General features: G+C 41.1%; 2 protein-coding genes across 2 annotated transcripts; both read right to left on the bottom strand.

The window, feature by feature from the left end:
* Window positions 1–5401: 5401 nt before the first annotated feature.
* On the bottom strand, window positions 5402–15648 carry MMP7 (matrix metallopeptidase 7). Its single transcript, NM_001075130.2, has 6 exons — window positions 15430–15648; window positions 12356–12582; window positions 12122–12270; window positions 10269–10397; window positions 7827–7988; window positions 5402–5676 (listed from the first exon to the last, which is right to left on the bottom strand). Exons 1-6 carry the CDS (start codon window positions 15535–15537, stop codon window positions 5648–5650), a joined length of 804 nt encoding a protein of 267 aa, NP_001068598.2. The 5' UTR covers window positions 15538–15648; the 3' UTR covers window positions 5402–5647.
* Window positions 15649–69169: 53521 nt separating this feature from the next.
* Window positions 69170–127193, bottom strand: MMP20 (matrix metallopeptidase 20). The gene is made up of 10 exons (NM_174391.3): window positions 127070–127193; window positions 118841–119088; window positions 114637–114785; window positions 112168–112293; window positions 111223–111384; window positions 108353–108494; window positions 89224–89360; window positions 88108–88264; window positions 70951–71054; window positions 69170–69927 (listed from the first exon to the last, which is right to left on the bottom strand). The coding sequence occupies exons 1-10, from the start codon at window positions 127187–127189 to the stop codon at window positions 69827–69829; spliced, it is 1446 nt and encodes a 481-aa protein (NP_776816.2). The 5' UTR covers window positions 127190–127193; the 3' UTR covers window positions 69170–69826.
* Window positions 127194–144179: the final 16986 nt, after the last annotated feature.

Genomic DNA, 144179 nt, shown 5'->3' with positions numbered 1-144179 from the left:
TCTTTTCTTTTTTTTTTTTTAGATTTTCTTTTTTTTTTTAATTTTATTTTATTTTTAAACTTTACAATATTGTACTGGTTTTGCCAAATATTGAAATGAATCCATCACAGGTATACATGTGTTCCCGTCCTGAACCCTCCTCCCTCCTCCCTCCCCATACCATCCCTCTGGGTCGTCCCAGTGCACGAGCCCCAAGCATCCAGTATTGTGCATCGAACCTGGACTGGCGACTCGTTTCATATATGATATTATACATATTTCAATGCCACTCTCCCAGATCATCCCACCCTCTCCCTCTCCCACAGAATCCAAAAGACTGTTCTATACATCAGTGTCTCTTTGGCTGTCTCGTATACAGGGTTATTGCTACCATCTTTCTAAATTCCATATATATGCGTTAGTATACTGTATTGGTGTTTTTCTTTCTGGCTTACTTCACTCTGTATAATAGGCTCCAGTTTCATCCGCCTCATTAGAACTGATTCAAATGTATTCTTTTTAATGGCTGAGTAATACTCCATTGTGGAAGATTACTGTACAAAGTTGTGTCTCTTTTCATGTACTGCATCTAAACTTGGTACTCCAGCGAGCACGTTTCAGTGAATTAAAATGTCGTCTATTGTAGGATGAACCATCTCTGTGTTCAAGATGTTCAAGCAGCAGATTCTAACATAAGATCCCAACATAAGGCTGGGATAACAAATGGCTGGTCTTTTGGTAAAAGAATTAAAGAGAAGTAAACCTGCCACACCAAAAATGCAGCAAGAGCACATGGCTGTCTCAATCATAGAGCTGAGAGGAAGAAACCATCCTACCTGACCTTGTGGTCTCCAGCCTGGTTCAGTTCACTTCAGTGGCTCAGTCGTGTCCGACTCTTTACAACCCCATGAACCGCAGCACGCTGGGCTTCCCTGTCCATCACCAACTGGAGTTTACTCAAACTCATGTCCATTGAGTTGGTGATGCCATCCAACCATCTCATCTTCTGTCATCTCCTTCTCTTCCCACCTTCAACCTTTCCCAGCATCAGGGTCTTTTCAAATGAGTCAGTCCGTTGCATCACATGGCCAAAGTATTGGAGTTTCAGCTTCAGCATCAGTCCTTCCAATGAACATTCAGGACTGATTTCCTTTAGGATGGACTGGTTGGATGGATCTCCTTGCAGTCCAAGGGACACTCAAGAGTCTTCTACAACACCACAGTTCAAAAGCATCAATTCTTTGATGCTCAGCTTTCTTTATGGTCCAACTCTCACATCCATACATGAGTAGTGGAAAAACCATAGCTTTGACTAGATGGACATTTGTTGGCAAAGTAATACCTCTGCTTTTTAATATGCTGTCTAGGTTGGCCATAACTTTTCTTCCAAGGAGCAAGTGTCTTTTAATTTCATGGCTGCAGTCACCATCTGCAGTGATTTTGGAGCCCAGAAAATAAAGTCAGTCACTGTTTCCACTGTTTCCTCATCTATTTGCCATGAATGATGGGACCAGATGCCATGACCTTAGTTTTCTGAATGTTGAGCTTTAAGCCAACTTTTTCACTCTCCTCTTTCACTTTCATATACAGGCTGTTTAGTTCTTCACTTTCTGCCGTAAGGGTGGTGTCATCTGCATATCTGAGGTTATCGATATTTCTCCCAGCAATTGTGATTCCAGCTTGTGCTTCATCCAGTCCAACATTTCGCATGATGTACTCTGCATATAAGTTAAATAAGCAGGGTGACAATATACAGCCTTGACGAACTCCTTTCCTGATTTGGAAACAGTCTGTTGTTCCATGTACAGTTCTAACTGTTGCTTCTTGACTTGCATATAGATTTTTCAGGAGGCAGGTCAGGTGGTCTGGTATTCCCATCTCTTGAAGAACTTTCCACAGTTTGTTGTGATCCACACAGTCAAAGGCTTTGGCATAATCAATAAAGCAGAAGTAGATGTTTTTCTGGAACTCTCTTGCTTTTTTGATATTGGCAACCTGGTACTCTCTCAGAATTGCTGACTGAACTCACACAAACAGTACAGTGAAAACAACCCGAAGCACGTGATTCAGTGTAGAGAGATGTCAGGGTGATAGGCTACATGTGATAGGCAAAAGCAAACCCAAATCTCCTGGAGAATTGCCAGCCCCTATTGCAAGATGTCATCTTATTTTTAGCAATGTTAATATGTAAACATGTATATTATGTTTTACAATATGTGGCATTGGCAATGTGCTCCAATTTCCTACATTTTTATATTGTCATGATTGATCAAAATCACATTTCATCCTGTAATCATAGTTGACTCTCATTTCCACTTGAGACCTCTCCACATATCCAGACTGAGTCTGATATATTTCACCCATCAGCTGTATTAGGTCTTCATAAATTTAATTTCCTTTAATTTCCTTCATAAATTGAAATTCCTTGTCTATGGGTAGACCTCCTTCTATTCTGTTTTATTGCCTTACTACCATTAGATGGAAACTCAGAGGAAAGTAAAGATAAATTTCAGTGCTCAGCCTTTTATTTTAAACTGGAATTTGACTTTAAAATTAGAAAAGATAATAAAAGTAATCAATAAAATATAAACAAGTTTTGTGAACTTCTGTAAGTATGCAGTATGTTGGTTTTAACATACAGTTGGTTTTATTCCTTAAAATATGATAGTCCCTTTGTCAAATAAATGTCTCAAAAACAAAGCCACATTAATCTTTTGTTGGTTCTCCTTTCCCATGGGATGGCCCAGGATTAGCAGATGAAAGGGATGAAAAAAGGTAAAGAGGGACATTGCGTATAATTCATTAAAATAAGAATTTATTTTCTCTAGCTTCATAGATCTCAACTAAGGGTTATTTTGCCCCTTAGAGGTCATTTGGCAATGTTGTAAGACATCTTTGGTTGCCATGATTGAGGACGGTTTACTGGCATCTAGTGGGGAGAAGAAGGGAGCAACAGAGGATGAGATGGTTGGATGGCATCACCGACTCAATGGACATGAGTTTGAGTAAACTCTGGAGTTGGTGATGGACAGGTCCGGCGTGCTGCAGTCCATGGGATTGCAAAGAGTCGGACGTGACTGAGTGATTGAACTGAACTGAACTGAGTGGGGAGGCCATGGGATGCTGCTGAGCATTATCCAATGCCCAGAACAGCCTCTCATGAAGAATTATTCAGTTGAACATGCTAATAGCACTGAGGGTAAGAATATTTACTCTTGCAGAACAATATGGGTATACTTAATATGAAATATACACTTAAAAATGGCTAAAACGGTGAATTTTATGTGTACTTAACCACAATTAAAAAAAAAAAAGAACATGGGTTCTTATTTTCTAGGCAGGATTTCTAGTTAGAAGTGAGCTTATGCATTTTGCATAGAAATAAGAAAATTCAGCTTCTATGCTTAGTTAGTGCTTAACTTCATATTTAAGACTGGTGAGATACACAACAGAGCCCTTGTGTCATACAGCATAGCTGGTAGCTGGTCATGCTACCATGGCAGAGATTTGCAAACAACAGGCACAAACTGACTCTGGTTAGTAGAAGCAAAAGATAAAATTTATTGGAAAGCCCTGTAGTCAGCTGCAAAACCTCAAAGAGAAGCCCTGTACCTGAGATGTTTGTAGGACAGGACCCAAGGCAGCTTCAGAGATTTATCTGAGTGTAGGACTGAGTAGGCAGTGTCTCCAAAACCCACTGCCAGGGTAAATCAGCCTCTGGTGTTTACAGGTGAGTGTCCGAGAGGCCAAACTTGGTTCCTGTAAGCCTTCTCAGCCCTGGCAGTATGTGGCATACTTAGTGATGTCTCACTAAGACAGTCTACAAAGGAGAAAGAGGGTCCCTGTCCCCAAAAGTAGGGTGAAAGGATGCTGGGCAGGTCAAAACAATTAACCTGCATTTCAGCTGCAAGATAGATACTGTGTTCTGCTGCCCAAAGCAAAATGCAAACAAAAAAACAAGAAATGCTTTAAATACAAGACATTTGTTTACTATGAAACTGATGGAAATCACTTAACTTCTCTTGATCTGTTTTATCATCTACAAAATGAGGAATTTTAATGACCTCTATCTTCTTCTACATTTTTATCATAGACCTATTCCCTTATGTTTCTAAAAAATCTTTGAACTCCTATTCATATATACCTTATATTTTGCCTAGGTAGTGGATTCCCCCTCTCATTTTTTGTATTTTTGGAATGGTTTCCTAATGGTTTTGGCAGTATTTCTGAGTTTTGAATTATTGATACATTTTGGGTGAAATAACAGATCTTTTCAGGGCGCTTATGTGTGGCATAATTTGCATCAGAAAGAAAGTCAGTTCCAATTATTCATCCCCCCATTTGCAGAGAAAACCATGCAGGGGTGTAGGGAGTATGGAGGAGCAGCTCACAAGGGAAAGCCTTTTCCGGTTCTGTGTCCTGCTGAGGGTTAAGCCCCGCATGGAGAGTGTTTTTCCCACAGAAACATGGTAGTGAGTCTCTACGCCTGGAAAGGGAGAGCTCTTTGGACTTCAGGAGATGAGCTTCTGAGGAAAGCTACAAGGACTGGGGTGTAGAGATCTGAAGATCAGGAGAGACGAGGGAGGAGGTTGGGGCCTGCGGAGGCCGCTGGCGGGCGGGAAATTCCTGACGCTGGGACGCATCAAGGATGTGAAGGATGAGGATAACATCCAAATGGAGTTTTGGTCAATCAGCGTCCTTGTGCAGTGTAAAACCGCATGGTTGATACAGATCTCACAAAGTCTATAGGACTGGTTTGGAGAAAGGAAGAGTGAAGAGGGTGAGCCATATCTGTGTTGCCGTGGGGCAGAGGAGGGGGGCCAGGGCAGCTGTGGTGGGAGAGATGGAGTGAGGTCTGGTCCGGAGGGAGCTTGCCGCTGGGAGTGGCTATGAGAATGCAAATCCTTGGGAATTCACATGTGTTTTGTGGGAATCACTGGACTACCCAGAATACTCACAGTGAGCGCTCAGCCCAAAGGGTGAGGGGAACTTAGTGTGCTTTTGGGCTCTACTGTCTTGGGTTATATTACACCATACCTGACCTGATAATAGTTTAAGGGCAACTGAACACCCAAAATAATGTGGTGGGGTTACTTATGTTTTTGGTTTCAGCCTTTGATTTCATTGTATGGGATATCTTCTTTTGCCACAGTCCTCCCAAATAGAAATCATTTTTGTACTCAGTCACTTCAGTCATGTCCAACTCTTTGCGGCCCCATGGACTGTAGCCCGCCAGACTCCTCTGTCCATGGAACTTTCCAGGCAAGAATACTGGAGCAGATTACTGTTTCCCGCTCCAGGGGATCTTCCTAACCCAGGGATTGAACCCGAGTCTCTGGGGTCTCCTGCATTGGCAAGCAGATTCTTTACTACCATACCACCTGGGAAGCCAGAATAGTTTTACCAAGAAATAAAAATTGTATTTATCTGTATGTTTAACATTTATTGTCATCCACCAAGTGCATCTTGCTTGAGGAGAGTCATAGATGAGTAAGACATACTGATGTTGTAAACAAGTTTATCCGCAAATGGAGAGACATAAAAACCAACCACAATACAAGGTTGGAGGCAGCAAGTGTTAAATGGAAGACGGGAACAGTGCTCATTAATTCTGGTTGGGAATGGTTACATAGAACCCAATGAATGAAGGTGTGTTTTGCTGAAGTTTCTATTTTTTTCTTGAATCATTTCTCTTTCCTGTTAAGAGACAAAAATAAGAACGTTCTGGCATTGTATAAAACACACACACACACAAATCCTAAGGCTAAAAAAACACAAGAAGTGTTGCAGTAGGTACTCATTCATCCAGCCCACTTTTCTATGCCTGGGACAAGTTTTGAAGATGAACCTCCGAAGGCTAAAAAGGCAGCACTGAAGAGTGTGTAGGCCTTGGGGGTCAGATACTTTTGCGTCCTGTCTCTGCCATTTTACCAGACGCATGATCTTGGGTAAGATACTCCTTATTAACAGCCTCTCTTCGTATTAGATTACCGATCTATAGAACAAGGGCACTAAGAATTTACTGGATTGTTGGAATAAACAAGATAATGCATGTGAAATGCTTGGTATGCTATATAAATTTGATGCATTTTAGCTATTATTTTTATAATCCTGAAAAGAATATTGGGAATTCTACATTTGTGAGTTTAATCACATTCTTTTGAATTTATATTTTCTGCTCATATCACTTCTTGGGTTAATAAACACCTTACATTTAATACCTATATAATTAAGTCTTGCTTTAATTTATCCAGAAGCTACCTCTTTCCAACTTTGACTGGAGGCACCTCACTCTCTAAAACATAGGATATAAAGCACTAATCCATGAGTTCCATGGTTTTATATAAGGGGAGGTACTAATAATATTTTCTACTTTGTTGGTGAAAACTGCCAACAGTTGTCAGTGTTTCGTGAACTTTTTTGACAGCAGCATCTCCTTAAATAAGAACTTTGAGGTACAGTTACATGATATTTTCCAAACTGTCTTCTTTGAAATGCTATTCTGAGAGGGCTCAATGGGTGTTCCACACAGAGGATTGTAATTTAGTAAGTGCTGAATTAAATGAGAGTTTGTTAGGTTCTCTGTAACATCCTGTGTACCTCAAATACAGTAGGTAGTGGTTTTTGAATTTGTTTCTCCAAAGCATCTTTTTTTTTTTTTGGTGGGGGCTGGGTAGGGGCGGGAATTGTCTGGTAGGCCAAGTGTTCTGGGAACACAATTTGAGAAAAGCTGATTAATAGTAAATTACAGCTTCAATCTGTTATCTTTCAGGAGTAATTTCCCTCTGAGGACATTGCATTATTTATTATGTGGGAGCACTTTCATTGCTTTTCTGAACATTCAAAGACTCTTAGGTGATCTTTTTGCAGTGTATTCTTATCATCCTGACATTTTTGCCAGAAAAGTTTAATTGTATCTGTTTACTTAAAGATATCATTTTGTATATATTCTCTTTTCCAAATTGCTTTTAAAAGCATACTAAGTAGTGATCAGCTGAATTGTGTAGTAGAACGTGTGAAGTCATGCAGCCCTGGCTTGGAATCTTTGTTCAAGAACCCAGAATTTCTCCTTGGATGATTTATTTATCTTCTTTGATTCCTACTATTATATTTTCTGCTCTATTACTATTATATTTTCTATAAGAATTAATAAACTCTTTACATTTAATACCTATATAATTAAATCTTTCATTTGTCTGGAGACATAGCTTTTTATCCTTGTCCTTTGATTTCTTTCTCACAATACTCTTTCTGACTTGATCAAGCAAATACAAATCAGTTAATTTTTTTAAAACTGAGTTTGGAACTTGATTAAAACAAAAAAATCCCATGTAGATTGGGACATGGGATATTCATACAGTCATGACTGACAATTATAAGAAGTCACTGTTTATGGTTAACCCCTTTCCCTATGTACACATGCAGGTAGGAAAAATTAGGTCACTTTTCCTCCTCTAGGGCCAAATCCTTGGGAGTGGGAAGCTACAGGGGAAGGTGTTATATTCCTCAGTCCATCCCTGTGGGGGAGACTCCTAAAGTACTTGAATCGAGCAAGAAGTAAGAGTGAGTTGCAGCTTAAAGAAAAACCCCTTTAAGTTTCATTTTCACGATTTCATCAAATGATATTATATTACTGAAAACTTAAAATCATAGTATAAATATTCTCATAGTATAAGATAGTCTGATTAGATTTCAAGTATCTAATGTCTCAAATTTCTCCCCTCAATAGGCTTTTAGAGATATATGTTCCAGTGTGTTTTTCAGAGTAAATACCTATTTCCCAGCCTTTCTCATTCAGGCCTACCATAAGGAGACAATGTCTCCTTATGGAAATATGGAAGTATTACCGTATAATAGCTGAATTCCGTTGATATCATCCTGTGAAAGTTTGAAATTCTTGGAATCTTCTTTGCTGTAGGTTGGATACATCACAGCATTAGGATCAGACGAATGACTCAGACCTAAGGAATGGCCAAGCTCATGTGTTGCAACATACAGGAAGTTAACTCCTGAGACCAAAGAGAGACATACAGTGACTGTAAAAATAACTATATGTATAATAAAATCAAAACATATAATCAAAATCAAAGCAACTATAAGATACCTAACTCTTTAAATCCTCCATAGTTTTATTATTTGTTTCCAGGCCTTCATGAGGAGGTAGGTTTAAAAGAGGAATCAGAAAAGTAGTACTTTAATCTTATCACCACTTCTGGTTTTAAGAAAATATAAGTTTTTTTCTGCCTATTTGCTTCTTATGTAATCACTCAGCAGTGTTCAGAAGCAGAAAGCAAAGGATTATTATAAAGACCTGAGTTTGAAACCTGGCTCAGCTACTTACTAGCTGGACAACTCTGGACAAATTAATGGGTATTGCTGAGGCTCAGTTCCTCATCTGTTAAATGGAGACAATAATTCCTACCTTATAGATTTGTCATAATAACTTGAATTTTCCAATATCTGAAAAATGATGAATATTCAATAAATGATGAAAGTGAAAGTGAAGTCTCTTAGTCTTGTCTGACTCTTTGCAACCCCGTGGACTGTGGCCCACCAGGCTCCTCCGTCCATGGGATTCTCCAGGCAAGAATACTGGAGTGGGTTGCCACTTCCTTGTCCAGGGGATCTTTCCGACCCAGGGATTGAACCCAGGTCTCCCGCATTGCGGGCAGATGCTTTAACCTCTGAGCCACCAGGGAAGCCCAATGATAGTGGCTCTGAATAGCAGGAGAGAGAAAGCTGGTTTTGAGAAAGCATGACTGTAGGGCAGGACCTCCAGGCAAGGCTGCAATTTGCTTTCGATTTGTTAAAGTGTGTTAAATATATGTTCTCTCTCCCTCAGACTCATAGATAGGCTTTGCAAATAACAAGGAAGTTGCGAGTGTGTGAGTTTGAGGGGCCAGAGTTCCAATCATGGTGCATTAGACTGAAGGAAGGTGTCTTTAGTTTACTTTGAGTGGGAAGAGGGAAGAATGAAAAACACACGCAAGATGTGAGATGGAAGCAGTGTCATAATTTTACATAGGTTAGATTTTCACAGCAAGGCATCACTATGGTGGTGAATTCCCACTGCCAAACACAGGTATTCATTTTACTTTCAGGGCCAGTTAGTAGCCAATTTTTTAAAAGCATTGTTTTCAATTAGGATTATTTATCTAGAGCTTCTCTTCATTAGTTTTCTGTTTTGTCTATAATCTTCCACTTTGTAAAATGATGACCACAATGGGCTGGGTTATAGTGTGGGTTCTTTCTGACCAATAATGACTAATATTAGTGTGTGAGTGCTGTTGCTTCAGTTGTGCCCGTGTTTTTGCAACGCTATGGACTGTAGCCCACCGGGATCCTCTGTCCATGGGATTCTCCAGGCAAGAATACTGGAATGGGTTGCCATGCCCTCCTTCAGGGGATCTTCCTGTCCCAGGGATCGAACCCACATCTCTATGTCTCCTGCATTGGCATGTGGATTATTTGTGACTAGAGGAAACTAGGAAGCCCATATAATATTAGAATTATATATAATTCTCCAAATATCATAGTCTCTGCCCCTTTTTCCAGAGAAGGCAATGGCACCCCACTCCAGTCCTTTTGCCTGGAAAATCCCATGGATGGAGGAGCCTGGTGGGCTGCAGTCCATGGGGTCGCTAAGAGTCGGAAACGACTGAGCGACTTCACTTTCGCTTTTCTCTTTCATGCATTGGAGAAGGAAATGGCAACCCACTCCAGTGTTCTTGCCTGGAGAATCCCAGGGACAGTGGAGCCTGGTGGGCTGCTGTCTATGGGGTCGCACAGAGTCGGACATGACTGAGTGACTTAGCGGCGGCGGCAGCGGCCCCTTTTTCTCCTTTAATTAAAAAACATTTGGGGGATATATACAAAAGAGTTATAATTTATTGAAATATTAATATATTCCAAGCACTATGCTAAGCATTGCATAAGCATTATCTCATTTAATTCAAACAACAATCCTGTGGGGTGGGAATTACTTACAGTTCCATTTCACAGATGAGGAAACTGAGGCTCAGAGAAGTTAAGTAACTTGTCCAAAGAGAATGTGACTAACTGGTAGAGGTAGAGCAAATTGAACCCAATGTTGCTTGACTCTGTAGCCCGAGCCTCCATCTTCCATACGTGGAACATTATGAGCACATTTAAAGCACAGAGGTTGGCAGTTAGCAAGACTAGATAACTATTATTAATCAAAGCAATTATCAAAGTTAGAGAGAATTAAGATATGGAAAGTTCAGGATTTTAAAAAGGATGTGTAGTGGAAGAGATATAGGATGCAGTACCTATCCCGATACCATCAGTCCAGCGTTCATCCTCATCGAAGTGAGCATCTCCTCCCAGGCCTGGCCCTGGTGCAAAGGCGTGAGCCAGTGTGGCTCCTGGCCCATCAAAGGGATATGGGTCCCCATGAGCTGAAAGAAAGCAGGGCGATTGCCTTTAGAGACTGAATCTATATCCAGTCATTCCATCTTTCAGTCTATATGATTAGTGAGGTGAAAAAGATCAGTCCAAGCAGCCAGCTACATGACAGGGTGGTTTGGGTATTTGTTTGTCACAGGAACTTTTTCTTTCATACAGCTGCTGCTCATCCCTGATAACCTCCACATTTTGAAAGCTTACTGATGCAGGACTTTAAAAACATTCACATCTAATTTATGGTGCCATCTAAACGTTAAATTTGATCATTTTCCTTTGCCGCATGGTGGCAGAGTGGAGAATACTGGATTCAGCAGGTAATTGAATATCATTTAATGTAAGTTTTCTTAAAAATCTAGCTTATTCTTTGTGAATATAGTAGTTTCTTGAAGAACTGTGCTCAAGGTGTCCTAAAGTAGATTTTGATGTGCTTTTATTTGTGATGCAGAGAAATTTATTTTCAAACTGTTATCTGGCCATATCCAACTTATCTGGTTCTTAAAAAGCATGGAGTGTCGTGATCAGTGCTTTCTATAAGGTTTTCTTCACTCTTGTCAATATTGTGTTTAAGTTTAAATTTCAGCTAAATTCACAGCACCCAGGAAGTATAATATTAAAGCAGACTAAAAGAGCAACATTTGCCTCTAAAATTTGTACCATGAAGCACCAGTAATTAATAGCAGTTCATGTATATGGGTTTTATCTCCTTAAGCCCTTTAATATAAAATTTTATATTTTCTGCTTTCTTACTAAATACATGAAAGGTGTTGGCAATAGGCCACAGGGGCAGTTCAATTCTTGGAGACCACTTAGGGCTTTTGGAAGTTGTAACCTCTTCTTTTGCTTATATATGTGCGTGCATGCTAAGTTGCTTCAGTCGTGTCTGACTCCCTGCGACACTATGGACCGTAGCCTGCCTGGCTTCTCTGTCCACGGGATTCTCCAGGCAAGGATATGGAGTGGGTTGCCATGCCCTCCTCCAGGGGACCTTCCCAAGCTAGGGATCAAACACATGTCTCATATGTCTCCTACACTGGCAGGCAGGTCTTTACCACTAGCATTACTTGGGAAGCCCTTGCTTATAACTTACACACATATATAAAATGATTCATGTTATAAAATAGAGGTTGGCAAACTTTTTCTGCAAAGGACCAGATCTGTGGGCTTCATGATCTCTGCTGTATTTACTAAAGTCTGTCATTATAGCCCAACGCACTCACAGACAATAGGTAAGTGAAAGAACATGGCTGTGTTCCGGCTTCCCTCATAGCTCAGTTGCTAAAGAATGCGCCTGCATTGCAGGAGACCCTGGTTCAATGGACATAAGTCTGAGTAAGCTCTGGGAGTTGGTGATGGACAGGGAGGCCTGGCGTGCTGCAGTCCATGGGGTCATAGAGTCAGACATGGCTGAGTGACTGAACTGAACCAAATGGCTATGTTCTAATAAATATTTATTTACGGATTTGGCACATGGATCATAGTTTGCCATCTTCTGCTATAAAAAGTGGCTCTAAATTAATGGACTAGAAAAAAATGTAGTAACATTGACATATATGCTTATCTTTATATCTGTATCCCATTAATCTGTAAAGAGATTGATGTATCTGTCTATCATCTACCTATATCTCATTAAAGATTTTAAATCTGGAAAACAGGAGGGCACGGATATACACAGCAAGCAAAACAGCACACAGGATCAGCCTGAAGGAATCTTCCTTACCTCTTCTTGCAAAGCCAATCATGATATCAGCAGTTCCCCATCTAAGTCTCTTAAACGTCAGTGGGATTGCTTCGCTCCATATTTTGAAGGCCTTGGCCACTAATTGATTCACTGTGATATGTGGTAAGTCTGAAGTATATGACATGATCCTGGTAGCAAGCAAGAAAACAATGTTTGACCTTTTAGGAAAAAGACTATATTGCTTTTGCCAAAATGAGCCAAAGCAAAACTGACCTGTAGGTAACTACTTTAGAAGTCCATTTTGGATGATTTGGGAATAGCGAAAATTCTGCAACATCTGGTACTCCACATCTGGGCTTCTCCATGATCTCTATAATACGGGGGCTTAATATTCCAGTTATAGGCAGGTGAAAGAATCCTTCCATCCGCTTGAGTCTGACTTCTAAACTATTGGCATTCTTAATTTTTGAGTCAGATGAATAAAACCTCTTAAGATAGTCCTGTTGGAAAGAGTAATTGATCTGTAATTCTTGTTTGTTGTCTTCTTTTATCTCAGAAGTCTGCACATCTTTGCCTCTGATTCCTATGGACCCAAACAGTAGTTTGAAGGCAGAATAGTTACACAGTAACCAGCTAAAACAAAAGTACATTCATGAGAAGGAAATGTAATATTGATGATGAGTCATTGCCATTTCATTTCATGGCCGAAAGAAAAGAGTCCCTCTCTTTTTCTGTTATCCCATTGTATAATTTTAAAACACAGACTTGTTTTTAATAGTCAGGAAGAGTGCCCCGTTTGCCCTCAAGGTGTGCACCTGAGGTCTGCCCTTGGCATCAGAGACCCTTTGGGGAGATCCAAAGTCACCCAGCCCTTTCTAAGATGCTCTGGAGGTCAGGTCCCCTGAGGTTAACGGTTTTAACATTTTAGTCCTGGGAAAGGAAATTAGGACATTATTTCATTTAATATATGTATTTTCTAGGTGAAGAAATCAAAACTCATAGTAACTAAATGATGTGCTCCGCAGTCACGTATTATGCTAGTAGGCAAACTGGTCCTGAGTTTCTTGACTGCTTGCCAGGCCAGAGCTCTTTCCATAGCTAAGTTCTTTGTAAAACCCTCTTTGTGAAGCTGTAAGGTAAAGCAGGTTTCTTAGGTGTGTTCCATGTGCCGTTAGGTCCGGGGGAATTTCTTAAAGGACCCCAGTGAATGGGTGTGAGGATATTTATTTTTTCCTAAATAGGAAAAAATAGAGAGTGAATGAAAATAACAACAGCAGCAGCCTCCCCAGAACCTTGATGAAGCACTTACTAGTGGCAGGGACTATACCAAGAACTTTATATGCTTATCTTATTTAAACCTCATAACCACCCTGGAAGTTGGGTATGGCAATACTTTCCTATTTCACATTTGAAGAATCATGGCTCAGAGAAGGGAAGTAACTTGCATGAAGTCACCCCAGGAGTAACAAAAGGAACGGATATTTGAACTCCAATTCTGATTCCAAAGCCCATTTCCTCAGAAAAACGTACAGCGTCATGTTAATGGGTGATAGTGCCGTCAAAATGAGTTAGGTTTATGAACTTCAGGTAAGTAACCTTAGCAGTAAGGTGCTCTCTCTTCCTGTTCCCAAGACTGTGTTTCATTCAATACAAGTACTCACTGTTCATCCATGACAGTTGGGAGTTAATCCCTGATTTAAAAACAAATAGCTCATTTTCTCCCTTCCAGAGCTACCAGCTTTGCAAAGACACTCTCTGGAAGAAATCTCTCAGTATCCTTGAGATGACTTTTCCTACCTTCCTTTAAAACTAGAGAACCTCCCTCTGGTTTACTGGCAATCTGCACCCTGGGTGGAGGGGCTCAACACTCCTGCAAGTGGACTCCTTCTGAATCCAGAAGGTTGGAACCATATGAAATGGACCTTTTTCAGATCAAAAGAAAATAGTCAAATAGGACCTCCTTGATGGTCCAGTTGTTAAAACTCTGCCTGCCAATGCAGAGGACATGGGTTTGACCCCTGCTCTGGGAGGATTCCACATGCTGGGGCGCAACTAAGCCTGTGTGCCACAGATACTGAGCCTATTGTCCTTACGAGAGATGCCACCACGATGACAAGGCTATGCACTGCAACTGGAGGAAGCCCACATACAGCAACGAAGACCCAGCGCAGCCAAAAATAAAATAAATACTTTTTAAAAATGGTCAAATATCAGTAATTTCATATGGTTCAATCCAACACATTACAGGGACTTTGAAAAAAGTCAAAGTTAGTGTGAAATAAAACTCAACTTTTCTTATGCTTAAATTTATAAACACTACTTTTACCAAATAATAATTAATTACACTTTGGGCTTCTCTGGTGGCTCAGCCTGTAAAGAATCTGAAGGAGAACCCAAGGAGGCTTGAGTTTGATCCCTGGGTCAGGAAGATCCCATGGAGAAGGGAATGGCCACCCACTCCAGTATTCTTGCCTGGAGAATCCCATGGGCAGAGGAGCCCTGTGGGCTGTAGTCCATGGGGTCGAAAAAGAGTTGGACTCGACTGAGCCACTAACACTTTCTGTCCCTCACTCACATTAGGATAATTATTAAGTAATATATTGGAAAGTACATGACTTTTGAACCAGAACTTGTTCTTGACTCTTGTCTCTACAGTTAGCAAGTATGTGGGATGTGAATTACTTTTACTTTGGTTTCTTCTTTTTCCCAGGATAGAGCTGAGGATTCAATGACACCACATTTAGGATGTATTTCATAATCTGAAGTTGTTACATACATGATACCTGGTATTGTTACCACTTCATTTATTTGCTAGACTCCTCCAGATAAAACACAGTATTACTGTCTCCACTGGATATATGAGAAAACGAAGTCAGAAGTTCATGCCTCACCCATCATCATCGGTTTATCAGCAGGAGAGCTGCAACATCTACCCTCATTTTCTGTTCTCAAGTCTCTCCATCACCAGGGTCCTCATCTTAAGGAGTATCGCTTTGCTCTTTATGAGAATATCTCGAGTTACAATACACTGTAGTGGTCGTGAAAGCTTCAATTTATATAATATGTCTCAGGGATGTTGCTTCACAACACCCCTATTTGACTGATATCGTTGTATCTTCAGCTATAAAACTGAAGCTCAAAGGTTAATAACACGCCTCTGTCCATCCACGCAGTCGAGTGGAGGAGGTGGAGCTTGAATCCCCTTTGGGCAAGCTTCAGAGCCTGCACTTAATCGCTACTTGATTAAATCATATATTGCCTTTATAATAGGGAAAGTTATTAAAGTGGCAAAGCACAGTTTGTCTGGAAAGTCCGTGGCGGCCCGGGAGAGCGGGCCAGAGACGTACCTGAGCCAGCTGCCAGCGTGGGTCGCCCTCGCCTCCCGGGCCCGGGCCGAGTGGCAGGGCCGGGCTGCCGGGCAGCAGGCAGGCAGCGCATAGCAGCACCAGCCGCATAGCTGTCTCCTCGCACTTACGGGGCATTTCGTGTTCTGTGCCGGAGGCTGGAGAAATTTATATGGCTTCTTAACCTTGAATGTGGAAACAGGTGACTCATTTGAGTGTTTTCTTTGTTTGGAATGTCTTACGGAACTTTGAAAAGCGTGTGTTATCTTTCATTAATGACAACGAGGAAGTATGCCCTTATTGGCAGGAAGCACACAACGGATTTGTCTTTCAAAGGGTTTTTTTTCCCACTTGTCTTCTGTATAAATTTAACCTGTGAGAAGACATATTTTCTTTGCCAGAATCAAATTGCTACTTGTTTTTTTTTTTTTTTCATTTTAAAGCCTTTATTTGTGCATTCATTTTTGGCTGTGCTGGGTCTTCGTTGCTGCGCAGGGTTTTCTCCAGCTGCAGCCAGTGGGGCTACTCTCTGGCTGCGATGCGCAGGCTTTTCATCGCGGTGGCTTCTTTTGTTGCGGAGCACAGGCTGTAGCGTATGCAGGCTGCAGGAACTGTGGCATGGGGGCTCAGCGGCTGGGACCCCCGGGCTTAAGCACAGGCTCAGTATTTATGACAGATGGGCTTAGTTGCTCCGCTTCCCAGATCAGGGATCGAACTATGTTTCCTGCATTGGCAGGCAGATTCTTTACCACCGAGCTACCAGGGAAGCCCTCAAATTGCTACTTAGACATGTCTTTTTTAAAAAAAATTTTATTATTATTATTATTATTTTTTACTTTACAATATTGTATTGGTTTTGCCATACATCAACATGCATCCGCCACCGGGGTACACGTGTTCCGACATGTCTTCTCAATGAAAAAATCGAGGGAGCATTATAAACAGGACATCTGTATTTTAAACAATATTAAAAAAAGTGAAACGCATAGAAAAATACTAACACATAAAACATGCAAATAGTTAAGTCATGATGAAGCAAACGCTGTAAGTGTCTCCAAAGTCACAGAGGGGAAGTCATAGTGTTTACATTGGGCACGTTCCTGAGTATACTCTACTGTAGCACGTTATTTCTGAATTTTCTGCAGTTAGCTTAAAATGTATTTTGCTTTGAACTTTTGCTTTGTTGCCCATGTTTAGTCATGCTGATTGTGTGCCTTTTGTAAAACAACGTTGCCTATAGCCTGAAATATATAGGATACCCTATTCTTAAGGCTCTGGCTTTGATGAGTCCATTTTTTTAGAGATTAAAGAGTTGCAGAAGAAACAATAGTATTTGTCCTGTTGGAAGTTTACAGGAACACTGTGACTGACCTACATGGGCAGCTGCAAGAACAAACGATTCCTCCACCAAGAAGTTGGCAACAACCAGCCATGCCCCTCTCTCGTCTTGCCTTTAAAAGTGATTTGCTGAAACCCTTCGAGGAGTTGGGGGTTTTTCAGATACAAGCCACCTGTCTCCTTGCATGATCCTGCAATAAATCTTTCTGCTCCAACTACTGATGTTTTGGTTTGTTTCATCCCGTGGGCATTGGGCACATGAACTTGTGTTTGGTAACAATAGCTTTAAATGACTTTTTCAAAAGAAGGAATATCAAGTAGACTAGGTGAATATTTGAGGGCAAGGGGCATCAGGAAGAAAACTTTTCCTAAAACCAGCTACAAATACTTCCTAAATTGTTTTGATAATTCTTTCTTTGAAGATATATTTTTATTCATCATAGCAATTCTCTCTTTTGTGCGTAAGACTTCACTCAGGAAAGAAAATTTTTTCCTGAACTGTCTTTGACCTAGCACCATTAAGTATATTTCTATGTCCTCAAATTTGTATTGTTGCTTAGTTGCTAAGTCATGTCTGACTCTTTTGAGATCCCATTGGACAGTAGCCTGCCAGGTTCTTTTGTCTGTAGAATTTCCCAGGCAAGAATGTTGTAGTGGGTTGCCATTTCTTTCTCCAAGGAATCTTCCTGACCCAGTGATCCAACCCACATCTCCTGAATTGACAGGCAAATCCTTTACCACTGAGTCACTTGAGAAGCCCTTGCCCAAATTTACTCATTCATAAAACAAAAACATTCTTTTATCCATTATAGTGCTTGGTCCTGGGGATAAAGGAGTCAGTATACTCTGAACTCAATTATCTTGTAGGGAGACATAATGCAATCATCTTACAGAGCTTAAGTTAAATATTAAACTAAAAATATGTGTAGAGTCATTTGTTGCTAAATCTGGAAAACTTACTTGGTCCTTATCACATTTGATCACAGAGGGGCAGTTGATGCCTGTCTTCTTTCATGAAAGGCTGTCTTCCCTGGGATTCCGTGGTAATACATTCTTTTGTTTTTTCTTCTATTTTGATCCTGATTTTCCTGTTTAAACTCCTCTTGTGTCCACATCTTAACTATTGGTGATCTTTAAGTTTCCATCAGTGGCCTTTACTTCCTGTGCTATGAACATTCCTTCAGTTCAGCTCAGCTCAGTCTCTCAGTCGTGTCCGACTCTTTGCGACCCCATGGACTGCAGCACACCAGGCCTACATGTTCATCACCAACTCCCAGAGTCCACCCAAACCCATGTCCATTGAGTCGGTGATGCCATCCAACCATCTCATCCTCTGTGGTCCCCTTCTCCTCCCGCCTTCAACCTTTTCCAGCATCAGGGTCTTTTCAAATGAGTCAGTTCTTCGCGTCAGGTGTATTGGAGTTTCAGGTTCAGCATCAGTCCTCCCAATGAATATTCAGGATTGATTTCCTTTAGGATTGACTGGTTGGATCTTCTTGCAGGCCAAGGGACTCTCAAGAGTCTTCTCCAACACCACAGTTAAAAAGCATCAATGCTTTGGTGCTCAGCTTTCTCTATTAAGACTATTAGTCCAACTCTCATATCCATACATGACTACTGGAAAAACCATAGCCTTGACTAGACAGACCTTTGTTGGCAAAATAATGTCTCTGCTTTTTAATATGCTGTCTAGGTTGGCCATAACTTTTCTTCCAAGGAGCAAATGTCTTTTAATTTCATGGCTGCAGTCACCATCTGCAGTGATTTTGGAGCTCCCAAAATAAAATCTGTCACTGTTTCTATTGTTTCTCTATCTATTTACCATGAAGTGATGGGACTGGATACCAATATCTTAGTTTTCTGAATGTTGAGTTCTAAGCCAACTTTTTCACTCTCCTCTTTCACTTTCATCAAGAGGCTGTTTAGTTCTTCACTTTCTGCCATAAGGGTGGTGTCATCTGCATGTCTGAGGTTATTGATATTTCTCCTGGCAATCTTGATTCTAGCTTGTGCTTCATCCAGCCCAACATTTCTCATGATGTATTCTGAATATAAGTTAAATAAGCAGGGTGACAATATACAGCCTTGACGTACTCCTTTTCCTATTTGGAACCAGTCTGTTGTTCCATGTCCAGTTCTAACTGTTGCTTCCTGCATACAGATTTCTCAGGAGGCAGGTCAGGTGTTCTGTTATTTCCATCTCTTGAAGAATTTTTCACAGTTTGTTGTGATCCACACAGTCAAATGCTTTGGCATAGTCAATAAAACAGAAGTAGATGTTTTTCTGGAACTCTCTTGCTTTATTGATGATCCAACGGATGTTGGCAATTTGATCTGTCCTTCCTCTGCCTTTTCTAAATCCAGCTTGAACATCTGGAAGTTCATAGTTCACGTACTGTTGAAGCCTGGCTTGGAGAAATGTGAGCATAACTTTGCTAGCGTGTGAGATGAGTGCAATTGTGCGGTAGTTTGAACATTCTTTGGCTTTGCCTTTCTTTGGGATTGGAATGAAAACTGACTTTTTCCAGTCCTGTGGCCACAGCTGAGTTTTCCAAATTTGCTGGCTTATCGAGTGCAGCATTTTCACAGCATCATCTTTTAGGATTTGAAATAGCTCAACTGAAATTCCATCACCTCCCCTAACTTTGTTCATAGTGATGCTTCCTAAGGCCCGCTTGACTTCACATTCCAGGATGTCTGGCTCTAGGTGAGTGATCACACCATCGTGGTTATCTGAGTCATTAAGATCTTTTTTGTATGGTTCTTCTGTGTTTTCTTGACACCTCTTCTTAATATCTTCTGCTTCTGTTAGGTCCATACCATTTCTGTTCTTTATTATGCTTTATTATGCCCATCTTTGCATGAAATGTTCTCTTGGTGTCTCTAATTTTCTTGAAGAGCTCTCTAGTCTTTCCCATTCTGTTGTTTTCCTCTATTTCTTTGCATTGATTACTGAGGAAGGCTTCCTTATCTCTCTTTGCTATTCTTTGAAACTCTGCATTCAAATGGATATATTGCCTTTTCTCCTTTACCTTTCTCATTTTTCTTTTCTCAACTATTTGTAAGGCCTCCTTGGACAATCATTTTGCCTTTTGCATTTCTTTTTCTTGGGGATGGTATTGATCACTGCCTCCTGTACAATGTCATGAACCTCCATCCATAGTTCTTCAGGGACTCTGTATATCAGATCTAATCCCTTGAATCTATTTGTCACTTCCACTGTTTAATTGTAAGGGATTTGATTTAGATCACACTTGAATGGTCTAGTGGTTTTTCCTACTTTCTTCAATTTCAGTCTGAATTTGGCAATAAGGAGTTCATGATCTGAGCCACAGTCAGCTCCTGGTCTTGTTTTTGCTGACTGTGTAGAGCTTCTCCATCTTTGGCTGCAAAGAATATAATCAATCTGATTTTGGTGTCAACCATCTGGTGATGTCCATGTGTAGAGTCTTCTCTTCTGTTGTTGGAAGAGGGTGTTTGCTATGACCAGTGCATTTTCTTGGCAGAACTCTATTAGCCTTTGCCCTGCTTCATTCTGTACTCCAAGGCCAAATTTGCCGTTACTCCAGGTATCTCTTGGCTTCCTACTTTTGCATTTCAGTCCTCTATTATGAAAATGACATCTTTTTTTGGGTGTTAGTCCTAGAAGGTCTCATAGGTCTTCATAGAACTGTTCAACTTCAGCTTCTTCAGCGTTACTGGTCGGGGCATAGACTTGGATTACCGTGATACTGAGAGGTTTGACTTGGAAATGAACAGAGATCATTCTGTCATTTTGGAGATTGCATCCAAGTACTGCATTTTGGACTCTTTTGTTGACTATGATGGCTACTCCAGTTATTTTAAGGGATTCTTGCCCACAGTAGTAGATATAATGGTCATTTGAGTTAAATTCACGCATTCCAGTCCATTTTAGTTCGCTGATTCCTAAAATGTCAGTGTTCACTCTTGCCATCTCCTGTTTGACCCATGATCTCATATCACTCCACAGGTTCATTTACTGTCCATACTTTAATCAGTTCCAAGCTTGTTTAAATCTCATTTTCCTGGACTTAATAACATCTTGTCACTTTGTTGCTATCAGGATAAAGGAAATGTTTACATATCATTTATCTCATTCCCTGGCATAAATTTAGCCTAAATCTCTTCCTTATAAATTTGTATTTCCTATCGCATTCTAGAAATGTTCATTTGGATGTTCTATAGGAACTACATGATAAACTAAAGTCATGGTCTTTCTCATCGGTCCTCCTCAGCTCTGTGTTTTTTATTTCAGTGAGTGTTACCACAGTTCACATTTGCTTTTGTGACTCTATAGGCATAGTGTAGGTCTGTAGCCAAAGTTCTGACTCTGGCTTTCAAATTCAGGTTAGCAGCTAGGGTGGTGGATATACTGTACAGCACACAATGTGGGTGCTGCAGTCCATGGGGTCACAAAGGGTCAGACACGACTGAGCAAATGAAATTATAGCCAATATTGTATAATAGCTAAACCTTTAAAAATTGTGAATCACTATGTTCTACATCTGAAACTCATGTTGTGCATCAACTATACTTCAATAGAAACAAAATACAATACATGTTTAAGTCTTTAAAAATGCACACAGAAAATAAAATATAAAACATTGAGAAAGGAAAAAGAAATAATACTTGCTAAGGAAAGCAGAAAAGCCAAGGGCAATCAAATTTCAACAATATTAATGACTGTAATTTAAAAATTACAATTCAAAGATGAATTATTGAGCTCTTACTATGTGTCAGACATGGTTTTTAATGTACCATGTGCATTATTTCACATAATACACAAAGTAATCCCATGAAGCAGTGTAATAGTCAGGGTCCAGTTGAGAATGACAGAAATCGCCTTACCTAGTTTTAGAAGAAAGGAAATAGAGGAAGAACTTTCAGAACAATACCATAAAACTTACCAGTCAAAGAAACCACTCCTTCCATATGCAGGATCCTGGGAAATCAGAGAGCTGCTCTCTGCATCAATGGTCCCAGAATTCCACACTTTATATTTGTCACCTGTCTGACTTATTTCATCAAGCACAATGTGCTCTAAGGTCTCCTGCATTGCAGACAGATTCTTTGCCATCTGAGTCATCAGGGAAGCCTTAGGCCATCCACATTGCTGCAAATGGCAGAATTTCATTTTTGATGGCTGAATAATATTCCATTGTGTGTGTTTATGTGTGTGTGCACATGAGAGAGAGACAGAGAGAGAGAGAGAGACTTCTTAATCCAATAATCTGTTGATGGGCACTTGGGTAGCTTCTGTGTCTTGGCTATTGTACATAGTACTGCTGTGAATACTGGGGTTGTTTTTATATTCTTGATTTAAGTGTTTTCATTTTTTCCAGATATCTATACAAGAGTGGAATTTCAGGATCATATGGTATTTCTGGGCTTCAACATAGAGAAGCTGGTTCAACCCCTGGGTCAGGAAGATCCCTTGGAGGAAGGCAGAGCAACCCACTCAGTATTCTTGCCTGGAGAATCCAGTGGACAGAGAAGCCTGGGATGCTACAGTCCATGGGGTCACAAAGAGACTGAAGCGACTTTGCATGGAGGCGTGATATTTCTACTTTAATTTTTTGAGGAAACTTCATACCATTTTCCATAGTGACTGCCTCAATTTACATCCCCACTAAGAGTGTACTCGGGTTCCCTTTTCTCCACATCCTCTCCAACATTTGTTGTTTGCAGACATTTTGATGATAGCTATTCTCACAGATGTGAGGTGATACCTCACTGTGGTTTTGATTTGCATTGCTTTAATAATTAGTGATGGTAAGCCTCTTTTCATATGTCTGTTGGTGACCTGCATGGTCTCCTTTGGAAAAATGTCTATTCAAGTCTTCTATGCATTGTTTGATTTGGTTGTTTATTCTTTTGATGTTGAAATGTAAGTGTTTTTAATATATATTTTGAGTATTAACTCCTTATTGGTCATATAATTTGCAATGTTTTCTCCCATTCTGTAGGTCATCTTTTCATTTTATTGGTGGTTTTCTTTGCTATGCAAAAACTTTTAAATTTAATTAGGTTCCATTTGTCTATTTTTGCTTTTGTATCCTATGCCTTTAGAAATAGATCTTGGGAAATATTGCTGTGTTGTTGTTCAGTTGCCAAGTCGTGTCTGACTCTTTGTGGCCCCATGAACTGCAGCACTCCAGGCTTCCCTGTGCTTCACCATCTCCGGGAGTTTACTCAAACTCATGTCAATTGAGTTGGTGATGCCATCCAACCATCTCATCCTCTGTCTTACCCTTCTCCTCCTGCCTTCAATCTTTCCGAGGACCGGAGTCTTTTCCAGTGAGTCAGCTCTTCACATCAAGTGGCCAAAGTATTGCACCTTCAACTTCAGCATCAGTTCTTCCAATGAATAGATCCTGGAAAATATTGCTATTTATGTCAAAGAGTGTCCCGCCTATATTTTCTTCCAGGAGTTTTAGGGTTTCCGGTCTTATAGTTAGGACTTTAAACCATTTTGAGTTTATCTTTGTATATGGTGTTAAGGAATGGTCTAATTTCATTCTTTTACTTGTTGCGGTCCAGTTTTCCCAGCACCATTTATTAGACACTGGCTGTTTTTCTGCTGTGTATTATTACCTCCTTTGTCATAGATTAATGAGCCATAGGTGTGTGGGTTTATTTCTGGGCCCTTTATTCTGCTCCACTGGTCTATGTGTCTGTTTTTGTGCCCATGTTATAGTGTTTTGAATACTGTAATTTTGTGCAATTTGAAGTCAGGGAGCATGATAGCTCCAGTTTTTTCTTTTTAAAGATAGCTTGCGGAATTCAGCCTTTTGTGATTCCACGTAAATTTTAGGATTATTTGTTCTAGTTCTGTGTAACGTGTAATGGGTATTTTGATAGGAATTGCATTTAGTCTGCAGATTTCCTTGGGTAGTATGGTTATGTTAACAGTATTAAAATTTCCAGTCCAAGAACATGGTATATCTTCCCATCTGTTTGTCATCTTTAATTTCTTTCATCAGTGTCTTATAGTTTTCCAAATACAGGTCTTTCATGTCCTGAGGCAGGTTTATTTTTAAGTATTTTGTTCTTTTTGATGCAATTGTAAATTGTATTGTTTCCTTAATTTCTCTTTCTGATAGTTCATTGTTATGTGTATGGAAATGCAACAGATTTCTATATATTAATTTAGTATCCTGCAGTTTACTGAATTCGTTGATGAGCTCTAGTTTTTTGGTGGTGTCTTGATTTGCTATGTATTGTATCATGTCATTTGCAAACAGTGACAATTTTACTTCTTGCTTTCCAATATGAAAGTGCTATCTATTTTTGTATTATACTTTATAATATAATACTAAAACTTTATAATATAACCATAATAGCAAATATTCTTATAAAATTTACAGTGTACTCAGCTCTAAGTGTTTAACATATTGTTAAGTCCTCAAAACACACCTGTGGTAGGTACTATTATTTTCATTCTTTTTTACAGTTGAAGAAACTGAGGTGTAGAGTTTAAGCAACTTACCCAGTGCATGCATGCTCCGTTGTATCCGACCCTTTGCGACCCCCTGGACTGTAGCTCACCAGGCTCCTCTGTTCATGAAATTTCCCAGGCAAGAATACTGGAGTGGATTGCGATTTCCACCTCCGGGGGATCTTCCTGACCCAGGGATTGAACCTGTGTCTCCTACATCGAAGGTGGATTCTTTACCACTTACTGCTGAGCCACCAGGGAAGCAACTTATCCAGTATCACACAGCTATTAAAGTGGCAGAGACAGGCAGTCTATCCTATTCATCACTGTATAGTACTGCCTGTATCATGGGGTGAAATATTGTTTCATAAATTACTTCAAGGTTATTTCCTGACTCAATGGGACTACAAGGTCCTTGAGAGCAGGAACTTGTCTTTTTTTTTTGCTGTGTGCTCCATTTTGCGTGTCCTCCAAGTTATTTTCTCTTTTCATATGTACCTTAAAAACTTTTTAGTTTAAAATAATTTTAGATTTTCAGAACGTTCTTAAAAATAAAATAAGGAGTTCCTGAATACCCCTTACCCAGCTTCCTTTAATATTAATATCTTACACAACCATGATCTTTATCAAAATGAAATTAACATTGGAATATCACTTAACTAACATACAGACTTTATTTAGATTTCACCAGTTTTTTCAATAATTTTTTTCTATTCCAGGGTCCAATACTATATACCAAGTTGCATTTGGAATTTTACTGTTTTTTAAATCTTCAAATAAGCAAGAGAGGAAAGCTGACTATAGGGGCCAATCTGATAATGATATCCAACAGTCTAACTCTAAATATTCAGAGTTTTTAACCACCAGGTTTTCCTCCTTAGTTTTCAGTGATAGCAGTATAAATTTCTGTGCTTTAAAGTAGGTCAGTATGACACACAAAGTTCAACATTTAAAAATAAGTGTGTTTTTTTGTATTTGAATAAGGAGAAAATTCAAATTGGATGTGTAATTCTGGTAATTACATTTAATTCCATTCCTCTTAAAAGCGTTGTTATTAAAAAAAGCCACAGTTTGTTGACTGCCTATTACTGTTTAGTAAGTACTTTACATGTGATTTTGCTGTTAATCATCACATCAATGCCAGAAGATAATTTTAGTGCCAAGACGTTAGTTTTTGTTTGGCAGTTTTTATTTTTGTCGCTGCCCTTCCCCAACTTGGTATGATCTCCCGTTTGTGGATTGCCCACCTGGCGGCTCTATGGCGATGCTAATGGGGACCTCCTCCAAGAGGACTGATGCCAACACACTGCACCCCCCAGGACTGCTTTTGTCGGTGCTCCGACCCCGAGGTGGGCCACTGTGGATCCACACCTCTGCAGGAGACCCCCAAACACTCACAGGCAGGTTCTCAGTCTCTGGTGGGGCCACTGCTCCTTTCCTCTGGGTCCTGGGTGCACAAGGTTTGTTGGTGCCCTCCAAGAGTCTTTGTTTTCCCCGGTCCTGTGGAAGTTCTGTAATCAAGTTCCGCTGACCTTCAAAGTCAGATTCCCTGGGGATTCCCAGTCCTTTTGCTGGATTCCCCAGGTTGGGGAATGCAGGGCCTGATGTGGGGCCAATCATACCAAAAAGGTTCTTGCACTGTTGCAAAGGTTCCTGGCCCCACTGCTGCTAAACTAGTTATGGCTCTTACCATCCCGCCTTTCAGTGTTTGCATGAGGTTTTTTCTTTTTTGAAACATATTCATTTATTTACCAAATATTTATAAAGCATATGGTATGTGCTATAGCCCTGTGAGAGGGCTAGGGAACTCAAGAAAACTAACACTTAGACACTACCATCAGGGAGTTGGCAGCTTCGCTGAAATAGCCACAGAAAACTAGAATGCAATATGGTCAGTGCAATGATAAGGTTTTCTTGAGATATGAAGGAATAGGGAGGAGGAATATTTAGCACAGCCTGGTGTTGTTGGCTGATGCACTTAGGACAACGAAGGCAGACTCACTCATACCTGCAACATCTGAGTCCATCACATATCGATTAACTGATTGGTTAATCAAGTAACTGACTGGTCCCCTTGAGAAACGCTACCATACTGAAGGCTCAGATTTGGTTCTTAATACTGACAAGTCAAATCTGTAGTAGCAGCGGCAACAGCCAGATGAACTGTAGCTGAGCTCATGAATAGCTTCCATGTCCATTACTGTGCATTTTGTTCATAGGTCCACTATGTTCATGGGTAGCTGAGGGCAGAGACGAGCTGACCTCTACTAGACACGTGATTCCATCCACAGAGGTGGTCAGGGCTTCCTCCTAGGAAGACGTGCTCCTTCAGGCACTGATGTGAGACGTAAAGATCCACACGTTTTGTGCTTCCTTGCCTAGGTTCATTCAGGTGCTACTTTCCCAGACCTCTTTATATTTGATCTTTATAATCTTTCTATCTTGTTCCTTCCAGATTCCTGATGAACCAGTCAAGTGACTTGTGATTACAGGAATTTATGTATATTTTTATTTTTATGTGATCACTTCCCCCTCCAGACTGAGTTGGTGGCTGCTTATCATCATCAACATCAACAGCAAATGCACTGTTCAATGCTCTGCTTGCTGGAAGCATCACCCTTCGTTACTGCCTTTCACAGTCACCCCCCCCCCGCCCCCCGCCCCGGGAGGCTCGAGTACGGCAACAGCCTACAGTGAGCCAGGCATGAGAGTTTTCCCTGTCATCAGTTAGTGAAGGGGAGCAGAAAATGCCACCCCAAATATGTCACTTTGGCATAAGGCTTATTTGGAGCTAAAGGCAAATGAGAAGAAACAGAGATAAGAAAAGCTCTATGCCCTCTCCCTACTTTCCTAAAAGCAGGACATAAATTTATAAAGTATCCCCATTCTCTATTTACCAGGATGGACCAGACCTCCTATCAGCTCAGAGACAGCCCTAGAGGAATCTATATAACAAGGTTTACTCACTAGATCTTCCATTAGTTCCCCCATATATCTACCTTCCCACAGTTTGCTGTGCCAGAAACTTAAATCCCATTTCCTTGTCTTGTCATTTCTCACATTCAGCTTCTCCTCTGAATTAAACCATCACCTTTATCCTAAAAGGTGACTGAACTGAACTTTACCCTAAATTAAATGACCCTCGTGCACTGTCATGTAAATGATTCTAAGTATCCAAAGATGTATAGGTAAGTTAAAAACATTTAGCTAAATAAAATATTTAATATTATTCCCTTGGACACAAAAGAGATCCAACCAGTCTATCTTAAAGGAAATCAATCCTGAATATTCATTGGAAGGACTGATGCTGAAGCTGAAACTCCAATACTCTGGCCACCTGATGCGAAGAACTGACTCATTTGAAAAGACCCTGATGCTGGGAAAAATTGAAGGTGGAAGGAGAAGGGAACAACAGAGGATGAGATGGTTGGATGGCATCACCGACTCTGTGGACATGAGTTTGAGTAAGCTCTGGAAGTTGGTGTTGGACAGGGAGGCCCGGTGTGCTGCAGTCCAGGGGGTCGCAGAGAGTTGGACATGACTGAGTGACTGAACTGAACTGAACTTCATCCTAAATTAAATGACCCTCATGCACTGTCATATAAATGATTCCAAGTCTCCAAAGATGTATAGATAAGTTAAAAGCATTTAGCTGAATAAAATGGCTAGTATTATTCCATTTGCATAAATATATGTTTAAGTATAAAATATATGTGTAGTAGTGATTTCTTTTGAGGAGAGAGGACAGTGGAGCACAGATAAAGGGAGGTTTTCACTTTTTATTTTATAACAACCGTTAATAAAAGATAACATTTTTGTATGTGGCAGACCCTGGCCTAAAGCTTTACTTTTTTTTTTTTCACTTACTCATTACAACCCCAGGAGGAAGATACTTGTGGTTGAGAGTGTAGACTCTTCCAGTCTATAGACATTTAAGAGTTCATATCTCAGCTTATAGTCTAGCAGTAAAACTGTGAGCTTAAAACAAAGAACCTAAACACTCTGTGCTTCAGTTTCCTCATCTGCAAAATGTGAACAGAAGTAATAGAGTTGTTGTGAAGGTTAATTGAGGTACACATGGAAGCTTGTTAGAACAGGCCTTGACACATAAAGCACTCATGAAATTATTATTGTCATCATCATTTCCATTTTATAGACAGAGTGAGGCCCAAAAGTTTTAAGTAACTTGTTAGTAAGTGGTAGAGTCAAATATTAAACCCAGCCTGTCCCCAAAACCTAGGCTCTTAATTATTTAGTCAAACTGCTTCTCAGTTCTCTTGGATAATTGAACTTTTTGTAAGCATGCTTATGAACACGTGTGTTACTTCTGTATCTTGGAGAAATTAAAAGCTGTGAAAAGAAATGTGAATGGAAAATAAAATTTTACAAGATGAAGATGAAATTTTAAACTTTCACCTGTGCAATTTTTAAGAGAGTATCATAGATATTAATGGGGCTTCCCAGGTGGTAGAGTGGCAAAGAATCCGTCTGCCAAAGTAGAAGACACAGGCTTGATCCCTAGGTCAGGAAGATCCCCTGGAGAAGGAAATGGCAAACCACTGCAGTATTCTTGCCTGGAAAATCCCACGAATAGGGTAGCCTGGCAGGCTACAATCCATAGGGTCGCAAAGACTCAGACATGACTGAGCACAGTGCTTGCATAGATATTAATAGTGTTTTTTTTTTTTTAAGCAGCTTTATTGGGATTTCATTTACATACCATACAATTCACCTGCTAATGGTGGGTGGTTTAGAGAAAAAAAGTCTTGTTTACAAAGTTTTGTTTTAGCTCATGGTAGCATTTTCAAATTCACTGCAGTATTTAGCTTGGTGTCCAATAATTTGGTTCAATTCAACCCACTCACAATTATTAAGCACTTATGGAGGAGAGGCCTTGCGGGATACAGCAATCATGTGAAAAGTCCCTAATTTTCCCTTAAGTATAATAGCTGGTGTTTTTTTATCATTTGCATTTGATTATTTTTGGCCTTTTTTTTTTGTCATGATGTAAATCATGTTTAAATTATTCATCACATCACTGTTTTCTTTTGTGGGTGTGTGTGTGGCAAGAGATAATAAAGTCAACATTTTTGCTATCAGGGAAAATGTTTCTTTTGCGTACTTTTTTGTTTTGAAGAAGCTGCATTCATTTGTGGCAAAGGAAGGACTTCTCTAATAATCTACTATATCCCTTGGAAGTAATTCTAACATCATGTTGTATCCTGATCATTCTAGTCTGAGAATTTCCTGAAGTGTTTGTACAGTTAGAATGATTCCCCTTGGTTATTAGGAAACTCCATCAGCTCTCCTTTCATGGGACTCTCTTCATTACTGAATTTCCAACATCCCATGTCTAGCCTTCATCACAGACTGGCCTGAATTGACATCATGTCTCTATGTATTGTAAGTCAGGTTATTTTGTAGAAGGGTAGTCTTTTTCCTTAGGGACTTGAATTTGGTATATATTATGAGCCAGATAGAGATCATCAGTTGGGGAAGCAGAATGAAGGTTACTGGAAGATTATAAATATTTGGAGTGGGTGATATGATGCTGGGCTTCCCAGGTGGCTCACTGATAAAGAATCTGCTTGCCAACGCAGGAGACGCAAGAGACATGGGTTAGATCCCTGGATCAGGAAGATCCCCTGGAGGAGGGCATGGCAACCCACTCCAGCATTCTTGGCTGGAGAATTCCATGCACAGAGGAACCTGGCTGGCTACAGTCCATGGAGTCACAGAGTTGGACATGACTGAGCAACTGAGCACATGCGCGCATGATGCTGAAAGGGTTGCTGTAGCCCCCACAACAGGCTTGGCTACATTTGTGAACCCCTTGATGAGGCAGTGACTGAGTCTGATCTTGTGTTTCTATTGATGGAGATGGTTTGTTTTCTCACAGGCAGGAGGCAGTTACAGGGTGATGGAAAGAATGTGGACTTTGGAATAAGATACATATTGATTCAAATCCGAGTTTCATCACCTTGGACAGGTTACTCAGCTTCTCTGAGTCTGATTTCTTACCTCTTCAATGGGGTTCTAAAACGCTTGTTTCTGGTCCCCTGGCTCTTGGTAATTTTTTTTTTTTTTTGCAGGGCTTCTTAGCCAAAGTAAATGTTCAACAGTCCTGTTTATTAAGTAGTTAGGTTTGAATCAACTTAATAATTATGTCCTAACAACTTAAAAGCTATTTGAAAAAAATAGACATTGAAAGAAAAATAATCTTTTTATTTCATCTTTAAATAATCACGATTTCTCACTAATGGAATGTGCAGGCTCCTGGTGGACACTACACAACTTCTGGATTTTGGGGGAGGATCAATCCACACTGATTTTCACACAGTACTTGCTTTTTATCACAGAACCCAGTTTTGCAAAGTTTGATGCCATCCAAAGGAATGTAGGGTGATCTAATATTGAAACTGTGAACTACCTTGAACTACTAGTTTGCTCAGTTTCCAAGAAACACTGAGCATTGCTGTATTTCCCCTGAAAATTTAAGCTATCCCAGGAGCCCCCCTGCGTGAAGTTTGGCAGCCATGGGGTTGAGAGAATTCAAGTGCAGTGATTTTGGAGGGATGATGTAATAATGAGTGGCCAGTGCCTGGAACGTCACAGGTGCTCAGTAAGTGCAGCGACAGACATGTGCTCAGTGGGGGTGGGAGACAGAGAACACGGCACAGAACTCGATTTGGTATTATTCCTCTTCAAATAAACTCCTCTCAGTGTGCTGAAACAGAGTCCTCTCTAGATGGCCCCTGATCCTTGCAGTGACCACTGCCACGGTGCCCTCTTTCTTTTATATACACACACAATAGGCCGGTTGTATCAAATTCCCAGTACACTGGGGAGAGCCTGGGAATTCAACTCAGGAGATCTGATGTGCTGGTTTCAGTAATGTGAGGGTAATTACTTAAGGTCTCTGACACTTCAGTTAAGAGGCAGCATATTGTTACCAGATATATACCAGATCAATATATACCAGATATATCTATATAATAGATATATACCAGATCAATACCATATTGATACCAGAGATATCATAAATTAAAAAAGATTATGTATTTTGATTTTGGCTGTGCTGGGTCTTGGTTGCTGTGTGTGGGCTTTCTCTGGCGCGTGAGCTGGTGCTCCTCTCTAGCTGCAGCGCTCAGGCTTCTCATTGCGGAGGCTTCTTGACGTGGAACACGGGCACGCAGGATTCAGTAGTTGTAGCACATGGGTTTAATTGCCCTACAGCACGTGGAATCTTCCCAGACCAGGGATTGAACTGCTGTCTCTTGATTTACCACAGGACTGCCAGGGAAGTCCCAGAAATTTTTAATATTATTAAAAATTTAATACCTAATACATGAAAATTCTGATCTTTTTGTATCACTTTCCATTGTGTTTATTTTAATAATGTCACTAATGACCTCTAAAAGGTTTTACAGAGCTGGGCATTCAAAAAGGTAAATTGAAAAAAATTTTTAACCATTTCCCAATCTGCTAAATTCTATTTATATTTATTACTTTTAAATTTTATTCAAGTATAGTTGGCTTACAATGTTGTGTTAGTTTCAGGTGTATATAAAAGTAAGTTATAAATACATGTGTATCTATTTTTTCACATTCTTTTTCCTTATAGGTTATTACAAAATATTGAGTGTAGTTCCCTGTGCTATGCAGTAGGTCCTTGTTGGTAATCTGCTAATATTTTATATACTGTAGTGTGTATATGATAATCTCCAAATCCTAATTTATTCCTCTCCCCCTTTCCCCTTTGGTAACCATAAATTTGTTTTCTATGTCTCTGGCTCTATTTATGTTTTGTATATAAGTTCATTTGTCTCTTTTTTGATTCCACATATAAGTAAAATTATGTGGTGTTTTTCTTTCTCTATCTGACTTACTTCACTTAGTATGATAAAGTTCCTGCAGATGGTGTTATTTCTTTTTTTATGGCTTAGTAATATGCCACTGTGGGCTTTCCTGGTAGCTTATCTGGTAAAGAATCTGCCTGCAATGCAGGAGACTCTGGTTTGATTCCTGGGTTGGGAAGATTCCCTGGAGAATCTTGGAAGATTCTTGGATGATTCTCCAGGGAATCTTCCCAACCCAGGGAATGTGAACCCCAAAGGAAATCAATCCTGAATATTCATTGGAAAGACTGATGCTGAAGCTGAACCTCTAATACTTTGGCCACCTGATGCAAAGAGCCGACTCATTGGAAAAGACCCTGATGCTGACAAAGATTGAGGGCAGCAGGAGAAGGGGACGACAGAGGATGAGATGGTTGGACAGCATCACCAACCCAATGGACATAAGTTTGAGCAGACTCCAGGAGATATTGTAGGACAGAGGAGCCTGGCATGGTGCAACCCATGGGGTCACAAAGAAATCAGACAGGACTTAGCAACTGAACAACAAGACATATACCTCCTCAAGAGCAGAGGCAATGTTTTTTTCATCTTTGTAAGCCTATTACTTAGCAGATAATAGATTCTTGGGCTTCCCTGATAGCTCAGTTGGTAAAGAATCTGCCTGCAATGCAGGAGACCCCAGTTCGATTCCTGGGGTGGGAAGATCCGCTGGAGAAGGGATAGGCTACCCACTCCAGTATTCTTGGGCTTCCCTTGTGGCTCAGCTGGTAAAGAATCCGCCTGCAATGCAGGAGACCTGGATTTGATCCCTGGGTCGGGAAGATCCCCTGGAGGAGGGCATGGCAACCCACTCCAGTATTCTTGCCTGGAGAATCCTATGGACAGAGGAGCCTGGTGAGTTACAGTCCATGAGGTTACAGAGTCAGACACGACTGAGTGACTGAGCACAGCACACAGCACAGTATGCCACTGTATGTGTGTATACAGCACATCTTCTTTATCCATTCATCTGTTGACATTTAGGTTGCTTCCATATCTTGGCTGATGTAAATAGTGCTGCAATGAACATCGGGGTACACATATCTTACTGAATTATGGTTTTATTTGTACAGCCACTATGGAGAGCAGTATGGAGTTTCCTTAAAAAAACTAAAAATACAGCTACTGTGTGATCCTACAATCCCACTCCTGGGCATATAGCCAGAAAATCCTGATTTAAAAAGAATGTTTATGTAACTAATTTAAATAAATAAGTAAACAAACAAACAACCATACTGTGTGGCCCAACACCCTGCAGGTCAAACAACGTGTGCCTTTGGGTTAGATTTTCCCCATGGATCATGCTTTCCAACCCTGAAACCAGCCCAAACTCTTCACCGCTGGTTGACAGGACCCAGAGCAAATCTTACGGCCCATGGAGTGAGTCATTTTTCAATACCTCCTTTCTCTGTATGACAAAATTATTTTCCATCATAATCAGGAAATGAAATGAATAAGAATACTGACTGGAAAGAAAATGCAGAAGGTGAAATTTTCAGTTACCGAACATTGTAATGAATAATGTTGCACTTTCTGTTTTTGGACCTGAACTTCATTGTAATCGATTTTGCACAGTTGGGTCAAAATTTGTCAATCTATCTTGACTCACAGTGCATCGAAGAACACTTTTTTGATTTGCACTTTATTTATTAAACTTTTAAAGTTGACATATTGCTGATTTACAGTGTTGTGCCAGTCTTTACTGTGTAGCTGAGTCACTTATGCACATATAGATGGACATTATTTTTAAAATACTGTTTGCTGTTACTGTTTATCACAGGGTACTGAATCTAGTTCCCTGTGCTGTACGGTAGCACCTTGCTGCTTATCCGTCCTGTACGCAACAGTTTACATCTGCTAACCCCAGACTCCCGGTCCCTCTCTGCGCGCTCCCCACTGGCACTCACAAGCTTGTCCTCTATGTCTGTGAGTCTGCTTCTGCTTTGCAGATCGGTTCATTTGTGCCGTATTTTAGATAAAGGTGATATCATATGGTATTCGTCTTTCCGTTTCTGACTTACTTCAGTTAGTATGACGATCTCTAATTGCACCCATGTGGCTGCAAATGGCATTATTTCAAAAAGAACATTTTTATTAATTTAATTTTAAAGGTTTTTTTTTTCACATGAAGTGACCAAAAAACAAATAGTTAGGAAAAATCTTAAACTTAAGGATACATTTGTCAGTCATGAAAAAATCCCATTTCACATCAGTTTCCAGATATCACAGTGCTATCCACATCTGTTACTTTGGAACTGACTTTAGCATCTTTCATATATCTCTACAGTCGAAAAATTTTAAATACCAAAAAGCTCCACATAGTCACAGGGGATGACAGAAATGATGAAGTTCAAATTCTGTTCTCTTATTTTTATAATCCCTTATTTCTATTCTTCATCTTGAATCTACTCTTCAAACATAGGAATGAGTAGTCCTATAGAAACTAGAGAAAAGAATTGGGCCATAGTGATCATGAAAGTTATGAATTTACTTTTAAGGGTATGTGTGTAGCTGAGTCCTCATTAGTCCATGGCTAACTTCAGCTATAAGTTCTCCAAATTAAGTTCTATGTGGGACACAATGTCTATTAAAGATAAGTAATAAAACCATGCTTACTGGAAGTCTGCATATACATTATTAAAATTCAACTGTAATGTCAGCATTTATTTAGAATACAGATTGACACAAGATTTTTGGAGGGGGCTTATTTCAATACTATTTGTTAGAACTGCTGGCATATGGTGATAATAAAAAGGAGACTGATATTTAGTCAGTCTGGAAACATGAAGCAAGCTATCCAAGAACACAGACTTCATTAACAGAAGCTTCATTAACAGCTCCAGGACTGGAGCTCAGATTTCTTGTTTCCTAGCATCTGGTAACAAGTTGGGTAGCACTGCAACATGAAACAGTTCCTCAGGACTGTAAAAGGAAGTAAAAATAATTATTAATTTAATTTTATATCAATATATTTATTGATCAATTTATTGCTTGTTATGAGCTAGGCATTGTGATATGTGTTTTATGTAGATCGTCTCACTTAATGAAAGTCAAGACTATGAAATGGGAAATGGAGGCAAAGGAGCTGAAGTGAGCTGTGCAATAACGTAATGCTCAAAATTCTCCAAGCCAGTTCAACAGTGTGTGAACCGAGAACTTCCGGATATTAAAGCTGGATTTAGAAAAGGCAGAGGAACCAGAGATCAAATTGCCAACATCTGTTGGATCATCGAAAAAATAGGAGAATTCCAGAAAAACATCTACTTCTGCTTCATTGACTACACTAAAGTCTTTGACTGTGTGGATCACAACAAATTGTGGAAAACTCTTAAAGAGATGGAAATACCAGACCAACTTACCTGCCTCCTGTGAAACCTGTATGCAGGTCAAGAAGAAACAGAACCAGAGCTGGAACAATGGACTGGTTCAGAATTGGGAAAGGAGTACGTCAAGGCTGTTTGTTGTCACCCTGCTTATTTAACTTCTATGCAGAGTACATCATGCCAAATGCTGGGCTGAATGAAGCACAAGCTGGAATCAAGATTGCCGGGAGAAATATCAATAACCTCAGATATGCAGATGACACCACCCTTATGACAGAAAGTGAAGAAGAACTAAAGAGCCTCTTGATGAAGGTGAAAAGGAGAATGAAAAAGATGGCTTAAAAGTCAACATTCAAAAAACTAAGATCATGGCATCCAGTCCCAACACTTCATGGCAAATAGATGGGGAAACAATGGAAACAGTGACAGATTTTATTTTCTTGGGCTCCAAAATCACTGCAGATGGTGACTGCAGCCATGAAATTAAAAAACGCTTGCTCCTTGGAAGATAAGCTATGACCAACCTAGACAGCATATTGAAAAGCAGAGACATTACTTTGCCAACAAAAGTCCATCTAGTCAAAGCTATGCTTTTTCCCATAGTCAGGTATGAATGTGAGAGTTGAACCATAAAGAAGGCTGAGCACTGATGCTTTTGAACTGGGGTGAGAAGACTCTGGAGAGTCCCTTGCACTGCAAGGAGATCCAGCCAGTCCATCCTAAAGGAAATCAGTCCTGAATATTCACTGGAAGGACTGATGCTGATGCTGAAGCTGCAATACTTTGGCCACCTGATGTGAAGAGCTGACTCATTGGAAAAGACCCTGATGCTGGGAAAGACTAAAGGTGGGAGAAGAAGGGGACGATAGAGGATGAAATGGTTGGATGGAATCATTGGTCTGAGCAAGCTCCAGGAGGTGGTGATGGACAGGGAAGCCTGGCGTGCTGCAATCCATGGGGTCGCAAAGAGTTGGACATGACTGAGTGACTGAACAAAAAGAACAACAGCAACATTAAAGTAATAGGAATTTCCTATTTTTTCCTGGTGTTTCCAAGGAAGTGTCAGGGGCCTCTGAATTTGGGGAAGTGGAAAGGAAAGTACAGGCAAGGGGAGAGAGAAGAGCCCCACAGATGGAGGGGATTAGGGCCTGGGGCGAGAAAGAGGCAGGAAAGGATATTGGGCTGACATGGTTTGGGAAGGGAAGGAGCTTCCTTGGTGGCTCAGTGGTCAAGAATCTGCCTGCCAATGAGGAGACATGGGTTAAATCCCTGGATCAGGAAGATCCCCTGGAGAAGGAAATGGCAACTCACTCCAATATTCTTGCCTGGAAAATCCCATGGCGAAAGCACTGGTGGGCTACAGTCGTGGTGTTCAGTTGCTCTGTTGTGTCTGACTCTTTGCAACCCCATGAACTGCAGGACCCCAGGTTTCCCTGTCCTTCACAATCTCCCAGAGCTTGCTCAAACTCATGTCCATTGAGTCAGTGATGCCATCCAACCATCTCATCCTCTGTCATCCCCTTCTCCTCCTGCTTTCAATATTTCCCAGCTACAGTCTAAGGGGTTGCAAAAAGAGTCAGACGTGACTTAACATGTACACACACACACACACACACACACATGGTTGGAAAATGTTTTAAGAGAGTGTTGAGAGACTCCTGTGCTCTAATTTTCTCCTTAAACCTGCGATTAATCTGCCCCTCATAGCCCTGTGATTGTGATGACCTGGAACAAGGGGAAGAGGGGCTGTGTCCATGATAAAGGGGACAAAAGGCCTAGGAGAGATGACAAGGCACAGGCGACTGTGATGATGATGAGGAGCTTGAGCAAAGACAATGGAACAAATAAGAGATGAGAGAGAAAGCAAGCATTCCCCTAGCATGGAAAGTCTCAGAGGATCTGCTTGGTGATAACTTGAGAGTCAGTGCAGAAAGGGTGACCTTGAGGGTGGAAATTTGGAGCTAAAATCAGTAGTGTAGGCTGACTCAGGATTGTGTCCACCCAGAGGGTAAGGCCAGGCCAACTTGGCCCTCAAAGAAGCAGACTGAGTCTCCCAGGGTTTTTCCCTCCCTGAAGGACATCCAAGAGTTTCAAGAGGGGAAAACCGATGATCTATGCGCAGACATGCTCCACTTGCGGGTTGTGGGAAGGTGGTCAGACAGCCAGAACCTCAGAGCACCCTTCCCAGGGTTTACCTGACGTTTTTAGAGCTCAGCTCATCAAAGAGGCTGCCGGCTTTCTCAGAGGAATTCCCATCAGAGTGGGAGGATAAGCCCGCAGCAGGGGAATGAGGAAGAAATAGAAAAAACAAACAGAACCAAGAACAAAGGGTGGAGTTCCAGGAAGAGATAACAGAAATTTTCTTCCCTGGGAAAGGTGAAATGTGTGTGAAAATCACTCATTCAGAACCCTGGAGTCTGTATTATTCTGTATTATTATTCTAGGAAAGTTCCAGAAAGTCAGACGACTCATTGCTCAGGAAGTGACAGATGCTGGAGGCTGCAAGTGCAGAGGGCAGAGCGATCCCAGGCAGAGCTCTTGACCTCACTTGGGTGTTGTCCATCTCCCAGTCTTGCCTAAGCCATCCTTCCCCTCCTTCCAAATCTCCAAATCATCTTCCTACACTAATTGCATCCGGGAGGCTTGTTTCTATTCCTATCAGCTCTCCGTGTATCCCCATGCAGAGCTGATGGGTGGCTGACTCACAGGACCAAATGCAGCTCTTCCTTTACTACACTGAGGGGTACTTTTCAGATGTGCTTGCTCTGGGTGTACTGAATCTTTCTCAGGGAAGGCTTAGTGGCTCAAAGCATTGGACATGGATTCCAGTCGTACCTCTGCCTCTAGGACTAGGGCAAGTTCACTTAACCCAGAAATAGAGAAACAGAAATACCCACCTCATTGAGTTGTGAAGATTAAATAAAACAAGACATGTAAAGCACTTACATGGTGTCTGGTACATAGTAAATGCTCAATAAAAAGGATCATTCACTGGAACGCACACACTGTTGACTGAAATGCATATCAGGACAATCCTTCAAAGATGCATGCACTCTTGAAGACAACTTTTTGCATATATTATTTATCAAAGCTGAACATACGCATCAATTATCTCAACAATTCTATTCAAAGTTACAATTTTTGTTAGTTTAAAAGGTCACCATCATGGAAAATATGCTCTGAGCTCTAAAGAGCCAACTAACAAAGTTTTGAAATTCAACCCAAGTATAACTTGAGGACTGTTTTATATTTGATTCATAATGTTGTGGTTTGGTGCAATGGCAACCCACTCCAGTACTCTTGCCTGGAGAATCCCATGGACGCAGGAGCCTGGTGGGCTGCAGTCCGTGGGGTCACTAAGAGTCAGACACGACTGAGCGACTTCAATTTGGTGATGTTTGGTACTTAAATTCCTGAGCCTTATTGGCTTGACGATCTTTGCACTCCATGGTTAAATTAGTCGCATGGTCATATTTTGGAATTTGAGCTCTGGTATTAGAGGAGTAATTACATCTTGGGCTGACTTGGAAATGACTCAGAATTGGTTGACATCCTTGAATAGACAAGAGTAAGTCCCATGATGCTAGGCCAGCCACTAGGAGGGTTTCTGGGTGTGACAAATGTCACATTGAAATGCTTGACAATTTTCACTGTTGAGGACATTATTACTTGTGTAAGAACTAAACACTCATCAAATGCTCACTTGGTGAAATTACATTCAAAGCTCTCTTATTCACTCCTCAGCAGGATTGTCACATTTGGTTGTAAAATTTTATGAATAAAGCCTTATTGATATACATTTTGATGCAATCATAAAACCGTCAGCTCATTCTACTTCCTCTCTTCTTACTTCCCTCCCTTCTTCCTTTATATCCCTGCTGTGATCTATTTTCAGATATCTCATAAATATAAACATATATATTAATATGAAATACTTTACAGTTGACTCTGAATTTGAAAACTCGCTGAACAACACTGTTGATATGATAACAAATTTGAATTTAAGGTGCATCATTTTGAATGGCTCCATCCCATGGACCAGGGATACTCAGAATGTGGTTCACGGGGCAATGTCCGTCTACGATCTGCTTGCTACCAATCTGTGAAGACATACCTGCAGAACTTCTATAGAACCTGACAGTAAGCATTTATACATTTTTATAAGCAATTTCTCAGAGTGATTTTATGTCCGTCTAGTATGTCTGTAATAAAGTCTTCCAAAGAGAAGCAAGTGGCTCGTCTCATGCTGCTGCTTCTCTTCCTCTTTTTCTCCCACCCTCCTCCTTTTCCCCTCATCCTTTTTCTCCTCTTCCTCCTCCTCCTTTTTCTTCTTTTCCTCCTTGTCCTTCTTCTATAGACATAAAAGTCTGTGATATTGACATAAGGTGCATAAAGAATTGTTCCTCTGAGTCAGTGTAATGTCAACTTTGTTTAAACCACTGTTGGAGGAGGCCCTGTGAGGACACGACTGCCCGCTGACCCTTGGATTGCTGTGCATCCTGCCATCTACGCCAACTGTATCACTGATCGTGTTCATGACACCAGCTGTCTTGCTGTTCACAGTGTCCGCACTGTGCTGAACCCGGGGTAAGGCAAGGTGCAAGCTAAGAGGCTGGAAGCAAACTCGGGCAGCGGTCGGATCTGCAGATGCGTTTCTTCTCGCCTGTCTGACGCAGCGGCCGTAGCAGCACACGTGCTATATTCTCCCCTCTGCAGGTTGACCCCACGGACACAGCCGTGACGCAGCAGTAATTGCCACCACCTTCTGAGTGGAGCTCACATATGCGCACCGCACACAACCCGAGACTATGCCCGCACTTTGTGAGGCGCATGCACAGTGCTGTAAGTGATCTCAGTTGTACTGTTTACAAGAGTCAAGACATGCGAGCAACCTAGATGTCCCTCGGCAGACGAATGGATAAGAAAGTTGTGGTACATATACACAATGGACTATTACTCAGCCATTAAAAAGAATGCATTTGAATCAGTTCTGATGAAGTGGAGGAAACTGGAGCCTATTATACAGAGTGAAGCAGGTCAGAAAGAAAAACACCAATACAGTATATTAACGCATATATATGGAATTTAGAAAGACGGTAATGATGACCCTATATGTGAGATGGCAAAAGAGACATAGATGTATAGAACAGTCTTTCGGACTCTGTGGGAGAAGGTGAAGGTGGGATGATTTGAGAGAATAGCATTGAAACATGTATATTACCATATATAAAACAGATCACCAGTCCAGGTTCCACGCATGAGACAGGGTGCTCGGGGCTGGTGCACTGGGATGACCCTGAGGGATGGGATGGGGAGGGAGGGGGGAGGGGGGTTCAGGATGGGGGACACAGGTACACCCATTTATTTAAATAAATTAATATTTATTTAATAAATTAATAATTATTTAAAATAAATAAATTAATTAATTTAAAAATGATCTCAGCTGTTACACAGTCATTATTTACAAAACATGGGGGCGAGAGTGTCTGAACAGTCCATTTTGGCCAGTGTGCTCTGTCCCCATGACCCCCTGGCTGGACCTGGGCAACCAGAGGCTTTTCCCTCCCTGCTGCCCCTGGAAGGCATGTTTTGCCCACCCTTCCCACAGCAGGAGTCATTTTCAGGGCACAGCTTAAGAGAGTGTGTGCTGTTGAGATCATGTGTGACGGTGACTGAACCTGGTTAAGACCTCTGTATAAACAAGACTCTGGGGGCAGGTGCAGAGATTTACTCCCCTTGAGGTCGCCCAAGACAAGCCTTGTATGTCAGCTCCCTTGCTTAGCATACCTGCCACCTACCCATCTGGAGTGATCTGCTTTCTCCAGCCTCTCCTTGCTTTACACATGTGGGAGCCAGTTTCACATTTCATCCAAGGGAACTCTTGAAGTTGTGAACCAATACCCATTATTAAAAATACCCCCTTTTCTCTCTGCTGCTGCTGAGCCACTTCATTTGTGTCTGACTCTTTGGGACTCTATGCACTGTAGCCTGTCAGGCTCCTCGGTCCATGGGATTCTCCAGGCAAGACTATGGGAGTGGGTTGCAAGGCCCTCCTCCAGGGGATCTTCCCAACCCAGGGATGGAACCTGCATTTCCTGCGGCTTCTGCATTGGAAAGTGGGGTCTTAACCATTAGCTCCACCTGGAAAGCCCAAGTGCTCAGTACTGCTCCCCGTCAGGGAATCAAACCCTGGTCTCCTGTGTGACAAGCAGGGAATTCACCACTATACTAAGGAGGAGTAGCTCCATTAAAAAAATTCAGTTTTGCAACTTGCATTTTTTATTAAATAAAATATAGTTCTTCAGCTTGACCTTTAGGATCTTAACATAAGCCCAGTATAACAGCTGAATTTCTCATAATTCTTATAAAAGTTAAACAATTTCTTCTTCTTATCCATTTAAACCATTTCTTTTCCCAGAATGTTTTCTCTGCTTAAATATTTATGAATTTATTCACTCATCTAATGAATATTTGCTGGGCTTTCCTGGTGGCTCAGATGATAAAGAATCTGCCTGCAATGCTGGAAACCTGGGTTCAATCCGTGGGTCATGAAGATCCCCTGGAGATGGGAATGGCTACCCCCTCCAGTATTCTTGCCTGGAGAACTCCGTGGACAGAGGAGCCTGGTAGGTTACAGTCCATGGGGCTGAAAGAATGATCATGACTGAGCAACTAACACTTTCACTTTATTTTTTCACTTCAGATGCTGGGCAATGGGTTTCTGCCCCTCAGTAGTTTAATAACTAGTATTTCAAATACTTACCTGCTTTGGGGACTAGCTCAAGTCTTGCGTTCCCCATGAGGTGTAATTAGAAAAAGTACTGACTATTGTCAGAAGAGTTGAGAGTCAGAACACTTCGGTGTGAATCCCAACTGGGAAAGTTACTTTACTCTTTGAGTCTCATTTGTATAGTCATCTGTAAAATGGGGCCAACAGTGATCTTTTAAAAATTCATAAAGATTTATTTTTTTCAAAACAGACTGATTGACTTACTTGTATCTAGCGGCACCGAGTCTTTGCGGCTGCCCACCCCCCTCCCCCCACTCCCTCCGGTTTTCTCTGGTCGCAGAGATGGGGGCTGCTCCTTGTTTTGGCGCTCAGGCTTCTCGCTGTGGTGGCTGCTCCTCATGGCGGTTCTGTTGTTGCAGAGCACCGGCTCTACGTGCACAGGCTCCAGTGGGTGCAGTCGCGGGCTTAGCTGCTCTGGGGCATGCGGAATCTTCCTGAGCCAGGGATTGAACCCGTGTCCCCTGCGTTGGCTGGCAATTCTTAACCACTGTACCACCAGGGAAGCCTCATAAAGATTTTTATTTTTTTAAATTATATGAGATAATGATGTAAACATGTCTGGCATAATATGAAGTCTCTCCACGCTATTTTCCTCTTTTCTCTTATGATAAATTTTGCTTTTTACTCAATCTAATTCTGCCATCAAAGGCATGTTTTTTCTCCCCTCAATACTGTACACATTCTAAATTAGTTCATTTAACAGGTACGATCTTCCTATCCTAACTTGCCCCTTTTCTAGAATCTCCTCCCTTCCTTTCCCATCTGCCCCAATTCATTATTTTTTTCAGGATGGGATTCAAAAACCTTGCTTCTCCATAAGTACTCACAGGCCCCTTGACTTTCAGGATTTCCTTAGAGAACTTTAGCTTCTAGCCATGTTATCTCAGGTGTTGTTGAGATGATGTTGGCCATCATATTAACCCCACCTTATTGATCTAATGAAAATAAATGTTCTCTGATGGTAAGGAAAATGTTGTTATGTGTTGTTTGTATTTTCCTGCTCCCTGGAGTTTAGAAAGTATGATAAGAAGTTAAAAAACCCAGTAGAACCTTGACGCTGGTGAAGATATTGATGGTAAGTGACCCCAGTGGCTGCAGGGTCTACTGCTCAAATGCTTCTCTCATGTACAGCATCCAGACCAGGGAACTGCAACCAGATTGTCCTTTAGCAAAATAATTAACCCATTTCCTCAGACATTCTGTTTGCAAAAACCTGAAACTTTGAGGGTAAAAACTCAAGGGCTTCTTATGCTTTTGATAAAGTTGGTTGTGCCCCAAAATACCGGATGGAAAAATTCTTACTCAGCCAATTATTTTGACATCGTGCTGCTTCAGTAATAGACATATCACCAATTACCTGTCAGGTGTGGCTTGGAAGGTGGCTTTTGGGTAAATACAGACAAGGGAATAACTGCTAGTTCTTGCCTAAAGGCTCTGAACCCGCTTGCATTTTCCCAGCTCTGAAGGAGCAGATGCCAAACACTCCTCGGGGTGCTCAGTGAACTTCCAGAGGCCACATCACATGTCTTCAAAAGTCCCGCTCCAGGAAGTGTCTTTTCTCAAATGTTCCATCTCTCAGTAGCTCTACCCAGTAACCAACTTTCTGAAGAATAGTATCTAGCAAAATGGAAGGAGAGAGCAGTGTTCTGACTTAGATGAGTATCTTTTATTTAGTTTTAACTTTATTTATATTGACTTTATTTACAAAAATTCAAAAAGAAAAAAGTAAGCTCAGAATTACACCGTATTAAGAACTAATATTAGAATTAACTTTCAAATTATAGCTAACCCTAATTGAATGTTTACAATGTACCTGTGCAGTCTTTCTTGTCCAGATGGTATATGAAAGCAGACTCAAAAAGTGCATGAAAACTGAACAAAGAATTAATTATATAGCAATGAATAAACTGATGTTGGAAACTAATTTTGGTTATTTATTGCAAATTTCAAGAAAAATTATGAGACTTAGAAATGGAGAAAAAAGAAAGCATTGAGTATTCTTTCAGCAGAGTGGTCATGAGTGTTGTCTAGCTGATCATCCAGGGATTATTTGATTATATTTTACTATTTCACTGTCTTGTCTGATCGACAAGTATATTCTATAATTCTGAGAGATAGAAACTAAGTTGTAGAAAACTGATAGCAATCTAAGTTTTTCTAGTCCACAGTAATGCAAACAATCTCACCCATAGAGATGCAAACACTCTAAAAACAAATGAACAAACAAAACAAAAACAGTCTCATAGAAACAGAGAACAAACCGGTGGAGTAGGGGTTGAACCAAATAGGTGAAGGGGATTAACAGGTACAAATCTTCCAGTTATAAAATAACTGGGCTTCCCAGTGGTGCCTGCTAATGCAGGAGATGCAAGAGACGCAGTTTTGATCCCTGGGTCAGAAGGATCACCTGGAGTAGGAAATGGAAACCCACTCCAGTATTCTTGCTTGGAAAATTTGCTACACAGAGGAGCCTGGTGAGCTATAGTCCCTAGGTTTGCAAAGCGTTGGATAAAACAGCATGCAGGTGCACACACGCACACACAATAAGTGTCATGGGGATATAACGTACAGTGTAATATCTGATAATATTTTAATAACTTTGTATGGTGACAAGGCCTCCCTGGTGGTTCAGTGATAAAGTATCTGCTGGCTGACTCAGGAGACTCAGGTTTGATCCCTGGGTCAGGAAGACCTCCTGGAGAAGGAAATGGCAATACACTCCATTATTCTAGCCTAGGAGATCCCATGGACAGAAAAGCCTGGCAGGCTACAGTCCCCGGGATGGCAAAAGAGTCTGATATGACTTAGCAACTCAACAACAAGAAGAAGAAGAATGGTAACAGATGATAACTAGACTTATCATGGTGATCAATTCATAATATATGAAAATGTCAATGGCATATTGTCTCATAGAGATAAAACTTTGAAATGTAAAATTTATATCTTATTGACCTATAGAATTTTAATCAGTTTTGCATTTATTAGCAAAAATAGTTGAGTGTACCTAATTGCACATATATATTCTCCAGAATCTCTGACTCATACACCCATTAATTAATTGAATAAACAAATTCTTTGATATATGTTTATGTTTGAGAGTCATGATTTTAGAAAATTATAGCTTAGCATTTTTGGAATTTCCACTGAGAAACCTGAATGGGCTCTCTTGGCAAAGTATTCAGTTCAGTTCAGTTGCTCAGTCGTGTCCGACTCTTTGCGACTCCGTGAATCGTAGCACGCCAGGCCTCCCTGTCCATCACCAACTCCCGGAATTCACTAAAACTCATGTCCTTTGAGTCAGTGATGCCATCCAGCCATCTCATCCTCTGTCGTCCCCTTCTCCTCCTGCCCCCAATCCCTCCCAGCATCAGTCTTTTCCAATGAGTCAATTCTTCGCATGAGGTGGCCAAAGTACTGGAGTTTCAGCTTTAGCCCCATTCCTTCCAAAGAAATACTAGGGCTGATATCCTTCAGAATGGACTGGTTGGATCTCCTTGCAGTCCAAGGGACTCTCTAGAGTCTTCTCCAACACCACAGTTCAAAAACATTAATTCTTAGGCGCTCAGCTTTCTTCACAGTCCAACTCGCACATCCATACATGACCACTGGAAAAACCATAGCCTTGACTAGACGGACCTTTGTTGGCAAAGTAATGTCTCTGCTTTTCAATATGCTATCTAGGTTGGTCACAACTTTTCTTCAAAGGAGTAAGCATCTTTTAATTTCATGGCTGCAGTCATCATCTGCAGTGATTTTGGAGCCCCCCAAAAATAAAGTCTGACACTGTTTCCACTGTTTCCCCATCTATTTCCCATGAAGGGATGCGACCAGATGCCATGATCTTCATTTCCTGAATGTTGAGCTTTAAGCCAACTTTTTCACTCTCCACTTTCACTTTCATCAAGAGGCTTTTTAGATCCTCTTCACTTTCTGCCATAAGGGTGGTGTCATCTGCATATCTGAGGTTATTGACATTTCTCCTGGCAATCTTGATTCCAGCTTGTGCTTCCTCCAGCCCAGCATTTCTCATGATGTACTCTGCATACAAGTTAAATAAGCAGGGTGACAATATAAAGCCTTGAGGTACTCCTTTTCCTATTTGGAGCCAGTCTGCTGTTCCACGTCCAGTTCTAACTGTTGCTTCCTGACCTGCATACAGGTTTCTCAAGAGGCAGGTCAGATGATCTGGGATTCCCATCTGTTTCAGAATTTTCCACAGTTTATTGTGATCCACACAGCAAGGGCTTTGGCATAGTGAATAAAGCAGAAATAGATGTTTTTCTGGAACTCTCTTGCTTTTTCAATGATCCAGCGGATGTTGGCAATTTGATCTCTGGTTCCTCTGCCTTTTCTAAAACCAGCTTGAACATCTGGAAGTTCATGGTTCACGTATTGCTGAAGCCTGGCTTGGCGAATTGTGAGCATTACTTTACTAGTGTGTGAGATGAGTGCAATTGTGTGATAGTTTGAGCATTCTTTGGCATTGCCTTTCTTTGGGATATGAATGAAAACTGACCTTTTCCAGTCCTGTGGCCACTGCTGAGTTTTCCAAATTTGCTGGCATATTGAGTGCAGCACTTTCACAGCATCATCTTTCAGGTTTTGAAATAGCTCAACTGGAATTCCATCACCTCCACTAGCTTTGTAGTGATGCTTTCTAAGGCCCACTTGACTTCACATTCCAGGATGTCTGGCTCTAGGTGAGTGATCACACCATCGTGATTATCTGGGTCATGAAGATCTTTTTCGTACAGTTCTTCTGTGTATTCTTGCCACCTCTTAATATCTTCTGGTTCTGTTAGGTCCCTACCATTTCTATCCTTTATAGAGCCCATCTTTGCATGAAATATTCCCTTGGTATCTCTAATTTTCTTGTAGAGATCTCTAGTCTTTCCCATTGTGTTGTTTTCCTCAATTTCTTTGCATTGATCACTGAGGAAGGCTTTCTAACTCTCCTTGCTATTGTTTGGAACTCTGCATTCAGATGTTTCTATCTTTCCTTTTCTTCTTTGCTTTTCACTTCTCTTCTTTTCACAGCTATTTGTAAGGCCTCCTCAGACAGCCAGTTTGCTTTTTTGCATTTCTTTTCCATGGGGATGGTCTTGATCCCTGTCTCCTGTACAATGTCACGAACCTCATTCCATAGTTCATCAGGGACTCTATCAGATCTAGTCCCTTAAATCTATTTCTCACTTCCACTGTATAGTCGTAAGGGATTTGATTTAGGTCATACCTGAATGGTCTAGTGGTTTTCCCTACTTTCTTCAATTTAAGTCTGAATTTGGCAACTAGGAGTTCATGATCTGAGCCACAGTCAGCTCCCTGTCTTGTTTTTGCTGACTGTATAGAGCTTCTCCATCTTTGGCTTTAAAGAATATAATCAATCTGATTTTGGTGTTGACCATCTGGTGATGTCCATGTGTAGAGTCTTCTCTTGTGTTTTGGAAGAGGGTGTTTGCTATGACCAGTGCATTCTCTTGGCAAAACTCTATTAATCTTTTCCCTACTTCATTCTGTATTCCAAGGCCAAATTTGCCTGTTACTCCAGGTGTTTCTTGACTCCCTACTTTTGCATTCCAGTCCCCTATAATGAAAAGCACATCTTTTTTGGGTGTTAGTTCTAAAAGGTCTTGTAGGTCTTCATAGAACTGTTCAACTTCAGCTTCTTCAGCGTTACTGCTTGGGGCATACACTTGGATTACTGTGATATTGAATGGTTTGCCTTGGAAACGAACAGAGATCATTCTGTTGTTTTTGAGATTGCATCCAAGTACTGCATTTCAGATTCTTTTGTTGACCATGATGGCTACTCCATTTCTTCTGAGGGATTCCTGCCCGCAGTAGTACATATAATGGTCATCTGAGTTAAATTCACCCATTCCAGTCCATTTTAGTTCGCTGATTCCTGGAATGTCTATGTTCACTCTTGCCATCTCCTGTTTGACCACTTCCAATTTGCCTTGATTCATGGACCTGACATTCCAGGTCCATGGTCCAGGTCCATCCCAATATTCCATGCAATATTGCTCTTTACAGCATTGGACTTTGCTTCTATCACTATCAGTCACATCCGCAACTGGGTGTTGTTTTTGCTTTGGCTCCATCCTTTCATTCTTTCTGGAGTTATTTCTCCACTGATCTCCAGTAGCATATTGGGCACCTACTGACCTGGGGAGTTCCTCTTTCAGTATCCTATCATTTTGCCTTTTCATGCTGTTCATGGGGTTCTCAAGACAAGAATACTGAAGTGGTTTGCCATTCCCTTTTCCAGTGGACCACATTGTGTCAGTAAAGTATTAGTATCAAGTATTAGTCAGCAAAGTATTAGTATCTAGTAAACCGCACTTCTGGAAATGTTCACTAATGGTTATTTAACCTGAATACATCTCTTCCTGGAATCCAGGGTGAATTTCAGTAACAGTAGAACTTAAGCTCTAGTTACTCTGTTTCTGTAGTTTTTCTTCTCTCTCGACTGATTTTTTTGTTTTATTTTCCTTTCTGATTTGCTCATAGTCAATAACACATTGACTGGTATCCTGGTGGCTTGTGCGCACCAGGACCAAGGAGAAAAGAGCAATGACCCCACAAGAGACTGAGCCAGACTTGCCTGTTAGTGTCCAGAAGTTTCCCATGGAAGCCTGGTTTGACAGCAGCCTGCAGTGGGGTCAGGGGCACTGAATACAACAGTCCTGGGAGCTGCATGGTGTTCTGGCATGAGTCCTTTTGAAGGAATTTGGCCTCAGGCCAAACTACTGGGAGGGAACACAGCCTCACCCATCAACGGAAAATTGGATTAAAGATTTTCTGAGCATGGCCCTGACAATCAGAGCAAGACCCAGATTCCCCCACAGCCAGTCCTTCTCATCAGGAAGCTTCCACAGCCTCTTGTCCTTATCATCAGAGGGTAGATGGAATTAAAAACCACAATCACAGAAAACTAATCAAACTAATGACATGGATCATAGCCTTATCTAAATCAATGAAACTATGAGCTATGCCATGTATGGCCACCCAAGACACACCGGTCATGGTAGAGAGTTCTGACAAATGTGGTCCATTGCAGAAGAGAATGACAAACCCTTCAGTATTCTTGCCTTTAGAACTCCATGGACAGTATGAAAAGGCAAAATGATAGGACACTGCAAGATAAACTCCCCAAGTTGGTAGGTGTCCAATATGCTACTGGAGAGGACTGGGGAAATAGTGCACAAAAGAATGAAGAGGCTGAGAAAAAGCAAAACAACTCCCAGTTGTGGATTTGTCCAGAGATGGAAGTAAAGTCCTAGGCTGTAAAGAACAATATTGCATAGGAACCTGGACTGTTAGGTCCATGAATCAAGGCAAATTGGAAGTGGTCAAACAGGAGATGGCAAGAGTGAACGTTGACATTTTAGAATCAGTGAACTAAAATGGACCAGAATGAGTGAATTTAATTCAGATGACCATTAGATCTACTGCTGTGAGCAGGAATCCCTTAGAAGAAATGGAATAGCCACCATAGTCAACAAAAGAGTCCAAAATGCAGTACTTGGATGTAATCTCAAAAACGACAGAATGGTCTCTGTGCATTTCCAAGGCAAACCATTCAATATCACAGTAACCCAAGTCTATGCCCCAACCACTAATACTGAAGAAGCTGAAGTTGAACGGTTCTATGAAGACCTACAAGACCTTCTAGAACTAACACCAAAAAAGGATGTCCTTTTCATCATAGGGGACTGTAATGCAAAAGTAGGAAGTCAAGAGAAGCCTGGAGTAACAGGCAAATTTGGCCTTGGAGTACAAATGAAGCAGGGCAAAGGCTGATAGAGTTTTGCCAAGAAAACACACTGGTCATAGCAAACACCCTTTTCCAACAACACAAGAGTCAACCCTATACATTGACATCACCAAATGGTCAATACCAAAATCAGATTGATTATACACTTGCCTAGTGGCTCAGACAGTAAAGCGTCTGTCTGCAACACAGGAGACCCAGGTTCAATCCCTGGGTTGGGAAGATACCCTGGGGAAGGAAATGGCAGCCCACTCCAGTATTCTTGCCTGGAAAAATCCCATGGATTGCAGAGCCTGGTAGGCTACCGTCCATGGGGTCGCAGAGTTGGACACGACTGAGTGACTTCGCTTCACTTCATACTCTTTGCAGCTGAAGATGGAGAAGCTCTATCAGTTCAGTTCAGTTCAGTCACTCAGTTGTGTCCGACTCTTTGCGACCCCATGAATCGCAGCAAGCCAGGCCTCCCTGTCCATCACCAATTCCCGGAGTTCACTCAGACTCACGTCCATTGAGTCAGTGGTGCCATCCAGCCATCTTATCCTCTGTCGTCCCCTTCTCCTCCTGCCACCAATCCCTCCCAGCATCAGAGTCTTTTCCAATGAGTCAACTCTTCACATGAGGTGGCCAAAGTTCTGGAGTTCCAGCTTTAGCATCATCCTGCCCGTGCTAAATGCGCTGGTCGCAGCCGCCTGCACTAAAATGGGAGAAGCTCTATACAGTCAGCAAAAACAAGACTGGGAGCTGACTGTGACTCAGATCATGAACTCCTTATTGCCAAATTCAGACTAAAATTGAAGAAAGTAGGGAAAACCACTAGACCATTCAGGTATGACCTAAATCAAATCCCTTAAAATACAGTGGAAGTGACAAATAGATTCAAGGGATTAGATCAGATAGACAGAGTGCCTGAAGAGCTATGGACAGAGGTTTGTGACACTGTATAGGAGGTGGTGATCAAATTCATCCCCAAGAAAAAGAAATGCAAAAAGGCAAAATGGTTGTCCTAGGAGGCCTTACAAGTAGCTGAAAAAAGAAGAGAAGTGAGAGGCAAAGGAGAAAAGGAAAGATATATCCATATGAATGCAGAGTTCCAAAGAATAGCAAAGAGAGATGAGAAAGCCTTCCTAAGTGATCAGTGCAAAGTAATAGAGGAAAACAACAGAATGATAAAGATTAGAGATCTCTTCAAGAAAATTAGAGATACCGAGGGAACATTTCATGCAGAGATGGGCACAATAAAGGGCAGAAATGGTATGGGGCTAGCAGAAGCAGAAGATATTAAGAAGAGGTGGCAAGTATACATAGAAGAACTGTACAAAAAGGATCTTAATGACCCAGATAACCACCTTGGTGTGATTACTTGCCAAGAGCCAGATATCCTGAAGTCCAAAGTCAAGTGGACCTTAGGAAGCAGCACTATGAACAAAGCTAGTGGAGGTGATGGAATTCCAACTGAGCTATTTCACATCCTAAAAGCTGATGCTGTAAAAGTGCCACACTCAATATGCCAGCAAATTTGGAAAGCTCAGCAGTGGCCACAGGACTGGAAAAGGTCACTTTTCGTTTCAATCTCAAAGAAAGTCAATGCCAAAGAATGTTCAAACTACCACACAATTGCACTCATTTCACACACTAGCAAAGTAATACTCAAAATTCTCCAAGCCAGGCTTCAACAGTACATGAACCAAGAACTTCTAGACATTCAAGCTGGATTTAGAAAAGGCAGAGGAACCAGAGATCAAATTGTCAACATCCATTGAATCATAGAAAAAGCAAGAGAATTCTGGAAAGAATTGACCATGCTAAAGCCTTTGGCTGTGTGGATCACAACAAACTATGGAAAATTCTTAAAGAGATGGAAATACCAGACTCCCTTACCTGCCTCCTGAGAAATCTGTATGCAGGTCAAGGAACAACAATTAGAACTGGACATGGAACAACAGACTGATTCCAAACCGGAAAAGGATTCCATTAAGGCTTTATATTGTCACCCTGCTTATTTAATTTATATGCAGAGGACATCATGAGAAATGCTGGGCTGGATGAAGAACAAGCTGGAATCAAGATTTCCAGGAGAAATATTAATAATCTCAGATATACAGATGACACCACCGTTATGGCAGAAAGCAAAGAGGAACTAAAGAGCCTCTTGATGAAAGTGAGAGAGGAGAGTGAAAAAGCTGGATTAAAAATCAGCATTCAGAACACTACGATCATGGCATCTGGTCTCATCACTTCATGGCAAATAGATGGGGAAACAAATCACTGCACATGGTGACTGCAGCCATGAAATTAAGAGATGCCTGCTCCTTAGAAGAAAAGCTGTGACCAACCTAGACAGCATAAGCAGAGACATTACTTTGCCAACAAAGGTCCATCTATTCAAAGCTATAGGTTTTCCAGTAGTCACGTATGGATGTAAGAGTTGGACCATAAAGAAAGCTGAGCACCAAAGAATTGATGCTTTTGAACTATGGTGTTGGAGAAGACTCTTGGGAGTTCCTTGGATTGCAAGAAGATCAAACCAGTGAATCCTAAAGGAAATCAGTCCTGCGTATTCATTGGAAGGATTGATGTTGAAGCTGAAACCCCAATATTTTGGCCACCCGATGTGAAGAATGGGCTCATTGGAAAAGTCTCTGATGCTGGGAAAGATTGAAGGTGGGAGAAGGGGATGACAGAGGATGAGATGAGATGGTTGGATGGCATCACCAACTCGATGGACATGAGTTTGATCAGGCTCTGGTATTTGGTGATGGACAGGGAAGGCTGCTGTGCTGCAGTCCATGGGGTCACAAAGAGTCGGACGTGACTGAGGGACTGAACTGAACTGAAGAGCATATTGTCAGTTGGTTGCATCAATTTTGGTTTTGGGAAATTTGCTTTTATAGCACAACCATTTGATAATCTTTCTAGATAATGGATATGAATTCTCAGTTTGGTGAGAAACAGCAGAGAAACTGGTCTTTTTTGTTTGTTTTTCTGTTTATCTATTTGTGAGCTCACATTTATTCAGAATTTTGAGGCCATTGGGAAGGAGGATAATGCTGTAAGATCTAGATGAGTTAGATTTTTTTTTTCTGTTTTATTCTCGACTCAGCTGAAGTGTGAGACTGAAGCCAGAAGCTCTCTATGTGCTTATGCATCTCTCTGTGTTAGTGTCTGTAACTGAAACAGGTTCTATCCTATAATTGTGAAAATGCAAAATGTTTTCCAACTTCTGGAAGGTATTGCTATGGCAGAGTATTAATAAATTAAATTATAATGTCTTAAAGAAGGACTGCTGTGATTTTTTTCAGAGGTAAATAAGCACTTATATAATTATTAAAAAATAAATGCATAATATATTTAAAAGGCAGTAATAGTCTTCCCATTCTTATGTCTTCTTTTTCTCACAATGTGCAGCAGCATAGACCTCTTGAAAATTGTAATAAATAAATTTAGCAGTGTCACAAAATCCGAAATTCATACCCCAAAATCAGCTGTATTTCTATATACTCACAAAGAATAATTGGAAACTGGAATAAAAAAGAATGCCATTTGCAGCAGGATGAAATATTTATATATAAACTTAATAGAATACATGCAACACCAGAACACTGACAACTACGAAACACTGCTGGGAGAAATCAGGGAAGCTGGCGGTGGCTTTCCCATCAGGAGCTCTGTTTTGGATGGAATGGAGTCCAGGCATGAGTGATCCATGGGGTCTGGAAAGGGAAATAAAGGTGCGCTGGCTTTGCCATCCATGTTGGTAGTAATAGGAGATATCTCCAGGGATTGCTAGGTGAACTCATCTGAGACCAATAATTCATGATATACATGGTGTTACTGACCTGGCTTCTTGGACTCTGTAGTCAATAGAAATTGATGAGAAATTCAGACAAGGATTTATTAGGACTAAGCATGCAGGAGTGAAAACAAGTAACAGGTTCCCTTGCTCCATCTCTGAGTGGGGCAAGCTGGTCCCTCTAGTGGGGTGAGGGTAAGGGCAGATCACGGTCGGGCCAGAGGGGAGGCGTAGGTGGTCTGGCCACCCGCTTGGTGCTGCTGTGTGCAGGGATCATGCTTAAGTACTTCACTTTTGCTCTCAGCACCTCAGAAATGGCAGTTAGGGTTTGGCCTTTTTGAATCTTACTGTTCATAACTTGCCCCAAGTGGGCATGCACACAGTTATTTTTAGTCCATTGTAGTTTCTTTGTATTTTGCTGCTTGAAATGTTTGTTCAGGTATAAATACTGCAGTGATTTATAGAAGGGTGTCTCTTTTTCTTATAAGTGAATAAATAAATACCCTGAGTTAATGAAAAAAGTGATTCATATATCATTCCCCACCCTTTTCCCATAGTAATAAAGACAGAGCCTTGGGGTGATGTGCTGAGGACAGAGAGAAGTATTGCAAGACTCTAGAATCACATAGCTAGAGTTTTTCATGTGATGTGCTTTCCGAAAAAGCCTTTACTTTCTGTAGTAGTTTGAAGCCTGCTTCTACTGTAGTTAAACTTCCATTCACATGCACATAATGTATCTAGGTTTCAGGCTTTCAAACTAAATTTGATCTGGAACCTGGGAAAAGAGACAGAGATACTGTGGGGAGGTACTGAGAGAGAGATTGGTTATGGGGTTGTATTCAAGGAAAGTAGGGATCCTGATAGTTAAGCTTAACCACTTTAGAGTATTGCTGCTGTGTGCTCAGTCATGTCTGACCCTCTGCCACCCCATGGACTGTAGCCAGCCAGGCTCCTCTGTCCATGGGATTCTCCAAGCAAGAGTACTGGAATGAGTTGCAGTGTTCTCCTCCAGGAGATCTTCCCAACCCAGGGATCCAACCCAGTTTCCCCCATTTCAGGCAGATTCTTTACTGTCTGAGCCACCAGGGAAGTATTCAGTTCAGTTCAGTTCAGTTCAGTCGCTCAATCATGTCCAACTCTTTGTGACTCCATGAATCACAGCACGCCAGGTCTCCCTGTCCATCACCAACTCCCAGAGTTTACTCAAACTCATGTCCATCGAGTCGGTAATGCCATCCAACCATCTCATCCTCTGTCGTCTCCTTCTCCTCCTGCCCCCAATCCTTCCCAGCATCAGGGTCTTTTCCAGTGAGTCAACTCTTCGCATGAGGTGGTCAAAGCATTGGAGTTTCAGTTTCAGCATCAGTCCTTCCAATGAACACCCAGGACTGATCTCCTTTAGGATGGACTGGTTGGATCTCCTTGTAGCCCAAAGGACTCTCAAGAGTCTCCTTGAACACCACAGTTCAAAAGCATCAATTCTTCGGCACTCAGCTTTCTTCACAGTCCAACTCTCACATCCATACATGACCACTGGAAAAACCATAGCCTTGACTAGACGGACCTTTGTTGGCAAAGTAATGTCTCTGCTTTTGAATATACTGTCTAGGTTGGTTATAACTTTCCTTCCAAGGACTAAGCGTCTTTTAATTTCATGGCTGCAGTCACCATCTGCAGTGATTTTGGAGCCCCAAAAATAAAGTCTGACACTGTTTCCACTGTTTCCCCATCCATTTCCCGTGAAGTGATGGGACCAGATGCCATGATCTAAGTTTTCTGAATGTTGAGCTTTAAGCCAGCTTTTTCACTCTCCTCTTTCACTTTCATCAAGAGGCATTTTAGTTCCTCTTCACTTTCTGCCATAAGAGTGGTGTCATCTGCATATCTGAGGTTATTGATATTTCTCCCAGCAATCTTGATTCCAGCTTGTGCTTCCTCCAGCCCAGCATTTCTCATGATGTACTCTGTATACAAGTTAAATAAGCAGGGTGACAATATAAAGCCTTGAGGTACTCCTTTTCCTATTTGGAACCAGTCTGTTGTTCCATGTTCAGTTCTAACTGTTGCTTCCTGACCTGCATACAGGTTTCTCAAGAGGCAGGTCAGGTGGTCTGGGATTCCCATCTGTTTCAGAATTTTCCACAGTTTATTGTGATCCATACAGTCAAAGGCTTTGGCATAGTGAATAAAGCAGAAATAGATGTTTTTCTGGAACTCTCTTGCTTTTTCGATGATCCAGCGGATGTTGGCAATTTGATATCTGGTTCCTCTGCCTTTTCTAAAACCAGCTTGAACATCCGGAAGTTCATGGTTCACGTATTGCTGAAGCCTGGCTTGGAGAATTGTGAGCATTACTTTACTAAAGGACTAGATCTGATAGACAGAGTGCCTGATGAACTATGGATGGAGGTTCGTGACATTGTACAGGAGACAGGGATCAAGACCATCCCCATGGAAAAGAAATGCAAAAAAGCAAAATGGCTATCTGAGGAGGCCTTACAAATAGCTGTGAAAAGAAGAGAAGTGAAAAGCAAAGGAGAAAAGAAACGATATAAACATCTGAATGCAGAGTTCCAAAGAATAGCAAGAAGAGATAAGAAAGCCTTCCTCAGCGATCAATGCAAAGAAATAGAGGGTCTTTTGGACTCTGTGGGAGAGGGAGAGGGTGGGATGATTTGGGAGAATAGCATTGAAATACGGGCTAATGCACTGGGACGACCCAGAGGGGTGGTATGGGGAGGGAGGAGGGAGGAGGGTTCAGGATGGGGAACGCATGTATACCTGTGGTGGATTCGTTTTGATGTTTGGCAGAACTGATACGATTATGTGGAGTCTAAAAATAAAATAAAATTAAAAAAAAAAAAATGAAATACGTATAATATCATATATGGAACGAGTCGCCAGTCCAGGTTCGATGCACGATACTGGATGCTTGGGGCTGGTGCACTGGGACGACCCAGAGGGATGGTATGGTGGGGGAGGAGGGAGGAGGGTTCAGGATGGGGAACACATGTGTACCTGTGGTGGATTCATTTCGATATTCGGCAAAACCAATACAATATTGTAAAGTTTAAAAATAAAATTAAATTAAAGTGGGGGCAATAATAGTAAAAAAAAAAAAAAAAAGAGGAAAACAACAGAATAGGGAAGACTAGAGAATCTCTTCAAGAAAATTAGAGATACCAAGGGAACATTTCATGCAAAGATGGGCTTGATAAAGGACAGAAATGGTAGGGACCTAACAAAAGCAGAAGATATTAAGAAGAGGTGGCAAGAATACACAGAAGAACTGTACAAAAAAGATCTTCACAACCCAGATAATTACGATGGTGTGATCACTCACCTGGAGCCAGATATCCTGGAATGTGAAGTCAAGTGGGTCTTAGAAAGCATCACTACAAACAAAGCTAGTGGAGGTGATGGAATTCCAGTTGAGCTATTCCAAATCCTGAAAGATGATGCTGTGAAAGTGCTGCATTCAATATGCCAGCAAATTTGGAAAGCTCAGCAGTGGCCACAGGACTGGAAAAGGTCAGTTTTCATTCCAATCCCAAAGAAAGGGAAGTATTACTGAATCAGACTTCAAGTTCACTTGTAAGAAGGAATATCCAAGATTCCCTTTCTTTTTCCTTCTCTCTTGCCACATTAAAAAAAAAAAAAAATTGGATTTCTGTTTCTTTTCCCTTCACTCTTGCCAATTTTTTCCCCTAAATTTGGGTTTCTATAGCATGTTTAGCTTGTCTTCCTCCCTTGGCAATTTAGTTAGCATTGATTTTACTCTCTGTACACATTCACGTACATTTCTAGCCTTATCTGTGTGACTGTGGAAGTAATAATATCTCTCAGGGTTATTGTGAGTCTCCAAGCAGATTAGGTGTGCAATGATGCTTTAAAAACTCTGGTGCTGAATATAATTCTGAGACACCAGCCAAGTGATCTGGGGTTAAAAGCAGGTTAGGAATTTGTGTGCTGGGAAAAAACTCTGAGGCAGGGGTAAGGGTGTGCATCTCTGGGACTCATCCTCGCCCTTGGAATCCTGGCCCACTGGAGAGCGCCACTGATGGCTGGGCTGAGTTTCCAGGCCTAATGGTTGTCTTAAAGGTTGACTTGGATACTGAGGTAAAGACACAGGGACTTCGGTTTTCAGGCAAAGACAGAAAAATGTGGTCGAGACCTGGCTAGTCACCTTCTCTGTAAGGCTTGGGAACATTACAAATATAAGTTCTTTCACTATAAGAACAAAATGGATTTTTAAAAACTCTTAAAACTTTTTAAGAGTTTTAAATAAATTCCTTTTAAATAAATTCCCAGGATACCAACTTCCTTCCAGAAGAGCAATCTGTAAGATTTTGTATTTTCTTTTATGATTTAGGCTTTCATTTTTGCTCCAAGAAATGTAACTATCATGGAAAAAAAGCCTCAAAACATCAAAAACTCTTGTTAAAAATTAAACCATGTTCTTGAAGAGGGTAAGACGAATGGATTAGTAGACTGAGCACTAGATCCTGATTAAAAAACTTTGAATTATTTTTATCTGCCTCTTTATTCTTTTATAATTCATTTTACCCAGGTTTTGTGGTAGTCTGTGGGGGAAAGGGCCTCAGCGGGTTGTAAACTGCAAGGTAAGGGTTATCTGTGATTCCCAGATATCTAGCTCCAAATTCTTTCTTGAACTCAAGCTTTTATATCTACTACCTAATTGAACATCTTCCCTTCGAATATATCCCCTTGGATGTATTGATAGGTAACTCAAACCCAGCAAAGTCAAAATTGCACTCCTGATTTCCAGCCCTCATAAACCTGTTCTTCCTCTAATCTCCCTCATTTTACCACCATTCTCCCATTTGCTTAGCCCCCAAATCTTGGAGTCCTTCCTGACCCCCTTCTTTTTCTTAAAGCCACATGCACTGTGGGGGCGAATCCTATTGGCTTTCATTTATTTTTTTTTTAAAGTAACAGCTTTGTTGCAGTATGAATTCACAGACCATAAAGTGCACTCTTTAAAAGTATACAGTTAAGTGGTTTTGGGTATATTCACAAAGTTGTGCATTGGTCATAACCACCTGATTTCAGAACATTTTCATCTCCAAAAGAACCCCATTCTCATTAGCATTTATTCTATTCCCTATTCCTCCAAGCTCCTGGTGGCTGCAGGCACCACTTTACAACATACCTGCGTTGAGGGTTCCATTTTCTGTACATCCTCATCCGTATTTGTTATTGTTTTTGATTAGAGCCATCTTAGTGGGTATGAAGTGGTATCACTCTGTGTTTATGATATGTAGTTCATGAGCATCCTATTGGCTCTTCCTAGAAACCTTCCTCTCATCGGACCATCCTTAGCGTCTTCATGGCTCTTTCCTTAGTCAGCACCATCGTCATCTCCCCGCTGGGAAATGCCACTGTCTGGTGTCCGTCAATGCTTCTACACGCGTATGTCCCACCATATGCATATGGCGTCCCTCGTCCACTTGTATGCTTCTACAGGCCTACCGCCAGCCGGCAGCCAGATGGACCCTTAGAAACCTGAGATCATCATGTGCCTGCTCACACCCTTCTCGTCAGTGTGCAGCCCATTTCCTTAGGTGGCCCACAGGCTCTGCAGAGTGTGGCTGGCTTCCTCTCTGACCTCACCTTTTCTACTTCTCCCACCGCCTGCAGCCACCCTGGCCTTCCTGCTGTGCCTCAAACATGCCCGACCCTTTCCTAGCTCAAGGCCTCACCTTGCTGCTTCCTCTACCTGAAACCTAGAGACACCCGTGTCTCCTTCCTTCCCTCACTCACATCGTTGCATGAACATTCCTGACTCAGTGTATCCTTTCCCCACACTTGCTTTTATAAAATGTAACTCCAACACCCTTTTCCTTCTCTCCTGCTTTATGTATTTTCTAAATTATTTTCAATGTCTTTCATTGTATTGAGATTTATTGATCCATTTGAATATTGACTGTCTCTCCCATTAGAATGTAAGCTCCTCAGGGTAGAAGTTTACACTTGAAAGCAGCTGAGCCTAGACTGGTGTTCATAAAAAGCAAACGCTTATTTTTTAATGAATTAAGAATGAATCCTGAGGGTGATGGTGGGATAGCTAGAGCCTTCAAAAAACACTGAATTATTTGTGGAGATGAAGTATGACATGATCCTTATGGCAGAAAGTGAAGAGGAACTAAAAAGCCTCTTGATGAAAGTGAAAGAGGAGAGTGAAAAAGTTGGCTTAAAGCTCAACATTCAGAAAACGAAGATCATGGCATCCAGTCCCATCACTTCATGGGAAATAGATGGGGAAACAGTGGAAACAGTGTCAGCCTTTATTTTTTGGGGCTGCAAAATCACTGCAGATGGTGACTGCAGCCATGAAATTAAAAGATGCTTACTCCTTGGAAGGAAAGTTATGTCCAACCTAGACAGCATATTCAAAAGCAGAGACGTTACTTTGCCAGCAAAGGTCTGGATAGTCAAGGCTATGGTTTTCCTGTGGTCATATATGGATGTGAGAGTTGGACTGTGAAGAAAGCTGAGTGCCAAAGAATTGATGCTTTTGAACTGTGGTGTTGGAGAAGACTCTTGAGAGTCCCTTGGACTGCAAGGAGCTCCAACAAGTCCATTCTGAAGGAGATCAACCCTGGGATTTCGTTGGAAGAAATGATGTTAAAGCTGAAACTCCAGTACTTTGGCCACCTCATGCGAAGAGTTGACTCATTGGAAAAGACTCTGATGCTGGGAGGGATTGGGGGCAGGAGGAGAAGGGGACGACAGAGGATGAGATGGCTGGATGGCATCACTGACTGGATGGATGTGAGTCTGAGTGAACTCAAGGAGTTGGTGATGGACAGGGAGGCCTGGCGTGCTGCAGTTCATGGGGTCGCAAAGAGTTGAACACGACTGAGCGACTGAATTGAACTGAACTGAAAAGTGAAGAAGAACTAGAGAGCCTCCTGATGAAAGTAAAAGAGGAGAGTGAAAAAGTTGGCCTAAAGCTCAACATTTAGAAAACTAAGATCATGATATCTGGTCCCATCACTTCATGGCAAATAGATGGGGAAACAGTGGAAACAGTGACTGACTTTATTTTTTTGGGCTCCAAAATCACGGCAGATGGTAATTGTAGCCATGAAATTAAAAGATGCTTACTCCTTGGAAGAAACGTTACGACCAACCTAGACAGCATATTAAAAAGCAGAGACATTACTTTGTCAACAAAGGTCTGTCTAGTCAAGGCTATGGTTTTTCCAGTGATTATGTATGGATATGAGAGTTGGACTATAAAGAAAGCTGAGCACCAAAGAATGGATGCTTTTGAACTGTGGTATTGGAGAAGACTCTTGAGAGTCCCTTGGACTGCAAGGAGATCCAAGCACTGTACCCTAAAGGAGATCAGTCCTGAATATTCATTGGAAGGACTGATGCTAAAACTGAAACTCCAGTACTTTGGCCACCTGATGCAAAGAGCTGACTCATTTGAAAAGACCCTGATGCTGGGAAAGATTGAGGGCAGGAGGAGAAGGGGACGACAGAGGATGAGATGGCTGGATGGCATCACTGACTCGATGGACGTGAGTCTGAGTGAACTCCGGGAGTTGGTGATGGACAGGGAGGCCTGGTGTGCTGCAATTCATGGGGTTGCAGAGTTGGACATGACTGAGTGACTGAACTGAACTGAACTGAACTGAAAGTCTTTCAAAATAAACCGTTGAAAAAAAATTAACTTCCAGAAATTGCCAATTCATATATGGAAATATGCCTAAAGTTTAATGGAATAACATGTTGCACTCAATGGGGATTGAGTTGCAAGTGATTCATGTGTAACGTGCTTTAAGAGGACTTTTGACGTCCCATCCCCTACTGAGGCAGATGTGAACACCCAACCTCAAGAGTTCACATTATTTACTTTGTTTTACAGGCCTGGAATTTTCCAAGAATAAACAGATTACTAGCTATTTACATAGACTTGATTTTCTCCCACCACTGCAGATGATCTAAAATGGATTTAAATGTTACATTTCTTAATTGGTCTTTTGAAACTGTTTTTTCATCCTTTTATCTTTTTCTGATCTCTCCTTCTACTTGTAGAAACAATATACTGCATTGTGTAACAAAGATTTAATTTTATCCCCAACCATTTAAAAGGATATATTGAATGAAGGAAAGTATATTGGATTAAGATTAATGGAGAAGAGGTTAAAAATGAGTATAGGTCCTTTAGAAACATCCCAAAGTCACTGACTAATTTCTTACTCTACCTTACTTACCAGCATGCTTCCAATTCTGCTTTATTTCAATCCCAAGATTCTAAGCTGTGACAGCAAGGCAGAAATTATGCAGTTTTTAGCATAATAGGATGCCCTTTAGCCTTACCATCTTGACAAGCCACTTGGGGATGAGAATGAGACCAAAGACAAGTTCACCAGATGGAAGATAATCAGAAGATACTGTTTAGGCCTAGTCAGGCCTGTAGGACAGAGACACAGAGAACCTTTTGGCCCAGACCTTTCTATGATCCATTTTGTTGTTGTTATTCAGTCACTAAATTGTGTCTGACCCTGTGACCCCATGGACTGCAGCATGTCAGGCTCCTTTGTCCACCATCTCCTGGAGCAAGCTCAAACGCAAGTCCATTGAGTTGATGATGCTATCTAACCAACCTCATCCTCTGCTACCTCCTTTTCCTTATGCCTTCAATATTTCCCAGCATCAGAGTCTTTTCCAATGAGTCAGCTCTTCACATCAGGTGGCCAAAGTATTGGAGCTTCCGTTTCAGCATCGGTCCTTCCAATGAATATTCTGGGTTGATTTCTTTTAGGATTGACTGGTTGGATCTCCTTGCAGTCCAAGGGATTCTCAAGAGTCTTCTCCAGCACCAGAATTCAAAAGCATCAATTCTTTGGTGCTCAGCTTTCTTTATGGTCCAACTCTCACATCAGCACGTGACTACTGGAAAAACCATAGCTTTGACTATAAAGAGAATCTAAAACTCCAACCCGTTGACAAGCATTAGGCATTTCGACTCACTGGGAAATTTGAGCTACAAATATCCACATACAAACTTCAATAGAAGAAATGACTAAAAGCAGGAATGAAGAGGAAATGTGGGTGACGTATAAATGAAAGCTCTTAAAAACCCTGTGACACACTTTAAACATATCACACACAATTCCAGATTAAAAACTGTAGTTCATCTGTCATCTACCACGTGAAATAGAAGTCCAAGATGCTTCTGAATAAACATTTGAAAAAGAACAGAGGACCTAGCAAAGTTGACTCCACCATTTCACACCAGGCTAACTGGAAAAGAGCTTGGTTCCAGCCACAGAAAATTTAATGCTGATCTGTTAGGGAAGCTCCCCACCCAGGTGATCCATTTGTCCTTTAGCAGCCTTTCTGGTGCTTTCCAAGGCCACCCACAAATCATTATAAAGAGATTAATAGGACAATACACAGAGGTCATCAGAAATCGAACTCTGTTCTGCTTCCTCTTGATTTCAAAATAAGCAGTTGGTTCACACTTTGGTCAAAACTGTTATTTAACCAAATATTTTTGCACTGTTATCCTGAAAACACTGTATTCCAGAAACATCTACTTCTACTTCATTGACTACACTAAAGAATTTGACTGTATGGATCACAATAAACTGTGGAAAATTCTGAAAGAGATGGAGATACCAGACCCCCTTACCCGCTTCCTGAGAAATCTGATGCAGGTCAAGAAGCAACAGTTAGAACCAGACATGGGACAACAGACTGGTTCCAAATAGGGAAAGGGGTACATCAAGGCTGTGTATTGTCACCCTGCTAATTTAACTTATATGCGGAGGACACCATGAGAAACACTGGGCTGGATGAAGCACAAGCTGGAATCAAGATTGCCAGAAGAAATACCAATAACCTCAGGTATGCCCATGGCCACCACTGTTATGGCAGAAAGCGAAGAAGAACTAAAGAGCCTCCTGATGAAAGTGAAAGAGGAGGGTGAAAAGGTTGGCTTAAAACTCAACATTCAAAATACCAAGATCATGGCATCTGGTCCCATCACTTAATGGCAAATAGATGGGGAAGCAATGGAAACAGTGACAGACTTTATTTTTCTGGGCTCCAAAATCACTGCAGATGGTGAGTGCAGCCATGAAATTAAAAGACGTTTGCTCCTTGGAAGAAAAGTTATGACAAATTTAGACAGCATATTAAAAAGCAGAGACATTACTTTGCAAACAAAGGATCATCTAGTCTAAGCTGTAGTTTTTCCACTAGTTATGTATGGATATGAAAGTTGGACTATTAAGAAAGCTGCTGCTGCTCCTGCTAAGTCACTTCAGTCGTGTCCGACTGTGTGACCCCATAGACGGCAGCCCACCAGGCTCCCCGTCCCTGGGATTCTCCAGGCAAGAACACTGGAGTGGGTTGCCATTTCCTTCTCCAGTGCATGAAAGTGAAAAGTGAAAGTGAAGTCACTCAGTCGTGTCCAACCCTCAGCGACCCTCTGGACTTCAGCCCTCTAGGCTCCTCCATCCATGGGATTTTCCAGGCAAGAGTACTGGAGTGGGGTGCCATTGCCTTCTCCAAAGAAAGCTGAGCACTGATGAATTGATGCTTTTGAACTGTGGTTTTGGAGAAGACTCTTGAAAGTCCCTTGGACTGCAAGGAGATCCAATCACTCCACCCTTAAGGAGATCAGTCCTGAATATTCATTAGAAGGGCTGATGCTGAAGCTGAAACTACAATACTTTGGCCACTTGATGGGAAGAGCTGACTGATTGGAAAAGACCCTGATGCTTGGAAAGATTGAAAGTGGGAGAAGGGGAAGACAGAGGATGAGATGGTTGGATGGCATCACTGACTCAATGGACATGAGTTTGAACAAGCTTTGGGAGTTGGTGATGGACAGGGAGGCCTGGAGTGCTGCAGTCCATTGGGTCACAAAGAGTTGGACACAACTGAGCGACTGAACTGACTGATCTTGAAAACAAGTGAGCAGTATATGTTATAAACTACTTCTGCACAAAAGTCCTCTTTCAGATGAGTATGTAAATACTCTGATTGAGTTCTGACACAAACAAAATCACTTTTTCCTGTGCTTTAGAGACACTATATATTTACAAAATACATACATTTCCCTTACTCAAAAAAGGTTAAGGATTTGTAAGAATTCCTTTTGGTGGATGGGGGTTAACCACAGTCAGTATATTATTTGATTATTAATTCAATTTGGAATTTGGGAATGAAAAATTTCAGGTCACTGGTTATCAATCTTTGTAGTACTATTGCTCAGCTATCTCAAGGGATAATTACAAATTCTATAAAATATCTCAAAACAAAATTCATTCTAATTGTTTCAAAAGTGAGAGTTTTAGAGCCCTTATATGGGTTGTCTAGAGTTCCACATATTTTGATTCATATATTTAAGCCTCTAAATATCCCAGCGAGGTAAGAATTATTTTTACTGTAATTTTACAAAGGAGGAAACTAAGATAGAATTAGGGAACTTGACCAATATCACAAGGCTAAAGACGACAGATCTGGGGTTTGAATTCAGTCAGGCAGGCCTCAGAGCACACACATTCATTTATTTGGTGAAGTGCCTACATCGGACACATGCAGGGCTAGCAGTGGCTGCAAGACACCTCCCCGGGTGTGCTCAGCACCACATGCCTTCAGGCCAAAGCTTCGCTGCTGTGGGTTCCCGGCCACAGCTGGTCAGCAGGCACGGCCTGCACACATCATCACACTACCTTGATCTCCTCGCTTATTATTTCAAAAAATATAACAGGTTTATTGAGAAATAATTCACATACCATACAATCCATTCACTTAAGGTGTACAATTTAATAGCTTTCAGTATACACACAGATTTGTGCAACCATCACCTGTAGCAAGTCATATGCGTTAGCAGTCACATCCACACCCCCTATCTCCAGCTTCTGACAAGCAGAGATTAGTTTCCTGCATCTCTGAACATCTCATACGTATAGAATCATGCAATATTCTCTGCCTTCTGTGCATATCAATGCCTTATGTGTGTGACTTTTTCACTTAGTGTAATGTTTTCAAATTTCATTCATATTGTAATACGTATTAGTGTTTTTTTAATTGTCAAATAATACTCCAATATGTGAATTTTCCAGATTTAAAAAGTCCATTCATCATTTGATGCCTGCATTTCCACTTTTTGGCTATTATGAATAATGCTGCTGTGAATCTTTATGTGCACATTTTTGTGTGGACATATATTTTCACTTCTCATAGGTATATACCTACTTGGAGCCTGGTGGTCTTCAGTCCATGGGGTTGCAAAAGAGTCAGACACAACTTAGCAGCCAAACACCACCACCACCTAGGAGTGCAATTGCTGGGTTATGTGGTATCTCTGTGTTCTGTGTTTTGAGGAGATGCCAGACTGTTTTCCCTTCTTGCGTATTAAGTTTTCCTCAGCCGACCATTTTTGCAAAAGTGACTTTTTTTTACTCTGTAGAGTCAGTTGACATTGGAAATCAGGGTTACCAGATTTTGTCGTCAACAGTCTGGTTGGCTGTAAATAGCCACTTTCAGTAATGGAAACCAAATGGAAATTTTAGAGTACCGTTGAGTAACTGTCCCATCCCGTCTTACTGTTAAGTCTTTTTAGTGAGCATATGAAACAAATTTAATAAATAATAGTAAAATTATAACTAGTATCTATTGAATACTGTAGCTGTTCCTGGCAGTCTATGAAATATGCTAACTATATTTTATCATCTAATTTTAGAACTACTTTTTAAAAACATTTTTTTAATTGAAGGATAATTGCTTCACAGAATTTTGCAGTTCTCTGCCACACATCAACAAGAATCAGCATAGGTACACCCATGTCCCCTCCCTCCGGAACCTCCCTCCCACCTCCCTCCCCATCCCACCCTTCAGCCTGTTACAGAGCCCCTGTTTGAGTTCCCTGAGTCACATTAAAAAAAAAATGAAGTATGGTTGATTTACAATGTTGTATTAAATTCTGATGTATAACAAAGTGGTTCAGTTTTATACATGTACGTATTACATATTATTTTTCATATCTGTTTTCATTATGGCTTATTACAGGATATTGAATATAATTCCCTATACTATATAGTACAGCCTTGCTGTTTATCTATTTTATAAATATTTGTTCGTAGCTGCTAATCCCAAACTCCTAATTTATCCTTCCCCTGCCTTTCGCCGTTGGTAACCATAAGCTTGTTTTCTGCGTCTGTGAGTCTGTTTCTGTTTTGTAAATAAATTCATTTGTATCATATTTCAGATTCCACATATAAGTGATATCATGCGGTATTTGTCTTTCTCCTTCTGACTTATTTCACTTAGTGAAATAATCTCTAGGTCCATCCACGTTGCTGCAAATGGCGATATTTAATTCGTTTATAGCCGAGTGGTATTCCATTGTATGTTTATATCTCCATTATCCATTCATCTGCTGGTGGACATTTAGGCTGCTTCCATGTGTTGGCTATTGTGAATAGTGCTACCATAAACGTTGGATTGCATATGTCTTTTTAAATTAGAGTTTTCTCCAGATATATGCCCAGGAGTGGGATTGCTAGATCACATGGCAACTCTATTTTTAGTTTTTTGAGGAACCTCTATGCTGTTTTTCCTAGTGGCTGCACCAACTTACATTCCCACCAACAATGTAGGAATGCTCTCTTTTCTCCACACTTTCTTCAGCATTTATTGTTTATAGCCTTTTAACGATGGTCATTCTGACCTGCGTGAAGTGATAGCTTATTGTAGTTTTGATCTGCATTTCTCTGTTAATTAGAGAAGTTGAGCAATTTTATTGGCAATCTGTATGTCTTCTTTGGAGACATGTCTATTTAAGTCGTCTGTTCATTTTTTGATTTGGTTCTGTTTCTTTGTTATTGAGTCGTATGAGCTGTTTGTATATTTTGCAAATTAAGCCCTTGTCAGGTCTCATTGTGTATTTTCTCTCAGTCTGCCAGTTGTCCTTTTGTTTGTTACGGCTTCCTTTGCTGTGCAAAAGCTTACAGTTTGATTAGGTCCCATTTGTTTATTTTTGCTTTTACTTCTATTTCTTTGAGAGACTGAACTAAGAAAATGTTGCTATGAATTATGTAAGAGAATATTTTGCCTATGTTTTCTCTTCTAGAAGTTTTACGGTGTCATATCTTATATTTAATTAAGTCTTTAAGCCATTTTGAGTTTACTTTTGTGTAGGGTGTGAAAGTGAAAGTGAAAGTTGCTCAGTCATGTCTGACTCTTTGTGACCCCCTTGGAACTCTCCAGGCCAAAACACTGGAGTGGGTAGCCTTTCCCTTCTCCAGGGGATCTTCCCAACCCAGGGATTGAACCCAGGTCTCCCACATTGCAGGTGGATTCTTTACCAGCTGAGCCACAAGGGAAGCCCAAGAATACTGGAGTAGGTAGCCTATCCCTTCTCCAGGGGATCTTCCCAACCCAGGAATCCAACTGGGGTCTCCCGCATTGCAGGCGGATTCTTTACCAACTGAGCTGTTAGGGAATCCTGTAGGGTGTGAGGAAGTGTTCTAACATCATTGATTTATATGTAGTTGTCCAGCTTTCCCAACACTACTTGCTGAAGAGACTTCCTTTTCTCCATTGTATATTCTTATCTCCACAAAGACTAATTGACTGTAGGTACGTGGGTTTATATCTAGACTTTCTATTCTGTTCCATTGATTCATACTTCTGTCTTTGTGCCAGTACCCTGCTGTTTTGATTACTGTGGCTTTGTAGTATTTTCTGAAGTCTAGGAGGGTTATGCCTCTAGCTTTATTCTTTTTCCTCAGGATTGCTTTGGCAATTCTGGGTCTTTCGTGGTTCTGTATAAATTTAAGATTATTTGTTCTAGTTTTGTGAAAAATGTCATGGGTAATTTGACAGGGATTGCATTAAATCTATAGTCTGTGTTGGGTAGTAAGGCCATTTTAATAATATTAATCCTTCCAATTTAAGAATATGGGATATCTTTCCATTTCTTTGAATCATCTTCAATTTAATTTATCAATGTTTCAAAGTAGAACTACTAAAATGTAAGATAAAAAAATAAGAATGACAGCTGTATTTATTTTATCTGTACTAATGACTAGGTAGAAAAAAATGTTAGCTTGAAATAAGAAAAACTAAAGCAAAAGACAAACTTCCCCAAATGAAAAGCTAGTCAGAAGAGGCCCTCTTAGAAGGGTTAAAGACAGTTTCATTGAGGGCATTTTATCTTCAGGAAGGAGGAAAAAGAGTGAATTACTATTATTTCTTCTAAGTCTGAATATTCACGATACTATCTCAAGGTTTGAGTTTTCTATAAAGTACACAGAATTTGCTATCAAAGTGTGATAGAAGCTAGTAACCATTAACTAAAGAGAAATACTGGATTGATCTTATACAACAATTTTATTGGCTTTTGTTAAAAATTTTCTTGTTGTTGCAAAACGCCCATCTCTTACCTAGTATGAGAATCCATGTGAGTAGATTTGCCCATTATAACCTACTTCAAAGACCAGTGAGCACACATAGAGTTAAACAAACAAACAAACACACAAACAATGAGAAACAAAACTTATACAGTGTGTAGTCTGTGATATGGTTAAAGACGGATACATTTATATTCATCATAACAAATGTTAAGACCAAAAAGGCTTGTATAGAATTAATGTAATTTGTGTGGTAATGCTATTTCCTATTAAAAGAATAATAATACACGTCAGAAAATCCACAAACTGATCAATTTGCCTCAGTGTATCAGTGAGGAAAAAAAATGATGGGTATCCAATTGAAGAGTTGCACTATGTTGATTCTGATTTTGTGTGAAGCTGACCGTATAATAATTTCCCATTTGGTTTAAAATTCTGAATCCAAAACTGAGAAACTATTTAGAAGCATAATTATTTTCAATGAATTCGAAATTACCCTTAGAAGTGAAGGCCATGGGAAGAATATGTAACCTGAGTTCCGATTTAGTCCTTAAGATCCAGTCCTCAGATCCAGCTCTCAGTCATCTTCATTCTTTAGGAAAGACTAGACTTTGCTATTTAGCAACCAATCCAGGAACTAGATTTCAGCACACTAACCACATCTTCCTTCTCTGTATCATATTTGTATGCTTTGGGTCCCGAAAAGAAGTAAATGTAGCCTAAAAGAGACAAAGATGAAATTATGGTCACTGAAAAGGGCTTGAAAATTTATAAATGGGATGGCCTTGCAGTTGTAACTTTCTTGAGGGGGCACCAAAGAGAAACAGGAAATGTGCCAGGGGCAGTTGGCTAACCCTCAGCACAGCTCTCTCTGAGCCCAGGAATCCGACACCCTTAACTTGCTAGTCATCTCTCATCATTCTCTCTGCCACGCCAGGGGCGCTCTATGCTTCTCAGGCTGCTCCCATCCGGGAAAACCACCCCCGACTTTTTCTTTCCCGAGTCAAAAATCTAGCTGTTCTTTAAAACCCAGCCAAAGTCCCATCACGAAATCTATACCAACTGATGCCTGAAAACAGGCATCAAAAGATCAAAAGATCTTTTCTTTCTCAGATCACCTCTTGCAATTATTGGGAAGATGACCACAACAATTCAGTACTAAATTATACTTGATTTCTAGTAATTTCATCTGCATTGGATGGAGGGGCATTTCCCAAAGAGAGTAACCATTCCATGAGGGCAGAGACCATATCTGAAGTTGCCTTTGCATTTCTCAACAGTGTCCAGCTCTGTGCTAAACATTCAAGAAGAATGTGTTGACTGACTGATTCAAAGATTCAGTTAAACTTCAACCCAGTTCAATTCAACTTTCACAGCTATGTGTCAAATTTCAGAAGTTGGGTGATAGAATGGGGAAAGGCATTTATTCTCAATGGGAGGGTTGAGAATATGTACATTTTAAAGATGAAAAAGGTAATTTTGACTGGATGGCCTTTATGATGTAACTGGCTAATGGACTGAAGCTACACTTTAAAAATTTTCCATTTGTAAACAGAGACCCATAATGGCAGACTTTTTATACTTTTTCTGGTGGTTAATCTGGTTAAATTTATAAGGGACTCAGGGCCCCAAAAAATAAGAACCAAGGACTCCCATTCGGAAATCCATTTTCAGTTATGTTAAAGCAAAGCCCAGAAATTGTTACAATTTCTACAAAGAAAGTGTTCCATGGAAACACTCACCATTTAATTCTACGGCTGCATCTATTTGGCCATTGACTCCTGAAAATTCTTCTTCAGTACTCTTTGGATAGTCTTTTTCCATTTTCCTTTTTCTTTCATCGTAACTGTAAGGAATATTATTTCATAAATAATATAAACATGAGGTATTCATTGAATGTAGAGGACATCATGCTAGTCGGGTGTATTTAGCCAGGGTTGACTTATGATTTACTTCAGATCTCCTCTGCTTCTCTGTTTGCTGTGTCTCTCTCTCTCTCTATTTCTCTCTCTCTCACACTCATTCTGCCATTACTTTCCCAGGTTGCAGAGATTCTGTGGCCACTAGTTTGGGAGTCATTTGCTCTAAACATTTTCTTTAGCAAATTGCCAGATATGTTGGTTAGACTTAGTTATATTGTTTGGAATTATAAGATCATATTTCTATAATAAAAAATTACTGCTTTTCAATGGAAAATCTACACTTATTTTTAGTGCTTTTTTTACTATTGTAATTTCTCTCTTACCCTCCATGTATGAATTTCCTGGCTCACCAAACAGTTGAAAGCCCTTCACAGAGGCTTTCATTAACCATTGCCATGGTTTGTCATCAGAAGTGCCAGTAAGGAGCTTTGTGCTCCGTAGAGAAGGGATTGAACAAATGACGCACGATGAATGAATAAATAAAGAAACAAATGTGTGAATGATCAGTAGATAAAGACAAGAAGTGAGAAAGTCTGGAATAACAGATATTCTGCTTTTAAAACATTCTAATTGTTTCCTAGAAAGATTATACAACTAATCAAAAAGTAGATTAGGTTTATTTTTCTGAATTCACAACTACCATGCAATGATAACTCTGAAGACTGATTAATACATCTCTTTAGTAACTCTAAATTATCCCTTGTAAAGAGATTGTGACTCATATGAACCAGTATGACTTGGATGAGCTCATGTAGGCAGAGCAGGCTCTCTTCCCTTCAAGAAGACTTCATTTAAAGTGTGAGAAAAGTCCCTTCTTCATTAGCATGGAGCTCCCAGTGGGGACATTCCCTAGGTGGACACCCTACTCATTTCCCACCAGAAGGTCAAACAGTTTCTCCCGGTGCCTGGGCCACTGGGAGTTTCCTGCAGCAGCAGAAAAATAACCGCCTTCTCCTGAAATGTGCCTCTCACATGGCTATGACTACACAGGCAGGGGACAGTGCTCCTGATACTGAGCGGATCAAACCCTGGGAAGGAAGTATTCAGGTTGAAACTGACTTGTGGTTGAGATGCTTTGCTGGGTGTTGAGGAGAGAAGTGGAAGTTAACTCCTGGAAGTCCAAACTCCCTTTCCAGGACAGTCATTAGAACCTTCCAGCGGGCCGAGGGGAAACCCGAGCTATGTGAGTTATACAAATAAAGATGGAAACCATTGCCACGGTTTGTCATCAGAAATGCTAGTAGGGAGTGGGGACAGGGCATGTCTACGCTATCAGAAGAGCTGCAAGGTGTCAGGACTGTAGTGAGGGAACGAGTGGAGGAAAAGGACAGCTGGGCATGTTGCCTCGCCAGGGCTTGGATTTCTCTTGTTCGCTTTGTTCCAGTGTTTGAAATCTAGAGTCCCTGGTTTAAATTGGGAGTGTGGTTGTTTACATATTAACCAGTGCTTACTAGGTTCCCTTCTCTCACTTCCCTGAAACAGTTGAATTGAGGAAACGGATGCTATGACTGGAGGTAATGAGGAGGGTAATTCTAATGCTTAAAATATTTGGGGCGAGGGATGAAACAGGAAGAACAAAGTGACCAAAAGGTGTTGGCATGTCTGTAGACATACAGAGAGTTGTGGTGGGGGATACCAGGTAATGTGACATTTTGAATTCTTTGTTTAATGTCGATCCCTAAGCTCAGGGAAAAACAGTGAAATGCCTTTCATATCCTCCTCCTCTTTCATCTGTCCTGAATAAAGGATTAGGGGGTGAGCTATTATAATTAGAGCTATGCCTTACCTTTGTGTGCATTAAACATTTATGAGGGATTTTAAGAACTTCATCACCATTTACATCATTTTACAGCAAAATGTGTTCTCAGTTCCAAACAAATGACTGGCCAAAGAATATCTGTAGGGAAATCTATTACAAATTGATATCTGCTCATACTGAGACATCTGGAAAGTATGAAAGGAGAGAGTGAAGATCTTTTCTTGAGAATAGAAAAACCATTTAAATAATATGGAATAAGTTTTCAAGAAAATGATGACTATTAATTCAACAACAAAAAAATAGAAAAATCCAGTAGATTTGAAAAAGTGATTTTTCTTTCTTTTAATGTGTGTGCTTAGTTTGCTAAGGGCAGAGGTGACATCTAAAATCTTATATATCTATCTGTTCAGAAGATAATGGAGTTAATAATGTTATATGTAAATATAATTTCAGCAGAAATTTTGGATAAGCAATATCCAGCTGAGAATTTTAATTTTCAATTACATTTATAAAAACATAGGCAAAAATTTTGGCAAACCTATGAAATCATTTTTCTTTTTTTTATCCCTTCTACTGCTTAGGTATTTAATAGTTCCTCTCCCTTTCTGCCAACTGTGTCTCTGCCCTCTTGCCCCTTACTCTAGAACTGCTTTTCAAAGAGTATCTTTTTAAAGAGTATCAATAAAATCTATGTCAAAGTATCAGTCTGACACATAAATCATGTGGTCCTTGGATGTTGGAGTGGGTAACCATTTCCTTCTCCAGGGGATCTTCCTGACTCAAGGACTGAACCCTGAAATGCAGGTGGATTCTTTACTATCCAGGGCCAGAGCGATTAGGGAAGCCCACATTTTAAGATTAGCTGATAACATATATATTTCATTTGGACCTCTTACATAGACACTGTGTAGATGGCCTTATGCAGTTAACATAGGGTTAAACTACTTCTTATTTTACCAAATAAGAACATTACCATTAACCATCAAAATAATAATTATCACCTATTTTCATCATCATTTCATAAAAAAAGAAACTTTAATACTAAAAAAGGCAGAAAGAACATAACCTCAGAAGAAAAGATGGTTCTTGCCAATAATACTGACCCAGATTACATCCTCCTATGTCTTTATTGTGCTATTTTAATTTTTCTGTGGACTAATGAAAACTTTGTGATGATCTATGCCTTGGTTTTTGGACAGGTGTTTGAGGATTTCACTTCCCTGGTAGCTCAGTTGGTAAGGAATCCACCTGCAATGCAGGAGACCCCAGTTGGATTCCTGGGTTGGGAAGATTCCCTGGAGAAAGGATAGGCTACCCACTCCAGTGTTCTTGGGCTTCCCTTGTGGCTCAAGTGGTAAAGAATCTGCCTGCAATGCAGGAGACCTGGGTTTGATACCTGGGTTGGGAAGATCCCCTGGAGGAGGGAACAGCTACCCACTCCAGTATTCTGGCCTGGAGAATTCCATGGACCGTATAGGGGTTGCAAAGAGTCAGACATGACTGAGTGACTTTCATTTTCACTTTGAGGGTTTCTGTTATAGAGCAGAGAGCACAGTCGATGGCACATCAGGGTTTGAGTTCTGACTGTTCTGTGCTGGCTCTGCGATCAGGAGAAAGTGTTCTGAGCCCTGGTTTCTTTATCTGGAATATAGTGGCCATGAGGATGAGAGAAATCACACACACACACACAGACACCACACAGGCACCTATGCACACAGAAACGTGCCTGGCATGTGTAGAAATCAAGGGCTGGCCCAAATTATTTGATGTTTATTTTGGCCCTAAGAGGGCTTCCCCTGTGGCTCAGCCAGTAAAGAATCTGCCTGCAATGTGGGAGACCTGGGTTCGATCCCTGGGTTGGGAAGATCCCCTGGAGAAGGGAAAGGCTATCCACTCCAGTATTCTGGCCTGGAGAATTTCATGGACTGTATAATCCATGGAGTCACAAAGAGTTGGACACGACTAAGTGACTTTCACTTCACTTGGTCCCAGGAGCCATTAACTGGTTGGCTAGTATGAAATTGAGTGAATGTGTGATTTTGTCTGGGATCCTGAGTCATCAAAGAGTTTAGTGTTTACCTAATTTTTTAAACACACTTCATTGGGATAACATTTTGCAGTAGTAGGCAAAGTTGAGAAAAAAAGAAGAAAGGAGGACTTGAAAATATTGGAGGTAGTCCAGAGACCTCAGCAAAAATGAGGTTAGAAGGTCTACTGTTAATAGTATACTGAGGATTTTACTGAGGATTAAAGAAAGTAAAATTATATGACGGATGAGAATTATGGGCATGGTTATTGACAGTAAATAAATGGATGGTGAAGAGAATGAAAAGTTACTACACATGGTAGATGGAAAGGACTTCTGGATCTGGACTCAGAGAGCATAAAATGTAGCCTTGGATGGACTACTTTTAACTGTGTGGCCTTGACTTAATCACTTGATCTATTAGATGCAATGTTTTTAACTGTGAAATGAAGATAACAATATCTACTTCTCAAGATGGTTGAGGAGGCAGATGGGAAAATGAGAGGAAAAAAAAGAAAATAGTTTGAGTTCTAACACATAGTAAACCATCAATATTTGAATACTAAGGAAGTATTTGTTGTAAATATACTATATACTGTGTATGTGCTAAGCTGCTTCAGTTGTGTCCACCTCTGTGCGACCCTATAGACTGTAGCCTGCCAGGCTCCTCTGTCCATGGGATTCTCCAGGCAACAATACTGGAGTGGGCTGCCGTTTCCTCCTCCAGGGAATCTTCGCAATCCAGGGATTGATTCCACGTCTTTTACATCTGCCTGCTTTGGCAGGTGGATTCTTTACCACTAGCACCACCTGCATACTAGATACCAGGTAAAAGCATTGCACACATTTTCTCACCACTAAGGTCTTGTTTGTGAAATCCAAATACCAGCTAAAAACGATTGACCAGTAACTATGTTTATTTCCTTTGAGAGTATTTGTTTCATCATTTAACACTGATCAATGAGTATAGAAATTAAACAAATCATTACTGAAACTTAAACTTTACTAGCAATATTGTTTAACTGCAATATTGTAGGGCTGTAGATATCTGATATGCTTTTTCATATATATTATCTTACTCTCCACGTTTGTAATCTAAGGATTTAGGGAGTATTTTGGTAAAGTACCTGCGAATTGTTTAACTTTTGACCGAGAACTTAGATTTGTTAGAAATTTCTAGCGTTTTCATTGTGATGATTTCTAACTTGTGTCAATGCAAAATTTAACAGCATTCTGTCTTCTTTGAACTACTGGATCGGGAGTTCAGTATGCTAAACAATGCTTAAAGAAAATGTGAGAAAGGATGGCAGACGCAGGAATTTACTGTTAAGTATGTAAGATACTGTCTTCCCAGGTGGGGCTAATGGTAAAGAACTCACCTAACAATGCAGCAGACATAAGAGACTTGGGTTCCATCCCTGGATTGGGAAGATCCCCTGGAGGAGGGCATGGCAACCCACTCCAGTATTCTTGCCTGGAGAATTTCACAGACAGAGGAGCCTGGTGGGCTACAGTCCATAGGGTTGCAAAGAGTTGGACACGACTGAAGCAACTTAGCATGCACACATGTATTTATGGTACATGTTTCAGGAAGTTTCTTCAAGGAGACCTTTCTAGTGAAATCTAATGGAATTTCTAGTGGAATCCCCTTTGAAGTTAAGCCACTTCTAGCCAGGAATCACATGGTTCTCATGGAGGAAGGGATCTTTGTGGTCTAAACTAGAGAGGGAGTGGGGTAAATGGTCAGGAATGAAGAGAAGGGAGAAGAGTAAGAACCGGCTATGCACCATCCTAGATGATGTGCACCCCCATGAGGAAAGTGGCTATGAGAAAATTCTGGAACAAAGAATTAGTAATAATGTTGAAAAGTACCGATGATCTCAATTACTACCTGATTGATGAAATGCAAATTTATATCCAGCCTGAATTCTCTAAATTCAAGACCTGTATGTCCAACTCCCTTCCAGACATTTCCATTCTTTGATCTTACCAGCATGTCAAACTACATAAGTACAAACTGGAATTTCTGTTCATTCTTTTAATTTTGCTTTACTTCTTAATTTTATTCTTTCCCTATTGAATGGCCTTAGCATCCTTGTCAAAAAGCAACTGAACATAGATATATGGACTGTCAATTTTATTCCATTTGTCTATATGTCTGTTTTCATTATTAGTATCACATTGTCTTGATTAATTCTGCTTTCTGATAAATTTTGAGATTAGGAAGTCTGAATTATCCAGCTTTGTCTCTCTTTTTCAAAGTATTTTGGCTATTCTGAGTTTTTTGATTTTCCAAATAGATTTTAAGATCAGCTTCTCAATTTCCAAGAAGAAACCAGTGGTATTCTGGTAGGGACTGTGTAGAGTCTATAGATCTGTTGGGGGAGCACTGCCATTAGGGCTCTGAGCCATGAACATAAGGTATCTTTTCATTTAGATCTTGTTTAATTTCTTCTGACAGTGTTTTGCAGTTTTCAGATTACAAGTTTCCCATTTATTCTGTTAAAATTTATTCCTAAGTGTATTTTTCTTCTTGATGCTATGGAATTGCTTTCTTAATTCATTTTTGCATTGTTCATTGAAGTATCTAGAAATACATTAGATTTTTTCATATTGAACGTATCTACAAATTTGTGGACTCATTTATTAGTTCTAACAGGTTTTTTTCTTTTGAGATTCCTTAGGCTTTTCTATGTAAAAGATTATATGACATACAAATACAAATAGTTTTACTTTCTTTCCCATCTTCTGTTATCATTCTTTTTTAAATATCATTCATTCTTGCTTAATTGCCCTGACTACAGCCTCCAGTAAAATGTCAAATAGAAGTGGTAAGAATAAAAATTTTTGTCTTGTTCCTGATTTTAGAGGGAAAGCATCCGATCTTTCAACACTGAGAATGATATCAGCTGTGGGTATTCATAGACGCCTTCTATCAGAGTGAAAAAGTTTCTATTCCTTGTTTGTTGAATGTTTTTTTTATAATGCAACAGTGTGTGATTTTGTCAAATGCTTTTTCTACATCTATTGAGGTGATCTTATGGTTTTTAATTTTTAACTCTATTGATAAAGTGTATTATATTAATTGATATAATTAATCAATTATAGATGTTATTATAGATGAACAGATGTTAAACCAATCTTGCATTCTTGGGGAAAAATTCCCAGCTGGTCATGGTGTATAATTCTTTTTTATATGTTTCTGGATTTGGTTTGGTAGTATTTTTGGAGGATTTTTGCATCCATATTCATAATAGATATTGGTCTGAAGTTTTATTCTATGATGCCTTCATCTGGTTTTCATATAAGGGCAATAATGTCCTCATACAATGAGTTGGGAAGTATTACTTTCTCTTCTACTTTCTGGAGGAGTTTGTTAAAAATTGGCAAAAATTCTTCTCTAAATGTTTTGATAGAATACACCAGGAAACATGTAGGCCTGGGTTTTTCTTTGTGGATAATTTTTATACTATGAATTAAACCTCCTCATTTGTTATAGGTCTATTCAGAATGTCTATTTCTTAGTGACTCACTTTTTTTTTATCACTTTGTATTTTTCTAGGAATTTGTCTATTTCATCTAAACTTTCTAATTTATTGGCACACAATTGTTCATTCTTTTATAGTCCATTTTATTTCTGTAAGGTTGTGTTCACTCTTTCATTTCTGATTTTAGTAATTTTGGTTTTCTCTTTTGTACAAGGTTAATTTAGTGAGAAGTTTATAAATTTTTTTTACCTTTTCAAAGAAACACATTTAGCTTTGCTGATTTTCTCAAATTGTTTATTCTCTACTTCATTTTCACTGTTATCTTTATTATTTCCTTTTTCTTGCTTGTTAGAATTAATTTGCTCTTTTTTCCAGTGTCTTAAGTGGAAAGGTTATTGATTTGAATTTTTTCTTTGTTTTCATATGGATACTTACAGCTAGAAGTTTCCCTTTGAGCACTGCTTTAACTGCATCAACATAGGTTGTGCTTTAATATTCATTCATCTTAAAGTCTTTTCTAATTTCTCTTGTGATATCTTCTTCATCCCATTGGTTGTTGAAGAGTGTGATATATCATTTCTATTTATTTGTAAATTTTCCAGTTTTCTTCCAGGTATTTGTTTCTAGCTCAATTCCATTGTAATCAGAAGAGATATTTTGTATGATTTCAATGATTTTAAATTTATTGAGGCTTCTCTTCTGGCCTAACTTTTTATCTATCCTGGACAATGTTCCACATGTACTTAGGTAGAATCTGTAGTCTTCTTTGACTGAATGAAGTGTTCCATAGATACCTATTAGGTCTAGGTGGCTTATTATAGTGCTGTTCAAATCTTCCTTTCCTAATTGATTTTGTTTTCCAGTTGTTCTGTCCATTATTGAAAGTGAAGAATTGAAGTCTCCAACTATGATCATTTCACATGTTGTTTTCTCTCTTCATTTTTGTCAGTTTCTTTGCTTCATGCATTTTGAGGCCCTACTGTTAGGTTCTTATATTTTTGGTAGAGTAATCTTTCTTTCACTATAAATTGTCCCTGTCTATTCCTAGTAATACTTTTATTTTAAGAGTATTGTTTTGATACTTCTTGTTGCCTGATATCATAGCTACCTTGGCTTTCTTATGGCCATGGTTTTTGTTTTTTTCCCCATCCTTTTAACTTTCAGTCCATTTGTATCTTTGAGTACACAGTGGCATCTTGCTTTTTAATCCAGTATGACAGCCCTTTGTAATTTGATTAAATTGCTTAATCTATTCACATTTAATATTACTAATATAACTGGATTTATATACTTCTGTTTTCTACATACCCCACATCTTTTTTAGTTCTTTTTCCCTCCTTATGCTTTCTTTTGCATTAGTTACAAATTTCTAATGCACCATTTAAATTTCTTTTGTTATTTTTTCACTTCACTTAATAGAGTTATTTTCTTAGTAGTTGCTATAAAGCATACCATGTACATATTTTAACTTACCATGCTCTGCTTTCTTCAGAAAGAAACAAATCTTTCTATATGTTATAGGCCCAACAATATAATTATACATACATATATATATATATATATATATATATGATTTTATACAGTTAATTTAAAAATTAGAGCAAACATACATTTATACTATCTATTATAATTTCATAATTGCACTTACTGGTGTTCTTTTTTTTAATGTGTTTTCAAATTTTCAAATTACTGTCTGGGTTTACTTGCTTGAAGAATTTTCTTTACTACTTTTTGTAAGGAAGATGATAGTGATAAATTCTCTGTTTTTGTTTATTTGGGAATGTCTTCATTTTGCCTTCATCTTTTAAAGATAGCTTTGCAGAATATAGGATTCTTGGTTGAGCATTTTTCCCTTAAGCACTCTGAAGATGTTTCCCAGTACTTTCTGGCTTAACTGGTTTGACTGCTTTTCAGTCTTGTTCCCGCTCTAATACAGCTGCACTGCTTCCAGAGTGATTTAACAAAAACCTTAATGACTTACTTCCCTGTTTAAGACCTTTACAGATATCCCTATTTTCTCTAGCACTGATCTCCTAGAATGGCACGGGCCCATCCTGATCTCCACCCTTGGGCCACATCTCTCATCCCAGCCCATGTTCTGATCATACTGAACTACTTGAGGTTTTCCTCCTATACACAGTCTGTTTTCATGCATCGGTGCCTTTGCTTCAACTGCTCTCTCTGCCTGGAAGATACCCTGCCCATCCTGTCTGGGAAACTCCTACTCAACTCTCAAAATGAAGCTCAGTCATTGCTTCCTCTAAAAACTCTTTCTTGACAATTTTGCTAGAATTGGCCATTTCCTTTTAGTTTTGCTCCACTGAACCCCGTGCAGTCTTCCATGAGGCCACTTGTGGCATCTGGGTTGCTTTTAATTAGTTATCTATACATTTACTTTCAACTGTACAACTTGCTGAGGGCATTGATAACACCCAATATGAATTGAGTCCTTACTATACAACAGGAATTTCACATTTTTCTCATTGATTTCCACAACTCAGTGAAGTAGATACTATTTCTGCATCCAAAAATGATCCAGCAGAAAGATGATCCAACATGCCAGAGCTGAGATGAACACTGTCTTATTCCTGTCTACACTCTTAAACAGCAAACTTTGTGCCTTGTCATGAGTGTCAAGGTCTTAGTACACAGCTTGACATGTAATCATGACCAATACGGGCATGAATGCAGTAGTTTGGTAATGCATTAAAAAAAAAAAGATTAAAAAACAAGATTTTGAAATCTACCCATCTTTCTTATTTTTGTTACTATTATTTATTTCCCTATTTTAATTAACTATAAAATCTTTAAATAAACAGATCCAGTTTCAGCATTCTTGAGGGATCCAGGAAGGAAAGAATCTGGAAGACTGTATCCTACTTTGTGCTTCCCTGATAGCTCAGTTGATAAAGAATCCACCTGCAATGCAGGAGACCCTGGTTGGATTCCTGGGTCAGGAAGATCCTCTGGAGAAGGGACAGGCTACACATGCCAGTATTCCTGGGGTTCCCTTGTGGCTCAGCTGGTAAAGAATCTGCCTGGGTTTGATTCCTGGGTTGGGAAGATTCCCTGGAGAAGGGAAAGGCTACCCACTCCAGTATTCTGGCCCAGAGAATTCCATGGACTGTATAGTCCAAGCGGTCGCAAAGAGTCAGACATGACTGAATGTCAATCATGCCTCTAGTCTACCTGTTAGAAAGAATGATTTAGGAGTGGAAAAGGGCTTGTACCTAAACATTTGTAAGTCATTTTACGCAAATTTTAGAAACCACTGACAGAAGCAGAAGATATTAAGAGGTGGCAAGAACACACAGAAGAACTGTACAAAAAAGTTCTTCATGACCCAGATAATCATGATGGTGTGATCACTCACACTTACCTAGAGTCAGACCTCCTGGAATGTGAAGTCAAGTGGGCCTTAGGAAGCATCACTATGAACAAAGCTAGTGGAGGTGATGGAATTCCAGTTGAGCTATTTCAAGTCCTAAAAGATGATGCTGAGAAAGTGCTGCACTCAATATGCCAGCACATTTGGAAAACTCAGCAGTGGCCACAGGACTGGAAAAGGTCAGTTTTCATTCCAATCCCAAAGAAAGGCAATGCCAAAGAATGCTCAAATTACTGCACAATTGCACTCATCTCACATGCTAGTAAAGTAATGCTCACAGTTCTCCAAGCCAGGCTTCAGCAATACATGAAATGTGAACTTCCAGATGTTCAAGCTGGTTTTAGAAAAGGCAGAGGAACCAGAGATCAAATTGCCAACATCTGCTGGATCATCGAAAAAGCAAGAGAGTTCCAAAAAAACATCTATTTCTGCTTTATTGACTATGCCAAAGCCTTTGACTGTGTGGATCACAATAGACTGTGGAAAATTCTGAAGGAGATGGGAACACCAGACCACCTGACCTGCCTCCTGAGAAACCTGTATGCAGGTCAGGAAGCAACAGTTAGAACTGAACATGGAACAACAGACTGGTTCCAAATAGGAAAAGGAGTACGTCAAAGCTTTATATTGTCACCCTGCTTATTTAACTTATATGAAGAGTACGTCATGAGAAACGTTGGGCTGGAAGAAGCACAAGCTGGAATCAAGATTGCTGGGAGAAATATCAATAACCTCAGATATGCAGATGACACCACCCTTATGGCAGAAAGTGAAGAGGAACTAAAAAGCCTCTTGATGAAAGTGAAAGAGGAGAGTGAAAAAGTTGGCTTAAAGCTCAACATTCAGAAAACGAAGATCATGGTATCTGGTCCCATCACTTCATGGGAAATAGATGGGAAACAGTGGAAACAGTGTCAGACTTTATTTTTGGGGGGCTTCAAAAGCACTGCAGATGGTGACTGCAGCCATGAAATTAAAAGACGCTTACTCCTTGGAAGGAAAGTTATGACCAACCTAGATAGCATATTCAAAAGCAGAGACATTACTTTGTCAACAAACGTCCATCTAGTCAAGGCTATGGTTTTTCCAGTAGTCATGTATGGATGTGAGAGTTGTAATATAAAGAAAGCTGAGCACCAAAGAATTGATACTTTTGAACTGTGGTGTTGGAGAAGACTCTTGAGAGTCCCTTGGACTGTAAGGAGATCCAACTAGTCCATCCTAAAGGAAGACCAGTCCTGGGTGTTCATTGGAAGGAAGGACTGATGTTGAAGCTGAAACTCCAATACTTTGGCCACCTGATGGGAAGAGCTGACTCATTTGAAAAGACGGTGATGCTCGGAAAGATTGAGGGCAGGAAGAGAAGGGGATGACAGAGGATGAGATGGTTTGATGGCATCATTGACTCAATGGACATGGGTTTGGTAAACTCCGGGAGTTGGTGATGGACAGGGAGGCCTGGCGTGCTGCGGTTTATGGGGTCACGTAGAATTGGACACGACTGAATGACTGAACTGAACTGACCATCTCAGAGCACGGTGGAGTTGATGGCACCCCCCTTCTCCCAGAGTCCTCAGGAGCTCCTTGGTGTAATCACTGCTCTGGTGCTAGTAAGCAAGGGAGAATACTTACAGGGAGAAGTTATCCAGAGGCGGTAGAAGTAATGTAAAGAAAGAAACTGAATGGATAATTGAGGCTGTCTAGAAATAGAAATGGAGGAGGCAATGGCAACCCACTCCAGTACTCTTGCTTGGAAAATCCCAGGGACGGGGGAGCCTGGTGGACTGCTGTCTATGTGATCGCACAGAGTCAGACACAACTGAAGCGACTTAGCAGCAGCAGCAGTAGCAGCAGAAATAGGAAAGGAAGGAATAAAAGCAAACAGACGAATGGGGAAGTAGCCCTTGTTAGTAAAGTTTACACGATGTGTCATTTGGTGGGGCAGCATGTGCTGGCATCAGCCTGGCAGAGCCCCATTTAGGTTTCACTTTGTAGTTCTATGGTCTGTTCCTCTGTAAATTACTATTACACTGATATGTGGGTTCTCACTCTTAGGTGGTGGTGGTGGTTTAGTCACTAAGTTGTGTCCCACTCTCGCAACTTCAAGATTTGTAGCCCACAAGGCTCCTCTGCCCATGGGATTCTCCAGGCGAGAATACTAGAATGGGTTGCCATTTCCTTCTCCAGCGGATCTTCCCAACCCAGGGACTGAACCCCAGTCTTCCACACTGCAGGCAGTCTCCTGCATTACAGGTATTCTCATGCATTTCAGGCAGATTCTTTACCCTTAGCCACCAGTGAAGTCCCCTTACTCTTAGAGCCTGAATCAACTTGGCCCAACCCAACACTCAATCCTCAGTGCAGGAAGCCATTCAGTAGTTTTTTAATGGCACTTCATTCACTAAAACGGGTCCCAGCCCTAGGGGTTCATGGAGAATTTCCCTGACAACAAGCATATCTAGAGCCTTTTCTTCCATTAGCACAGTATTTGTACCGCAGACTGAACTAGTATGAGGACCAAAGAAGAACCTGAGGGGCGACCATGGAGAGTAAACCCTAACACACTGTCCAGGGGTATCAGTATAGTAAAATTATTGGTGTGTAACTGGAGGCTTTGGTATTTTTAGTGCTTTACCTATGGAACTTCATTGCCCCCTTTCTCTTTCTTTCCAGTCCAACTTCTTCCTATTTAGCATAGGATGTAATGACTGAGGCACAACTGGCCATCTGGAATCCTGTGGCAATCATAAGAGTGGAAGCTACCTGTTAATACTTGGGCAAAATGTCAGAAGGAACTTGGGACCCTAATGGCCATGGACCCATCTTACCAGCTCTAAATCCATAAAACCTCAAACATCTCACATATATGAGAAAAAAACCCCTTGTGGTGTTTAAGCCACAGTTATTACTGGGTCTCTCTTTCTAGCAGCTGAACATAATTTCTATCTGATATAGGGCTTTATAGACTGTAAGATGTCATACACATGAGGCCCTATTGAGGAAAATGTGTCCAACACAGGGGGCAGTTATTAATAAAAATCATACTTTAGCTTTTCCTGAACTTCTGAGCTGGAGGTCGAGGTTATTTGTCATATTCCTTATTGTGAAAAACAGTGTGTGTGTTAGAGAGTATAAAATAGAAGACTCTAATTGCTGAAAGTACTGTATCTGCCTTGACAGAAGCAGAGATTTCTGTGCAATGTCAAGGCATTTGAGTGTTTAAAAACAAAATTCCCTTTGATGAACTCTTTGACTGGATTGCTATTTATAAGAATATTTAGGTTTAAGCAATCACTTGTTAATTATCACAACATTTTAAAAAATTATTTGTTAATTACCATATAAGCTCAAACAGGAGATGGCAAGAATGAACATCAACATTTTAGGAATCAGTGAACTAAAATGGACTGGAATGGGGGAATTTAATTCAGGTGACCGTTATATCTACTGTGGGCAAGACCCTTAGAAGAAATGTAGTAGCCCTCATAGTCAACAAAAGAATCTGAAATGCAGTGCTTGGATGCAATCTCAAAAACGACAGAATGATCTCTGTGTGTTTCCAAGACAAACCATTCAATATCACAGTAATCCAAGTCTATGCCCCAACCACTAATGTTGAAGAAGCTGAAGTTGAATGGTTTTATGAAGACCTTCTAGAACTGAAAAAAGATGTCCTTTTCATCACAGGGGACTGGAATGCAAAAGTATCAAGTCAAGAGATACCTGGAGTAGCAGGCAAGTTTGGCCTTCCAGTCTAAAATGAGGCACGGCAAAAGCTAACAGAGTTCTGCCAAGAGAACACACTGGCCATAGCAAACACCCTTTCCAACAACACAAGAGACGACTCTACACAAGGACATCACCAGATGGTCAATACCAAAATCAGATTGATTATATTCTTTGCAGCTGAAGATGGAGAACCTCTACAGAGTCAGCAAAAACAGGACCGGGAGCTGACTGTGGTTCAGATCATGAACTCCTTATTGCCAAATTCAGACTGAAATTGAAGAAAGAAGGGAAAACCATTAGACCATTCAGGTATGACCTAAATCAAATCACTTACAGTTATACAGTGGAAATGACAAATAGATTCAAGGGATTAGATCTGATAGACAGAGTGCTTGAAGGATGATGGATGGAGGTTTGTGACATTGTACAGGAGGCAGTGATCAAGGCCAACCCCAAGAAAAAGAAATGCAAAAAGGCAAAATGGTTGTCTGAGGAGGCCTTACAAATAGCTGAGAAAAGGAGCTGAAGGCAAAGGAGAAAAGGAAAGATATATCCATCTGAATGGAGTTCCAAAGAATAGCAAGGAGAGATAAGAAAGCCTTCCTCAGTGATCATTGCAAAGAAATAGAGGAACACAATAGAATGGGAAAGACTAGAGATCTATTCAGGAAGATTAGAGATACTAAGGGAATATTTCAGGCAAAGATGGGCACACAAAAAAGGACAGAAACCGTATGTACCTAATAGAAGCAGAAGATATTAAGAAGTGGCAAGAATACACAGAAGAACTGTACAAAAAAGATCTTAATGACCCAGATAACCATGATGGTGTGATTACTCACCTAGGGCCAGACATCCTGGAATGTGAAGTCAAGTGGGCCTTAGGAAGCAGCACTACTAACAAAGCTAGTGGAGGTGATGGAATTCCAAATGAGCTATTTCATATCCTAAAAGATGATGCTGTTAAAGTGCTGCACTCAATATGCCAGCAAATTTGGAAATTTCCAGGACTGGAAAAAGTCAGTTTTCATTCCAATCCCAAAGAAAGACAATGCCAAAAATATTCAAACTACCACACAATTGCACTCATCTCACAGGCTAGCAAAATAATACTCAAAATTCTCCAAGCCAGGCTTCAATAGTTCATGAACCAAGAATTTCCAGATATTCAAGCTGGATTTAGAAAAGGCAGAGGAATCAGAGATCAAATTGCTAACATCTGTTGGATCATCAAAAAAGCAAGAGACTTCCAGAAAAACATCTACTTCTGCTTCATTGACTATGCTAAAGCCTTTGATGGTGTGGGTCACAATAATCTGTGGAAAATTCTGAAGGAGATAGGAATACCAGACCACCTGACCTGTCTCCTGAGAAACCAGTATGCAGGTCAAGAAGCAGTAGTTAGAACCGGACATGGAAAAACAGACTGGTTCCAAATTGAGAAGGGCGTATGTCAAAGCTGCATATTGTCGCCCTGCTTATTGAATTTATATGCAGAGTACATCATGAGAGACTCTGGGCTGGAGGAAGCACAAGCTGGAATCAAGATTGCTGGGAGAAATATCAATAACCTCAGATATGCAGATGACACCACTCTTATGGCAGAAAGTGAAGAGGAACTAAAAGCCTCTTGATGAAAGTGAAAGAAGAGAGTGAAAAAGCTGGCTTAAAGCTCAGCATTCAAAAAACAAAGATCATGGAATCTGGTCCCATCACTTCATGGGAAATAGATGGGGAAACAGTGGAAATAGTGTCAGACTTTATTTTTTAGGCTCCAAAATCACTGCAGATGGTGATTGCAGCCATGAAATTAAAAGACGCTTCCTCCCTTGAAGGAAAGTGTAAGCTTTTGCTTCTCCCTTAACGTTCAAAAAGTCAAGGAATGCTAAAGTGAGAACTGTGACTGGAGAAGGTGTAGCAGCAGAGCTTGGCAAAGTTGTACCAAGTTCTTCAACGTGAGCCAGTTAAGGCAGTGAGATGAGGCCGGAGAGACGAGGTGTGAGCCTGTGCACAGTGATCGAATCTGCTCATAGTAGTAAGACAGGCCTGGAAATTACACACGATCTTTGGATAAGAAGAATTTTCATGCTCCAGGTTAAAGAACATAAGGCCTTTTCCTTTCAGCAAAAATTTCCCTCAAAGAGCCCCACTGTCGTCACCACATTCATTTTGTACAAAATCACAGAGCATTCTGGAATGCAGTGATATTCATGTATCAATAAGATATACTCACATAAGAGGGAATCAGTTCTTCTTTCAAGGCATTCCCAGTGGGATGTATTGGGAATGGGAACTCCACTCTTTTGGGCCACTGGGCATCCAGTTAATGAGTGCTTTGAAAGACTAGGATGTTTCATGTGTTAGACACCAAACAATGGGATAATTGAATGAATGTTTCATCCATTATTATTCATCCATTATGTGGATGGTTCTGTATCTTGAAGACAGTGTCAACCATCAGCAAATGACACTCTAGTGACTGGGAAGAGTCAACGGGCCTTTTGTAAATTTGCCTTGCATTCTTTCTAGCAAAAGGATTTTCCTTCTCGTTGAATACAGCTGGAAATCACAAAGAGAAAAGCCATACCTGTAGTATTCATCTCCCACAAAGAAAAGGGTCTTCTGTGCATCCTTGAGATAGACTGCGGCGTCTATTCGCTGCACATATCTTGGGAACCCAAAGTCATAAATAGTCCGAGGAGGACCTTGCATTTGGAATCCTCTTGTTATCCAATAGTGAGGTCCTGCAACCAGAAATTAAAGCTTACAAAAACTCTGTACTATTTAGTGGAGCCCTTCACTCATTAGGATTTCTAGGCAGGATTACCAATGGGGCTAGTTTATGGGATATTTGCCATGGATAAAACCCAGGAGGAGATACAAGTCTCTATTCAGTTCAGTAAAAGACTTAAAACTTGCCCTGGAGGCAGAAATCCCTAGTCATGCCTTATGAAGGCAATAATACTGATACAACTGTGTCTCAAATGCAACACATTCATTTTTTTTCAAGATACTTTTCATCTGTATAATCTCATTTCAGTCTTAGATATGTGTGAGAGAGAAGGGGCAAGTGAAGCACAAATGCTGGTTCTTGCTTAAACTGGCACTAATCTTCTATTCTCAGCCCCCGGCATCAAGAAAATACAATCTAAACTGATAGTTAACGTTTGCTGGACAATTTCCATTGGCTAGCCACGGTCACATCTTCAAGGTTGTTATTACTGTGACTATTTTGCACAGGAAGAAACGAAGATGCAGAGCAATTAGATAACTTCCCTAAGGCACTAAAGGGCTGGAGACAAGAGTCCAGGCGTCTGTCTGCTCCCAGATGCTTGTATTGCTATCCTGAGGTTTCCACGCTGACTTCTGTGAATGAGAGGCTCTCAGTAGAGAATACCATGTCACTCAGAGCAGAGGTCTGGCGGGTGGGGGCGGGGGGGCGGCGGGGCAGGGAGCAGGTTTCCGCCTTCCCGGACACTCGCCTATCACCGAGCCTCACCAGACTGCACCTTTGGCTCTGGGAAGGGTACCGTCACTGCTGTCACTGTCACGATAGAGTAGAGGGATGTTTCACCCCAATCTGAGGAGCAGGAATGGCTGGAACTGCTCTGTGATCACTAGTAAACACTGATAGTTCTGGGTGCTCCAGACACACCGTGTCCTGTACCCGGCCACTTCTTTCTTCGCGGGATCTTCAGCTTACCTTTAAAGAAGTAGGCTGTGCCCCTCTCAGCCACTTCATAAGCTGCATCCACATTGGACATAAGCTGGGGGAAGGAGCTGGTGATGGTGCTGGGCCGGATCCCTGACATCAAGTGAACCTGCCGACGCCAGAAAATCCTATTTGGCAACAGAAAAGGAATAAGATCAGGGTTGACTTAGATCTTCAATTGAACTTGGACTGAAATATACGGCAAGCCATACTTTAGAGGCCATTTCTAAATGCCTCTTGTCCATGTCTTGTTTTTAAGTAGAAAATATATATATATATATATATATATTGGTTTTCGTAATCTGTTTCTTTTTCCTTTTCATTCTTTTATTCTTTTAGCACTCTGTAATTCTTTTTCCTTCATTTATTTAAGGATGTTCAAAGCATGGAAGGAAATAGCAGGGATTGACATCAATGATGTGTACACTTAAGCTGTGCATCTTCCTATTCCAAGTATCATTTGCTACAAGTTTCCCTTTCCTCTTCTGATTTTTTTTTTATTGTGTGTGTGTTTGTGCCTTAAAATTTTTTTTTAATTTATTTTTTAATTGAAGGATAACTGCTTTACAGAATTTTGTTGGTTTCTACCAAACATCAACATGAATCAGATCTTTTGAAAATTAAAATCTCATAAAGTTAGCCATTCAGGTGTATTTTATAAGTATTACATAAATGAGCCAAATTTTTGTGGTTTGGAGATGCTAATTACTTCCAGTAAAAACAGCAAAAACATTAACAATTATAAATTATGTTGCCTATTTACTTATCTATTGAAAGTGTTTATATCTTAGGACATAATGGCTGCATCTGGTCCCATCACTTAATGGGAAATAGATGGGGAAACAGTGGAAACAGTGTCAGACTTTATTTTTGGGGATTCCAAAATCACTGCAGATGATGACTGCAGCCATGAAATTAAAAGACGCTTACTCCTTGGAGGAAAGTTATGACCAACCTAGATAGCACATTCAAAAGCAGAGACATTACTTTGCCAACAAAGGTCTGTCTAGTCAAGGCTATAGTTTTTCCAGTGGTCATGTATGGATGTGAGAGTTGGTCTGTGAAGAAAGCTGAGCGCCGAATTGATGCTTTTGAACTGTGATGTTGGAGAAGACTCTTGAGAGTCCCTTGGACTGCAAGGAGATTCAACCAGTCCATTCTAAAGGAGATCAGTCCTGGGTGTTCATTGAAAGGACTGATGTTAAAGCTGAAACTCCAGTACTTTTGCCACCTCATGTGAAGAGTTGACTCATTGGAAAAGACTCTGATGCTGAGAGGGATTGAAGGCAGGAGGAGAAGGGGATGACAGAGGATGAGATGGCTGGATGGCATCACTCACTCCATGGATGTGAGTTTGAGTGAACTCTGGGAGCTGGTGATGGACAGGGAGGCCTGGCGTGCTGTGATTCATGGGGTTGCAAAGAGTCGGACACGACTGAGCGACTGAACTGAACTGAACTGAACTGAATGGCTAGTTCACAAAAATACATTAACTTAAGATTTAGCAGCTTAACCATCCATTTTCCCAATATTATTTACATAAAATTGTGGGAGTATACATGAGGGTACTGGTCTGAAAATTTCAATGTAAATGTGGTCTATTTTGAATTTTGGAGTTTAAAATCATTCTTATAAAATATGAATAGTTTACTGACTCAGTAGAAGCTAGAATCAATACATAAAAGTATTTGTGGACAGGGAACTTAAGGGAAAGTTTTGGTTTTTAAATTTCCATGTGGTAAATTTAGGTACTCCTCAAACATTCTGTTGAGCTTTAGTTAATTTAACAAATATTTATAAGAACCTATCAGCAGGCACTGAGTAAGACCTTGGGATGAAACACTGAACAAGATTCAGGCTCTGCCCTCAAGAAGCTATCATCTAGTAGCAGAGGCAGATAAGTAGTTAGACACTGTGCATGCTTAGTTGCTTCACTCGTGTCTGACTCTTTGAGACCCCATAGACTGTAGCCCCGCCAGGTTCCTCTGTCCATGGGATTCTCCAGGCAAGAATACTGGAGTGGGTTGCCATGCCCTCCTCCAGGGGATCTTCCCAACCCAGGGATCGAACCCAGGTCTTCTGCATTGTAGGCAGATTCTTTACCATCTGAGCCACCAGGGAAGCCCAATTAGACATTATAATTCAGGGCAATTTGTGCAATGAAGAGTTAAGTTCATGATGTTCTGGAGCATAGTATGTACCCCGTAAGAGGGATGCTGCATACAGGGGTCTGCTGAAGCTATCTGGGTGAGCTGATAATGAAATCCAAAGGACAACTCTATTGAGAGAGAGGAATATTTTTTTCATGTTCCTAAGCAGCATCATCGGAGAAGGCAATGGCACCCCACTCCAGTACTCTTGCCTGGAAAATCCCATGGATGGAGGAGCTTGGTAGGCTGTAGTCCATGGGGTCGCTAAGAGTCAGACACGACTGAGCGACTTCCCTTTCACTTTTCACTTTCATGCGTTGGAGAAGGAAATGGCAACCCACTCCAGTGTTCTTGCCTGGAGAATCCCAGGGACAGGGGAGCCTGGTGGGCTTCCGTCTATGGGGTTGCACAGAGTCGGACATGACTGAAGCAACTTAGCAGCAGTGGCAGCAGCAAGCAGCATCATGATTCAGAAGAGAAAGTATACTGTGTTTTAGAAAACTGTAAGCTGTCTTTGCTGGAGAAGGCAATGGCACCCCACTCCAGTACTCTTGCCTGGAAAATCCCATGGATGGAGGAGCCTGGTGGGCTGCAGTCCATGGGGTCGTAAGAGTCGGACATGACTGAGCGACTTCACTTTCACTTTTCACTTTCATGCATTGGAGAAGGAAATGGCAACCCACTCCAGTGTTCTTGCCTGGAGAATCCCAGGGACAGGGGAGCCTGGTGGGCTGCTGTCTATGGGGTCACACAGAGTCAGACACGACTGAAATGACTTAGCAGCAGCAAGCTGTCTTTGCACCTCCAATGCTGCCATTATTTCCAAGCTTGTTTCATAATCTCTTAAATGAAAATAATAATACCTGGCCTATCTCATGAGATCATTAAGAGGATCAACTGAGATAAAGCGTCTGAAAGTGCATCATAAACTGTAAAGTGCCACTTGGCTGGATATTGTCCATTTTAAAAATAATTACTTGGGCACCTACCATAGATAAAACTCAGTGTGGCAGGAGTCTATTGAGGGTACACTTCCTCTCCCCAAGCCCTATACATCACAGCCTTATCTAGACTGTAGGTATTTTTGTGGTTGTTGTTGTGTTAGTTAAGTTTTATTGGGGGCAAAATGAGGACCGTAGGCTGGGAGATGGCCCCTCAGATGGCTCTGAGAAATTGCTCCAAAGATGCAGGGTCGGGGGAGGTCAGTATATATATTTGGTTTTGGTGAAGAAGGAATATATATAATCAAGCACATATTTTTCCAGAAGGTTTCTGCTAGTCTGGTGAAGCTTTCTGCTAGTCACAAGTAACAGTTGTCACTGTGAAGGATTTTAGTGCTTTTCTACATATGAAGAGGTACAAAAATTAAGCTCATAAAATCAGCTCCTAAAAATATCTATCTGAAAACCCATTCTGCCAGCTTTTCCCTGAGCACAGAGTGCCTCATTTTTGCTCTCCACCTTGAACATTTTCCGGGGGATGCTGAAAATCAGCAGTTGCCCCAGCTCACGATTTAATTCTTGTAGAGGTAGGTGGCAATTTGTAGTTGACAGAGCCCCTTCATGGTTACAAATTCGACCATACTTTGGGAGGCATTTCATGACCATTTCATCCCATGGAGCAAGGAACTCATTCTTAGGTCTGGTGAAGATTTTGCTGTTACTAGCGTACTGTTACTATCAACAGTAACCAAAAGGCTGGACCAACCTGTCTTACCCAGTCTCTTACAGTCCAGGAAAAATTTCCTCTTGTTTGTATCCTTCCATATCTAGAGTAATTACAATTACTGATTGCATCCAGAACTATGTATTTGATCAACTTTTCCAAGTCGCCTAGTTATTATTATTTTGTTGGAGGTTCAGTCACACATTTGGTAATGCAGGAAACAACAATCTCATAAAATAGGCAAAGTGCAAGTAACATAGCTAGCAGTATTATTAAAATTATACGTAAGAATTAGGCCAAAAACTTGTTAGGTGTGGGAAGCCCCTGGTGGTTCAGAGGTAAAGAATCTACCTGCAATGCAGGAAACATGGGTTCAATACCTGGATCAGGAAGATCCCCAGGAGAAGCAAATGGCAACTCACTCCACTCCAGTATTATTGCCTGGGAAATCCTATGGACAGAGGAACCTAGCAGCCTAAAGTCCATCAGGTCTCAAGAGTTCAACACGACTTAGCAACTAAACCACCACCATCATTCCATTACGTGTAGCTCAGTATATTCTCAGGTTGTCTGAATTAGTCTATTTTATACCAATCTTTATCTTTCAAGGAAATTATATATTTACATTGTATGAAGTAAAAGATAGAAAACTGAGTGAGACCCAGAAAGGCTGGGAGGCTCTAATGTCAGTGAGCGGCTAAGGCCAGACAGAGTCAATTAAACTCCAGCTGCCTTGATTTTCATCATACCCCCTAATTTCTCTACTTGCTCCTTCTCAGGCTTGTGACCTCTGGTTTTCCTCTGTTTATAACTTGACCGCTTATCCAATGAGATCTGGCCTTTTCTGGAGGCCAGAAGGACTGCTTTTCCCCACTTCCTTCTCTTCACCATCACAAAGTGAACACTTGTTTGGGTATCCAGAAGAATCAGGTAATAAATATAGAAAAACAGATTAAGTCAAAAGCTCATAATTTCATCTTTGATAAGGAGGCCAAACAATGGATTCACTGGGAACCCATGAAGAACCCAAAAAGCATTTTCCAATTAATTCAACTCAATATGTAATTCCAAAATGCTGACTCTGCTCATCACTGTGCTAGATTCTCTCTAAGGTACAAAGTGTGCCTTTCAAGCAATTAAAATAATGAGGATGAAGAAAGTGGGAAGGAGGAGGAGCAGACATATAGTCTAATAATCAGGCTGTTTTTGAATTACATCACTGATAAGGTTAACTTCCAGCTGCTTTCTCTTTTTGGGTACTCTAGAGCTGGGCTGTATTTTCTTTCATTTCTCATTTAAAAATCATGTGGGAGTTTTTAAATTCTCATTTAAAAATCAAGTGGCTTTAGACAAATTAAACCGAATCTTTTATGTGAAGTTACATGTTACTGATGTCCCAGATGACTCAATGTGAGAGGCAGTAAAGTGCAATGGTTAAGAGTTTAGGCAAACCAAAAATGTACTTTTGGAACTGTTCACAGGCGGTAGAATCTTATATTCCTTACTTAACTTAGGATATTGTGGGTACTGGGAGGATTAAATTGATGTGAAGTAGTCATTCTAAACCAAGAATACTTTTGTGCCATGGAAGACATTTTTTAATGAGTGGTGACAATTGTGGTTGTCACAACTAGGAGTGGGTACTGCTTTTGGAGTCTAGTGAAAACCAGGGATATCATTTTAGTTTACCTTTTACAATGCACAGGATAGTCCAGCATGACATAGACTTGTCTGGCTTAAAATATCAGTAGTGCCAAAGTCAAGAAACGTTGGCTTAAACACTGTTGTGACATATTAGAATGTATACATGAGGTAGTAATAAACACTACCTATATGTGATACTTATGTAAAGTATCACAAATTCCAAAAGAATCTGTACTCATGAAAAATTTCATATTAATGAAGAAAAATTATATCTTGTGGGTAATAAAGTGATAAGACACATATCCAGAGGATTTACAAACTTAGAGCTATAGATTACAATAATAATTAAAATTGACCAAAAAAGGTATAACAATTAACCTCCTAATATACCTGTAAATAGATTTAAAGTATAAGGCAAAAAAAGCAAGTCTATAAAACTGTTAGAAAAGAAGAACTGAGGGGGGTGGAAAAAGATATTCCATGCAAATGGAAATCAGAAGAAAGCTGGAGTAGTAGTATTCATATAAGACAAAATGTTGTTGTTGTTGTTTAGTCACTAAGTCAAGTCCAACTCTTACAACCCCAAGCACTGTAACCTTCCAGGTTCCTCTTTCCAGTGGATTTTCCAGGCAAGAATACTGGAATGGGTTTCCATTTCCTTCTTCAGGGGATAGCGCTGACCAAGGGATCAAACGCATGTCTCCTGCATTGGCAGGCAGAGTCTTTACCACTGAGTCACCAAGGAAACCCAAGACAAAATAGACTAGGATAAAGGCTCTTGGAACCCTCTTGCACTGATGGTCAGAATATAAATTGATAAAGCAACTATGGAGAACAGTATGGAGGCTCCTTAAATAACTAAAAATAGAACTACCATACGAGCCAGGAATCCCACTATTGGGAATAAACCCTGAAAAAGTCAAGTTTCAAAAAGACACATGCACCTCAATGTTCACTGTAGCACTACTTGTAATAGCCAGGACATGGACACAACCTATATGTCCATCAACAGAGGAGTGGATAAAGAAGATGTGGTACATATATACAATAGAATATTACTTAATCATGAAAAGGAATGAAATTGGGTCATTTGTAGAAATGTGGATGAATCTAGAGGCTGTCATACAGAGTGAAATAAATTAGAAAGAAAAAAACAAATATAGTATATTAATGCATATATGTGGAATCAATAAAAATGGTATATATAATCTTATTTGCATAGTGGAAATAGAAACACAGATGTAGAGAACAAATGTATGGATACTAAGGGAGGAAAGAGAGGTCGGATAAATTGGGAGATTGGGATTGACATATATACACTACTATGTATAAAATAGATAACTAATGAGAACCTATAGTACAGCTCGTGTGCTCTGTGGTGACCTAAATGGGAGGGAAACTCAAAAAAGAGGGGATATATGTATATGTATAACTGATTCACTTTGCTGTGTGGTAGAAACCAATACAATATCGTAAAGCAACTATACTCCAATAAAAATTAATTAAAAAATGATAGATTGTTACAGGAGACAAAGAAGACACTACATAATGATCAAGGGATCAATCCAAGAAGAAGATACAGCAATTGCAGATGTAGCGCACTAGTGGTAAAGAACTCACTTGCCAATGCAAGAGATTTAAGAGATGTGGGTTTGATCCCTGGGTTGGGAAGAGACCCTGGAGGAGGGTGTGGCAACCCACTCCAGTATTATTCCCTGGAGAACACATGGAAAGAAGAGCCTGGTGGGTTACAGTACATAGGGTTGCAAAGAATCAGACTTGACTGAAGCGACTTAGGACACATGCACACATGCACCCAACATACACTTCCCAGGGGGCTCAGAGCAAAGAATCCACCTGCCAAGCAGGAGATGCAGGTCAATTCCTGGGTCAGGAAGAACCCCTGGAGAGGGAAATGTTAATCTTCTCCAGTGTTCTTGCCTGGTAAATCCCATGGAGAGAGGAGCCTGGTGGGCTACAGGCTACAGGGGGCCACAAAAGAGTTGGACATGACTTAGTGACTAAAGAACAACCAAAACAACACAGGAGCACCTGTTAACAGATATACAAGGAGACATACAAGGAGATATTGACAGTAACACAATAATAGCGGGGGACTTCAACACCCTACTTACATAAATGGACAGATCATCCAGGCAGAAATCAATATGGAAATGCAAGGCTTAAATGATGAATTAAACCAGATTAACTTAATTGATATTTATAGAACATTCCATCTGAAAGCAGTGGAATATTCATTCTTTTAAGTGCACATGGAGCATTCTCAAGAATAGATCACATGCTAGGCCACAAAGCAAGCTTCAGTAAACTTACAAAGATTGAATCATATAAAGCAGGGGTCCCCAACCCCCAGGCTGAGGACCAGTACTGGTCTGTGGCCTGTTAGAAAGTGGACCACACAGCAGGAAGTGAGTGGCAGACAAGTGAGTGAAGCTTCATCTGCCATTCCCCATTGCTTTCCATCATTCACGTTACCACCTGAACCATGCCCACCCCCCTACCTGCCCTGTCCATGGAAAAACTGTCTTCCACAAAACCAGTCCCTGGGGCCAAAAAGGTTGGGGACCACTGATACAAAGCACTTTTTCCATTCACAATACTATGAGATTAGAAATCAACTACAAGATTTGTGCAAAAAAGCACAAACACATCAAGGCTAAACAATATGCCACAATAAACAACCAATGGGTCACTGAAGAAACCAAAGAGGAAATAAAACAAAATACCTAGAGACAAAAGGAAGTGAAAACGCAATGATCCAAACCCTGGGGGTTGCAGCAAAAGCAATTCTAAGAGAGGAGTTTATAGTGACAAAAGCTTACCTCAGGAAACAAGAAAAATCTCAAATAAACAACTTAACCTTATACCTAAAGCAACTAGAGAAAGAAGAACAAACAAAACCCAAAGTTTGTACTAGAGGAGAAATCATAAAGATCAGAGCAGAAATATTGAATAAATGAAATGGAGACAAAGAAAACATAGAAAAGATCAATAAAACTAAAAGCTAGTTCTTTGACAAAATAAACACAATTTATAAATTTTTATCCAGACTCATCATGAGAAAAAGGAAGAGGGCCCAAATTAATAAACTTAGATATGAAAAAGGAGAAGTTACAACCCATACCATGGAAATATTAAAGACCATAAAAGACTACTACAAGCAATTATATGCTGATAAAATGGACAACCTAGAAGAAATGGACAAATTCTTAGAAAGAAATCTTATAAAGCTTAGAAATCTCATAAAGCTAAACCAGGAAGAAATTTTTAAAAAATGAATAGATGAATTACAAATACTGAAATTGAATCTGTGATTTAAAAGCTCCCAACAAACAAAAGCCCAGCACCAAATGACTTCACAGGCAAATTCTACTGCACATTTAGAGAAAGAGTTAACACCTATCTTCTGAAACTCCTCCAAAAAATTTCAGAGGAAAGAACATTCCCAAATTCATTTTATGAGGCAACCATCATCTTGATACCAAAATCAGAAAAAGATACCACACACACAAAAAAACAGAAATAAACCCATGCACCTATGGTCAATTAATCTATGACAAAGGTGGCAAGAATATACAGTGGAGAAAACACAGTTTCTTCAATAAGTGGTGCTGGTAAAACTGGACAACAACATGTAAAAGAATGAAATTAGAATATTCTCTAATATCACACACAAAAATAAGCTAAAAATGGATTAAAGGCCTAACTGTAGGACCAGATACTATAAAATTTGTAGAGGAAAACATAGCTAGAGTACTCTTTGACATAAATTACAGCAATACCTTTTTGAATCCATCTCCCATAGTCATAGAAATAAAAAAGTAAACATACAGGATCTAATTAAACATAAAACCTTTTGCACATCAAATAAAATCATAAAAAAAAATAAAAAGACAACCTACAGAATGTGAGAAAGTATTTGCAAAGGCAAACAATCCAACCAAAAAATGAGCAAAGGATCTAAGCAGACATTTCTCCAAAGAAGATGTACAGATGGCCAAAAGGCAAACAAAAATGCTCACCATCATTAATGGTATTAGAGAAATGTAAATCAAAACTACAGTGAGGTATCACTTCACACCAGTCAGAATGGTCAGCATCAAAAAGTCTAAACAATAGAGAGGGTATGGGAAAAAGGGAACCATCCTATACTGTTGCTGGGAATGTATACTGGTATAGTCCCTATGGAGAACAATAAGGAGGTTCCTTAAAAAACTAAAATAGAGCTATATATAATCCTGCAATTCCACTCCTGGGTGTATATCTGGGGAAAACCAATTTGAAATAATACATGCACTTTGATATTCACTGTGGCACTATTTACAAAAGCCAAGACATGGAAGCAACATAAGTATCCATCAACAGATGAATGGGTATGAAAGATGGAATATATATATATACATATATATACATACATATATATGTATATAATGGAATATTACTCATCCATAAAACAAATGAAATAATGCCATTTGTAGCTACATGGATGAACCTAGAGATTATCATACTAAGTGAAGTAAGCCAGACAAAGACAAATATCATATAATAAGCTTATATGTGGAATCTTAAAAGACTGATACAAGTGAACTTACATACAAAAAGAATTAGACTCATCGATATAGCAAACAAATTTATGGTTACCAAGGGGAAAGGGAGAGAAGGATAAAATAAGAGTTTTTGATTAACATATACACACTACTCCATATAAAATAGATAACCAACAAGGACCTACTACATAGTGCAGGGAACTATACTCAATATTTTATAATAATCTATAAGAGAAAAGAATCTGAAAAAATATATGCATGTATAACTGAATCACGCTGCTGTATTCCTTGAACTAACTCAACTGTAAACCAACCATGTGTGTTCACTTGTGCCTGACTCTTTGCAACACTATGGACTGCAGCCCACCAGGCTCCTCTGTCTATGCGATTTTCCTGGCAAGAGTACTGCGTTGCCATTTCCTGGTCCAGGGTATCTTCTCAATTAAGGGAAAGAACCTATGTCTCCTGCTTCTCCTGTATTTCAGGTAGATTCTTTCCTACTGAGCCACTAGGGAAACCCACTATACTTCAATTAAAATAAAAAAGAACAATTGCAGGATATTTTTAAAATGTAGTGAAATAAACAGATATTAATAGTCTGTAATCTGATCTTAGGTAAGGAGGGTAAAACAATGGAGTTTATTGATATTAAAGACTTGCTGATAGATATTTAACTGCATTGTTTAGCCAGGAACCAAAGCTGTATCTGGAACATAGTTAGGCTCAATAAATATTTGTTGACTAGATAGATAGATGTCACGGTTGTGTAGAACTTATTTAATCATCAGTTTTCATATTTTCTTTACTAAAGAACAGCATCTAAGTCATCAGGTTTGAGCAGAAGTCACTGGTAACATTCCTGGTGCTTGCTGCCAGTCCTGTGAGCTCCTTGCGGCAGGGTCGTGTATTATTCATCTATGTATTCTCGGGATCAGCAAGTCCTGGCACATCTGGGGCTTGATTCAAGTCTGTTAAGCTTTTTATCCTTTTTCTGTTGTTGTTGGACCCTTCTGTCTTCATTCCCCACCTGCTTGACTGATCCTCTCGCTCTTTCCTTTTTAGGAGACACGGTCACCTCTTTGCTGGCTGTAATCCAGCAAGAGTTGATGGGCCCTTTCATTTTCACCCCTGACTTTCCTTGACTCTTCTATTCTCTGTCACTCTGTGCCCTAGTTTCAGGAGGAGGGGATGTCTTTTTTCTTTCAGTCTTTTGATGCTGGGTTGAATTGATGCTTCTCTTCCCTGAGAATGGGCACTGTGGCGCAGTGAAAGAAGCAATGGGTGCTTGAGACCTGATTTTATTATTGGATGTGTGACCTTGTATGGAGAAGGCAATGGCACCCCACTCCAGTACTCTTGCCTGGAAAATCCCATGGATGGAGGAGCCTGGTAGGCTACAGTCCATGGGGTTGCGAAGAGTCGGACACAACTGAGCGACTTCACTTTCACTTTTCACTTTCACGCATTGGAGAAGGAAATGGCAACCCACTCCAGTGTTCTTGCCTGGAGAATCCCAGGGATGGGGGAACCTGCTGGGCTGCCATCTAGGAGGTCACACAGAGTCGGACACAACTGAAGCGACTTAGCAGCAGCAGCAGCAGTAGCAGCAGACCTTGTATGAGTCACTTAATTTTTCTGAGGCTAAATTTCTTCTTGTCAAATAAGAATGAAAAATATAATAATAACTGCTAACATTTCAAAGGATCAATTGAGACAATGCATATGAAAGTGCATAAATAATCTTACAATTATTTGTAAATACTTTAAAAAGATGTTTTCACCCTACAAATTTATTAATTATGTAATACTTAATGAGTTTATGAATAGAACTAAATTTTCTTCTAAATTTTTCTCATTAATATAAAATTTTGTCTGTGGAAACTTTGAAATACAAACAATCACATCATTGGTCAAGAAGGCATTCATTTGTGGGGAGCTTGCTAACCAGGGCTGTTTATATCAGGAGGGTTAAGAGGCCAAGAATCAGACATGCATTAAACATCTCCCTGAAACCAAGAAAAACAGAGCTTATAAAATTAAAATCCTACATGTAGACAGTGGTTAAAACAGTGAAAACTATTCATAGTGTCCTTAAATTAAGTGTATATATCCATCTGTGGAGCCTATGGAGATCTATATTTTAAGCCACAACCTATGAAGATGTAAAGAACCTCGTCCTTAGTCAGAAGGAGGGGTTTCAGAAGAAACGACAGTGAATCAGCAATCTTTGTACACCTTCTGCCTCTTTGAATTCATAATACATAACAGAGAATCAATCTAAGTAAATACAATGCCATGTGTTGACTTTCAGTGATGCAACCTTATAGCCAGAAAAGAAATATCCTTAGGGAGACTGAAGGAGGAAGACTTCCTCTTTAGTTGTTGTGCACGCTTTCCTCGAGCCCATGAAAATCTGGAAAACGCTAGGTTCCAATGGACTCATCTATTAATAATAGGAGAGGGTACTGATTATATTGTCTCTCCTTCTGATAGAGCTTTGCATTTCTTTCTCCTCAATGGCTCCTTTTTATGCCTTCAAATATTCCCAGGTATTTCTCAGACTGAAAAATCCTCATTGGACTCTGCTGCCTCTTCCAGTTATTGACTTAACTCCTTGTTATTAACAAGATTTTCAAATGAATGATTTGAAAATGAATGATCTATACCATCACTCTCTGCGCATGTATGCTGTCGCTTCAGTTGTGTCCAACTCTTTGTGACCCTAGGGACTGTAGCCCTCCAGGCTCCTCTGACCATGGGATTTTCCAGGCAAGAATACTGGAGTGGGTTGCCAGGCCCTCCTCCAGGGGGTCTTCGTGACCCAGGGATCAAACCCTCATCCCTTCTGCCTCTTGCACTGGCAGGGGGGATTCTTCATCACTAGTGCCACCTAGGAAGCCCACCATTACCCTTGGCCTTTTCATTCTGCAGGATCTGGGTTCATTCCTCCTTGTTGTTTAGTCGCTAGGTCGTGTCTGACTCTTTTCAACCCTATGGACTGTAGCCTTCCAGGTTTCTCTGTCCATGGGATTTCCTCAGGCCAAAATAATGGAGTGGATTGCCATTTCCATCTCCACGGGATCCTTCCCAGGCAGAGATTGAACCCGCATCTCCTGCATTAGCAGGTGGGTTCTTTACCACTGAGCCACCAGGGAAGCCCCAGCTGTGCTGCTAAAACTATATTCCTTCATCATCCCAGACAGTCAGTCCTGTTCTTCAGTTTTCAACCTGGTGACCTCAACAGCATTGTACACTACTGATCATTAAAAAAAAAAAAAAAGACAATCTTCTTTCCCCTGACTTATCTGGGGTTCCATTGTAATGATTCTGTCTCTGATGTCAAGTAAACCTAGGTTAAAACTCTAGCTGGGACAAAGAGCATGGATTGAAGGAGCAGATGTCTATAAAATGCTTAGGATAACATAGCACATGGTAAAGGATCATAAAATGTCAGATTTTATAATTAATAATATTATGAGTTTATCTAAAATTGAATTTTTCTTGATGTGTCTAAATCTTTTTGATTTTCTTATCTAAGTGAGAGATGCTGCTACCATCGACTCTCTTTTTCCATTGTTCTCATCAAATCAAGATACCTCTTACATTCGTCCTTCTCTTCAATCCCTACATGCATGACCCTGAAACCTATTTTTCTTTCCATTACTATATACGATACATAACATCTTTAAGAATGTGACAATTAGTCGATCAGTCAGGGATTTACAGATGTTTTAAAATAAAGAACCCTATTTTGAGAACAAAACAGCATGTGGAGAAGCCTAGCAGACATTTCTGGGGACCTGGCTACTCAAGAACCTCCTTCTCCTTGTGGCTCTTCACCCTACCTGCAGGCCCAGGGCCCAGGAACATAGCAGCTTTTCTTACTCACGCAGATGCATTCCAGTCAGAAGGCATTCATTCATGAATTCAAGTCAAAATTCAACATTCTCTTCACAGTTCCACTGCACAGCTATGAAGCTTTCTATGTGAGTGATAGACTCTGTGCTGGGCGTCAGCAGGCCTGGGTTTCAGAGCAGGGTCTTCTGGGCTGAGAGTCCAGGGCCTGACTTTCTTGTCTCCAAAATGAAGGATTTGGACATGATCAACCTTTATGGCTATTCTACATGTGAAATGCTATTATTCTTCTGAAATCTGAAGCTGATAGACATATTCTTGATCTTATCATTAAAATTGTATCATATAAAACCCAGAATAATAGAAGGCATACAAATATCATTTGGGTATGACTGCTGTTCCAGTCATTTCAAGGAAATCTGAGATAATATTTTGTCATTTATTATAAAGAGTAAATCTATGTGAATTAAATGTGTGTGTGTGTGTGTGTGTGTGTGTGTGTGTGTGTGTATAGCTGAAGTTTCTCTTCAAACAGAACATTTGAATGGACCCAAATTCATTTATACACTGTGGAGAATATGCAGCAGTCTCACAGTGACTTTAAAAGGCACTGCATTCCATCATGCTTTGGAAACAAACTGCGGTTATTACATGCACAGCCTGAAATGTCTCATCAACAGATTATTGTTAGTGATGGGGAATTCCAGGCTGGCGGGAGGGAGAGAACAGGTTGGGAATGCTTTCGTATAACCCCCAGGTTGCCATGCTGGCTGTGGCTGAAAGAGTTCTTTGTTCTTTGTCCAGGCTTAGCAAGCCCTTGGGGACTTCTGGTGATGGCCAGTAGGGGATCAGCGCCATGCGAGTCCAGCTCTGCATGGCACCCACGAGGCAGCAGGGCAGGGCAGTTAGGAGCACAGCCTCCGGCACAGGACTGTGGGTGTGGGCCCCAGCTTCAAACATGACTAGCCTTGTGAGCACGAACAAGTTGTTCATCTTTTCTATGTCTAATAAAAAGGGAGTAATAATAATTCATACTTTACAGGGCTGCTGTAAGGAGTTGATAACAAAATGCTCAGCACCAAGTACTGAACACATTGAAGTCACAACAAATATCAGGCAACATCTGCTTTTGCAAAGGAGGAAGAGAGGTTCAAGGTCCCATGGCAGGTTAGTGGCAGCTCCAGTGCTGAAGGGGTAGCATCCTCCTCCTCTTTTTATTTATTTATTTATTTATTTTTCCTCGTTCTCTTTTTAGCTCTTCCTAGTTCTTTGGAATTACCTGCCCTTACCACAATAGCTCCTCAGATCCTAAGTGGAAGAAGATGAGAAGGTGATGGCTGAGCAGATATATGTTAATGAGCTACCTTTCTTCCCCTAATTTCTTCCCTGCTTACCCCTTTATAAATGTCCCTTATATCTATACTTCTCTTTCTATTCTCTTACCACCCTCAGTATTTACATTTCATTTACATTTGGTATTTCATAAAAGGATACATTATCTCCAATTAGTTGTCAGCAATTGTTGAATGCTCATAGTTTGATAAATAGAGGTTTAAAACGTGTTTCCTTTAGTTTTTAAAGAAAATATAATTGTGTGAAAGGGCTGTCTTTGACTTCACCGTCTCCTTTGCCTCTATCACAACTGTTGATAATACCAAAAGAAGCAGCTACTCGCTGCGCCGGGGCACAGGCGCTACACCCCTCATCAGGACAGCACGGAGTCAGGTGGAGCCGACGTCACCTTGCACGGTGTCTGGGGCTTTCCTGCTCTGCACCTTGCCTATCGCTCCTGGGTCAATGCCTACTGATTCCACTTTGGTTTACTTTTTGGTAATAATAAAAACACAGTAAATAATCAGCAAGTCTTAAGAAAAAAGAATCAATCAAAACAGGTAACAATTAAAAATACCTCTGATTGTTTCCAAGCCTTAATCCATTGTACATATTTTTGATTCCCCCTCCTAAATATTGTAACTGCCTTTTATTGAGTGCTCACAAGTTTGGCACATGACTTACCCAGTGTCACCTGATCAGTAGGAAGCATGACCAGAATTCAAACCAACTTAGCCTAAGGCTAAAGCCTAGATTTCTGGGTTTTCCTCTCACTTGCTTTGAAAAGTAGATGCCCATCTATTGTTGAAGATTTAGTTCAGCTGTTTCTAACTTTTTAAAAATTGGAAACAATCCAGATGTTCATTTGTTTGGGACTGGTTAAATAAGTAAGGATAGATCTATACACTGGGATGATATACACATATATTAAATAAAGATGAAAATTAAAGTTCATTGACATGGAAAAAATGAGAGATAATTGAGTGAAAAAGTTTGCAAATCAGCACATCTAGCACATTACAAAGTCTTACTTTTGTGGATATCCCTATCTCCCTCCCATATTTATGATAAAGCTCTACCCAGAGAAAAAGTCTGGAAGGATATTCAATAACATGTTTAACAATATGATTACTCTGTGTTATGGGCTGAACGTCTGTGTCTTCACATCGTTCATCGTAACCCCCAGTGTAATGGGACCAGTGGGAGGTGATTAGGGCTTGATAAGGTCATGAGGGCGGGGCTGATGGAATTAGTGTGCTTTTATAGAAAGAGACACCAGAGCTTTTCTCTGTCTGTCTAAATACACCCACAGCACACAGATGGCAGTGCTGTTTGGGTGTTTCTTTCCCTCATCTAACCTTGAGGTGTGCAAAGGCCAGGGGACTGTTGATCTGTCTTTACAGGCCCAGGTACTGTGATGGGGTTAGCACCCTACATGAGTTCAACACACACTCTTTTCCAATGAAGAAAAAGAACAAGTAATGTCACACATGCTTATGCCTAAGCTACCTCTGCCTATTCTGATGTGGTTGAATTCTGTCCCCAGTAAATGGAGGAGTGGAAGTGAGAGTTGGGAGGTTTCTTTTTGTCCAAGGAGAGAAGTAATTACAGAGTAACTGGTAGCCATGTTCCCAGAGACAGCACAGTAGGAGGGAAAGAGGAACAATGCAACTTTAATTCATGAGCTTTCCAACAAGTCTTCATGCTTAACCTTGGTCACTGTCTACTCGTACCAACGGGGCTCCCAGCTGTGGCTGGCGAGTCCCTCCATCTCGGCCTTGCCCACCACTTCCCCCAGCCTCACTCAAGCACAATGGTTGGAGCTTTATTACTTTGTTTTTATCAGTGATAGAAAATAATAAAACTATCCAAAACACTGACATCTGTCCAGGTGTTACTACCCACACCAACTATTCTCATGAAGCAGATTGGTCTCTTCTCTATCAAGCCATTTAGGCCTAGTAATAGTTACTATTGGTATTAGTCAACCGCACTTAGCATTCATTCATGTCTGCACACCTGCATTTTAAAAATGCATATTATTTCAGGTCACCTTTCAAACGGGCAGCTTATTTAAAGCTTTACTCTTTATTTCAGCCTCACTTACTATCAGAAGCCTACAGCTCGTAGACAGGCCTTCCCTTAAAGGATTTTTCTCCAAAGATTGAATTATCAAAATTGCTAACACATTGTATACTAATGCCTGCACCTGATTAATAAGACTCACTGCCACTTTCTTAGCAGCTGCCCAAAGTATTCAAATGATTTTTCTTCATGTGTCTAGAAGAATCTTGTTTTTTGACTCTAATTTTAATAAATGAAAATAATCCTCTCCTAAATGATTCTATTAAACGTCTTTGAATCAGAAGCATTTTCACTAGAATTTTTACTTCCAACAAGATTACTCCAATAACTATTGACATATAACTCTGCCCTACCACCTAAAATGAGCAGCTTTGCTCTAACTCTCTCAGGTTTTATTCTAGTACTTGAATTTAACTTTATAACACAAAACCTAAAATTTAATTCCCCTTTGTGTGTTAGTTGCTTACTGGTATATGACTCTTTGGGACCCCTCAGACAGTAGCTACCAGGCTTCTCTGTCCATGGTTTTCTCCAGGCAAGAATACTGGAGTGGGTTGCCGGTCCCTTCTCCAGGGGATCTTCCTGACCCAGGGATCAAATCCAGATCTACTGCACTGTAGGTTTCTTTACTGATTGAGTCCCCAGGGAAGCACCTGGATGAATTTTTCAACCTCTTCAGATTTTTCCAGTTGTCACTCACTGGCTGTCACCATCCATCCACCTTTCAGCAAGCCAAAAGTATTATTACACTTAATTTGGCTATAAAAATGTATTACCAAAGCCTACTTCCTATCTTCAAATAAACAAAAAGTTTTAATTCTCTCCCTTTCCCTTATTACACTAATGTTAAACTTATGTCTACTTAATTTCCATGAGTAATCTCCATAACAACAAAATTACTAAAAAATAAAGATCAACCACCAACCACCACTCATCATAGCTATATCTGCAGCTATTCCTATAGTATCTTCACTAAAAATCCAGCATCTCCAGTATCATAAATTACTCAGTCTCCTATGCCATAAAAGTCAAATACCAATGCCATCTCATTGTTTTTATAAATCACAGAACTACTGAAACTTCTATTAATAAGCCCAAAAGAAACATTCCTAAAACGACAATAATGAAACTCAAATATCAGGGTATTCTTTTAGTAGCTATAGCTGTGGTATAACAAGAAGTCACCAATATTCCCTCTCTTTCTGCACTTTTTGACAACTGACAGTTGAAAAGAGGCCTTGAGAAACAGGGGTTTAGGAAGAATACTAAGTTTAGAACTCTCCACCCATCTACCTATGCACCTGATTATTCATCTGTGAATCCATCCATCCATGCACAACCTATCTGTCCATCTTTCCATCTACCCAACCCTCTTTAACAAATATTTATTGAGAATATACTATGGACTCCCAGTAGGGATACAGAAGTGAATAAAGTAGAAATCAGAGAAATCTGGGCTGATGTCATAACTCAGTCACTTAATACAACTGTGTTACCTTGTAAAGTTTTGTGTTCTCTTGAGCTTCTGTCTTCATCTGTAAATTTTGGATTCTAACTCTGCTTCACAGTGAAAAGGATTAGAAGAAATACTGGACTTATATAGAAAACAGCCCAGTGGCAAGAGCATTGTAGGTACCCCCCAAACAGTAGCTTTGGCAATTCTGGGTCTCCCCAAAGACTCCTGCCTCCCATCCGATTATCAAACAGGACAGCACTTCTGCACGATCATCACCCACGGCAGCGACAAGGTCGTCTCTGACAACATGTACCTGGGCGCGCGGCTGAGGCCTGGTGAGAGCTGGGGGCACATGTCAGGCTTACCGGTCCCTGAAGAGCAGGAGCTCCTTCCCCAGCATCGTCACAGCATCGAAGGATAAGTTGGAGTCACAGAGGTCAGGGATGGATGGATTATGAGGGGGGCCGTGGGGTGCAGTGGGCTTCCCTGAGAATGCTCTCCGAGGTCCTAGGATTCAAAGTGACTCGGTCAAAATGGTACCAGGAATGCAGTCTGTACACTTCTGCTCCAGGGACTCACTTCAGTGCATATTACAAGATCACAAACAGCGTGGCTGTCGATGACATGAGGACCTGGGTTTGAATCCTGGCTTCATTAGTTTCTGACTCCTTTGATGGTGGTTCAGTCGCTAAGTCGTGTCTGACTATGGTGACCCCATGGACTGTAGCCCACTAGGCTCCTTGGTCCATGGGATTTTCCAGGCAAGAATACTGGAGTAGGTTGCCATTTCCTTCTCCAGGGGACCTTCCCAACCCAGGAATCGAACCGAGGTCACCTGCATTACAGGCAGATTCTTTACCAACTGAGCTACGAGGGAAGACTCGTGTGATTCAGATGAATAATTCAATCTCTCTAAGCCTCCATTTCCTCATAGTAAAATGGGGGAAGGCAATAAAGGTACCTACCTCAGAAGGTTTCTGTGAGAATTAAATAATGCCTGAAAAACACTTTTAGTGGAGTGCTTAACACATAATAAAAGTTCCCCCCAAATGGCAGCTATTATTTTATTATTATGCAAATTTCTTTGATAGCTATGGGTGTTTCGAATTAGGAATCTATTTTGAAAATTTCCTCTGTGGTTTTCTTTTTTTTTTTGGTTATTAAGTACTCTTGCTCTCAATAAGATTATATCTTTCTTGTGTGTTTTCTTATTTTTGAACAGCTTCTGGGTGTCCTGCCCTGTGCATAAGCTTTTTCTTAGGTGTCTAGGAGAGGCTGAGCAAATTCTTGGGGCCCTGAGGTACCATAGAGGTGTTTACCATTTAAAGGCATCTTCTGGTAGATCCTCTTGGAACATAGTACCCGGGCCTTGGGGGAAATGCTGTTGAGTTTTCATCTCCTGTTCTGTTCCTGAGGACTGTCTGCCAGCTACTGAGGAGTGAGCTGGGGCTGCCTAAGCCACTGCTCCCGGCAGGTCCCTGTGCTGTATCGAGTCTTGGTACCATAGCTGGGGATCAGGGAAGGAGTGAGGCCAGGGGGTGACGTGGATAAGACCTGGGTGGAGAAGGGTCAGCAATAGGATGAAGATCAGAGGTTGGGGTGAGGCTTTGGGAAAAGATCAGAAAGTGGAAACTGGTCGGATCAGAAACACGCTGCCAGTTTTTGAACACTTCTTAATCCTCCAAGCACTCTGCTGAAGCTCAGGGTGGTAAGGTGGTCAGCAGTAGGTGAGGCTTGTGCCTCTCGGCGATATAAAACCATGTTTCTGTATTTTGTCCACTTGTGGAAAAACAGCCTTGTCAAAATATAAACTTCCTCTCCTGGCTGAGGAACAGTGGCTGTCAGAGTGGTGGTGATGCTCCAGGGCAAAAAGACCCATAAAGGGTAGGCACAGATCTGGAGTGGGTTCCTCTTGGGGGCCACAGGAGAATGGCATGACTACCCACTCCGGTATTCTCATCTGGAGAATTCTGTGGACAGAAGCCGCAGTCCATGGGGTCACAAAGAGTCGGACATGACTTAGTGACTGAGCAAGCATTCCCTGATAACCACAGGAAGGGTTTTACACTGGAGCCCTAGCTTGTTATATGGAGAGATTCACAGTTTTGTTTTTTTTTTTTTCCTGTCACTCAAGAGAGAAGCAGAACTGGCATAGACCCCACTCTGAAGGGAAACAGCTGGCTGAACACTTCTTGGGATGAAATTTGTCTTTTTTGTGCCTCAGGTGAAATCTGACTGCAGCTGTGTGTACCTAAGTCTAAACAACAGATGAACTGGCCAGATGCGGGAAGGCAGGAGGAGCTGGGTTCTACAGGCCCTTCTCTAGGCTGAGTGGAAGAGCAGGTGTACTTGCAAGTAAATGCTGAATGAGCAGGTTCTGAGGCTTACGGGAAAGGCAGCTTCCTAGATTCTCCAGCATTTTACCCATCAAACAGACAAAATGTCAAGGTCTAGTGATGTTTCAAGATTTCTTCTCATGGATGAATGGACTTGTCTTTCTGTTTAGGAAAATGGGATATAGAGTTCCTAATAATCCTTTATCATCTTTAAAAGAATACTAACATTTCAGATAATTTTGATAATTTGGGATAGTTACTGTCTTTGAGCCTCAGCTTTCTCAACTATAAAATGCAGAAAACATTTTACATCCCTCAGGCTAGTGATGAGGTCATCACATACTGATGACCATGATTTGGAAACTGCAGACTGGCTATATGACTAAATGGTACAGTTATTACCATCATCATTACTATTTTTAGGAAGATAAGGTCCATTCCCTTCTCCAGAGGATCTTTCTGATACAGGGATCAAACCTGGATTTCCTGCACTGCAGGCAGATTCTTTACTGTCTGAGCCACCAGGGAAGCCCCGAGATAAGGTCACTTATTTGCAAATGGATAAACACTATATATATGAACTATAAAAAAATCCACCCTTTTCCAATATCTAACCCCTGATCAACACTCAAAATACACACAAATGATTGTATTTTCTATGGCCATCGAGGGAACAATATGTTCTGGAGGAAAGACGTAAAATTTAAATATTCATCTTACAAAAGAAAGCAATACTCATATATGGTAAATAAGTTCTTCCTAAGAGGGGATAGTTGGGGCTGCGGTTTCTAGCTTAATCTTCACCTATGCAGGTTAATGGCTGGCAGGATACACTTTGCCATGAAACCAAATGCCTGTCACTTTCAGAGTCTGTAGTCAAAAAAGTGTAGCGGTTGTACCGTACAGTGCCTGGATCCCCTTCACATCGTCCTTGGGGAGACGGAACCCATAGGGATTCTGATACTTATAAGTTGGGTACATCAGTGCTGACGGGTCTGTGGAATGGGCCAGGCCCAGTGCATGACCAAACTCATGAGCAGCAACGGTGAATAAATTGAAACCTGGATGATATGAGAGAGGAAAAGACAGCATCAACACAGAGTTTTATTTTCACTATTTCCTGTCTTCACAGGAGAATTTATGCCAAATCATAGTTCATTCATTTTCTTTTCAGACCTGGGTTATTATAATGTTGGTAGGGTGTTCTGGCCCTTAGCTTTGCTGACTTTAGCCTAGTTCTTCCCTCCTTGGCAAGGAGGGGATTGGGGTAGGGGATGATGGAAATGTAAATCGATTTATTTTGTTCATGGTCAATGGTGCTCCGTAAAGAAGGGCTTTAGCACTAACAGTGGCTGTAATACCTAGATTTAGTCCATGCATGCTTTACTGGCTCCCTGTCTGCTCTCTTTTATCCACCCATGTTTCACACTGGAGATTTCTAGATGACATGCAGATATTCTAGAAATGTTAACCCATCCCCATTGTACTTCTCAGTAAAGTACTAATTCTTCTTAGGTCATTTCTGAACGTAGCCTATTTCCAAGTACAGGTAAGAAACAAAAAATACTATGCAGTTGAAGAAAAATACTGCTGTGTGTTGCGTAGGGTATTGCTGTTTCTCGCGATTATACCCTGTGAACTAGAGATCAGACAAATCTACAGCACAATTGAGGGTGGTTCTTTTCCCTTATGGTGTTCCCTTTTGGATTTTTGGCTTACTTGTTTTTCCTAGCCAGCCCCCCTAGTTAAAGGGTGGCTTGGGACGTTGAACCTCAAGGTTTCATGATGGAGGCCCAGAAGAAGGTACAATATTTTCCAGGTTATGGTGAATTGTGCATATATACCATTCGTTCCCATAGTCCACTTCTCAGCATTGTCGAAATGTGTATCTCCTCCCAGGCCTTCTCCAGGTGCAAATGCATGGGCTAGAGTCCCTCGAGGCCCATCAAATGGATAGGAATCCCCGTGATCTAGACATATGGGGCAAAATGCCAACAGGATTTAGTCCTTCTAGCAAATTTTGAGGGGTACATAATATCACAGGGAATGGATAACTTTTTGAATAGCATTGGTATTTCTCATACAAATAGATTTACTTTTCAATATTCATTTTTTATAAGAGGAATCTCACATACCAGTGAGTGATCTATTAAAATAATAAAAGCAATATTTTGTATTTTAAAGATAGTAAGCATTAAAAATTAAAAAAAAATGTTCTTTCGTTATTGTATTTGTTGCACTATTAATTGGCACATGGCCTACTATAGACTATGACCATGCTGCAGATTACAAAAGGAGAGAGGCAGATGGTTATTCAGCCACCATCTTATCCACTCACTGGACTGTGAACACATGTTGGCAGAGTGATTTCAATGGATTATTTAGGGGGTGGCAGTGAGGGAGGGACAAATTAGGAGTTTGGGATTAACATATACACATTTCTATGTATAAAATAGGTAACTGACAATGAACTACTATATCACACAGGGAACTATACTCAACATTTTTGAGTATAGTATAATAACCTATAAGGGGGAAAAATCTGAAAAAGAACATATATATATATATATATATGAATTACTTTGCTGTACAACTAAAACTAACACAACATTGTATATCATGTATATGTAAAAAAAATTGCTAACAAAAAAACAAAACAAAAATACGATCTGGCTAAGACGATGATAGTAAATTGGACAAGCGTGTGCTTTCTGTTTGTATAGCCCAATATATTTTAAGGACATGTCAAAAGAAGAAAGAAAATTTCTCTGTAATTTTACTATACTTTCATGCATAAAACTCCTGAAAGCAACAGAAGTATTTATAAAATTGCAGCTTTTAAAGCTTAATAGGCTTTTGTTTTAGTATCTATATTTACTTAAAAGTTCATTACAAAATAATAGGAAAGGAGGAAGAATAAAATGAAGGATATTATAGAATACATTTCACAGATTTTCAGGATTTTTGTGAGAATACCTTGTTTTATTTAAAACCAACAAAACAAAGTTCTGGTGTGCCATTCCCCAAGTTTCAGGGCTGCTACTGCTGCTAAGTCACTTCAGTCGTGTCCGACTCTGTGTGACCCCATAGACGGCAGCCCACCAGGCTCCCCCGTCCCTGGGATTCTCCAGGCAAGAACACTGGAGTGGGTTGCCATTTCCTTCTCCAATGCATAAAAGTGAAAAGTGAAAGGGAATTCGCTCAGTCGTGTCCGACTCTTAGCGACCCCATGGACTGCAGCCTACCAGGCTCCTCCGCCCATGGGATTTTCCAGGCAAGAGTACTGGAGTGGGGTGCCATTGCCTTCTCCGCAAGTTTCAGGGCAGTGTTGTTTAATCAGTACATGCCCTGAGGTCCTGGTTAAATGGCAGCAGAGTGCCCAGTCCACTTGTTTTAGGGAACAGAGCCAGCTTGAAAGATCAAGAGAGAGCCAGATGTTAACTCTGTCACCCCCAAATCTGCCCCAAGCCACACCACCCTGCTGCTTCCCTGGGGGTGGCCTTGACCCTGTGGGAGGGTCGAGACCTACCATGGGCCAGTCACCCCAGGGCCACCTCTGAAGGGCTCCGGCTCAGGACTTGCTTGGTCCTCTCTCCCAGCTTCTATGCATGTCTCTCCCCAGTGACATCAGATTAAAATCAGGATAAAGACTTTAAAGAGGACACTTAGAAAGGTTATCTGTGGAGGGAAAGAGGTGGGGATACTCACCTTGACTCTGAGAAAGCTGAGAGGGAAAGGACTTAAACGGCCTTTCCTTCATTTACTTCTAGACCCGTTTCTCTGAAACAGGGGCAAGTGAGGGACGGAGTGTTGCAGGCTGGTGGCAGGCCTGGCAACTCCACCAACAGGCGTCTGAAGTGTGGGCCAGACAGCAGCGGCAGCCGCCCTCCTAACCTCCACTGCCCAGGAAAGCTGCAGGAGCTCTGTGGGACTGACCCTTAGAGAGGATTCAGAGGGGCAGATCCTTGGCTAATATGAAGGGGAGTGATGGACACCATCATGGGGCTGGGGTGAGGTCAGAGGGCCTCCCAGCCATAGAGGAGCTAAACCTGACAGAACTCGTCCCTGACGGGGCAATGCCACAGCGAAAATGGGCTATGCCAAGTCCATTCTGTAGCTCAGCATGTGGAGAACTCCCCTGGCTCTGTTTTCTGACTAAATAAAGGTCATGACTTTGCCGTTATCTTGGCCTCTGCCCTTCACAGTTCTGAGAAGGAGCGTGCTGGTCACATGGATTAAACATTGTATGAGGAAAAGTACTGAAATATTTTTCCTCTGGAGTAATAGACAAAATCCAGGAAGCACCACAGTACCTCCGGTTTCAAAAGAGATCATAATGTCTGCTTCGCCCGCATTGATTCTGACAAAGTTCAGAGGGACGGCGCTGCTCCAGGCCCGCAGGGCCATCTCCATGGCTCTGTCCACTTCCGCAGGGGTCATGGAAGGGGTGTATTTGGATATTCTGTCAATACAGAAGCAACACGTTTTCCTTTTAACAAGTGGTCCTAAGTGAGGAAAGTGAAAGTTATGTCTAGTTCATATTGAAAATAAAAATAGTGATAAAAATAGTGACCATAAATCTACAATTTATAGGTTTTTCTCCAAATTAATAATTCTTATTTTGCTTTCATCTTTATTACATTACTGAAACATGCTAACTTAAGAAAAATGAAGGGGGTGAAATGAAAAATTTGAGATTTCTGATGCTGAAACAGTTTGACTTTTGTTGTTATTATACATCACTAATTGGAAAGAATAATACCTGTGTAACTTTATGAGTAGCTAGAAGTCCATTTTTTCTAAAGCGGTTTTAATTGAGAAGGAATCTTTTTCCCCTAAAGAGACCAAAATTTTTCAATTGTAAAAAATAAAGACAAAGAGTTTTGAGGTTTTGCAAATTCTTACTCAAAGACAAGCAGGTTTTCCCCAGGGCCATGGGGGAATGTTTTTTCTTAAAATAATGTACATCTTAAAAGAGGAAGTGCTAGCTTGTCACAAGGATGCTCACTTGGGCTGAAAAAGGCTCAAGTCTTTCTTTCATCAAGTCCTGCTCTGACAATGACATTGGAAGGCATAAAAGTATAGAGCTTTTTGGATACAGTGGGTAGAGACAGTTGGTGTTTTTCTAGGACGTGCCACTCTGGAACCCAAGGGCTGGGGATTCTAAGCTGCCATAAAGGAAGGGTGGAAGTAAGGAATTGAAACCTGGGGGAACTTGGGCTCAGGTTGAATAGTGGGGGTGAGTTAGAAGCGAATAAATTTAGAAGTGAATTCCGTAAATGCCCACATTGAGAGCCAGACACATACTCTACCTTCTCCAGGTCCTAGCCCTGGCCCTTGCACATAATAGGTGCTTAGCAAACACTTGCTAAATGGATGAACTAATGAATAAAAGCTAGTGTTTTTTAGGGCCTACTCAGTTGTTCTCAAAGTTTAGGACCTGTGATAACAACTCAGAAAGCTTGTTAAACACACAAGTGTATCAAGAAATTTGCATTTTAACAAGTGTCCCAGGCTATTCTGATGCAGGTGGTGCAGTCTCAGACAGAAATCAACAGTAGTTGTCCCAGAGGCTCCAAAGGAGGGGACCATGTCCCACAGAGAGGAGGGGAAATAGCCAAACCCAGCAACTGAGAGGGAAGGAATAAGATCTCTCACTCCAGTAACTGGGTCCAAGAGGAGGCAGCTAGAGTGTCCAGAGGGGGAACCAGGACTCTTAAAGGGACCAGTTAGTGTTTTCCGAATTTGCCACTCCCACAGCATAATATGAATCTGTGATTTGTCATGGCTTTGTATAGTTAGCATCCCCAAATTCTCTCATATTGTAGATAAGTTATCCATCCCCACATAGTGGCCTGTGAGTGCTGGGCTGGAGAAAACAGGCATGGAGAAGGGGTGGACCAGAAAGGAAGAGCACGTGGACAGAGGTCCTTGCCAAGAGGGTCTAGAGATCGATACAGCAGCAGTGATGACAGCCAACGTTCTGGGAACACACGCTAAGGGCTGGACCGGTTCCAGGCACTTTTCAATGTGGAATGCCCAGTAACCCTCACAGCTACCTTCAGAGGTAATAGTATCACTCTATGTTTCATGCGTAGTCAGGAACTGAGCCCAGTTCTTCATGGCTCCAAAGTTTATGCACATAAGCACTAGGCTATATTTCATCTTTTTCAGTCCTCTGCATGCTAAGTTGCTTCAGTCTGTCCTACTCTGTGGGACCCTATGGACTGTAGCCCACCAGGCTCCTCTGTCCATGGGATTCTCCAGGCAAGAAGACTGGGGTGGGTTGCCATGCCCTCCTCCCGAGGATCTTCTCAACTTAGGGACTGAGCCCCCATCTCTTACGTCTACCTGCTTTGGCAGGAGGGCTCTTTACCACTGCCACCACCTGGGGAGCCCTTTCAGTCCTCTGTGTGTATGTCAGTCGCTCAGTCCTGTCCAAGTCTCTGTGACCTGACGAACTATAGCCCAGCAGGCTTCTCTGTCCATGGAAATCTCCAGGCAAGAATACTGGAGTGGATTGCCGTTCCCTTCCTCCAAAGGCTCTTCCTGACCCAGGGATCGAACCCTGGTCTCCTGCATCGCAGGCACATTCTTTACCGTTTGAGCTACAGGGAAATCCTTTCAGTCCTCTGGGCTATGTTGAAAGAAGTTATTCTGAGATCCAGTAGCTTCACAGAGCTAAGGTAGTCTCTGGTTTCTTTTTTTTTTTGGAGAAGGGGAGGGGAGGAGAAGGCGAGTTGTTCAGGAGGAAGTGGATGGTCAGTGTGGGTGTGTTGAGGGGTTTTGGGGACTGCCCAGAGAATATTACCACAAGAATACTATACTTCAAATCCCAAGTTAGCTTGTCTTTGCTGTGCGTAATCACAGACTATGGCTTCCCAGGTGGCGCTAGTGGTAAAGAACCCGCCAGCCAATGCAGGAGACAAAAGAGAAGTGGGTTTGATCCCTGCGCCGAGAAGATCCCCCGGAGAAGGGCGTGGAAACCGCTATTCTTGCCTAGACAATCCCATGGCTAGAGGAACCTGGTGGGTTATAGTCCATGGGGTTGCAAGGAGTCGGACACGACTGAAGTGATTTAGCACAAACGTAATCATAGACGATGTGCTAGGAAATGTTTACAGTTTAGGAAATGTTTAGGAAAGTTTACACAGTTTAGGAAAACTTCCTATGACACAGTTTAGGAGATGATGGGAAAGATTTCATGAGTTTATATAAAAATTTCCTTTCTTACCTCGTAATCTCGTGGGTGCTCTGTTTCTTTTAGGTGTTCCCCCCCCCCCCCCCCCCCCCCCGCCAAGAAAGATCTTTGAGGCATTCTTAAACTGAGGCAGAAACTAATAGCTGTATTCAGAGTGCCACCTTATGGACTCAGAGGCTCATAGCAACTAACAGAGGAATCATCTGATCTCTGCTTGGGTTGGGCCCTCAGCGGTCACAAGGAGTCACCAGACTGCTGGGGCAGTGTAACAGCTGGCTCTGTAGCCAGCCCCCTCCCCGCGCTGGGTTTGCTGATCACCGTGTTAGAAACACTCTTCACTACGGCTAACTTCAGCTACCAGCCTGCCACCAGCGAACCTGGTAGGACTAGATGTTGGGACTAGATGAGCCGCAGCAGGTCATTTCCATCACACAGATAAGACCTGTAACTCACCTCCCCAACAGAACATCGATAACAGTAAAATGCACTGTAATAATTAGGAAGAGCCACGGTCGGTCTATCTGAGGTGGACTGAGTGGGAAGGAAGCCAGCATTGGCCCCGCAAATGGATGCGGGCTGCGGGGTTGGAGTTCAGGCCTGAGACTCCCAAGCACAGTGCGGGGTCGGTTCTGGCTGGATGAGTCCCCTTGGCTGATGCAGAATCCTTGTTCCCCCTCCGGCAGGAAGAAACGGGAGGATGGCCGGGGTGGGGGGGGTGCAGGTGCTGGGTCAGGCGCGGATGTCACGGGCCATCCCTGGGTGACCTTGTAGCTCCTCCACATGCTGTCACAGCTCTCTGCTTAGACTTGTGATTTTACATCTCTCACCCGGAGCTGCGGCTATTTGCATGTATTTCTCCCCAAAAGGCGAGGGAAAGTGATGTACTTACCTTTTACCTCCAGAACTGAATGCCTATGGCAGACATTTAACAAATTGCCAATAAATTATTTTTGGAATTAATAAAAATTAATTTATTAGGTGAGCTTTACTTCTAATTTAGAAGATTATTTTAAGAAAGCTGGTTGGTACCATCAGGTTTTAAATGTTAGGCAAGATTCATTTTCTATATGGAAAAACGTGTTGTCTCTAAACTGGTAAAATTGTTATACCTAAAGTGGCCACTCATTATGACAATCTCGAAGTCATGTTTTCTCGTGAATTCTCGTGTCTAAGGAGTAGACCAAAAAGTTCTCATTCTCTCTTATGATTGGGACGAGTCATGATTTTTATACACATCAGAAGGAAGATACTTTTAAAAGAAAAGAAGGAGAGGGAGGCTATTTCTTTCTGAATTTGGAAAGACTCGATCTCATTACCTGTATGTCAAAGTATTTTTTTTCCATTTGGGTTCACCTGGGAAGAGGCGATAGTTGGCCACGTCGGGAACTCCACAGCGAGGCCTCTTGATCACGTCCATGGTAGCTCGGTCTAACTTCCCGGTGACTCGGAGGCCGAAGAACTCCTGCAGCTCCTTAATCTTTTTAACCGTGGAATTGCCTCCTCTTGCAACCATCTCCCCAATCTGGGGCCCTCCTTTCTTTGTGTAATACTTGTCAAGGTACGCCTGAAACGGAGAGGCAGGCTGACGTCTACAGCACAAGCTCTGAGCAACACTCATGCTCAGGTAAGACAGGACAGTATTCTTGTTATGCTAAAGACAGTCTGCACAGCATTTGCCACTTTTGGAAAAAAAAAATTAGATGTATTTGCATAGATAAAGCTTAGATAGATAAGTCCAAGTTATTAACAACAATTATCTTTGGGAGGTGGGATTTTAGATTTTTTTATTTGCATGCATTTTGTGCTTTTTCTACAATGACCTGCTATTTTAAGAGGGAAAAAAAATTAGAAAGAAAATAATGTGAACATTTTCCCCACAGCCCATTTATTTGTATTGAAGTCTTTACCAATTTGCAAAATAAAGACTATCCTATTTCTCTGTAAGCAACTATCAGTGTTGCCTTTTCATTGTACCCTATGTAAGATCAGTGAGTTCTTAGCTCTGTGAGGCCTCATAGTGCCGTCTCTCCTTTTATGTGAAGCAGTAGGTGTCAATCTGTTTCCTGGCTGAGACTTTTAAATAATTCAGGTGTGTGGGATATATGGGGTGTTTTTCAAGGGGCAGGTTTTCTAGGACTGACTCTTTGTCCCTTGAAGCAAATATTAGAAAATTAGTCATAAATATAATGTTTTCATTTGCGTTTAAAGGCTTAAAACCCCTAATATATCACTCAAAACACTCTGTATGAGTTCTTAGGTGAAGTGAATAACGTAGTCATGCAAATGCAGGTTTAATGTGTTCTGTTGTCCTAGGAATTTCATCCACCCAACTTGTTTCAGGAAAACAGAAAGCAGCTAAAGATTTATATCTGTATTTTATTAAACATAAATGTTTATATGTTATAAGGTGTTTGTTGTATATAAATAATATTATTTGTATATCATATGAACTATATTCAGAAACTGTGTTTTATTATGTTCTATATAAACTATGTGTATTATTCATTTTCGTTAAATATATTTATGTATAAATAATAAAATATTGGAAGTAATCTTAATATCTAACAATAGGGAATGTGTTAGATACATTATTATATATTGATATGAAATAATACTAGGCCTCTGCTAATATCACGTTTTTGGAAAATATTTAGTGGCATGTATAATGATTCAATATAATGGCAATACACTGAGAAGAGCAGAAGTGAAATCTTTATACAGATTATAATCACAATTTCATACATAAACCAAATCATATAACGTATATGTATTTCGTTCATGTTTATTACATCTGTATGTTAATATATCAATAATAATGTTAGCATGTATATTAACATTTAAAGTTAACACACTAATCAATGCATTGGTAATTAGCACATATAATTTAATACAGTGAACATAAGTAACATAAATAATGGAAGGAAATATGTCTGAATATTAATCTTGCTTCTCTCTGAGTTATAAAATTATGGGTGACAATTTGTCTTTATCCTTTCCTATATCCCAAAGATTTCTTGTGTCAACATAAGCTGTAATTGTTAAGCAAAAAGTGAAAAGGAGTAAGACTCACTTGTTTAGACAAGGTGCTCTGTGTCCTTCCTGTGGGCTCAAACAGCCCTTAGTCCTTGGCCTGCTTGTGAGCAGACCTCACTTCCCTGGTGGTTGTTCTTGGTAAAATCTTAGTGAGATGAGAACCCAAGAGGAGAAAAAGGGTGAGGGAGCCCTGGAACCCAGGAGAGGTGCCCTGAACAGAGGTGTGACTATTTGCTTTCATTTCCGTGTCTCATTAAGCTATCCGATATGCACATTTATGTTTCTTTTTTTTCTAATTCTTTTGGCAAGATGACTTTGATTCTCTGAGCTATTCTGTTTGCTCAAGCAGATGCTGTAGTCATACAAGGCTCGTGGTGAGTCTGAATTACACTCTTTAGAGGTGACCTCTGTGTGGAGCTCTGTGCTCCATATATTCTGAGGCTGTTTAAATTTCAAATATTTTGTTTCCTGTTAGAGTATGTGTTACAGTTACATTCTAAACTCTGACTTTCATTTCACAAAATATAGTCCCATAAGAAGATGCTTTGGCCACCAGCTGCGAAGAACTGATTCATTTGAAAAGACCTTGATGCTGGGAAAGATTGAAAGCAGAAGGGGACGACAGAGGATGAGATGGTTGGATGGCATCACCAGCTCACTGGACATGCGTTTGAGTAGACTATGGGAGGTGGTGATGGACAGGGAGGCCTGGCGTGCTGCAGCCCATGCGATTGCAGAGAGTCAGACATGACTGAGCGACTAAACTGAACTGAAGAAGATGCTTACTATGCATTAAGTGAAAAGGGATTTATCACTATTATTATTATAGTACAAGCCAAGTTTGTAAATAGAAATATGTGCATATGAATACACACAGACATACAGTGATAAACTAGGATGAGGTGAGGAAGTGGGTGGGAGCTGCCAAAAACAGTGATCCAGAAAAATAATATCAAATGCAATATTTTTGGGAAAAAACTTAAAAAGACAAAAAAATTCATGGTGGAAAAAATATTAAAATTTTAAATAAAGATAGGATCTAACCTTCAGCAGTCCTTTGTCCTAGTCCCAGCCCTGAGTCATAGAAAGTATTTTGAAAAATACAGACTAAGGGATTAACAGTTCTGATATGTTGGTGATGGAATTAAGAATAATACTTTTAAAATCATATATGTTATATATATATATGTTTGCTATGAACGTATAGCAATAAAATTTTTACAATAAAATGGTTCTTCTTAAAAATGCGCACAAGAGGCTAGGCCTGCAGCTCAAGAAGTTTAAGGCCAGTGATAGTAAACAGGATGCAAACCATCTTCAATGAAGTAAAGGTAGAATCAGAAACGATTTCTCCTTAGAGCACGAGGACTGGTTGCTGAAGTGAGCGGGTGAGTTGCTCCCCGCTGGGTGCTCCCGCAGGACGCGGCTCCTACACGAGGAAGCACCGGCCGCTGTGCACACAGTCCACGGCCTTCTCATCACTCCCACCCGGGGGCCTCACGGTCCTCCCTGCTGGGCATGATGATGCCTTCACAGCTACGGCTGTGGCCTGACCCAGTTCCAGACACAGGGTGGATGTTCAGTTACAATTTGAGGTCCTATCCTTTAGGCAAAATATAGCAAATATGCTTCTTTGAAGAATTATCAGGTGTTCCGAGGTACAGAGAGGCCAATGTTTTCTGTGCACTTTATTGCTAAAATTACCGACGAGGTTACCGATGAGGTTACTGACGAGGTTTTAGCATGCTCTCCAGAGTCAAAATGTTCAGTTAGGCACAAAGGTGCACACTTAGATTTGTGTGTTCTGTTCTAACACTTGCGTGCTGTTGGCTCAGCTCTTGGTTGTGGGATCATCTGGGCCAAGGATTTGAGGCTTCCCCAGAACTGTCCTACATGCCTCCACCTCCTCATCCCCACTGGTAAAACCACAGGAGCCTGCTGCTGGTGTTTGGGTGATCCTCTTTCCAGAAATTAGAATAGCAGAGGCCTGGAGAACAGGCCCAGAAGCTCTCATCCCGCCCAGCTCTTACTGAGTGTGCCTTCCGAGTGTCCCTCCCAGGAGGAAGGAGCTTAAAGCTCAGATTTAAGTGCTCCTCAAGAGAAGGTGAAGTTCAAGTTCATCAAGTTCTTCTTGATGAAGACATCAAGATATGATGTCTTCAACATTTCTTTCTGTTTTGGCAAAGTCACAGAAATGCAACTGTGTGAATTTTCATCTGTGTGATAAATCCTAGGTTCTAAAAAGTGTGGGCAATTCCTGTAATTTCTTTTGGTGTCAGTTTTCTCATCTATGAGATGGGTTCAGTGTCTAGCCTTCCCACACCAAGGTGAGGATCCAATGAGATGCTCAGTGTGAAAATGCTTTGAAATATATCGAAAGACTTTAACATGTTCATATCCTTTTACTCATTAATTCCACTTCTGGAAATCTATCCTGAAAAAATAATCCTTTAAATTAAGCTGATGTACAAAGATGTTCACAGAAATCTTATTCACATGGAAATATTCCATGTATCCAACTATATAAATGGAACAAATTATAGCTCACTTATTTTCTGAAATATTTGTCACTTTTAAACATGATGTTTATGGATATATAAACATTAAAATTTTATTATGATTTAATAATACAAAAAAGAAGGAACCAAAATTTGAGTATAATGGTAATTTTAAAATATCTTTATGCACAGAAAGTAAAAGGGTAGTAAAGGCACCTGAATTTAACAATCTGTATTTGGAAGTTTTTTTAGTTTCTTCAACTTTTAAGTTCATAATGCTGCTTGCTGCTGCTGCTGCTAAGTCGCTTCAGTCGTGTCCGACTGTGCGACCCCATGGACAGCAGCCCACCAGGCTCCTCTGTCCATGGATTCTCTAGGCAAGAATACTGGTGTGGGTTGCCATTGCCTTCTCCATAAGTTCATAATAATGTGATAATAAAAGCTTCTATTATTTTAAGGACAAATTAACAGCCTGTATTAAATGTCATATTGATATTACTATTTAAAAACAAACAAACAATAGGCTAAAACTCTGGATGATGAGACTAATTATTTCATCATTTTCTAAGCCTTTGTGATAAATAGCCAATAAGAATTGAAAAGATACAAGTGGGCATGAAATAAATCAATTACAAACCTGTTTATCTTTTCAAGAATAGACTATTGTGTTCCTGGAGGAAGAAGTGACTAGCACTTGGAAACATTTCCTGCCTGGAGTTCCCAGGCACAGGGAACCGTTTGCCCGCTCTTGGTGAGCGATCGAGAGAGAAGCGAGCAGGGTGGAGGCCCAGGCCCCGGTATGTGCTGGCCTGACTCTGGACTCAGCGGTGTCCTCCTGCAATCTGGCCTGCTGCCCCGGCTGCTGCATTCATACTCTTTCCTCTGCTTTGACAGCTCTGTCTCCAGATCTTCACACGACCAAGAAGTTCAGGTCCACATAGTTCTTTACAGAGTTCAGGTTCATTGCAAATATCCCCTCCTCAGAGAAGCCTTCCTGGACTACTCAGGTGAGAATGCCCCTCTCCCCCTCCAGGGCCCTAGTAACTCTCTATCATCCTGGTAAATTTATTTTTTAATATCACATGGACACTTATTGATTGCCTGGCTTGTCTCCTCCCAGCTCTTCCCACTCCTCCGTCATGCCCATGTCAGTGCTGGAAGAATAGGAACTTTACTTGTTTTGTTCACTGATGTTTCTCCACTGCTTAGGACAAACCCTGGCACATAGCATAGTAAGTGAAAGGGTGAAAGTGAAAGTTGCTCAGTCGTATCCGACTCTTTGCGACCCATGGACTATACAGTCCATGGAATTCTCCAGGCCAGAATACTGGAGTGGGTAGCATTTCCCTCCTCCAGGGGATCTTCCTGACCCAGGGATAAATTCAGGTCTCCTGCACTGTAGGGGCATTCTTTACCAGCTGAGCCACCAGGAAAGCCCAAGAAAACCAGAATGGGTAGCCTATCTCTTCTCCAGCGGATCTTCCCGACTGAGGAATCGAACCGGGGTCTCCTGCATTGCAGGCGGATTCTTTTACCAACTGAGCTATCAGGGAAGCCATTCAATAAATAATTGGTAAATGAATAAACTTAAGCTGTTTTATGAAATAAGTCTATTTTCATGTCATTTCATTTGTTGTATTGTTGCCTGAGTTGTTAGCTATTTCTTTAAACTATAAGGTGGGACAGTAATTCTTTCTAGTCATTGGGATGCACGTAGGAGGTTTGCCTAGATCATACCAGCCTGCTGAAGAGTGATACCCTTTCCTTCCTTCCTAGCTGACGCCTAGGGCCCCTGCAGGCAGGAGAAGGCCTGTTTGCCAGGTGTCAACAAGTTTCCTTGATCCTCGGTAGAAGGTCTTTCAAAGTATGTCGTAAGAGAAACTGAAGGGGGCTGACTTGCTTTGGAGAGAAAGGGTAAGGGGTCACTGTGAAAGTTACTCAGTCGTGTCTGACTCTGCAACCCCATGGATTGTAGCCCTCCAGGTTCCTCTGTTCACGGGATTTCCCAGGCCATTCCCTTCTCTGGGGAATCTTCCCCACCCAGGGATCAAACCCAGGTCTTCCACACTGCAGGCAGATTCTTTACCATCTGAGTCACCAGAGAAGCCCCAGGGGGTCACTAGAGACCCCTAACATTCCAAGAACACCTAATTCTTTCCTAATACTCTTAGCAAGGACAGATTTCTTTCAAGGCTGGCTGGCCTTATTCCTGCATAGACCACTATGGGGTCAGTTAACTGTTTTCTGAAAGGTCCGATAATTAATATTTTCTGTTTCATCACGTGATTTCCACCATTGCGGTACAAATGCAGAAGATGATTTGTAAACAAACAAGGGTGGCCGGTTTGGGCCCGACGACCATAGCTTATCTGAACCTGGACAAAACCATGGTTTTTCAGCCACCAGATCAGTTCTAACCTCAGTATGACACTCCTTCTGGAGGTCCAGTGGCATGAAACTGGGTAAGCGACAATCACATGTCAGGAGAAGGGAGGCAAAGGCTGGTGGCAAAATACGATTGGAAATAGACCCAGGTAATATTCTGAGATATGTTATTTAGAATTTAGTTCGTCTGAAAGTGGTTTCAAATCAAAGAACGTTCAACTCGACTGCTCTGTACTCGGCACCCACTGTGCTGTTTATACGGAGAGCTGATATTCAAAACATTGAACGACCGGTGTGGCAGGGGGACTGATCAGTTAGAAAGCAAGAGTGGCATGAGCCATCAGTAGGGCCACGCGGTGTGTACAGAAGAAGCAGCCCACGAGTGTAGCCTGGCAGGTAGGAAAGCAATCCCCAGCAGGGCTGCAATCACAAGTATGCTGTCTTTGTGACAGATACACAAAACAGAGGCCTTGGTGCAAAAACGTCTCACCACACACCTTTCACGAACGTTGGAAATTCCTCCATTGAAGGTTTATTTCTTTAGGCTAAAATTTGACATCTTTATTTTAAATGTAAAAAAAAACAAAAGCAAAAAAATCCCTCCCACCACCCCCACCCCCCCAAAAAAAACACCCAAAAAACGCTTGGAAGCAAATATACATTGAATCACTTTGAATCACTCTTAGTCTTTGAAGGAATTCTGGTATGCTGAATGAATTATTTGTATTCAATCCTTGCCAACAGTCAGTTGGGAGAGATTTTGAAAGAGAAAGATACAGAAAGTGTAAGTAAATAAGGGACTTTGGGAATATGCTTTGGAGAGGAAAGACCTTGGCATGAGAAGTGGGTTGGCCGGTTCGTTTCAAATTTTGATCAAATTTGCCCTGAGTATAAAAGCCATTTTTCTGAAAAATGAACACAGGAAATCTTTCTGTTGTGACTGTTAGGAATCTTAGCACTAAATTTGCAACCCACCTCTACTGTGCAGTGGAGAAGGCGATGGCACCCCACTCCAGTACTCTTGCCTGGAAAATCCCATGGATGGAGGAGCCTGGTGGGCTGCAGTCCATGGGGTCGCTAAGAGTCGGACACGACTGAGCGAGTTCACTTTCACTTTTCACTTTCATGCATTGGAGAAGGAAATGGCAACCCACTCCAGTGTTCTTGCCTGGAGAATCCCAGGGACGGGGGAGCCTGGTGGGCTGCCATCTATGGGGTCGCACAGAGTCAGACACGACTGCAGCCACTTAGCAGCAGCAGCAGCAGCTACTGTGCAAATCTTACACTTTGTTTTTTATTTTTCTTATAGTTTTCCTTCTACGTTGTTCCTCAAACACTTCTTTTGTCTTTCTGTAATGCCTGTATTTTTGCAAGCCCCCTCAAATTCTGTGTGCAGCAAAATATCTGGATAGATATTCATTCCTTTATTTATGCAATCTTGCAACACAGACACTCAGCGTGTACTAGACACCAGTCTTAGCTGAACAGGGAATCGTATCCATCAGGCTTCAGTGGACTTAGAAGATGATTTCAAAACCACAACAGATATTCCTGATTTTCTTATTATTATCCTCTTTAGATTTTCTGGGGCAGGAGGGGGAAGAGGGAATTGTGCAAAGATTCACCAACCTGTGCAAGGCGGTAGTTGTTCCTTGAGGTCCTGGGGGAGGCTGCAGGTAGGGAGGGGGCTGCGGTGGAAAACTTCAGAGCGGTGACGAGGAGGACAGCAAGGCCAGATGCAGGGAGCATCTTCATCTCCTCTTGGTGGATCGGTAATTATAGTAACCCTGGGGGACGCGAGACAGTGCATGTTTGCACTTCAACCTTGAGCTGCTTTTATAGAGTCAAACAGGTCTGGGCCCTCAGAGTAAGGATGATTCATGTCTCAAAAGGTAATTATACAGCTCCTTTCTCCCCTGATGATGGGGTAACACAGTAGGACACAGGAGTCAGGGAAAGCTTCATTCTTTGCCATTTATCAAGTGGCAAAAGGAGGAAAAACAATCACTTTTAATGCATTTTGTCAGCTATTAATAATTCCACGAATTGGAGTAGACATGATTAATCTGAACCCATCTCAAGTGAAACCTTTGATAAGTCTCAATTTGGGGCCTTGTCCATTCTACTTGCAGGAAAGGTAAAGGAATAGAATATACTTTAATTTGTCCTCAGTAATTCTGGGCTCCCCACACGCTCACCCCTATCACCTTCTTCTGCGTTCACTTGGACATTTCTCAGAAACGAATGCCGCTTATAACGATGCTGCTGGGACACGTAAGATCCTGAGTCATCAAGGAAACAGTACATTATTCTGTGCTGACTTAGGTTGCAAGGTACACTGGTAATTGTTAGAAAGCTTTTGAATAAGTTAGCGCAAGAGAGATGTTCTTTGTTAACTGAAATATTAAATTCTGCATTCTCTGTGCATTCTGGTTAACTAGAGTCATCCTCTTGTTCCTGGCTCTGATTTAAATGGATCGTGACTTAAAGATAGCATGCAGAAATGGTGCAAAATCACTTTGGCATCAAATAGAGATTAAATTTCTAGCTGTGTGATTTTGGACAAGTTATGTAACCTCTGAACATCAGTTTGTTTTAATCTGCAAAAGACTAACTAATGCTGTGTGCAAGCTTGTCACATTACAGAGGTAGCAGAGCAGGCAGCATGATGTCTGTGGGCACCACTTGCATCCAGTAGATCTGGGTTCAAATGCTAGTTCTGACACTTGTCCATATGACTTTGAGCAGGTTACTTAATCTTTTTCAGCTATGTAATTTTTCCTGAGAAAACGGGGGAAAATGTGCCTACTTTGAAGAATTGTTATAAAGGAGTAAATCAGGTCTTAACAAAACAGAATGCTCAGTAGACATCAGCTCTTACAAAATAATGTTCATCTTTTTACTTTGATACCAGGCACCAGGTAGGCTTTTAATTAATGTTTTTTGAATATATGTGCCCAGTTGTATCTGACTCTTTGTGATGCCCTGGACAGCAGCATGCCAGGTCCCCTGTCCTTCACCATCTCCTGGAGCTTGCTCATACTCATATCCATTGAGTCAATGATGGCGTCCAACCATCTCATCCTCTGCCACTCCCTTCTCCTCCTGCCTTCAGTCCTTCCTAGCATCAGGGTCTTCTCCAAGGAGTCAGCTCTTCACATCAGGTGGCCACAGTATTGGAGCTTCAACTTCAGCATGAGTCCTCCCAGTGACTATTCAGGGTGGATTTCCTTTAGGATAGCCTGGTTTGACTGATGGATATATGAATGACTCAATCAATGAATCTCAAAATGTAGTTCCTAGACCAGTAGCATAACTATTACTAGGAAACTTGTTGGAAATGTAAATTCTCAGGCCCCACCCAGAATTACTGAATCAGAAACTCTGGGACGGGGGCCCAGGAGATATGTTTTATTAAAAAAATTTTTTTTTAATTATTTATTTATTATTATTATTTTTTACTTTGCAATATTGTATTAGTTTTGCCATACATCAACATGCATCTGCCATGGGTGTACACATGTTCCCAATCCTGAATCCCCCTCCCACCTTCCTCCCCATACCATCCCTCTGGGTCATCCCAGTGCACCAGCCCCAAGCTTCCTGTATCCTGCATGGAACCTGGACTGGCGATTCATTTCTTATATGATATTATACATGTTTCAATGCCATTCTCCCAAATCTTCCTCCCACTCCCTCTCCCACAGAGTCCAAAAGACTGTTCTATACATCTGTGTCTCTTTTGCTGTCTCGCATACAGGGTTGTCATTACCATCTTTTTAAATTCCATATATATGCATTAGTATACTGTATTGGTGTTTTTCTTTCTGGCTTACTTCACTCTGTATAATAAGCTCCAGTTTCATCCCACCTCATTAGAACTGATTCAAATGTATTCTTTTTAATGGCTGAGTAATACTCCATTGTGTATATGTACCACAGCTTTCTTATCCATTCATCTGCTGATGGACATCTAGGTTGCTTCCATGTCCTGGCTATTATACACAGTGCTGTGATGAACACTGGGGTACACATGTAGGAGATACGTTTTAACAAGCTGTGCAGGTTATTCTGATGCATGCTTGGAAAACCATTGGAGTAATTGAGCAAACAGGATTATGAAATATGGGATGAAGTGAACAATATATACAAAATGCCAAAACATCCTGGTCACAGACAGTATACAGTATCACCCTTGCCATCTGCAGCAGTGTGGCATTTCTTGTATTTAAAGTCATTTGTGAAGTCTGTTGCAAATAACTTAACACTAATATTTGTTAGGTGATAGATAAAAATATGTGAATGTCTTACTTAGATTTCAGAATAAGTATGATTAGATTCAAGGTTATTCCTAGGTGATCTCTCTCTCTCTCTCTTGCTCTGTTGCATGGTGATATATTTTCCTACATGAAGAGAAAATAGTGGAGTTACAAGCCGTGTGTGGGGGTTTGGTGAATAATCCCGGGTGCTCAATGAGAATGTGTTATACATATGAACATTATCTCTGTCATATGCTGTGAGATACACAAAACATGATCCTCAGAAGAAAAAAGAAAATCACAGATCCAGTAGGCTAGTTCAACTAACTAAATTATATTGTTCCTTGAAGAATGAATGATACAAGTCTCACTTAAGGTTGTTTTACAAATGAATAAATGAACACACACACATATACTCATTGCCACTTTTTGGTCTGAGGAAAGGGAAAGACATTACAATAATCATTCAAAATTTCCATCTATATGTTCTCCTATCTTCTACAGTACTACTTAATACTATAACTTCATAACAGCTGCCACAATTGAAGAACAAAGAATGAATGAGTCCTTGAAACTTCCCTCCGTTTGATCATCTCATTCCCCTGTTTTCTCCCCACACTACTGTTCCAGTTTATCATGATGGTCCAGTGCAGACAGGAAGTGGAGGGATGGCAGCAGGAAATTCTGGACCAATTGAGAGAAAATGCTCTCATTTCCAGAACTCCAAAGAGTTTACAAAATTCCATTTTTGGATACAAATTGAGGAAAATAACTGCTTATAAGGTATGATCTGGGCGTCCCTGGTGGCTCAGATGGTAAAGAATCTGCCTGCAATGCAGGAAACCTGGGTTCGATTCCTGGGTTGGGAAGATGCCCTGGAGAAGGGAATGGCTATCCACTCCAGTATTTTTGCCTGGAGAATTCCATGGACAGAGGAGCCTGGTGGGCCAAAGCCCCTAGGGTCACAAAGAGTCAGACACAACTGATCAACTAATACAAGGTATGATCTAGATATTTCTAGAAGATTCCAGCATCCAGTTTTCATTTGCATGAGCTTAATAAATCTCAATACTCTCAAGTACGACCCTTTGATTGTTAAGAACAAAAGCTGATAATTTCTAGGTATTTTCTCTCTTCACAGAGGAGAAAAAATTTGCTTTCTACCGTTTTTGTGTCAAGTCTAAGTTAAATCCAAATCATTCCAACCTAAAAAGTTCATATCAAAGCAAGTCAAGGACTAAAAGGTAATGAAATGAGAGACCATATCACAGAGAAATGTGGAAAGCACAGTATCTGTAGAAAAATTGGGTGATAAAAATAATATGCAGATTGGAGGCTGATAATCTGTTTCATGTTTACTGATGTTTGGGTTGATTTTTGGGGATCCTGCAGACGTTGTAGAAAGTTTATACAGAACTTAGGTTTCCATATACCACTAATATAAGGGGCTAAGTATTTCAAATTATAGAATAAAGTTCACTGCAAATAATTGCTCTTTTTTAGACTCTCACTGAATTCAATTCCATGGTGTGATCACTCACGTCTGACTCTTTGTGACCCCATGAACTATAGCCCACCAGGTTTCTCTGTCCATGGGATTCTTGCCTTCTCTCTCCAGGCAAGAATACTGGAGTGGGTTGTAATTTCCTATGCTAAGGGATCTTTCCAACCCAGGGATCTAACCCACATCACTTAACTCTCCTGTATTGGCAGGCAGGTTCTTTACCATTAGCACCACCTGGGAAGCCCTTGATTCCATAGGGGTTTTAGTAAATCCTCAGCATTTAGGTTGCTGAGATGGTGCCTGCTGTGCATATGATGAATAATTGTTGAATAAATTACTGCTTGCCCAGTTGACTTACTTAAGGGGTTCTGTTTTTAGACAGACCTAAAATTAAATATTGACTTGGTCACTTTCTAAATGTATTATTAGTTAGTGTTATTAAGTTTCAAGCTATGAAAATCTGTTTGGATAATTCAGTTTTGAAAGGATATCAGGCATCTGAGAGGACTGCCAGGAAGGCTGGCACATCAGGCTGGGAGATCCAGCAGAAATAAGGGCAGCAGAAACGAAAGCCAAGGAGTGCTCTGTGGCTGGGACCCGGGCACCTTACAGCCGGGCACAGGCCCAGCTGACAGTCAAGGCCATGCTGCGGGGCTCTGGTTTCTGATTGTCTTTTTCTCTCTCCCACAGCATTCAGAGTCTTTAATGAGAGATTCTGTTGCTTAGGTTGGGTCAGTGTCTTTACCTTGACGTTCAGGGTCAACGAGCATGTCTCCACATTAAGAGGCAGGACACCTTCCATAGAGATCACTGATTATATATATATATTATGCATATAATGGCAATATCCCCTGGAGAGAAAATTGGTGCTGGGCAAAGAACAAAACATAACCAAACCCAGAAAATGTCTATTACAATCTGTGAACCCTCCTAAACTATCTCCTGCATTGTAAAATCAGGGAGCGGGGTAATATCTATCTCAGATGGATGTTGAGAGGATTAAAATAGCTTATGGAAGCTTAGGATTCAGTCCAATTCTGAAATAGGAGGTTTCAGAATTGCTTTTTGCTATGATTTGCAAAAATTCCCCAGAAATACTGTGATTAATTAATAAACAAATGAACATATGGCGTTTTCTAACTTCTAAGATACCATTGGTTATTGAATTGACCATTGATTAAAATAACAATTATGGGAAAAAAACAAAGCATCACATCATTAAATGTACATATTGATATGCTCTATGTTGTTTAAGTGTGTTTTGTCTGACACTCACTACTAGAATGTAAGCTCCATAAGAATAATGACTCTATATTTTCTCTGCAACAATATCTCTAGTACATAAAACAGTGTCTGGCACAAAATAGGTATTCAGTAAATAGTTGAATAAATGATTGCATGCATGAATGAATGATTGAATGATTAAAGCTAGGAATAAGAAAAATGATTGTCCTCAGAGGGATAAATTTTACTTAACCCATATGGTGAATCAAACCAACGTGTGTAGCATTACCCCAAGGTATTCTTAAACCCTTGTTAGACACCACACTTTGAGCCAAGCACCCTATGTACACTTCCCCCAAAAGTGTAGAACACTCCATTTTTCCGATGAAGACACTTCAGGCTTAGTTAGGGAGGGTGAATAGTTAGTTGGAGTATCCGTAGATGCTAACTGATGGCTCCATGATTTTAATCCAAATTTGTCAGAGCTCAATACCTGTGCTCCTGTAGGTTACAGGAAGCATGCACACATGGGTGCGTGGGCCAGGCAGTGTCCTCGGGATGCTGGGCTCGAGCGAGGAGAGGACCACCTGGCTGACTCCAGCTGCCAGCAGCTCCCGAGCACTTTCAGGTGTGGTTTCTACATTTCTGGTTTCTGCATCTCAATCTCTAGTGAATTCGGCTCTGGCAAATGATTGGATCTCTGGACTTCTGAGGGGTTTAGGTGCAGTTTGGGAGAATGCCTTGCTAGGAGACAGGCTCCTAGCAAATCAGCCACCAGCATTACCATAGCCTTTCTTTCATACTTCTCAAACAAACATACTCCACTTTGAATGTCTGACTTGTAAAAATGGTGCAAACTGATATAATCCTAAAATCACTATGTATCAAGAACCATATAAGGGTTCATACTTTTTTGAACATTTTGTGTAATCCTCAGAATTCTCACTGAGAATATAATTTAAAAGAATAAAATCCAAAGTGTTTATTTTAGTCTTAGTGATAACAGCAAAAACTTGGAAACAACCTAAATGTCTAAAAATAGGGAAGTGGTTATGTAAGTGATAGCAACTCAAGATTGTATAATTTAGTCATTAGAAAGGAAAGAGCAATGCATAAAATATTAAAGGAACAATTTCAACCAAAAAAGGAAATCACAAAATTGGGCAAATTTGTTTCAGTCTGCTAAAATATATATATATGCTGCTGCTAAGTCTCTTCAGTCGTGTCTGACTCTGTGTGACCCCATAGACGGCAGCCCAGCAGCTCCCCCGTCCCTGGGATTCTCCAGGCAAGAACACTGGAGTGGGTTGCCATTTCCTTCTCCAATGCATGAACGTGAAAAGTGAAAGTGAAGTCTCTCAGTCATGTCCGACTCTTCGAGACCCCATGGATTGCAGCCTACCAGGCTCCTCTGTCCATGGGATTTTCCAGGCAAGAGTACTGGAGTGGGTTGCCACTGCCTTCTCCCGAAATATATATATATACATAAAGGCAAAAGAGAATATCTGGAGAAATGGCAGCAGTAGTGTTAAGGTGGAAGGTCTTATACATAACTGTGTTTGTAAATCTTCTTCTAATTTGACCATAGTGAAAATTTCAGATATACAGAGCAAGCTAATGGTTATCAGTGAGGAGAGAGGAGGGGGAGGGGCCGTTTGCGGGAGAAGACTAAGAAGTACAAGCCATTAGGTATAAAATAAGCTACAAGGGGGGCTTCCCTGGTGGTCCAGTGGTTAAAGAAAAATGCCTATTACACAGAGTGAAGTAAGTCAGAAAGAAAAACACCAATACAGTATACTAATGCATATATATGGAATTTAGAAAAATGGTAACAAGGACCCTATATGCGAGACAGCAAAAGAGACACAGATATATAGAAGTCTTTTGGACTCTGTGGGAGAAGGCGAGGGTGGGATGATCTGAGAGAATGGCATTGAAACATGCATATTATCATATGTGAAATAGATCGCCAGTCCAGGTTTGATGCATGAAACAGGGCGCTCAGGGCTGGTGCAACTGGGATGACCCAGAGGGATGGGATGGGGAGGGAGGCGGCGGGGGAGGTTCGGGATGGGGGACACATGTACACCTGTGGCTGATTCATGTTGATGTTTGGCAAAAATCAGCACAGTATTGTAAAGTAATTAGCCTCCAATTAAAATAAATGAGTGAAAAAAAAAATAAGAAAAATGGCCTTGCAGTGCAAGGAACACTGTTTGATCCCTGGTCTGGGAAGATCCCACATGACCAGAGCAACTGACCCTGAAGGCCACAGCTACTGAACACCAAGGACCCCGGCACAGCTGGAGCCCGTGCCCCGCTGCAGTGGGAGGGCTGCGCACCGCAGCTAGAGAAAGCCCGCGTGCAGCCAAAGACCCACAACAGCCAAAGAGCAGAAGCACATAAATCTACACAGAAAAAATAAGCGACAAGGAAGTAGTGTCCATCGCAGGGAATGTAGCCAGTATATTATATTAACTAAACATTTACAAATTGTGAATCATTGTATTGTATGTCTATACTTATAACAAACATCAACTATGCTTGAAACAAGTATAACATTTGGATGCCACAAAAAAAGAACCAGTGAACCATCTAAGACTACATCCATGTACTTCTTCCGTTTGTATTTGAGAAAACCTATATGATGAACTCAATGGCATATTTACTTATTCATTTATTTGCCCATTCTTCATTTGTTTCCCCACTCTAAAGCTCTTGCATCTTATCTATGTGCTGGTACTAGGCTTAGGGCTGAGGTACAAAAGGTAAATAAAACCTGTTCCTACCCACAAGGGTCTCTGGGTCTCCAGGGAGCGAATCAGAGGTAAACTCAGAGAGTCCTGCAGCATAATTAATTGGAAATAGAGGTATCTGGCGTCCGGATGAGGGTGGAAGAGCACTCCTGAGAATGGAGGTGGGACGGGAGGAGGGGGTCAGAGTGGGCTCCCTGCAGAGTGGAGCTTCAGCTGAGTCCACCCGCAAGACAGGTGAGGTGAGGACTGAGCCAGGGAAGCGGGAAGGGGAAATTCTGAGGGGAAGGAATTGGGGGCGAGGAGCTATTAAAAGGCATGTTTCCTTCAGGAGACTGGAGGCATTTCTGTGACCGAGTCTGTCTGGGGGCAGCATCAGGAGACGCAGCGGAAAAGGTAGCAGAGACCTGTCTGCTGGAGGATGCCTCTGACCCGCAGTTCCGATGACTGCATCAGCCAGGCAGGCCAGGGGCCGTTTGCCGGGGGAGCCACGAAGCAAGCCCGGAGAGCGAGCTCTGCCCCACGCTGAGGTCCGAAGGCAGGACTGATCTGTGCAGGCACAGATCTGCCACGTGTGGACAAAACCCAGAAGGCAGAAGGTGAACAGAATGCCCAGCACCACCTGGGGCCGCTACAGCAGAGCCTGGAGAGCTTTGGATCTTTGGACAGCTTTGGAGAGCTTGCTCGGTTTATTTAAAGGGCAGAGAGGGGTGGACTGGGCAACGTCATGGAGCCCTGTGTGCCAGGCTAAGGCATCTAGACATTAAGGGTTTGTGATGGGAAGCCACGGGAGCATTTCTGCCCCGGGAATGACATGACGGGGTTTGCATTTCCAGAAAAGACTGTTCTGAAGCGCACGGCGCAAACTGGAGGGGACTGAGGACGGCAGGAAGGGGTCACTGAGGGGCGGGTTGTAGGAAGCCCGGGCAGAGTGCCAGCAGCTGTGTTTATCTTAGATCAAGTACGGTGGAGACACGCATGTCAGTATGGTTAGCGTTCTGTTTATTCTATAAAATCCCGGGCCTGTAATGCAAGGACCACTAATATCAGCGTTTGAGGTCGGATATTCAGTGTGTTTACTGTGGCCTGTGTGAGGGGTGGGATGTCAAAAGTTCCATGAGACCACATACCATGTGCCCAATCATTTTAGCAGTCAGTTCTCTAAATTACAGATCTATTTCAGTGGAGGAATCAGCAATTTCTGGAAGTCGATAGCTGGCCCAGAAGTTTCTTTTGAAATCTCCATTTTCGTTTTCCTTTAGAGTTTTATCTGCATGCAAAATAAATTCAATCACTTTGAGGGATCTACCACACATATCTCCCACCATCCCCTCTGAAAGAAAGAAAGAAGGAAGGGAAGAAAGGAAGGGAGGAAGGGAGGAAGGAAGGGAGGAAGGGAGGAAGGAAGGGAAGTCGCTCAGTCATGTCAGACTCTTTGCAATCCTGTGGACTGTAGCCCACCAGGCTCCTCCACCCATGGGATTTTCCAGGCAAGAATACTGGAGTGGGTTGCCATTTCCTTCTCCAGGGGATCTTCCCAACCCAGGGATCAAACCTGAATCTCCCGCATTGCAGGCAGACGCTTTACCCTCTCAGCCACCAGGGAAGCCCCCCTCTTCAATATGTGTTCAAAAATGTTTCTTTGAGTATCCTCTACTTGTCTCAGATACTGTTCTGGATGCAGGGAATGCAGAAGTGAGAAGGAGACATTTAAGTAGAGATTTAAATGTAAGGACGGAGTGAGTCTCTTCTGCGTGGAGGGGGAGGAACATTTCAGGTAGAGGGAACGGTCGGCTCAGGTAGAGCCAGGAAGAGTCGGAGGCCAGAGCAGAGGGGGTGAGGGCTGTGTGGCAGAAGGGGCAGGGTGGCTGCGGGGCAAGCGCGGCAAACTTGGGTCCCACATCTGGCTCTCCACGGGAAGGGGAGGCCTGGAGGATGGGTTGAGCAGATGCCTCGCCGTGCAGCCAGCGCATCTATAGAGGTGACTGACCGCTCTGGAGACATGTGAGTCCGAGCAGGGACTTTGCCTGGTGTCCAGGCAAAAAGTGGTGGTGGTTAGAGAAGGGTTCTCCAAGTTGGTCCCTGGACCAGCCATATCAGCATCACTGCGGGGTTTTAAAATTTCTGGCCCCCTCAAGGCCTACTGAATCAGAAACTCTGGGCTAGGGGTCCAGCAAGCGGTATTCTAACCGGCCTGCTAGGAGACTCTGATATATGCTTCCTGTCCGGGGCACTGGTGGGAAGAACATGTCAGATCTGGGATATACCCAGAGAGAGCTTCTGGGGCTTGCTGATGGCATGGATCCGGTATGGATCAGACAAGAATCCAGAATGAATCTTGTTACATCTGAGCAAGTGGTGAGGGAATGCAGTGAGGCATGGCAATTTTGAACATTAGTTTGAGACAGTCTGTCTGGGTTTCAATCCTAACTCCATCACTAAGTATCTGTGTGACTTTGGGGAATTAAGGTCTCCTGCAGAAGTAGACACTGAAAGAATGACTTAGGTGCAGTGATCCTCAGAAGTGCCAAGAGGGGCATCCTGTGTCATTTCCCAGGGATGGGAAGGAAGCCAATAAAGGGTATAATAACAGGAAAGTTACCACTGTGTACCCACAGAAGGTTCAGCCCCACCGAGGACCCCTGAGATCCTATGTGGAGCATACTTCAGAACTCCCCAGGAAGTGGGAGGAAACTGGGATATTTATCTAGTAACTCCTGTCTTCACTGGTTGAAGTTACTCTTGGGACATTCCTTTTCAGGAGCATCCAGACAGTAAATGTCCCCATAAAGAGATAGGAATTGGCTGTAGATAAGCTCTGACACTTCCCTGGTGGCTCAGATGGTAAAGCGTCTGCCTACAATGCGGGACACCCGCATTTGATCCCTGGGTCGGGAAGATCTCCTGGAGAAGGAAATGGCAACCCACTCCAGTGTTCTTGCCTGGAGAATCCCATGGACAGAGGAGCCTGGCGGGCTACCGTCCATGGAGTCGCAAAGAGTCGGACACTACCGCATACAGCACTCAGCCTCTGACCTTAGCTAAGGGGCTGGGAGAAGGTTACTGACGGGGTCTGCAGCTTGTGCTCAGACCCCGTGCCTCACTTTTCTCATCTGGAAAGTAGAAATGGTGGTAATTATACATCCCTGCTAGAAATGCTCTGAGGATTAAATGTTAGGACATTTAATGCTATCGGAACTGTGTCAGACATCTTAGCACACGTTAGCACTCAGCGGACATCTTTTTTTTTTTTTTCTTTTAATGAGATAAAGACTAGGGGGGTGAATTTGGGAGCAAGGGAACTCAAGAGTTCTGGGTTGGATGTGTCACGTGATTTTCTTTGCAGTTGACAACAGGCAAGGAGAGCCTGAGGAGCTGTTCCAGGTGGAAGGAACCTAGAGCGATGACCAGGTGCCTTTGGGATCCTCTGCTGCAAAGGATGTGTCCAGCATAAAGCAGGTCTCGGATGACGTCTCTGGGTGAGCGTCCTTGATACTCTTCTTGCGACTTTTCTGTAAGCTTAAAGCTGCTTCAAAATGGAAAAGAAAAATTTAAATAAACATTTAAAAAATGATCATTTAAATCATTCAGGCTTAGATGCAGAAAAATAGGACTCAGGCCCATGTAGTAGGAACTCCTTCGAAGTGTTTTTCCGAGGAGCTAGTGAAAGAGTGTGAAAGCGAATTTCAATTGCTGTATCTGTCGACTGAAAAAAATGCACAGCTTAATGGTTGAGAGTAACATTTTATCTGGTGGACGACACTAACGACTTAAGCCTGGGACACAGCATCTCAGATATGTAACTCGGGGAGACTGCTACAAGAGGCAGCAATGCAGGGGCCTCCAGATATACAGAGGTTTTTACAACAGAAACCATGCAGGCAGAGCATCAGAAGGTTATTGCTTTTTGTTTGTTTCTTTGTTTGTTTTGGCTGGGCTGGGTCTTCTCTGCAGTGCCCCAGACTTTGTCGCTAAGCAGTAGCTGTCTCTGGCTGTGGGGAGTGGGGCTCTCCCTGGCTGTGGGGAGTGGGGCTCTCCCTGGCTGTGGGGAGTGGGGCTCTCCCTGGCTGTGGGGAGTGGGGCTCTCCCTGGCTGTGGGGAGTGGGGCTCTCCCTGGCTGGGGTGAGTGGGGGCTCTCCCTGGCTGGGGTGAGTGGTGTGTGTGTTCTCTCTGGTTGCGATGTGCAGGCTTCTCACGGTGCTGGCTTCTCTTGTTTTGGAGCATGGGCTCTCGAGCACTTGGGCTCGGTAGCTGTGGCTCGCGCACAGGCTCTAGAGCGTGCAGGCTTCAGTAGTTGCGGTACTTGAGCTTAGTAGTTGTGGCTTGGTTGCCTCTCGGCATGTGGGATCTTAGTTCCCAGACCAGAGTTCAAACCCGTGTCCCCTGCATTGGCAGGCAGATTCTTAACCACTGGACCACCAGGGAAGTCCCAAGATTATTCCTAATTAAGGAAACCCAGATATCTCAAGTTAAGGAATTTAGTGCTTCTGTGTATACATAATCTGAGTTTATGGAAATAATCCCTTTGATATGCGCCTCAGCGATCTAGGACCAGCATCCTGTGCTTCTCACCCTGTGTCTCCTCAGGATGCAACCCGGGGGCGGGGGGTAGGGTTGGGGGTGAGGGGTAGCTGCAGCAGCGGACTGCTAGATGGGGCATCCTGCCTCCACCCTGAGATCCCTCGGGATGGTTATGATGTGATGCCTTGATAGCTGCAACATCCCTTGTTTACTATACGGCAGGCAATAATTTTCATGCACATATTCATGAGGAGAAGAGTAAATGCTAGCGATCTTGAGAACACTCAAGCCAGAAAAAAATTATTATAAACAATCTGTAAAACCATACCCACACAAAATAACTCATTAGCTTTGCCTAAATATTTAAGGGAAAAATTGAAATAAAAGATAAATCCAAATAAGTTAAAAGTTTATGATCCATTAAGTGCCTGTGATAAATCTCATTTTATATACAGAAGATATGATCTTTGTTTGGAGAAGGGAATGCAACCCACTCCAGTATTCTTGCCCAGAAAATCCATGGACAGAAGAGCCTGTCGAGCTACAGTCCATGGAGTCGCAAAGAGTTGAACACAACTGAGTGACTAACACACACATGAACTTTGTTACCAGAAAAGATTTTTTCCCTCATCTTTTTTAACTAAGCATTGAATAAGTCTTCTAAGATTATAGATTTGAAAGGTGCCAAATTATCAGGCTGAATATTAGGCTTTAGCTTTGGTCTAGTCTTGATTAAGGAAGGAGAGTAATATGACCTCTTAAATTCCCAGAAAATAATTACAATGGTCAGAAATGCGATAAAATTTAAATATACATGGAACAAGTCATCCTAAATTAGGAACATTAAATAATAAATTTATAAATTTATTTGTTCTCTGAATTCATCAATATCTAAAAAATTTTGTCAAGCTAGGTAATCAAAATAAAAAAGTTATGAATATTTGAATAGAGAGATTTAGCATTATCAAACTCAGTTCATGTACCCCAACCCTAACCTCTTAGCCACATTATACCAGCTTATACCCATGTCCTTGGGCTCCTCTCTCATCTCCTTAGTTTACTTTCTTTTCCTTCAAGTGTGTTAATCGCTCAGTCTTGTCCAATTCCTTACAACTCCATGGACTGTAATCTGCCTGGCTCCTCTGTCCATGGGATTTTCCAGGCAAGAATATTGGTGTGGGTTGCCATTTCATTCTCTAGGGGATCTTCCCAACCTGGAGATCGAACCCTGGTCTCCTGCATTGCAGGCAGACTCTTTACCCTCCCATCCAGCAGGGAAGCCCTTCTTTTCCTTATCTAGGCCTTTAAATAAATGGACATATGGATTGCTTTCATATTTGGGGTGTTGTAAATAGTGTCACTGTGAACATTTGGGCTCCTGGATCTTTTCAAATTAGTGTTTTCATTTATTCTGGATATATACCCAGAAGTGGAAATGCTGGGTCACGTGGTAGTTCTATTTTTGGTTTTTTGAGGAATCTCCATATGGTTTTCCATAGTGGCTGCATCAGTATCACTGCAGATGGTGATTGCAGCCATGAAATTAAAAGACACTTACTCCTTGGAAGGAAGGTTATGACCAACCTAGATAGCATATTCAAAAGCAGAGAAATTGCTTTGCCAACAAAGGTCCGTCTAGTCAAGGCGTCATGTATGGATGTGAAAGTCGGACCGTGAAGAAAGCTGAGCGCTGAAGAATTGATGCTTTTGAGCTGTGGTGTTGGAGAAGACTCTTGAGAGTCCCTTGGACTGCAAGGAGATCCAACCAGTCCATTCTAAAGGAGATCAGTCCTGGGTGTTCTTTGGAAGGACTGATGCCAAAGCTGAAACTCCAGTACTTTGGCCACCTCATGCGAAGAGTTGACTCATTGGAAAAGACTCTGATGCTGGGAGGGATTGGGGGCAGGAGGAGAAGGGGACGACAGAGGATGAGATGGCTGGATGGCATCACCGACTCAATGGACGTGAGTTTGCGTGAACTCCGGGAGTTGGTGATGGACAGGGAGGCCTGGCGTCTTGCGATTCATGGGGTCACAAAGAGTTGGACACGACTGAGCCACTGAACTGAACTGAACTGAATGTACATTCCCATCAACAATGTACAAAGATTTCCTTTTCTCTACATCCTCACTGGCATTTATTATTTGTAGACATTTTGATGATAGCCATTCTGACAGGTGTGAGGTGGTATTTCATTGTTGTTTTCATTTGCATTTCTCTAATAATTAGCATTATTATTATTATTATTGGGTGCATATATGTTAACAAGCATATCTTCTTATATTGATCCCATTATATTGCTGTTTTGTTATATAGCCTTTCTTTTAAAATCTATTTTACTTGATATGAGTATAGCTACCCCTGCTTTCTTGCAATTTCTTTTTTTTTTTAATTTTATTTTATTTTTAAACTTTACATAATTGTATTAGTTTTGCCAAATATCAAAATGAATCCATCACAGGTATACATGTGCTCCCCATCCTGAACCCTCCTCCCTCCTCCCTCCCCATACCATACCTCTGGGTCGTCCCAGTGCACTACCCCCAAGCATCCAGTATTGTGCATTGAGCCTGGACTGGCATCTCGTTTCATACATGATATTTTACATGTTTCAATGCCATTCTCCCAAATCTCCCCACCCTCTCCCTCTCCCACAGAGTCCATAAGACTGTTCTATACATCAATGTCTCTTTTGCTGTCTTGTACACAGGGTTATTGTTACCATCTTTCTAAATTCCATATATATGCGTTAGTATACTGTATTGGTGTTTTTCCTTCTGGCTTACTTCACTCTGTATAATAGGCTCCAGTTTCATCCACCTCATTAGAACTGATTCAAATGTATTCTTTTTAATGGCTGAGTAATACTCCATTGTGTATATGTACCACGGCTTTCTTATCCATTCATCTGCTGATGGACATCTAGGTTGCTTCCATGTCCTGGCTATTATAAACAGTGCTGCGATGAACATTGGGGTACACATGTCTCTTTCCCTTCTGGTTTCCTCAGTGTGTATGCCCAGCAGTGGGATTGCTGGATCATAAGGCAGTTCTATTTCCAGTTTTTTAAGGAATCTCCACACTGTTCTCCATAGTGGCTGTACTAGTTTGCATTCCCACCAACAGTGTAAGAGGGTTCCCTTTCCTCCACACCCTCTCCAACATTTATTATTTGTAGACTTTTGGATCGCAGCCATTCTGACTGGTGTGAAATGGTACCTCATAGTGGTCTTGATTTGCATTTCTCTGATAATGAGTGATGTTGAGCATCTTTTCATGTGTTTGTTAGCCATCTGTATGTCTTCTTTGGAGAAATGTCTATTTAGTTCTTTGGCCTATTTTTTGATTGGGTCATTTATTTTTCTGGAATTGAGCTGGAGGAGTTGCTTGTATATTTTTGAGATTAGTTGTTTGTCAGTTGCTTCATTTGCTATTATTTTCTCCCATTCTGAAGGCTGTCTTTTCACCTTGCTGATAGTTTCCGTTTGTATGAAATGCCTTTTTCAATCCTTTCACTTTCAGTCTGTGTCTTTAGCTCTGAATTGAGTCTCTTATAGATAGAATATGGGTGGCTCTTGTGTTTTTTCTTTTTTAAAATCTAATCAGCCACTCTATGTCCTTTTTTGGGAGCATTTATCAAACTGTTATTTAAAGTAATTACTGGCAGATTTGCATTTGTTGTCATTTTATTACTTGTTTTCTGGTTGTTTTTGTATATCTTCTCTGTTCTTTTTTTGTTTGTTTCTTCTCTTATGGTTTGTGGATTTTCTTTAGTAGTATGCTGTGTTTCTTTCTTTTTGGGTTTTTTTTTGGTATCTCTTTTAGGTTTGTTTTTTTTCTTTTTTTAATTTGTGGTTACCATGGGGTTCATTTATCTTGACCTACAACTGTATCTACGTGTTTTGAACTGGTAGTCATTTAAGTGCAAACACATTCTAAAAGATCTATATTTCTTACTCCCTCCACATTTTGTGTTTTGATGTTATAATTTACATCTTCATGCTTATCCCTTAACTCTTTATTGTAATTATATTTGCTTTTACTTTTTTTTTTGTCTTTTAACCTATATACTGGCTTATTTAAGAGGTTGATTTTCAGTCCTTAACTATATATTTGTCTTTCCTAGTAGAATTTTCCCATTCTAATAAGTAAAAGATTATTACTTCTTTTCCACTTAGAGAAGATCCTTGAACATTTCCTTTAAAAGGTAGCTTTAGTATTGAACTAGGTAGAGTATCCTAAAATAAGGTAAGGTGTTAGTACTATGCTCAGTCATGTCTGACTCTTTGCAACCCCACGGACTATTGCCCGCCAGGTCCCTTTGTCCATTTGATTTCCCAGGCAAGAATACTGGAGTGCGTTGTCATTTCCTTCTCCAGGGGACCTTCCTGACCCAGGGATCAAACTTGCATCTCCTGCATTGTAGACAGATTCATTATGGACTGAGGTACCCTAGGTTGCAGGCTTTTTCCTTTCGG

This window comes from Bos taurus, chromosome 15, assembly GCF_002263795.3.
Source record: "Bos taurus isolate L1 Dominette 01449 registration number 42190680 breed Hereford chromosome 15, ARS-UCD2.0, whole genome shotgun sequence".
Lineage (NCBI taxonomy): Eukaryota > Metazoa > Chordata > Mammalia > Artiodactyla > Bovidae > Bos > Bos taurus.
The sequence above is the reverse complement of the archived record's forward strand: the minus strand, read 5'-3'. Positions and strand labels throughout refer to the sequence as shown.

Bases quoted from the DNA above. Each gene is read 5' to 3' on its own strand.
- MMP7 (NM_001075130.2), bottom strand. From the start codon at position 15,537: ATGCGGCTGGTGCTGCTATGCGCTGCCTGCCTGCTGCCCGGCAGCCCG. The intron at 12,583-15,429 runs GTACGTCTCTGG...TCTTTCCAACAG, and splicing joins CACGCTGGCAGCTGGCTCAG to GACTATCTTAAGAGGTTTTA. The intron at 10,398-12,121 runs GTAAGGAAGATT...GCTTTCTTTCAG, and splicing joins GATTGGCTTTGCAAGAAGAG to CTCATGGGGACCCATATCCC.
- MMP20 (NM_174391.3), bottom strand. From the start codon at position 127,189: ATGCTCCCTGCATCTGGCCTTGCTGTCCTCCTCGTCACCGCTCTGAAG. The intron at 108,495-111,222 runs GTACAACCGCTA...TTTGAATCCTAG, and splicing joins GGGGATCCAGGCACTGTACG to GACCTCGGAGAGCATTCTCA. The intron at 88,265-89,223 runs GTAAGCTGAAGA...TTCTGGTTGCAG, and splicing joins CACAGCCTACTTCTTTAAAG to GACCTCACTATTGGATAACA.